Below are 143,483 nucleotides of genomic sequence, written 5' to 3'. Positions count from 1 at the left end.
AAAGAAACTGAATACTTCTTCCTCCACTGATTTTTACACAAAAGTCTCTATTTTCCTATTATGTTTATGTGTGTTTTAAACCATTGAGGATGAGGAACTTAAAGACGATGGTCAATTTATTACAATGTAAGGTGCTACCCTTAGTTAGGGCATGTCCCAAATAGTTTTTACAGTGTGGGTTCCCATTCTTTGGGTGAGCCAAACAACTGCCCACACACATGAATGACATATGCCTTGATAGGAGTCTTGATGGATAACACTGAGTAAACCTCTTCACTACAGTTGGTGGCGATGTTGGGGCGAACTAACTGCACTGGAATACTTCATAGTGGTGGGAAGGGAGGTCTAATGTCACAGCAACATCCTACAGTAAAGTGCACGTTAAGTTCACAAAATAAACTGTTTCATCATGACATTTTAACAACATAGGCCTTTTCCACAGCAGACATTTTGACTCATAGTAGGTAGCACAGGTGTTACTGATAACATTAACATGGCTCTGTCCTATTCAAGTGTCTATTCTGACACTGAAGCACCTAAAGGAATACAGCCATTACTAATTTTATCATTTACACCTGTGCTTTTCCAACGTGTCAAGATGCACCAATTTTCAGTGGTGAGGTTCATGGCAGGACATGTCATGTTGACAGAGGTGCACATACAGTATATTATTGACCTCCTAAATACCCATTGAACTTCAGCTTTTCAGCATGTAGACAGCATTGCAGGTCCTTTTTTATTTCTTTTTCTTTAAAATCTATGTCATATGTTAACATTTCAGCAGTTTGCAGGAATACAATTATGACGAACTGACCTTTTTCCACAGAAGACACTTTGGCATGTCATAGCAGAAAAAGCAAAGGTGCAATTAACAACATTAATAACACCTGCATGACATTTAGGTGAGCTACTGTAGTTCCAGGGCTTTGGTGTTGTGCATGCTGGCTCCCTGTCATGACACTTAATGGAATTGAGCCATGGTTAATTCAATTTGTTTCACCTGTCAAAATGTCTGCCGTGAAAAAGGACCACCGTTATAATGCAGTAACGTTTCACCACAACAATGTAGGGACTTTGCCTTTGCTGCATGAGTATATACGGGATCAAATTCAATTACTGCTAATATTAAAAAAAATCTATTTTCAAACAATTTGCTCATAAAAACAAATGTCCATTACTGAAATAAATATCAAACATTAGTTTTAGTGTTTAAAAATAATTTCTCTTTATTTTGCCACATAAATCAGAATTTTAATGTACTGTTATACAAATCTTTCAATAAATTTCCTTCTGACACAAAAATAACCATTATGTTACACAGGCGCACGCACACACATACTACATGGACACATGCACACGCGCACGCACACACACACACACACACACACACACACACACACACACACACACACACAGGCACGCATGCTCACATACACACAAAACAAAATGCGCCATTCTTGATTTGGCACTTTGGACATATGGAGCAGTTTGCATTGATCTGCTGGTTTGGGTGGCCATGCAGTGCAATAATCGCTATGTTTGTAGAATGACATCCCTTTCCCTTAAGTGGGCCACACTCGCCTACACAGGGCCCAGGCTACAAATATGGTTTACATGAGACCACATCGACATGTACGGATCACATGAATACTGGTAACACAAACAGTTATGGCAGGAATATGCAAATGTTAGAAAATCTTAAAAAGAAACAAAGAGGTCCATACTTGAAAGCTCACCTCTGCTGCTTTGTTATTCTACACAACACAAATGCAACAAATCAACTCAAATTACAGACAAAAGAAAATGCACAACTTCAAAGTGTTTATGATATTGTGGGCATGAAATCCCCAGACTATTTCCTGCTCTAACAGATACGTAAAAATGTGTCTTTTGACTGTTCAAACAGCGCAGTGCCTTTTAGGTTGCCTTCTCTGCACCACGTTACCACATTTTCTTGACTAAATCCATAGAAATTTCTAATGAAACAGAAATGAATCACATGGGTGTCTGTTTGAACTGCTGCGTGTAAACTGGATGATTTGAAAGGCTTAAGGTGAGCCGTGGACCAAAACAACATGGGGAACCAGTGTCTCTTACACCCTACAGTAAATGCACCCTGAAACATCCCTTAACGTAAGTGCACACAATATGAAATAAGACCATTCACCACAACAGCTGGTCTATGTCTTAGAAGTTTGTACAATATTATGATGTCACATACATAAATAACTGTAGCGGATTTCCTCACAGACAAACGCAAATTGCACACTTAGATCATTTGCAGCTGGAATACAATGTGTACTTTTATGCATTGTGCATCAATTTGGAAACTTTTACATTCAATTGGTTTGTAATAATTATAGCAACACAACCTTTTAACAATTAAATACGTCTTCAGTGAATGTGGTAATCCGATTAGATTTCTGTTACATTTGTAGGATTTAGAACAATTAATTAAACTGTGCGAGTGCTCAACAGTGACATTAACAATTCACTGTGTTTCCCCAATTACACAATTTTATTATTATTGCATTCATTAAATAGTTTTGGATACTTGTATTACAGAGACAAGACATTTGAACACAGAGGAAACCTGTTGTGAGAAAATATGAACACATGGAAAAAAAGAAAATCACACCCCTGAACTCCATGTCAGAAATCCTTAAGAAAGAAAAATCTAAATCACGACAGGGTAAATTAACTCCCTTTGAAACACATTTATCTGATGAGTCATGTTTGTCAAACAAAAAGCAGCAGATATGAAAAATATAAAAAAGAAACAGAAATCCATTTAGTAACTCTTCAGTGCCTCTTTTAGATTTTCCACTGCTGGAGGCAGACGAGATCTGAATTCCTCTTTGGGATTCTGTATGTCAGGCAAAGTCAATTCATCCCAGAAAAAAAAAGCATTGAGAATGGATTTCAAATAGTGTTGTCACAAACATCTAAATACAAAACACATACAATGTGAACTCTTCTCCGATAAAGATTTTAAAAAAGACATAGAAATCAAACAATGTTTTGAGGATCCTAAGGCCTGTTTGAAATTGGCAGCTGATGATAAAGGTTATGTTTCTTTTACATGAACACATTTTTTCGGTTTCCACCTAACAGAGGCTTGTATCCAGACAATGACAAAAACCCTCCACATACCTCACTTCTATTCTGTTTGTATAACATGACGCCACAATGGTGAAACTGCATTTAGGTTCTTGCAGCGTGTCATCCAACTGTTATTTCACCAGACGAGTACATAGAGGGTTTAAGGCAGCTTGGAAGTCTTCATTTCCACTAATGTAATGTAAAGTAACCACTATCACTCATTAGTTTACACTGTGGCCATTGTTACATCCTGGTCTCTTTATCCATGTCAGAAGTGTGATTGCTGTCATCCTTGCTACTGGAAGTTTTGACAGAACATTGACTTGTGTTTTCTGTCTGTTAGGATTTTCAGAGCGTCCGATATTTGGTTCTTTGTCAGGTAAACAGACTCGCCACACTCCAGCTCTGGTTTCTAGTTCGTGTCAAATGTTTCTGCTGCTGAAGGGACTGTGTCTCTGTCCTGAGCCTCATGTGGCTTTGTCTTTCTGGTTGCAGTTGTTGTCTGTGCTGTTGTGGTCTGTCTGGTTGTCCTGTAGGCTGTCCTTCTGTAGGCCGTCCTGCTCTTTGGCCTGCCGGCGTCTCGATTTGACAGGTAGAGCCAGTACCACCAGAAGGCAGAGGAGATGTAAGCAGAAGTACCAGGACCTGCAGAGACATCCCAAAGTGAGAATTATCTCAACACAGTTTATTATAAAGTAGTAGTTGGAGAATAAAACAAGAAATATGTGCAGAGCAAATTATTGTAAGTTAGTTTCTTAGCCATGCCGCTGGTGGAAGGCAATGTTGGTCAGTCGGTCCACCACTTTGGTCCAAACTGAAATATCTTAAACAACTATTGGATGAATTGCCATTAAATTTTGTAAACATCCATGGTTCCAAGAGGATGAATCCTAGTGACTTTGGTGATCCCCTGACTTTTCGTCTAGCGTCACCATCAGGTCAAAGTCTTAATTTGTCTGATGTACGGTATACCAACTACCTACAAAACTTATGACACTCCCAACAGCTTCAGCTGTACTTTGTGTTTAGTGCTAATAAGCAAATGTTAGCATGCTAACACACTAAACTAAGATCGTGAACATGGTAAACATCATACCTGCAAAGCATCATGTTAGCGTGGTCATTGTGAGCATGTTAGCATGCTGACGTTAGCATTAGCGCTGTGCCTAAAAACAGTCTCACAGAGCCGCTTGAGTGGCTACAGACACAGTCATGGATATTTTTCAGCTCCACCTCCTCCTTCTCCCACACCCCTGCTCCTTTAATGAGCCTGTCTAGCAGCCACGTGCAGTCCTCATCTGAATGACACTGACCATTGTTGGGCCTTTATTTCATGGCAGCGGCCGAGCAATGTTAGGGTCGCTCATTTTATTTCCCCCTCATCAATCCTCCTCATCCTTCATTCATTAAGCTGCCTCGTTAACTGTTACAGCCTGACAAAAGGGAACCAGGCTATTAATGAAAAAGTGTTCGTTTCTACATTGTGGCCAGTAACTGCATTTACATGCTTAATATAACAAAACTCACTCCACTAATTACTTAAAAGCAGAGGCTACAGTATTCTCTCTTGAACTCTGATATTCTATACTCCATAGTGTCAACAATACAGCTCAAAGCAATATTATGTCATATCAACACACAATTCAAACACACACACCTGTAGAATTTGAGTGAGGGTCCCACAGCAAGAAGGACAAATGGCGCCACTGTGTAGCTAATGGCAATCTGAGTCCATGCCCACGTGATGACATCATAGATGCACTTATACGAGTCAGATCCCAGGAAGTACGGTCTGATGTTGTGCCTTACCTGGAAGAAGGAAATCATCCTGTGAGTTCTCAACATCATTTTCAAGTAGATGAATCTATGAACTTTAAATTGCAGTCCAGTCCTTCCACTGTTAAGTAGACTTTAATTGAACCAACTGACCTATTTCCTGAAATCTTGCGTGGCAGCAGGCATTACTGCCTAGTTCTGCTTATAATCAGCTCATCCTTCTCTCCACCCCCCCCCCCACTCTCTCTGTCTTTTCCCATCTCATAACTCTTCAGAGAAATCTATCTCTGAACATGTCCGTGTGGCAGTGGCCAGAAGTTTTATGCTGTAATTGGGTCAATGGTCTCCTTGTCCTCCTTTTAGATAAGAAAGTCCCTGCAGGAACTCACCTGCACAACAAATTGAGTGTGCTGGCATTTCAAATAATCAACCCTTCCCAAGTAGAATATCCAGAATTACAGTGTGAGTTTCCCCCTGTACCATCACTCCACTGTCTCTACATAAATATCCTCTTGTCTCCCGCTTTCACAAGACTGGAGTGAAGAGGTCTGGCTTAGCAGAGATTAGTGGTAATGGCCTCACATTTAAACATGAGTTATATGTGGTATGCTACTTTATCATCATCCCCTCACTCTACATAAAGGTATTTCATTGTGTGTTTGTGGGTCTGCTAAGTAGCAGTGGTAAATCTAAAGAGCTCTTAGACTCTTGCAGAATGATGGAAAATCAAATAAATATAATTTTCTGGCAACATTTCTATAATGACTGGGTGATTCACTCTATGCATTATGATTCCTGAGCTGCAAGAGCATAATGTACCAATCCAGAATTATGATTTCTATCTATTTGGCTGAATCTGGCTAGCTCCAACAATAGGTACTGTAGAGACAGAAACAGTGTGTGTACTCACTGCACGTGCAGCCATGGTCATGGCAATGCCAGTGAGGAAGGTCAGGTAGTAGCCGGGGTACACCCCGTGCCACATGGCTGACAGCAGGAAGGTGGCAGCCGTGGGGTTGATGGCACAGCGCTCATAGCACACCCTGGGGAGAAGACCGCCATGACACACATCCAGTGTTTGGTCAAAACAATTCAAATACAAACAGATGAAAGATTTATGCAGATATGACAACAACCCTCTACAGCCAGGGCTCTCACAGAAGCTGAGCTAGGTACAGTATCACAACCTGAATCATTTTACCTTTTGAGCCAAAGAGCTGTCTGGATATTCCAGTTGTCTAGGAAACTCTTGAAACTGGTGGCAAACTGAAATTGGACCAAAAACAATATACGTTTAGGCTTTAATTAAAAAAGGCCTTTATCTGGATATAATAGATCTCATAAAAAGAGCCTGACCTCAATGTCCAGAATTCTGAGATTCGATATCAGGTCCCACCGTGGGGACCCATCTTTGTTGTATCCATTGAAGCCAAATCCAGCAGCATTGTTGATAGCATCAGCTGCAGGAGAAAGGTGCAAATGTCTCTGAGTACTAGAACAGCAGCAGTAAAGGATGACAACAGCTCCACATCCTTAGAATACATTAGTTTGTGAAGCAGTGACAGAAACAGATGGAGACGCAGCATCACATGGATTTGTCATTGGTAAGAATGAAGAGCTGCAGTTCTCAATTCAACACTAGATGGCATTGTTACTTCAGGAAACACTGTTAAATAAGAGTTTTTTTAAGGCTGTATCTCAACATTCTGTACTGACTACTTTAAAAATAACCTAATTCTCTGAACCCAGAACAGATCAGTGAGTTCATACCACTCAAATGAGTAGCAGCATTGAACAAAACCAAAGTAGTTATGCTTCTGTATGAAATTCACATCACTTTTAGCCCTGCTTCATACACTCCAAATTCACTCACTTTGTACTGAGAGTCGAGCAGAGTCTTCGGTCTAAGATCATTATTGAAAGAAGAAGACAGAGACACACAAAGGCCATCCAGGCACTTTCAAGGGCAACAGACTGTCACGCTCCCAGTCTCTTTTGACAGCTGTTATTTGATCAAATATGTGATTCTGAAGGCCAATAACAACAAATGTTTCTCTCTTCCTCTTCTACCAGAGTTTTGCTCTTCTACACTTTTACATGTAAAGGTGAAATTATAATTACCACTAACGTATTCATTGTTTGCTTGTCTTCTTGACTCACCAACAATCAAATAAAAAAAACCATCAAACTCACCTAGTGTCCAGACAAAGTAGTACTTTGGCCTCAGGGACAGCATGGCCAGGTAAAGGTAGATGACCTGAAGGTGGAAGGGTGTGGAGTTGACAAAGTCATCATCTATGGAGTGCTCCACTGGGAGCAGCTTGCACAGCGACAGATAGATGGCCAGTGAGATGGCACATGTACACAGCTTAGAGATGACATCATTCTGGGTGGAGGTGAGAGAAGAGAGTGGGACACAAAGAAGCAACCCATTATACCATATTATATTCAAAAACAACAATAATAACCACATTAGAAGACATGATACTTGCACTTCAAAAACTCTGGTAAGTTGACTCGAGGTTGACTCGAGTCCTTGAGCATTCTCTCATGTTTTATATTTAGCAACGTCTGTGTTTCGCTCTCTGTTACTTTCTCTTCTGAGACAAACACACACTCAAATCTAGGAGTGTAATTAAATTATTAATGCATTATGCAGAAAGAAAACACAAATAACCTTGAGGTTTAGACATTTGAGTCGTTAAATTCTCAATAATGTCTCAGCTTCTCCAAAGGGGATCAAATGCATTATAATTACCCTGCACGGCTCCACTACTGTATGGGCCTTTTTCAAACATTACTCAAATATGCATTTAAAAAACAATTGCATAGTTTAGTTCAATTTTGTAATATCATATCCACTCTTTCAAGTACTCTCTTTGAGGGTTTAAAGCATTTTAGAACATTTTTCACCAACTCTAGCTGAAAGTGTAGGTCTATTTTACCACAGTGATGTTTGCAGACTTCTTACATTTATGCACTTCTACTCAAGTGGTAAAAACTGTGTTGTACCTTGGGTGAGGGTTCACTCTGCTTGTACTTCCCATTCTCCTTGCCGTTGGCGTTTTCCTGGTGGCGTGGCTGGTAGCCCGTGCCTTCGATGAAGGCCATGTAGTCGTTGTAAGAGCAAGTGGGACCTGCCAGGATGCCCATGAAGTTACAGTTGTAGCTGAGGTACTCCAGCAAGCTGGGCATCCGCCTTGAGGACCACGGACAAATAAGAGACAAGAGCAAGATTTAGTAGGAAAAAAAGTTAGAAGATGTTTTCATATAGTGCAGTAGTGTCAAACACTGACAAACCAGAGCGGTCTATTCTATTGAACTGTCCAGGAAAAGAGGGAGGGCCTGAGTGCTTTGACGGACTCTGAAGTTTTTTGTGGTCTCTTACCCTTCTGTGCTGAATTTAATCTACTGGGTGCCGGAGCAATCTCACTGCCTGAACAGGAGCTCTCGTTTCGACTGCTGATTCCTCACCTTCCCAGTATCCGTCTCAGAGTTAGCGGCTGACTCAAAGTAGCCCAGTTAAGGTTTATGAAACAAAGGTTTGATGCCTCACACACATACTTGAGAGCTTATAGGTACACTGGTCAGTGCTCTGTCTCTTGTCTCTGTTCTGTTTTTTTGTCACATATTAACTCCCTGTTTGCTTACAGAAACAATTCATCTGCCTACGAAAAAAATCAAGCTTTTTACATTGTTTCTGCACCTTAGCTGCGCTACCAGCTCTAATAGAACCGGTCGGGGAAAGAGATCTGAGGTTATAATGCAGGATAGATGGAGGGTAGGGCATTCCAGCAATACCGGTCACATGAGAGCAGTGAATGTGTGGTTTCTTGGATACCGAGTGCCTAACAACTGCTGGATAACACCAGAGAGAGCCTGAATGTGGTGATTTCCTATCCAGAAAGCAATGAAGCCTTTATTAAAATAAAGAGCATCAGTTCTTTCACACTGAGTTCATCAACTCTAATTCAAGACCATGTCAACTTTTTAATTCAACTTGATTGAATGAGCCCATCCCCCTGAAGCAGTAAAAACATACCTGAGTCACATACCTGATAGCTAGGTATTTCTGACTGGGAGTCAGTTGCCCGTCTCGCTTGGTCAGACCTACAGACAGACAGAGATTCAGGTCACATTAAATAAAGCTGGAAATCATTGTTTCATTCAATGGTAACACGGGGCATGGATAACAGCATAATACACACATTACTTTGACGTTCATAGTAGTGACAAGTGTTTGCCAGGTATTGCAACCAAACCCAGCCAGTGTCAGAGGAGCGTGCCATTGCAACACATGAATGGCCCTCTAATGTAAATAACACCAACTTCCTTCAGCTGAGGTGGCAGAGGACAGTGAGTGTGAGAAAGAGAATGAGCAAAGAGCAGAAAGAAAGGATGATGCAACAGGCAGCTGTGTACATAACCTCATAAGAACTCATCCTCTAACACAGGTTATTCCGGTGCTCTGGTAATACCTTTGCGTTGGTTGCTTACTGTTAAATTAAAAGAGGACACCTTGGCCAGATATCCTGATAGCAGTTATTGTTGTTATCGAGAAGGTTAGTAAAAGCCCGCTCTATTTTATGGGCTGAATGTCTGGGTATATTTGTTTTAATCAGTCTAGTCTTTGTTTATGAAGATCTGCGGCTTTGCAACTCATTAGATTGGACACTCGTTGCCAGATTTGGCAACATGGGGTGCGTATACAGTTGCGTGTGTGGCTCATTGTGCGAAGCTATGTTTAGCTAGATTCTGCTGCTCCTCTAGCCACAATTAAACCTCTGATCCCAATCAAATGAATGAAAAGATGAAGAGTGAAGCTTCACTGTGCCTCTAATAAGAGTTGGAATACGAGCAATCTCTCTTAAGGATATTACTGTATAAAAATATGGCAAGTGTATGTGTGTGTGTGTGTGTGTGTGTGAGTATAAACAGCAGGCAGGTATCAGGGTGTGACAGTTCTCTGAGGATGGGGATTACAGTCTTAGTTTCTCATTAGACTCACAGTTGCGAGGAGAATCAGTGACCTTAACAGAATTTAAAACACCAGGCCACTCTACACTGCATACACATGCATGCACCTGTCAACACACACATCAATACATCGACTGTTATTAGACTGCTGATTGTGTTCAGTCTAGAATATCCTGAGGGGACTTAAGACTGCAAGTGGGAACTAAAAAGCTGCGAGTGACTCTCATCATCTTCTCAATCTCGAAGCCTCTCTGACACTTGATCACACTTGTTTATTTTAACCTCGGTGTTAAGTCTCCATCTTTATTTATTGCTCATTTAGCACATGTGGCGGTTCCATTACAGCAGAAAATTTGTTTGAAAAGGCTGACTTCAGTATTAGCCAGGCAAATGACAGGACCACTGCATATTAGCTTGGTTTACATTTTGCTAATAAAAGATTAAAGTGTTACTATCCACTTTTTAAAAGTATGCAGCCGAGTTCAAATTCAGCTTGTGTTTAAAGTCAGCCATTAAACTGCTATAAAGAGAGAGAGAAAGAGTGAGGGAGAGAGTGCATACTTGGGCATTACCCCATTACATAACTGTGTTTATGCTCTCTTTCTGGTTCACTAGTCCATTGTCGGAACTGACAACTGGCTCGGAAACGTGGCCATGTGATCTGTTTTTAAACTCCTGAGAGAACTGAACCATTTTCACTTCTGTCACGTCTGCCACTTTGTTTTTTGTTGTTTTTCCACAGAAGAAGTGAACACACACACACTGAAAACACACATGCTTCGGAGATGCTTTGATGCTCGTCTTACCATCATGTATTTCAAACGCCAAGCTTGTAATCTTCTGCGTTATAACCATCATGGGCCTAATAAAGAGCATCAAACAGAAACAGAAAAGGGCCATGTTAATATTGTGAATTTTAAAAACACTCTACTCAGCACACACAACCAGCTCACCACGGTGTTTGACTTTTTCTTAATAAGCTGACATTTTCTAATAAATGTTTTTCTCACATACTTAACCTTTATTTTGAATGCTTGATTTTTTAGTTTAGTTAGCTAGCACACAGTTATTCAACCAGTATTGTTGCATTTTACACAGGGAGCTAATGGCCTTAGATGCCAATTCATCCAGTAATAATAGCACCAGTATCAGCTGCAGTAATGTCTCCACAATGGGAAGTTTCCTCCAGGGTAATTGCAGACCTTTTCTGAACTTCCTCTAGCTATTCTTCTTCTCTATTCTTTGGGCCTAATCCAGTCCTATGCTACTCAGCCCTTTTCCTCTTGACTTAATAAAGCCATTCTCTATCAAAGAACATTGTGAAACCTGCTCTCATGTGCTTTAGCCTGTATTTAGAAATAAACAACCTTTCTGTTGATGTTTGCAAGTTCCTGACTAATTTCTTACATGAAAACTGCTGGTGGCAGCATCATGTTAAGCTACAGAGTCAAAAACAAGCAACAGGGCAGAGATTGTCTGGTCTTTTAATAAAACTGTTTCAAAGGATTGAGGAAAATGAGAGACTCCCTGGTCCTGCAAAACAAAGCACATTTGCTTATAAGGCTCGCACTGGCATTTAGAAAAACGTGACTTTGACATTTTCAAGAAAAACAGAGGGACAGCAGACGAGGTTGCTGAAATAGTGAAATCAGAGGCAGTATGGGTTTGCATTAGGTTGCTTAGCAACTAGCCACCCCCACCCTGCTGGGAGTGCAGCCTGTCTGCTTGAATTGTCAGACAGTCTGGAGGAGTGGGAACCAACCACAAGGAACTATAGTCGCTATCAACTGTGGACACAGCAGCGTGACACGCTCTTGTTTCTGTGTAGCTCAGACTGGTTGAGTCATATCTAATATTCCCCTGACTCTTAGTGGTAACTTCTCTTTTTTCACTTGTATTCCTTTAGCAAACAAAGACCAATGGAGGTCCTCAGTTTCTAATTAAGAACCAAAAAGATTATAAAGAGCTCTGTGGTCTTAGTGTAGCTTACCCTGTAAAATCTGCAGAGTACATGCCATAGTCAAACACATAGACTCGTGTGATCTGACACAATATCAGATAGCCAAGCGTCACGATGAAGCAGTACCTGTACAGAGAAAGGAAAGAAAAAGAGAAAGGAGAGAAATTAATGATTACACAGTGTATGTAGGTAAAAAAAAAAAAAGTGAAAATACAGAAATGTTGCATTCAGAAGCCAAAAACAACTATGCAATCTTGGTGCAAATGTTCTAACGTTAATTGTCAATCTCAATTTTAGGAAGGGCATCTCAATGCACTTTTAGTTCTGAGGAGAGAAAATAAATAAACTTAGTGCATCCCTTTGTTCTCATATCTGTGGCAGAACAAGGACTTTCTTCCAGTACAGTACAAAAGACAGTGGCCTCGGGAAGCGGGCAGAGCTATGGAAAGGGGAGGGGGTTGAAAATTGGACAAAAGGGCCGAGGAGGCTCCAATAATGTGTCACCGTCAGCGGTTGAAGACAAAGGACAAGGCAACCTTTTAACAAAATACCAAAGACAGAGCAGCACTAAGGCCTGTTGTACAAAGCCGTTTGCAGAGTCAGCTCAAGTCAAAGCTAGCTAGCTAGCATTCCTCTGCTGCCGACAATAAGAGGATTGTGCTGCTCTGAGAAGGAATACAACACACCAGCTAGAGCAAGGCTGCACTGCTGATAAGACACAACGGGACCTCTTGATCATGGGAGCCTACTGTATTTGCAGTCCAAGACATCACCTTATCTCCACTGCCAAGCATTTATAACAAAATAAAATAACCCACTCACACTGCTGCAACATGAAAAATGTTCAGACTTTTCAAGATCTTTTCTCTAGTCTCTAAAAACTCAGACAAAGATTACACACTACTGTTAATCACAAAACCCTCAGAGAAGGCAGAGAAGGCACTGTGCAGAGGAGATAATTATAATACAATCCTGCTATGTGCTCCTAGAGTTCTGTGTTTGTATCCAACCCACACTTGGCATGTTTTTCAGTGTACACAATATTTTTCAGAAACACGGCTCCATGTTCCCAGACCAGCCCTACAGCCACAGGGCTCATCTAAATGTGCTGCATGGATACATTTTGTAATACTTGTTAAAATAATAAATAAGCCCCAAAACACGCCACACAATTAAAAGGTTCAATCCCAGGTAATTGAATTCATAATGGGACATGAAAAGCAGAATTAAACTGCCACTCATTCACAAATGTCTCCTATTTTAGGTACTATTCTCTGCAATACACTTAAAACCAACGAGGCAAAAATAAAAGTGAATATAGTAAATTATTTTCCCCGTTCAGTGATGTGTTATACACTGTAGAAAGAAACACCAAAGCGAGTGACAATATCCTGTTGCAGACCACTCCAGCAAAGTTAAGATAAGATGAACAGAGTTACCAAAATGTTTAAAATGGACATTTTAGCAGAGCAAGAAACCTTTAGGTTTTTCTGATGACTCTGCTAACATTTTCAATCCTTAGCAACAACCCCATTTCACCAAGATCAGCTTTCTCTACCGACAGCACACAGCTGCAGTTATCAGTGAGGATATGAGCTGTATCTGCTGCAGCAGCAGCTATATTTGCAGTGGGCCCACCAGGGATCCTGTCTTCATCCTCATCTGATTTGTGTTTGTGTAAAACATAGCTCAGAGGGGGGTGTTTCATTTCCACTCAAGACATCAGATTGGAGCCTGGGACTAAAGTAGGCTGGCCTCCCACTGTGGGACAGCGGTAGACGGGTCAACATGCAGACAAGGAGCCACACAGGAGCCGCAGGTATGGCTACACACTGTACATGGAGCAATGAAAACGAAAAACAGGCCATAAATAAATGTCTGAACACTCTAAGACCTTTCTCTGAGGTTGTGTACACATAGTAAATGCCTCAAGGCACACACACACACACATGCTTGCTCAAATGCATACACAGATCCAGAGGAAATTTCCATCTGTTCAGCATGCAACTGCGAGGCAGTCATTTGCACACTTATCACCGTCAGATTCACAGTCATGCTTTCACACCTACACTAATACAAATTCCAATTAAATATCATGCTTATGTTACAGATAGAATAATATGAGGATAAGTTGGCTGTAACTGGAGTTGTATACAGAGTAATGGAGTGGTTTCACGAGTAGGTCAACCATCATAGAGAGCTAATGTTCATTGCCCCTCGCTGGAAAGTGTCTGCTCTGATTTAGTGTTCTTGGGCCGCCTGTTTGGGAAACGAGGCTCAACTGTTAGCATCACCCTCCCCCGTCCTCCACGACAAAACTTGTCTGAGAGCCACTCAGTGGACCCCCACTGCTTCAGGTAGGAAACAGAAACATATAGACACTATAGCTGGCTTGGCTTTGGCTTTAACTGTGGTCCCCAAACTGTGGGTCGGATCCCGCACAAGAGGTCACACGATACATCTGAGGGGTCGCCAGATGATTGACAGGATAGGAAAGAAGAAAAAAACACCCCTAGTACACATATTACACATACAATGCTGTTTGAAAGCATATGAACCGAGGTTGAGCATTGTAGAGTTTTCTATTGTTTTACCATTATTTCCTTATTTAATCAGAACCAGTATTTTTATATGATATAACAGGTGTATGTTTATCAATTCCATATACTTTTTTTCTGAGGAAATCAAATGTGTAGTCAAGACTATATGCAAAATATATTTTTAAAAACTTTTGTAGGTGCAAAAGTTAGTGAACCCTGAGCTGCATTGCTTAAAACAAGCAGGTAAATACAATCAGGTGGGACAAATTGGTGGTTAAATAACCAACGACATGGACCAATGAAATGAGAGATCTTTAGGGAAGAAATTGGGCAGCACTGATCAAAACACAGATTAAATCAAGTCAGTTTAGTCTTACCAAAGTGAACCCATATAAGTCAATCATGCCGAGAGGAAATAAATCTTAGGAAGAGGGTAGGGACAGCACATTTGTCTGGGGAAAGCTACAAATTCATCTAAAAAAAATTGAGTTCCATCGGTCCACTGTGAGGCAGATCATCTACAAATGGAGAGCACTGAAAATGACTGCAACTCTTCCTAGAAGTGGACGACCATCTAAAATATACATGTTGCAAATCAATAGAGAATATCCTTAAAGAAAATAAACAGACTACAATAGAGTACAAGGATCACTTGAGACTGTAGACTGTATTTACATGAAGCTTGACAGCATGTCTTGTCTGAGTTATCATAATTTTGTTATGGCTCTTCTTAAGCACCTGTTTCAATTAAAGAGGGCCCTTGCATTACTGTCATAGCCATTGGTTACACCATATCTCACGATTTCACAGCTCTCTGTGCGTCTAGAACATTCTCTGTCTGCTCACAGCATCCAACAGGTGAAAAGTCACAGAGAGTACGGGAGTGGGAGAGGGGAAGAGTGAGAGATCCAGGGCTGCATGAGAGTGAATAGTATGAAATATGACGCCTCACCACTGACTCAGTCTGGAGCCACACTAAGCTGGGTTTACATTCACAGCCATTCCCACAGTGCAGAAAAAGAGCTTTTAGCAACTCCATAAAGCTGTCCCTCCCCCCCCCCAAGAGCCGCGTATCTGAGTGGGAGAACAACAAATAGAGGGCAGACGTCCTGCCACAGTGCACTGGTCTTGGGAATTGTGTGCTGTTGAGTGTGTTCCCAAAGTTTGTCCAGGCCTAACTGTTGTCACTGCAGCAAGCAAGTCTCATGGTGGAAGGTGGTATTGGAGGTAAATGTCTCCATATTCAGCATCATACTGACTCATTTTATCTCTACTCAGCGGTATTATCATTAGCAAGAGTTACAGCATGTTATGTAATACTATAAAAACATAATGAGGAGGGATAGCTTGCCGGAGGGATGGAGGTGAGAGTTTCACCAAAGGGCTACTTCTATGACTGTTTTTATTGGGAGAGTGGAGCAAAAAAAAATCAAAATGTAGTAGGGGACTGTATAGAGAGAAGGAACTACATTATATACATATGCGTACAATGTCCTGACAAAGTTTTGACTACCACTGCAACCAATTCAAGTTCAGTTCAAAGACTAAAGGCCATGGGTTAAACATTGGGAGGACTTGTATACTCAGTACAGAGCCCCAGTTAAATCTCAACCTGTGGCTACGATAATAAATAATTTGTTATGCAAAAACGCGAGGCAGTGGGTTCAACGCCCTCTGCAAACATGAACATGTCAGTGCGTCCTGCCTCTGTGGTTGTCCTCTTCTCTGCCTCTGCCCCTGAGCTGCACCTTCATCCGGGGTGGGGGGGGTGGGGGGTGATGGAGGTGTGTTGGCTTTTCAGTTTTATAAGAGCTACAGTTAATAGGGAGCGGCCACTGCTTATCTACCCACGATATACACGATACACAAGGGACAGAACCACCAGGCTAAAAGCACACTAATGATGTTTGCAGAGGGTTAAGCTTCCAGGAATACTGTGATATGACTTGGGATGTAAAACACTGCTAGATGTTGAAATGCCATATTCTAATGTAGATAAACACCTGTCCTGTGTTTTAGATCACTGTCATTCTGTCATTGGGTTTTGAGTCCTTTCTTTCTGAGGGCAGTCGCTACTGTGATTAATGTTTTGTTAGCATCTATTTAGAGCGCTCTCCCCAGGGGGAAACATCTACTGTTTACACCTGCACTCATAACCTTGAATTCTGGTAAAAATAACATCAAAGACAATCTGTGTGTGTGTGTGTGTGTGTGTGTGTGTTTGTCTTGATGAGCCATGGTCACAGATGGAAGCCTGGGGGCAGAATCATCGTCATCGTGACCCAGGCTCATATGCCTCAAAAGCACAGTCAAACGAATGAAGACGCGAACAGAAGACAAATCCATCGTTCACTATTATGAGGTGTTTACATTATCTAACATCTAATCTGACATTTCTGACAAGATTTCAGTTTACTGGCTTTGACAAATGTCTTTGTCGTTTAATGTGGAGAAATTATGAGGCATTTTACAATTCTGCGTGATTTGGACACTTACAGGAACCGTGAAGCCAAATAACAATTTTCTGTGAAACCTTGTAAATTTTTTAATCGAATTTGGTATTTTATTTCCACTCCACTCGCACTTACTTGTGCATGTGCTCCAGGCCAGCGAAGATCATCACACTATAGGACAGACCACTCTGCACCAGGAAATGGAGGGAGTACCTGTGGAGAGACAGACCCATAAATGATAAGGCACTTGATTGATCTCATATTCACCTTTTAACTAGACTATACTAGACTTTATTTGCTCTCTGTATTGCCATCCACACCCTGCTTTGCCACCCCATACAGTCATGAGGAAGAGGAAATGACAGTATTATGAAACCACAGTCACACCATCAGCCATGTGAGGCCAGACCTTTGTAACCAGTAATGTGTCATCTCCAGTCACCGGGCAGGATAGTGACAGTCACCGTCACACTATGGTCTTAACTGATTCCTTATTCCTGACTCCTTATATATACATAACAGTGAACTCTGCATGAATGTGTGCGTGTTGATCAATCTCTGACTTATATCCACCCTCCCGTGAAGCACACATACAAGCACAAACACACAGTTCAACAGCAGCAGCAGCCACCAGATGGGTCTTTGAAGGGCACAGTGTGTGATGCTACAGACGTCAAGCCCTCCAGGAGAGGAGAGATGCCACAATGTGTTAGTGGTGAGTCAACAAAGAGGGCAAGGGCATCAGGGGCTGGCAGGGAACAAGGGAGCACAAGCTGGGTGAACTGAATGAACTGCCCAGCAAACAAAAGGGTTAAGAATGAAGTTATATCTGAGGAAGGGAGACGAAAAAGATTCTTTCAACTGCTCAACAATCTCAAAATGTGTTCACCAGTGACATTCAAAAACAAGCTTGACAGAGTGGGAATACATCCTAAAATAAATCAACACTCTGCAGCATCTGTGAGCCAGATCCTCTGGGGCTGCAGCCAGGTGCCCTCTAAGACAGAACAGGGTGAGTGTTTGTGCGGTGAAAGCCTAAATTATTATATGTGTGCGTGTGTATGAGAATAAAAGTGTGCAAATGCAAGGCCGTGCATAGGCGCATTCATGCATTACGCACGAGCAAGCTGCACTGGCAGACGCTGATTGGGATCCTATAAACAATTAACATGTGCATGGCTCTAAGTTGCTGTGACCTTAACTCTGCTTGAGAAGTTTATCAAATAATTACACCTGTCTTTTTGAATCACTCATTTCAATCTCTGCATCATTATCTGGTATGGTATTGCAAATTTAAGTGATTAGAGCACGTATTCCTGTAATTAGTGTATAACATATTATACTTGGCTTAGAGCACTGAGCCATGGACAATAAATACCATATACTGCCTTTGTAAAATGTATCTGCTTATAGATATTTAAAGGGGCTAATGCTCTATTAATTACTGAAGCAAATAAAACTCTTTGGCAGGCATTCCCAAACATAAACTTAATTTATTGATTGTATTTTTTGGACAAAGAGACTGTCGCATCTTGGTCAAATGGACAGGATAAGAGTCCTGAACTCTGTAAATAATTTTTTTTTGTTCATACAGAAGAATACTATGTCCGTTTTCTTTCTGATGCACACAAATTTTTCACAATACTTGTTTTGTTACCCAATAAACCAGCACCCATTCACAGCTCAGTGACTATAGTACAGTCATTTTACTTGTGTTGTCTTACTAAGTCTATGTTTCACTTCCTTATTATATATATATATATATTTTCTTTTTATTGCTAGGATGTGGTGACCATCTGGTGACATGTTCTGATTGCAGAAATTAACCTACGATCATATTCCAGTATGGGTGAGCCGATGGGTACTGACATCTCCAGTGCTATTGTATATATCTTTTACCTCTACTTGATCCTTATTTTTCTAATGTTGAATACAGATTCATGAAATTGGGGTGAGGAAAAAGTCATTGTAAACATTTACAACCACCATCTGAAACATTCACCTTTAAAGTACAGTAAATTAGCAGCATAGAATTTAAAACATAATAAAACACATGGAAATAAATGCTGATATCTACTCAAGTTGAGGGCCGACCCTCTACAAAAGATCAACAGATATCAGTCCATACTTTGGTTTAGCAATAGGAGTTTTGTGTGACACTGTCATGCCATGCTTGAACTACAGCATAGTATTGTTTCTGATTCAGGAATGAATTATACTGCATCCCCTCTCCTAGCCACAACAAATAACCTGATCCAACCGCAGCTCAGTGTCAGTTGCATCATGTACATGAACCGTCTGTTGGCAGGGTGATCAAATAAAACCCTATCACCTATAACCTGATGACCAGGTAACATTTCACCTGGTTAGCATTTTCCCACACACACACGCACAGCGGGACTTTGAGAGGCACTCTGCCAGAGGTACAGTGGGTTGTCTATTACAGGGCAATAGCTTTCTAATTGGATATCAGTTACTACCCTATCGACCAATTTGCTTTGGCAAGGATGAAGAGAATGAGGACGGTGTGAGGGAGAATGAGGAGGGAAAGGGCAGACGTGAGAAGAGAGGAGGAGGATGATGGCAGACAAGTAGCAAACAAGGAAACGGGTGTAGGATGATGACAGGAGAACAAAAGCAGAATAAGAAACAGCAAATTCACTGGAGTGACTGATAATTTAAAAGTAAGACAATGAAAGAAACACTCTTTACATATCAAATCGATTACTCGAAACAACTATCACCAATGATACACTGCTAGAATTGAAATAGCTAATTTAAAAAATGCTGGACATTGTCTAGTTCCAGCTTTTCTTTCTTTCATGTAATTTTAATGGAATATCTTTGGGGTTTGGACTGTTGGTTGGACAAAACAATACATTTGAAGATGCCACCTTGGGCTTTTGGAAGCAGTGAGGATCTTTCTCCTCTATTTTTGACATTGTATGAATCAGTTCATCTGAAAAATAATTGGCAGATTAATCGATAATGAAAATAACCATTGTTCCCCTATTTAAAACACTTAGGCTCTATTAAATAGCTTGTATCACTTCCTGTTGTTCAGCTGTATATATTTTGTTCCCACAGATAACCAACCAAATGTAGAAAACAATAAAAAAATATGAATCAGGTCAGTGAGCCATTTCAGACTGTGTAATTGATTACTGATTAATGAATAATTAACACTGAAATTTGAAGCCATCTATTAAGCAGTTAATCAAATTCACATAAAATGACACAATTAGCCAATTTGTTAGTTCATAAATATGTTGAACTATTGTTTCAATTTAAGGATATATTAATCAAATCACTTAATTACAAATCATTCTAAAAGGGAGTCTAAATGTGACATTATGAATGCAATATGACCGACGATTTATTTTTCATTTGGCAGATGTGTATGTTCACTGCCTTATCATTTACACTTCCTTCTCAGGTAACAATTAATTATTATACAATGTGCAATCAGGTTTCTATCCAAATCCAATCAATAGGAGCTCTCACTAGCTGTCGGTCCTTACAGAGTCCCCCGATCTAGCATATTAGCATGTTGCTAGTGCTAGCAAGCCAGCAAAACATCAGGGCTGGGGTTCCCTCAACATTAGCCCAAGACCAAATTGAATGCAAGTATGGCACACAGTTTCATTTCCTATTCAGTCGCTTCAGATTTAGTCTTTCTTTCTATGACTATATGTCAGTAACCTTTATGCAGCGCAGTCGCAAGACGTGTTGCGTTTAGCCGAGGGGGTGTGACGCTCTCTTTTGCTCAAACAGAAATACTTTTCACTCCTCTAAAGGGTAAACCTATATGTAATTAATACAGCTGATATTAGGCTGCAACTAAAGATAATTTTCATGATTATCATTTTCTGACTAATGAATAAACTGTTTTGTCTATAAAAAACACAAAATACCAGTAGTGAAAAATGCCCATTATGATTTCCCAGAGCCGAAGGTTGTGTATTGAGATTGCCTGTTTTATCTGAAAAAGATATTCCATTTACTACCATGTACAGTATCACAGAAGCTTAGAATCTTCACATTTGAGAAGGAAACAGCCAAATGTTTGGCAGTGTTGCTTGATAAACTATTTCAAAGATTAATCGATTATCAAAATAGTTTGATTAATTTTCTGTCAGCTAATCATTTCAGCTGTAGCTGAAATGCTCAGGTACATTCTCTGAGGTTTATGGAGAGGCATTCTGGGAAATGTAGGAAATAACTAACTGAAGCAAAATTTCATTACACTTCTTTATATAACATTTCCTTTCATTACATAACATTACATAATATTTCATACACCAACACTTGAACCATGGCATTAACAACATCCTTTCAAACAATCCAGCAGCTTATAGTAGTGTACTACAATAGCATGGAATTGGGACATGGCCAAAGTCTGCAGGAAAATATCTCACTAACAAAATATTGTAGGAAGAAATTCGGAGGAAGGAAGGAAGGAAGGAAGGAGCAGAGTATAAAATGACAGTGATGACAAGAAAAGAGCTGTGGGATAAACAGAGCAGTGACTCACCAGCCAAAGCAGAAGAGAGCCAAGTAGAAACCCAGCAGAGTGGCCACCACATGTCTGATGAAAGGACTGGTCTTACTGGGATGGAGGTAGATCCGAAACCACACAGCCATCAGCAGGGCGAACAGCTGACCTGCCACAAAGTTAACCTGCACAGAGGGACACACAAAAACAATGTTACAGAGGTATGAAATCAGGATGAATAGCTTGAGATGGGCCTGTGCCAAATTCTGGTATTAGAGCGATATTAGGGCAGGCCAAATAAATAGTGGGAAATAATCAAACTGTCAAAATAACTGTGAACTTATAAAAAGGAAATATGCCAGATGTCAGTTGCATGAAAGTAGCATAAAAGGTCTTTATCAGTGCATGTCTCCTTGATGGTCCCCCAAGGTGATCACTGAATGGTGAATTAAATTGCTAATAAAAATATAAATGGCTGCCACAATTGTGTCCTAAAGAGAAAATTCAGAAAGTAAAGCTACAATAGTTATCCAGAGGGGTTACACGTTCCAATTGTATGTCAGAGCTTAAACAGGAATTTAGTCTTCGTGACTAGCTAGAGGCTAACTAGCTAGTTAGCAAGCTAACGTACTTCGTGCAGTTACAATTTTCTTTCTCAAGGTCATTAAGATTGCAAAAAATTGCTTTCTTGACAGTAACTAAACTAATAAATTATAAATATTTTGTTGAAACCCTCTGACTACTTCTGTGAGTAATTGAACTGTCATCTACATGATTCTTATGGTTTTCTCTCACATGTGAAGGTTTTGTTGTAAAGGGGCTAAAATGTGCAACAACACAGGTGTGGTCCACTAAGCACTATCGCTTTCTCTCTCCCAGTAAACAATAAGACAACAGATATCAACCTTTTATATATATATATATATATAAATATATAATTGTATATAAATACTTTCTGTCTGACAGGTCATAGTGCAGCTGGGTTAGAGTGGGTGTTTGAGACCTTATTTCATCTCCTAATGTCTCCGAATGGCACGGCAAAGAGGCTTTACTCCAAACAATAGTGAGATTGACTGGATCCATCGAGGGGAGGACAATGGAAACCTCTCTGTTTGATTAACAACACTTTATCTCTACCAATCCTGAACCATATGGTATAAGATAGAAAAGAGGGTCATATACAATATATTACGTCCTATTGATCTGACTGGGTTGAGTTATCCTGTAAATGTAATTATTTTAAGACTTTTTGATTAAACCACCATCATGAACATGACCTACCTCTCTGTAGACAGTCAATTATCCCTCACTGACATCATTACTGTAGATAATACACAGCGCTGTGTTTGTGTATATGTCTGCATATGTCCTTTCGGCCCATAAACAGTGATGACTCAGGGATGATGTTTGATGTGTCTTGCTATTAAGGATTTATGCGTCCCATGTGGCTCAGCTATTCATCACTCTTATTATCAAACTCCACACTTGCACACACATTTACACATCAGCACAAAATGCAAAAAAATTCCTCTCTAAGTCAGCACTCTCTGCCTCCAATCTCCCTTTACAAATGTTAATGCACACACAGACATAATACAAGGCCAGTATGAGCAATACAAGAGCTGTTATTTCAGTACAATGACATCACCTCACATTTGTGGTCATACATGGTCAGTGACTGTGCACATCTTTTTTTTTTAAAAACCCTGTCTAAATTACAGCTTATTTAAAGGCAGAGAAGCAGAAGCATTAAATGGATAGCAGACACAACAAAAAAATCACATTATACTAAATACTGTAAAAGGTGAACACTTCTCCACTAAGAATCCTTCATGTTTGTGTGATGTCGCATTCACTGATGCGTGTCTGAAGGCACAATGGCCCGTCCATGTATATAGGTCATGTTAACAGATCTGTCTGGCCAGTAAGCAGTGAAAGGCTACAGACACCGTGAGCACCATCCATTATCTATGGATCCTGTATGATTAATGAGAGAGAGACAGAGAGAGAGAGAGGGGACAGATATAGCCTTAAATAAGTAGGTCCTTTAGTCTGCACGACTAACAGATGTAGCCACAAATCATCTGAGTCATATCAGATGGCATTAGGTGGTGTTTTTGTTTTTCCATGTATATATGAATACACATACTGTACACATACTGTACACACACACACACACACACACACACACACACACACACACACACACACACACACACACACACACACACACACACACACACACACAGGAGCCTCAATATCAGGAGCTGGCCTCTTTTGTTGTGGCTGGTATTGTTCAAGGGAGGAACCCAGTTGGGAGTGAGATGAGTATAATTCACAAATAATCCAGCAGGAGAGACTAAAACAAAAGGTCCTGATGCTACTGTCTGAGCTACAGCCAAAAGCACACCAAAAGCAAACAAAGTCTAATCCGAGTCACGACCCTGGACATTTGTTTTCTATCAAGGTGTGTCAGTGTAGCTGCAGATTGTGTTTCTATGGTATCTGAAAGGAAACTACCAGTCATCTATCTGGCAGTTATGAATCAAAGGCAAACAACCCAACCTACCTCTGTGCCAACAAATGTTAGTGTTTATTCAGACTGGCAGCCATTTCCATCATTCAACCATGAATAATACAGTAAACAGGCCTAGTTTTAGTCGAAATTGATTTCCTCCTCATGTGATGTGCTGATTCCTCCTTTAAATCTAAACGTGCTAAAAATAAAATATGATGCCCTGGTAATGACAACGAGTCACATCAAATAGACCTCCTCTGGCTACCCCTTCTCCTGCAAGCCTCTTTTTCAAACAGTATTTACCCAATCCACAGCTTTGGATGTCATTTCACGCTTTGATTACTTCAAGCTGCTCTCTTAGAGAAGAGGACATTGCTAGTTGGTTGAATGAAAAGCTGATTTGCCAGCCTGTGCGCCTCATTTGCAAACCAGCAAACATCCCACACTTATTACAGTCACTGATTTATCAATGCGACCCACAGAGGCAAAAATAGCCAGCAATGTCAAATAGTAAGATGGTTACAGCATGAATCAAGCTAGTTTTCCTGTGCATGCCTCCACAGCAAAGACAACAAACCAAAGGCAAACATATCTTATGTAGTATGTTGTTAAAATAATTAAAAATAGAGCTATATTATGTAGTAAATACACCTCTTAGGTTATTACAACTGCTGTTCAAGGGAGTGTTTCCTTACGAATGACTTTGAAACTGTAATGACAAACTTGAACTCGAGGAACTGCCACTTCTGTCTTTGCAATAGCCTGAGAGCGGGAGAGTGTGAAATCAGCCCCTCCCTGGATATCAACGCATTGCTTTGTAAGGAAGGAATTTCATGTGGGAAGCGGGAAGGGCGTGACAGAGGAACTGTATTGTTCACAGCGAAGCAAAGATGTGGGTGACTACTTGAAAGCCAACTGTGTGGCAAAAAGCCCTGACTGAGCAATTTATTAACTGTCAATTATCTATTCTGAAGCTTTTCATATACAGTAATATGACGAATAAGACTGCAGGAGTTGACTTTGTAGACCAATAACATTTTGATTATAAAGCATAAATAATTACTTTATAGAGTAAAGAATGTGGAACTACATGATAACAGCAGGTGGCTTCATGAAAAACCGGTAGAGCAGCCCCCCACTGAACAGCTTGAACTCTCACTGTTATGACTTAATTCCACAAACGTTACTTGTTGTGAAAAAAAGACTTGTGAATGTTTGTCCAATAAACGAAATATGACAACAAATGACTTTGTTTCAGATAAATGACAAGTGAAAACAGCAACTGAAGTCAGTATTGACAGGGCAAACAGAACTCATATTCAACATTACTTTAAAATGCTCCCTCACAAACATAAACCTCTCAATATTCAAGAAGCCAATCTGTGTTTGTTGATAAGATTAGCTAAGCTTGCGTTACAAAAGTGGCATCTTTGATGGAAATCCCTCTGGCCGACTGAAAAGGCCCGCTGTTGTCTCCTTGTGCAGGATTGTAATTGGACCTGTTGATTAATGGCTGCTTTATCAGAGATCTCAGACGCCTTGAAACTGCACTCGCTGACACACTGTCAGACAGAAAACTCAACATGATTAATGAACCGGGAAAAATCTTTAAAGACAGTACTCAAGAGTCTTATTTTGTTCCAGATCACTGAAAAACACGTTATCTGAATATGCATGTCAACAAAGATGCATAACATGTGTGCAATATCAACATATTTATAGCTACAGGTAAGCACACATGCATTAACACACACACACACACACACACACACACACACACACACACACACACACACACACACACACACACACACACACACACACACACACACACACACACACACACACACACACACACACACACACACCGTATATATAAGCATATCATGAAGACCTGGCCATTTTAATTACAATCTAAGAATTTCTATTCTCACCCCATTCCCATAGTGTTTATGCCATAACATCAATACCAGTGATGATGAAAACTACATTCACACCTTGCAGTCTCTCAGTCACTTGTAGAAATGTAGAAATAACTGCTTTTAAAGTAGATAACAGCGATTCAAATTATTCAAGGCCCTCCTCAGCTACTAAGATGTCAGTGTTCACAGCAACTGATACCAAAGCAATACTTCAGTGTAAATCTAAATTCACACGATCCATGACATGCTGTGACGTAGTAGACTGACATTAGGAATAAATGCCAGCATTTGAGAAATCAACTGTTAAAGTAAACACAACTGTTTTTGGAAAAGGTCTTTCGCCTGAGCAGCAGTTATATAATGAAACCACACGCTAGTCTCCTTGTTACATTTCACTCACAGATGTGATTTTACACTGTGAAGTGACACCATAGCACCTTGGCTGTGTTTTTGCTATCACATTAAAAATGCCTTCCACATAAAGGCAAAGAATTGTGGGATACGTAGAAACCGCTGTTTCCTCCTGGGAGCATGCTGCACTTTACAGCAAAGTTATGGCAACACGATGAGAATGTTAGATAATGCACTGCATGACAAAAACAATAAGATCTGAAAGCCTAAAGAGACAATATAATTCTTCATATTCACAGGATTTGTTAAAAGTCAAGGCTAAATATGTGTTTCCCTCAGCCTGTTGCCAGTGTTGGGATAGTAGTTTACTGAATAAACATTTTGCAACAGACAAGCTCCCTGCCAGGGTGCGTTGTTTCTTCATTCATAATACATGGATCTCCTCTTCCATTATTGATTCACTCTGAAGTGAACCTCACCCTGGGGTACAACGCTCTTATTGTTTCAGAATGTGAGGCTGTGAGTATGTGCGCTGCAGAGCAGTTTGTAACAGATTCAAAGTGAGCTACAGGAAAAGGAAAAGCCACTATTTTGGATAAATGCACTGCAGCAAACCCACTGAAATATGTTCCTGGGAAAAAAGACTGAATATAGTGGGGGGAAAGACTAATTTGGGAAAGGATGGGAGGAAAAAACAAAAACACTGAATGAACTTTAGCTGTGACTGTGGTTCAAACTATAAAAGTATGCAATTGCTAGTTAACTTGTAAACAAAAGTTGGACAGTTGAGATTTTGGTAACATGCTACTCTCACATCTAACAAACTCTATCAAAGTTTTCTTTGCAGAGGACAGAGACCATTCTTTTCTTTCTTCTCACCTGAGTTAACACACCCCACTGGCACAATATTTGCTCCAAAAGCTCAAATAAACACCTCCAAACAGGCTTGGTGGGAACACACCCTTTAGCTACAACAAGAGCTTTTTCCTCCCTTCGTCCTCAGCACGCTCTCACTTTATCTCAATGCCAGACAATAGTGTGTTAGCAGATCAATCGTATATCATTAGAGTGTGTGTGTGTGTGTGTGTGTGTGTGTGGATCAGAGAGACGCAGGGAGGAAGACAGACAACATGCAGATGTTATGATGGGTGGCAGGCGCCAGTGAGCGATTAGCGCTTGAAGGCAATAAGCTATCAGGCAGTTCCTCCTGGCAGCTGTGGCGCAGGGCTCAGCTCAGCTTTAAGAAGCTACATTATGGACAGGCAGGGGGAGAGAAGCTGAAGGGGAAGGGAGGAAGTCATTGTGGATGCAGTGGAAGACAGTGATAAGCCAGCTTCCTGAATCTCATTGTTGGGTGAAATACAGTGCGCATGTCTCTCCGTCTGTGTACGTGTGAGGAAGAGTAACATAAAGGCACTGCTCCTGTTCATGTCATTCTCAAAACACTTTCCCTATTTTTCATTCATTTGTTTCTCTTTTTAACTTTCTCCCCCCCATTGTTTTACTCTACCTCTTGTACGTCCTGAATTAGCACCAAAAGAAGTGCTTCGTGATTTTACTACCTTAAGTGCCTTAAGTGTAAAGGGCACTTTATATATAACTTTTCTCTCCTCCTGTCCCTGCTTGTGTTTAAATCTAACTTATCAGCGGGAGATGTCACGTTGGAGTGGAGCTGCAGCCAGGCAGTGAGGTTGTGAAGAAAGGAAGGAGTGATGGCGCAGGAGGGAACAGACAGATGGCGAGGCATTTGTCCTCTGGGCACAGTTTTTCCTCTTTCCTTCTCTATAAAACAAGACAAAGAATACAGCCACGCTAGCAGCTCTGTGAGGCTGTACTCAGACACAGCTGTGCTTTGAGCTAAATGCTGACGTCAGCATGATAACATGCTCACAATGACAATGCTAACATGCTGATGTTTAGCAAGTACAATGTTCACCATCTTGGTTTGGTTTGGAGTGTTAGCATGCCAACATTTGCTAATTATCGCTAAACACAAAGTACAGCTGAGGCTGATGGGAATGTAATTAGTGTTGGACAAATTTAAATTTTGACCTGATGATGGCACTAAATGAAAAGTTAAAGGATCACCAATTTATCCTTGAGGGACTTGGAATATCTAGTAAAGGGTCATACCCATCAGAAATTAATTCAAACAACAGCATTATGCAGAAACTGAACATCCCCATCCAATCTGACTAACTTGTCTACTGACACTTTCAAACCTTTATTTGTCTGTGTGAGTCTGGAGAAAATGCAGTGCATTATGTTGCCATGGGGCACTGAGATGGATAAACATCTCAATAAAACTGGATTGTTGAGTCTAACCTGCTCCCTGCCGGTGCAGGACACCTGGCCTGGGTTTGCTTGGGTAATGACTTTTGCTCCTTCAATGAGCCCAAGTAGCACCACACACACACACACACACACACACACACACACACACAAACACATATTACCAGGGTAATATCACTTTTCAAAAATAGTACTCCTCTCTCCCCTCCCTGTGCATGGTCCATGTGTAGCACCCAGAGACTAAAATAGCTCCTTTTGCAAAGAGCAGTATGTGCCTCCTAATCCGAGCCTTACTCACAGCGACTGGTGGGTTCCTGTCTGTGCATGTGTGCCTGCATCTGTTTGTGTGTATCTACACAAACTGGGAGATAAATTTAGACAGTCATTAGCATAAAACCCTTTTTTCCATGTCATTAAGTCACTTCCCACCTCCACCCCCACCTCCCCACCGAGTCCTCCCCCCGTACAGCCTATGTGACGCTACAGTCCCGTTCTGCACAGTCTCATTTAATTTCCATCAGCTGTAGTCCACAATGACTCATGCAGATTCACAGCGCTGCAGCCTGACTGGAGGAAGGGATCCAAAGCCTTGAAGTTTAACTCAACTAGTGTCACAGTTTCTATGCAAAAAAGTGGCTGTGGAGCATATATCCTATACTACACATATGCTGTCCTGATCCTCCTCCCTTGTGCATACACAAACACCCGGTTGTCAGCAGTTTTCATCTTAGGTGAGCGCTGGAGAGAGCACTGATGTCTAACTGCGAATGTTATAAAGAGTGTGGATGGAACAGGAAGCGAGAACGAGACAGAGAGAGTCAAAAATAGGCTGCCAAATGAAGGGAAATCCCACTATTACTTGCACAGTTTATGAAGCAATACATTTAGCCGCCAATCAAAAAGCGTAGAGAAGAATGTAGCAAGATAAGCCAAGAAAGTACATAATGGTGCTCCGTCCTCGCCATTTAACCCCATCCTTAGCTGGAGAGAAATGAAAGCAGTGGAGTGTCTGCCAGTGGTCTCCCACATGCAAACACACACTCACAAACAAACACATGTGACTACACACACACACACACACACACACACACACACACACACACACTAGCTGCAGCCAGACAAAGACACAGGCAATGTCATGACTACTTTAGTCTTGGCCAATAAATGTGGCACAATTGGTCATGGCACCTAGAGACAAAATGACTTTTGTGTGTGTGTGTGTGTGTGTGTGTTCAGTGTAACTAGATCATGCTGACAGTATGGGAACAACAGAATTCTTGTTCTTAGCAGCAATACAACAAAGCTTTGACTTGTTTTGTGCCACTGACGATGCCCCCTCTGCCCACTCACAAACACACACACAAACAGAGAAATCAAAGAAATACAAGTTGGACACTTTGACAAGTTCTTCACCCCAAGTCAAGTCACAAGCCTGTCTGCTGAATAAAACCAAGGATGCCTGACGATAGTGGCTGAAGGCTTTAAATACGTAGTTAAACTCATGTTTAAGACACTTAAAATCAAATGATGGCTACAATCACAAAGGCCTAATATGTGGCTGTGTTCATGCTAGAAATCATGAGAAAAGTGCCACACATATAGGAGCTGCACAAAGGAAGCATGTGCTGATGCACAAACACACACACACAGTGTTAAAGCCTGCAGTGTGGCGCTCTCCTCTCTGAGCTGATCCACAGATCCCAGTCAGACTCTACGGTCAGGCCGGCTATTAATAGCCTAACAATCAACCATTCCCCACAAGGCAGCCAGCAGCACTGGGCCAGAACCACGCACACAATGTGTGTGTGTGTGTGTGTGTGAGAGTCTGTGTGTGTGTGTGTATTGTCTTCCTTGAAACACATGAACCCAGCCCAAGCTAAGATTACAGGGTTGCATTTGGTCAGAAACGTCATGTGTGCTCTGAGCAGTCGTCCTGGTGCCCAATGGGAAAGTGGAATGATGAAATAATATCACCACATTTAAACAGTGATGAGTGACCTTGGCTTGATGCACTCATGCTTATGCACATACAGTATGTTACCATGTCAGTGCAAAAACAAACGCAGAGCAACAGAAGTACAGGAAGGAGGAAAGACGAAACCTTGTATACATAAATTAGCCAATATGCTCTATAGAAAAAGTCCTGTGTGGGCCCTGCAGACTAGGAGTACCAAGCACTGTCTTTGTACCCTTGAGTGCAGACATGTCTCTCTCTAGCTTCCTTCTTTCTTTTATCTTCTTCTGCTGTCCCCATACTCAAAGAGCTTTGTACTACACCACTTACCACTTTCGATACGTGCAGCTCCTAGCAAACAATGTCCTGCCATATCATTTATACAAGAGAGATTCACTGGCATCATTACAGAGAGACAGAGACAGACTAACAGAGAGAGGGACACGGAAAGTTTTAAGAAATAATCTGCAGTATGTCCAAATGAAAGATGCAATATGTTCCACAATGACAAAGTAGTTTGCAGCATATAAACAAATAAATTGATGAAATTACTGCTGACTGATTATGTCATCTAATAGATAATATTCATGCTGCCTGTGGATGCATGTCTCTTCCACAGTGCAGAGTAATGTGAATGCATAAAAATATAAGCAGGGAGCATTGTTTGACAGCCTCTTTTCATATGCACATAACTCTTTGCAAACAACTGCCAGCAGTGCAGCCATTTGATTTACAATATAACTCAAGGGGCTTTCACACTGCCACGCAGCAACACGCCGCCTCCAGTCATTTCAATGAAGGGAAGGCAGCAGAGGGGAAGCGGCTTCGATCACAGTGGTAGGGGTATGAAGCGGTTGCCACCCATGTGAATGCGGAGAGATTTTGCTCTTCCGTCAAAAGTTCACCATGCTGAACTTCTGGCAGTAACCGCCTGACTTTGGCCAATTAAACAGAAGGGGGCGGGTATCACAGGTCAGAAAGAAGAGCGATCCATGAGAGAGATGGAGGAGCTGATAATGGTGGTGTCTGAATAGTTGTACAATATGGCACTAGCTACTTATAAGGACAACCAGAACACATAAATACAGCGCCATGCTAGTGCAAGCCAATGTACATGTTGTCGACTTTTGGGTGGGTTGTAGCAATGACATTCACCGAAGCGCCTGTCTGTCATCGCAGCCATGGACTGTAGCGGCAGCAGTCATTTTTGGTTTTCTTTCTTGGAGAATGCTCTTTCAGGGAGGCAATTGTCAGGGTGGTTACCCAACGATGGTGCGAAACAACCTTTACTTGCACGCAGAGACAACGGATCACAAAACTCGCGGTTCCTACATAAAAAAGAAAGTCAATTGTCACAGAACATTTTGCCTCCTCTCTAGTGGGCTTCATTCTTGTCGTTCTGTGGTCTACACCCAGAGGAAAGAACTCCCAACAAAAACATGAACCATTATTAATGAATACTGAGCCCCTTGAGAGCTATTACAGTACATTCATTTACATCCACAAGAGCTTGACAGATTTGGCAGAATGGCCTTTTTTCCCCAGTAAAGCAGCACATTAGTAGCTCTCAAACAACTGCCTGCATGTCACTTTGAGAGAAAACATGAGGATTACAAGTCATGAGACACAAGAAGATACTTAGACAAATAGTAACGAAAAAGTAATATATGCAGCACAGTGCACCATAGAGTTTCAGAGACGCCGACCCATGACAATGCAAACATGACAGATCCCATGGGAAGCACTGATTCTGCCCGATCCCACCTAAAGGTCAGTATCACACAGTGTTAAAAAAGGCATCTGCTCAGTTAGGATTAGTGTGAAGCAGAGCACTTTTACAAGTTGGCAAGTGGTTCAAAAGACAAATGGACTTAACCGCCACAAGTCTGTAAAGAGCAGCACCTACATTTGACTAATGACTTTTAAACAATAGTTTGTGTGTAGAGGGGAAATTGCATTGGTTACAGAGAAGAAGCACAAAATATTTCTAGTGTTGGCGACCACTACCTAGATGAAAAAAGAGAGCAGTCAGTTGCTATGAAACAGCACCATATGTGCAAAAGTCCACAATGGTGAGTGAGGAGACAACCTTTAAACAACAGAGCTTCACAAATGACTGAAGGCAGGAATCTGCAGTGTAGCACTCAGATCACTAATTGTAACTAAGTGTTCGCATCTACAGTTGAGTGTGCAGGCCTTATAAAGGCTCAAAACTTCACAATAATGCTCAAGTATTGGAACTGAACACAATACAGAAGGTAGGTTTTACTGTAATGTTACAAAAGACTGTAAATGCTAGGCTAATGTTACATAAGCATAAGTAACTTGACATTTGCTGGTTGGGTGAAAGGTCTGTGGCTGCTCTGCTACGGTACTGCTCAGACACATGGCCAATGAACAGCCACTGGAAGCTGTTTCGTCTAAAGCCATGTCCCATTTTATGAGCGTAATTTGCAGCTGCAAAGAGCAGTTGACTCATGGGGTAGCATGTTTGTGGGCACACACGCTTGTTCCAAATCATGTACAGTTCTCTCTCGCTATTTCACACCTCACGAGAAAGAGAGCTGTGAAACTAAAACAACTTCATTTAGTTATTTCATTGCAGTCACTTTCAACATTAAATATAGCTGCAGATATGACTCAGAAACGTTGAAGTAGATGACATGCATATACACGGGTGATGGAAACTGATGAAAGTTCATTAACTGGAGTAACAAAATCAGCATGACATCTATATCAAGCATCTTTGATACAGAATTCACTCAATACAGGGTTTGCGTTGCTCAACAAAAGCTGGGGCTGACTTTCTAACAGCAGGGTGGGGACAAGGGCCTGCCAAATAAGTAAATGTATACTCAAACCTGACTGTAATCAGTCCCATTTTTCCATTTTATTCTATTTCCATTGATTTTACTTTACCTTTCATTTTGTTTTTAAATGTTTTATGTTTTTGCATATTGCATTTCTTTGTCTCTACACTATGGATTTCCTGTGTTTGAAAGGTGCTATACAAGTAAACTCTCCTTGCCTTGCATCTTTGATCATCTAAATGTTAGTGATTTTTATCACAGACTATAGAGAGAAACCATATAACTCATTAAATTGCGTGGTATACCCCTTTAAGCATGGAATATATGGCCATTTGCGGCACAGGTGATCAGGTTCAAGGGAATCTATGGCAGAAGGCCCTGAGGAGTAAACATTGTGAATCAATTCTGCACTTTTCAGATGACAGCGCAACTTGTGGTTAGGGATGATCAATACTCAGATTGACTATTTATTGAAGCGTAGAGCCACTGAGAAGTAAGGTGACAGAGGCTCGGTGAATGAATCTGTTCCTGTGAAGGTGAATCAGCTGAATGCCCTTACTGGCTTACCTCAATGGAATTACAAGTGACAGTGCAAAGTCACACTAATAAATATTCATGTCCTCTCATTTATATTGGATGCATCTCCTTCATCCCATTGGACTCCTGGCCAAGCACAGTGAATTAACCAGAAAGCTGAGTTTTGTAGGTAAATTATAGGCCTCAATCCCATGTTGCCATAGACACCAGTGGTCCGGCCTGAAATTGAACATAAGAGCCAACAAATTTCAGACTGCAAAATACCTTTGAGACGGACTAACAACTATCAAAGTGAGAAATACACACATATGAACCCAGAGGCAAATCTTCAAACCTGGGCTTGCTTGTTTGCAACATCAGACTTGTCTAGTTGCATGGCCTGTAATTTGAAGCTTTTAAAATGATTCCCTCTGTGCTGACTAGAGGCTGTGCCATGCAAACATTAAACTGGTGCTCTAAGCCGAGAGTGAAGGCTTTTATAGCACAGAAACCCAATCCACCCTCATAACTCCACCGCCATTACCAACAGAACTAATGAGTTACTAAGCTGAGTCATGTGGACATCCACTTTTGAGGCAACTCCAACTACTTCAGAGTAAAAGAGGAATGACAGATGCACAGATGTCCCTGCATATCAACTGTAAATCTACAGTAAGACAGCCTGCCTATGTGTTTTGTTCAATCACAGGGGACAAAGCACTGCAGAAGACACAGAAACCGAAGCCGAAGGGAAAGTGGAGCTTCCACGTTCTGTTCAAGAATAACAAAATCTCCTTCAATATCCCACTGACATAGCTAAAAAGTCAGTCTTGGAACATGGTCTTACTCAACAGGATGCCAATATGGATATGGAAAGTAAACCTCAAAGTGAACATGCTCCATTTTTCTGAAAAATCTATAAAGGAAAAGCTGCATAATAGATTGCATCGAGTTACATCTGAACTAGCTAGTGGAACAAAGGCTAGCCCGGATGTGACATCAGGACTTCAGGAAGTAGCAGACTCAGTGAGGAAAAAAACTTTTGCATTAAAAAAAAGATCAGAAGCTTTAAGGAGTCACGAGAGGTCTACTCTAATATCATATAATGAACCTTAATCAGTCAATACAGAATATTTATCTTTATCCAAATAAAGTATTACACAGTGCTATTTGTGTTGGGTAAACATGTGGATTGGCCTCCTGACAGTATCACTGACTCTTCCTCCATGTTTTATTTCTCTGGATTAAATGTCACACAAGCCTCATTAAACACATGATCATAAAGTCTAAGCCACCTTTATGAAGACCTGCCTCTTTGTAACCATCACTGTGTTGCCTGTTGTCAACCACCCAGTAATGTTAACAACATAGCCAAGTCTTTCCATATTCGCGCATGCTTGTGTTGATTGTGCACCATAATAACGGCAGCAGCCAGCAGCACTCCATTAGAGAGAGCCGAGGGGAAAGAAATCAATTGGAGGGATAAGACTCCCCAGAGGGCAGCCAATTAAAGACAATGGGGAGGTAGAGAAACTCTGACGAGACCCGAGGGCTTAAAAGTAAGACCAGCAGTCCTGAGCCAGGAAGCTTTAGGGACTCAGTCAGCAGCAGGGGACCTTAGAGGGAAGCCAAGTTGAGATTCTTCAGGGAAGCTTCCCAAAGCCTTAACACCACTTCAAAAATCGTTGAAGGAAAATGTTAATATTAGTGCTAATGACATAAATATCCTGATTGTTTTACAAAGATTCAGAGATATTAGGAGGAACTTTGAGCATCCTGATTTTTACAGTAAGGGTCAGTCACCATTACATGTACCTTTGACTGCTTACTTCAACCTTCAGTTAAACTCACTATAACCTAGCCGTTCGCCATGTTATAGAGTTAGACTCATGTCACTGATAGCAGGGAATTGTCAGTGGATAAAAGGGAAAGCTAGGAGTCAAACTCGGCACTGTGAGGGCTCAGAGGACCACAGTACAATAGCCTGGTGGAAAATGCAGCAGCGGCAACAAAAGAGGGCTTGTTATCGTGATAAAAGACATGGTCGTTAACTGTGACAAACTGCAAATCCAATATGTCACATAAACAGAAGACTGATTGTACAGCTGGGCAGCGAGCTTTTTGTGACCACAGGACACACGGCAGCACCGCCTGCACACTGCGAGCTGCTCCCTATAAGACTGCATCTTTATATCAGACATTGCTGGTACATTGAAATGATTGATGAGCTACAACGCCAGCATGTTGACTGCATATTCCTCAATAGACGCATTACAGTTCTGCTAGTCTGAGATAAAATAGCAAAGCTGGAATTGATATTTCCTTTTGTTTTGTCATTTAATCACGGGACACAAGAGAGAGTAATGAGCCAGCCATGGGACATTATGTCTCAGTATCAAGAGGTAGAAATGTATTTGTCTAATATAGCCAGTTTACTCTACAGTACCACCGCACTCTTGTCAACAATGATCAGATGGCAAGCTATATCTGCACCTGTATATCTGCATGCTCTTGCTGTCATGTATTTAAGGCCACTGCTGACACTAAAAACATTACATCAACCAAACGTTCTACTGATCCAAATACTAAATATTTACCTTTTATAATAATTATGTCAAAGCAACAACAAAAGAAACCTTACATTTTAAGGTTAAAACCTTGATTAATGTCAGATTATCAGGTGTAGATTGTCTACCAAACACAACACAAAAGAGCAGGTGGAAATTTCCACACTGCCATGCTCCTAGGAGACATCCTGTAGATAGTAGCGCTGTTAGCCTCAGTAAACTCCATCAGGTCAAACCACCTTTATCTAGACCATTTAATACACCAAATAAAAGGTACAATATACTATCTAAATTGACAATATACAAAGGGCATGTAGCAGTCACTTGAAACATCATTACCCTTTTGTTTTAGAAAAAAACTGTTTGTATTGTAAGGGCACAATACAATACAGACATTAGGATGCAAGACAATGAAGAGCTGCACAAACAGCAAGTTTGTTAAGGTTCATTGTATATGTGTGAAAAAGCCAAAGAAGGGATTCATCAAGAGAGCAGCTGCTGCATATTGAAACAGCTGCAGCCGTGGACGGACTTCACAGCTGATGCTATGACCTACAGAGTTACGAAAGTTCCTTCTCAGAGGAAATAAACCTTTCAAGATCAATAAATAAATAAATAAATGTTTCAGTTGGACAGGGTTTGAAAACGTAATTTTGAACAGTAAAATAAAGTACCCAGGTTTCTGGCATGGAGTCTTACATTTCAGAAGGATTGCTTGAGTCACTTAATAGGGCTATTTCGGATTTACATAAAGTAGCACAATGTTTGGAACCATGATGACTGCAAGGCACTCGTGAGTCAACTGATTTCCAAATTTCAGACTGAAACTATTGTGTTTTACGACCTCGGCCTGTTGGATGCATCATTGAGGACAAACAAGATTGGGCCTGAAATCAAATCTTGTGGCACACCACAAATAATGTCAGCCTGCAAAGCATACTGGTGTGATATTGACATGCATCATCGACATTGACAGCAAATGTTCCACACAAGAGATTGGACCTGATTCAGTTACAAGCTGCCCCTGAAAATGCTAGCTAATCTGCAAGGCAGCCCTGCTTCATTGTGTGTGAATGTGTAATATCAAATGCCCTGCTAAGTCCTAAAGGGATTTAGATAGATCAGAATTCAGTATCTGCAGTTAAAAAAACAGCAGTGCAAGTCTATGTGTGCTATGTGGAGAACTGAACATGTCTGTTATCTTTTGTGCTAAAGAAACCGGTTGTAAGTCCAGAGGATATAAGAAGGTCTACAGCGATAGCCAAACAAGTGGATGTTTAAGCTAGAGGTGGGGGGAGGCCAGATGAGATGCAGTAAAATGTCAAGGATTTTCTTGATGAATACTGTCAGGTCAATGTCCTCGAGACTAAGAGCAGCACTTCAATACTGGATATGGCCTTCACTCCACAAGGTTTGTGACAAGCAGATGAAACCAGCTAAATACAACCAAATCTGGGGCAGACACAGCTTGGGATCAGGATGTGTAATTTGAGCCTACAAATCACATTTTTCATACCAGAACCCCTGAACCAGAGTGGGTGAACATAGTGTTTGTGTGGGTGCACAAAAATGCAGTCGGAGGAATTAGTCAATGTAGTATCAGCATGTTACTGAGAGGGGACAGGCTGTTTGCGATAGAGAGAGAAATAAAAGGAGAGAAGAAGAGAGACGGAGAGGCAGAGTGTCAGTTCAGATTCCACAGCTCTCATTATAGCTCTGACACAGGCCAGTGCAGAGGCCTGTCTCTCCCATGGGATACATACAGTCCTAACAACATACAGTGAGGTGCCACACTATAGCAGCTTCATAAAAATGAGTGTCAATGTCTATGGGCCACACGGATCATATTGAATCTGAGTGGCTGTATTGATTTCTGTGGTGTTGACAGTGGCCCTGGCACAGTAGGACACCCAGTTGGCTGGAAGCTAACAAACCACATTGTCACAAGGGTGACACCTGTCCAACAAAGTAGTGTGGGCCATGACAGCCCGTGATCATATGTCCCATCTATTCAATGCCATTCTCTCTTACTCAGCCAGAATGTATTCAAATAGTGAGAAAGAACTAAGAATAGCCAGAGGCGCATAAAGAGTCAGTACATTCAATAAACAAATACATAACACAGTGGATGACTTCTCATTTACTGCATTGCAACTGCTAGACTTAATGTGACTGCAGCGATGGCAATAAGGCGAAGGTAAAGGACTCAAGACATAAAATAAGCTAAGGAAAGTGTAAAAAAATGTTGTTATGATTGACAATTGTGGTCCCAGGGTCAAGCTAATTATCAGAATTAGCAATGTAGCTAATAACTACACTGTAGCGATCTTAGTACTGTAAAAGTCTGGGGTGGACTAAATATTGCATGTCACAAAGGCAATAAAATCCCAACAGCTGTTGTTTCAGCCATCATGCTGAGTTAGAAAGTGATATGTTCTAGAGATGCAGCAACTTACTGAAGTTTGATCTCACACAAGCTTTGGCTGCATGTCCTTTTAGAGAGAACTTTTTTTGGTTTTCTTCCAACCAGTTACAAATGACATGGTTATAATTATTAGAAAGATTATAATACTTATTTATTATAAATAGTTATTGTAATAACAAATTACAAATACAAAGTAGAGGGCACTGTGGGGTCCCATTGATGTGTACTCATTGTTCCACTTATTAGAGGCACAGAATGAAGGCACTTGAGATCCTTTCTAAGTTCAGGGAATGTTTTTATAACACAAAACAGATCCTTTAAAAAGGGAGTTCCTGCCCTGCAACATTCCTAACAGAGGCTGGTGCATTTTAGGGTGGACAGACACAATGAAACATTCCAGTCTGCACATGCAGGTACGGAGGATGATGACAGATGGTCGGATAGGTTTGTTGTTTGAACCACAACGAGACAAGGAGTTACAGGTTAGTCACGTGGCTTGGTATCTGTTTACCTGTTCAGCTGTTAAGAAGCCGAGTTCACATGAGCACACGGTTCATGATTTTGAACATTCAATTTTGAATAATCTCACATAAAAGTGTTTGGCGAGACTTGTGAACCACTGACACTTTCAATTTCAAACATGCCAACATAAACCAGATCACAGCTGAGAATACAAACGTCCTATCAAACACAACGTTATGATCTCAGGAGCGAACAACAAGGCTTTGCTCAGGTCCAGTGGGAAGAGAACGAGTGAGTCATGAGCTTGATGCTTGCATGTGAAAGTGCTTGGCAGGGAGGAGGAAATAGGCTCATTTGTATGTGACCCCATGCTGATAAGGAAAGATAAGAACAAGTGATTCTGCCGCCGATGACACAGAACAAAAATGCACAGCAAAACTATGCCAGAATGAGAAAAAAGTATGTTTTTTTTTGGACTCCATTTGTGACAAGAAATCTATTGTTGCTCTATACAAGTGGTGGCAATTTGGGGACATGACATACTAAACTGGAAAACATAAATTAAGTTTCATTCCAGAACACAATATATTTTCAGTACAAAAACAATATTTGTTACCATGTGGCTGATACAGGGTAGGCATCAGGGCATTAAATCAATTAAAATCACTATGTAGTTGGAGGAAACCACTGTAGTTATGCTTCTAACTTCCCTCAGACAAGCCACAAATCATAGTATGATCAACAGTTGAGACGAAGGCGGAAAATGGAGAATGCTGATCCGTGCTGACATGACTGCACGCTTCCACACACCACCACAGGCTATCTCTGCTGAGCTTTGAAATCATTGCTATGGAAATATACTTTGCATACAGGCCATGTGTGATGGCATAGGTGTGGCACCTGCAAATGTGAAAGTGTTTACAATGCAAACATTTGCACACAAATTGCAACGAATTTCACTTCAGCAAAACGATCTCCTAGCTAATATAATCCCATAATTCCAGACCAACCACAGCTACAGTGGTTACCCAACCCATTTCGGCCCTGCTTCAAAATATGAAAAGACTTGCAGAGAAGGTGTGGTGCCCTCTCTCATTACAGATGAGCAATGATGACCAGCAAAGTGATCTGTGCCTGAAAGAACACCACAAACCTCATCATTTTAAACCCACTTTTGACCTGGTTTAGGTTTGCAAATGTAAAACTCCATGGGCTGTCCTACAGATATGGACTTCTAAAATATAGGCTTTTCCTAACAATAACATATGATTTGCATGGATTCCTCCCAAAGTATAGTGCTCCAGGTGGCTGTGAACTGAAGGATCACTGAATAACCATATCAGAATCATGCCAAATCCAAAATCTGATTTCATCCCAAATAGATTAAACTACAGGTTCCCAACCGTTTCCATTTTAAGAAACCAGTTTACAGCTCTTTTTTTCTTCCATAAAACAAGATTTTGTTGTCTTTTTCTTAGAAATGAGAAAACTGTTACAATACGGCAGAGTAACCATTGCGGCCTAAATACACACTATTCTAGGGCTAACTACAAGTGAATGTTAGTAGAGAGTAGAGCAAAGGATCTCTGAAGGGTCCTCGGACCCCAGTTTGGGGACCACCGGATTCAGCTCTAGGCATCGAAGGGAAGAGACAAAAGACATTAGCTGTAGTGTAGCTTGACAGGGGACTATCTGATGGTGATAGTGAAACACCAACAGTGATTTTGTGCTCTCGTTTTCACTGAATCCGCAATGTATAAAGGCTAAGCTAACGATTGGAACAGCGCTGCGCATCATCAGCCTCTGCTAACGTTATATGCAAATATGCTAGCTAACTATGATAAATGTGCTGTTTAAAACATATCATCAACTCGGACGCCTCATGTATCGATATTTTCTCCATCCAAAAACATACCTGGTCGAGAGGGAGATTGATAATTTCGCTGATTGGCTGCAACAGTGTGGATCCAGTACATGATGCTGTCGTTTGGGTAGCCATGCTTGGTCGGTGTCCGTAAATCCTTTCTCTCTCCTTCCTCCGGTTCACTTCACTCCCCTCGGCTGCTGCGATGATAAATACACTGCTGCCGCTGCTGCTGCTGTTGTTGCGACGGGCTGGACGGTTGTCATCCACAGCACACATCCAACAAAGAGTACAAAACCAAGACGAGATTGGCCTTGCTTGACCACTTTCTCTTTCGTCGAACGCCCTTTTGGAACACAAGACGTCGTATTTTTAACTAGGAGTCGACGGGAGTGCCTCACATTTGGTGTTTTTTCTGCTGTCGTACATGTATTTGTATGTAAATTAGCTCAAGGGGGTGACATTTTGACACGTTTGCGGCCTACTCTACTGACAAAAACTTTAAAACATACTACATTTCTCGTTTTAAGAGGTGTCTAAAGAACGTAACGGTCGCTTCCGTTGTGAGCATGCGCGGTATATCAAACATTGACATTCTCACCGGTTTTTACATGAAAAGAGAAATTGTGCCTTCCTGTTGACTAACCTCATCTGCGCCTAGTCATCCATTTTTTAACATGTGTACGCTACCCACGGAGGAGACAATGGTTACTATTATGGCAGAGTAGGACGTGAACTATCTTGAGAGGAGCGTGTCTCTGACGACGACTAAAAATGGTGATAATGTGGGTGGAGAGATGGCGGTCCATCCCTCTGTAATAACCATCTATTTTGACCTATCGCATGGAGAAAGGGAAGTCCATCAGCCTATCCCACTTTGCTCATGGAAGTCGGGGCTCTTGATTTACAGTCTTCACGGCAAATTGAATTTGAACTGAACTATGTTTCATGTGGTGCGCACCCCTCCCACATTTATATCATTCCACACATGAAGGAGAGAAGTGTGACGTAAGGGGGGCATTTGGCAGGACTCATCTGAGGAAATGACTACAATGAGGCCAGTGATGGTTGTAGTTGTTCAAAGTGAACAGCGAGGCCCGCATCTACTCTACTGTATATGCTGTATATGCTCGCACCCTTTTGACATTTTGACAATTTACAAGCTCTAAATGGACATATAGCCTATATTATGCTTCAAAACTATTTTGTCAATAGAGCATGTCACACCAATGCAGCCTATTAATAGTGTCAAATTTAGCTAATAAAATGTAGTTGCACTGATTTTAGTTTGGCTGTGCCTGTAAGAAGGAAGAAGCAAAAGTAACATAAAAATAATACCTGCATGATATTGATTGCACTGCACCATAAAGATGCAGTGAAAAGAATGCATCTAAAAGAGAAAAGTAAGAATTCATTGTGTATGAAAATTGTGATCAATTAGACAGCTATTGGTTGTCTGAATTGTTATGCAATAGCCAATAGCTTCAGTTGCAGCAGCCCTTTTTCCTTCACTGTCTATCAGCACCACCTAGTGGTTTACAGTGATTTTTCCCAGAGCCCTATTTGCAATTTAGTAAATAAATATATTGTATTTCTTCAATAAAAGTGAAGGAAATATTAAGAAAGAATTCAAAATTAAGGACATACACATAAAAATTTGATACATATTAATAGTTCATTAAACTGTACATTTTCTAGGTTTAATCTAACTATGGTGCATTTTTTTTAACCATAAACTCTATATTATTCTTCTGAAGTGGTGATCATACTTGGTAATCACAGATTTTTGTCACTGAACTAATCTTTTGTGAAATATTTTGTTTGACAAAAGTTTGCAACAAGGCACAGCAGCCAATAGAGGGCAGCACTTACAAACCAATGACAACTTATTCCGCTGGCGTTCATTCAGGGAGCCATTGTAACGGAAAGTTAATGATATAAGGTTTATAAATCAAGACAGAAAGTTTTACGCCATGTGCTGTGCTGTCATTAAGTCATTGTTGTATGCTTATCATCCGCGACAGAATCACTTTATAAAGGGCTGTAAATGTAGATGGACTTGTCACTGGAAATTCTGTCAGGAAACATTTTGATACAAATACACCCAAAAAGGGAGAGTGTTAGGCAATTAAATAGAAAACAGACAATGCAAATGACATACCTTATATACAGTACAGTATACAGTGGTGTATGCAATAAGGCTGCACTCTTTTCCTCATATTTCTTTCTAAAACTTCTCTCACAGGAACATGCCACCACAGAATAAATGAGCTGTACACAAACTTCAATGAATGACTGCAGAGATAGGGAGCAGAGAGGAGGGACAAAGAAGAATGAAGAGCAGAGGCAGTAGAGCACAGTAAAGACCTTCAGGTGCCCTGGCGGACAGGTTCCAGTTATTACGTCAGAGAAGGGAGAGGCAGAGGGGAAAAAAGGAGGAGGAAGTGGAGCTCCACCAGATGATAAATTAGAGGAAATATCTGGATCATCACATGAGCTGCAGCAAGGCAGGGCATTAACCAGCTCAAGCTGCTGGAAAGTGATTGTTTGACAAATGGCTAATGTCTGTGCCCTTGAATTACATTAAATTATATGACTTTAGTCTAAATAAAATGAGTAGAAATGGGTAGGTATTAACAATGTCATAACTGCCTGATAAGATGTTCACTACAGCAAAACCAACATTTGCTCATTTGCATGCTGTGCGAAGACGCATGATATCATTTGTTATTAATGCAACTGCAGTTACAGAAATGTGATGATAATAGATGGCTGGGGAAATGTCTCTTAATTTATTAAACTCCTGATGAAAAATGAATATGTAAATAATAAAAAAAATCATTGTGGGGTTGGGTTGATTTTTTAGCATTGTGTTTTATAAGAGTTTTTTGTTATAGAGAAGTGATGATGACGCCAGATGTGATGGAATTACCTTGGCCTTGTTTTGTATTTGTGATATTTTTTCTTCTTGAAAAGCAACGCTGTGTTTAAAACCTTTTTTATATATGAGCCAAATACAAACCTGCCCCAATATTCCTAAACCAGGCAACAGCAGACCGTAAAGGAAACTCACCTGCTTATGCATGATAATTAATACTTTTCATTTCACAGTAAAGTCTGTGTGTCTCTCAGGGAAGCCCTTGTTTATTAGGCTTACATTTTCTCATGAACAGCCTGTGCCTTTGAAGCATTAGCACACCTTTTGTGTTTCTTACAGTTGCATACATTTTTTTAGTGCGTGCAGTCCCCGTGGTAATAGGACCTGTGATTGAACATCACACCAACACTCTGCTTTAATTGGGCTGTTTGTTTGGGCTGTTGTTTTAAAGGAGTTTGTGTCAAAACCTTGTGCATTTTCCTGTGAAGCAATACGTTCTAGTGAACCTGCACTTGCAACCTGTATGTAGAAGAGTGACTCAGCACCTATTGTGTGTGCATATGTGTGTGTGTGTGTGTGTGTGTGCCTGCGAGGGATGGGCATATTGAATTATTTAACAATCGCTGGTGTATCACTGGGTTCTTTGAGCCTGCACATCATATCAACTGCAAAAGGATTTCATCAAATGTTAAAGAAAAGCTGGTGGAGCAAAAACCCACTGTTGGCCAAAGTTAGATTACTAGTCTGATTATCTCTTAACAATAATGAATTGTCAATAAACAGATAAAACGTTTCACTTATTTGAGACTGGAGACATAAGTGCTTCATAGTGCTTGCTTTTAGTTATTTATTTATGCCAAGCACCTCTGGAAGTCCCTTCTCTCTTCCTCAATGAACTACATCAGCTCTCTGTAACACTCACCCTGCACTTCATGTACTACAGCTCTTATATAATTACCATTAATCATTCATAACTACACAAAGAGAGAGAGAGTGAGACGTTAAGACAGGCAGACAGCTAGACAGGCAGAGCTTCATTGCATTCATGTCACTCCATTCAACTGCATTTTTTTGTTCTTCCTCAATGATATCCAATTAAACCCACAATCACAAGGAGGGACACAGTTCGTTAAGTTGGCATCGCCATGACAACCCCATCCCCTTCCTCGCCGCTCTCTCTCACAGACTGATGCTCCACCTAAAGAGCTCGGTGAGAAAGAGCAGGGCGAGACAAAGCCTCCGCTAATCTATTTAAAAGGCTGTAGCAGCATGTGAATGGCAGATGAGTTACTGGAGGTTCCCACTCATACTCAAACACTTTACAATTTTGCATTTAGTCTTCTCTTTCCTTTTCCGTTTACAAGCTAAGCTGTATGGATGATCTGTACTGTAGTGACAAAAGTCCATAAGCTCCTTATATAGTCAATAGTTCATGTTTTGCACTCAGGCTCGCTCCTCCAGGGACATGCAGCCTTTCTCTTTACAAATCAGACAGGAAGTGTCTTTGTGTTTGGGGGTCAGGCCAGAGTCCCCCCTCTGGACGAGCCTTCTTGAAATAGCACAAGTTGCTGAGATGGACGTGTACTGTTTATTTTCCACAACAATCCTCTATGTCAAAGAATCATGTTGTGACTCTTCTGGCCCCCCCACCCCTTTCCATCTTGGTTTAGCAATGCCTGCAGACACAGAAGGCTTACTTAGCCAGCAGAGTGGCGACCGTTTTTAATGGTTCTGCAATCCCAGTGGGATTTCTCAGGGAGCACATTATCATCATCACTCAAAATAGTCCTGCAGCAGCACAACCTGCGGGAATCACTGAGATGTTGCTTAAGACCGGGGCCATATTTTTCAATCAATAAACAGTGTTACACAATCAATATGCTCTTGCTCACTTACATATCTCAATTTAGGGATACTGGGATTATCAGTGTGAAGTCTTCCTGGATGTTAAAACATCCTGTTAAGGAGTGTAGTGTAATATCCAAAAACCATGGAAATATACTCATTTTACTCTACATTAATAATAAACGAGGCAGCGAAGGTGCCTTGACATTATTGCTGGCCAGTGTGTTTTGCTTATTTTTCCACAATGTCCAGCACAGAGGGGAGAGGAGAGGAGTTACAGGAGTAATACCCCAAATCAGTTAGATGCTCTCCCCAGCTAGACTGCTGAGTGCAGACACACACACACCCATTCTTTTCCCACGTCAACAATACATTTGGAAAGTGTGGAGTCAAATCCGTAACCACCATCTATTTCAGTGGCAGAAACATGAGCTCTCTCAGCTCATTGTTCCATTTTCTCCCCACAGTTAGCTGAAGGGCGGGGCAATCATTCATTTTCCCTCACTTACAGTATGACCTCATGTGTCCTAATGCCTTACTCTTCCTTTCTACTTCTCTTTCTCAGCCTTATTCTGTCTTTGCCCACCTCTCTCAATTAAAATAAACATTATCTTTGCCTTTTTCAGGGTGCTTTAAGAAAAATATGTTCTAAGATCAAAAAGCCATTTGGGTCTTTATTCCCAAATAGGGAGAGCAAAGAGATGTGGATCTAAAGCTATTTCATTTTTCATTTGCATTTTATCTGTGTTTTTCACCAGTTTCTGGCAACAAATGCACAAAATACATGTCGTTTTTTTTTAATCTAACATCATAGACAATTTCGGAGAATAATTTTCCTCTTTTTCCCAGATTAGATGATAGTCTCTCCAGGACCAACGTGCCAAAGTTCGGCAGCACTGCACAAACCAATGCAGCATGCAAGTGGACACACAATAGAGGCTGCTGGGGAGGGAAAGAATGGGAGTGTAAATGGGAGGGAGCATAGCAGAATTTAAGGAGGCCTGTTAAGTTTCACGCTTTCACGTTAACTTTAACTTCATAATTATATAGACATGGATTCAGCGCCATGAGAAACACTCACTGTACAGGATGAATATGGTGAGTTGGTTGTTTTCATCTTTAGAATTAAAGGAATAATTTAACTGTTTGGGAAATATGCTTATTTGCTTATTACCAAGAGTTAAATGAGAAGGCTGATACCACTCTAATGTCTTAATGGTAAATATGAAGCCACCAGTAGCTTAGCATAGCACAAAGACTGGAAACAGCTAGCCTGGGTCTGCCTACCAGCACCTCTAAAGCTCACTAAATAACACGTTTTATCTTGTTTGTTTAATATGTGCAAAAAGCAAAACAGGGGGTTGTGTGTGTAAGCATATCTCCCAAAAGTATTTTCCAAAATGTCAAACTATTCCTCTAAATCTCATTGAAAGTTGGGCAAAAAAAACAGCTCTGGTGTCCATTGTTACGTCATTAAAATAAAGTGAATGGATTAAGATTAATGATTTTGTGCAAGATGACTTTTAGCTACAAAATCAATAGACCAATAAGGCAGTGACTTATCATAGAGATTCATGTCTGTCACGTAGCTTAATCTTTGGGCTAACCTGATAAAGTTAAAATTAAGTGATCCATCATGGATATTTTTTATTTAATAACCAAATTGTGGTAGATGTAAAACGTCCCCATTGGCTTGTGTATTGATCTGACAGAGAAAAGATGACAGGCTTCCAGTTCTCCTTTATATTCATGCAGTACTCTCAGTGTTTCACTTGACGCTATATACCGCAGGACTGACTTTCCATGATTAGCTTTTCCATATGGCTAAAATTCTATCTCGACAGGAAGATGGATGAACGTGATGGATGTGAAGGCTCCACTCTGCGTACAATCTGTCTGAACTGTTCACTGTGGGAGGAACAGACACAATCATTGAGTTACATGGACTGAACTCACTGCCCACCCCATCAGCATTCAGGACACCAACAGATTGGCTCCACACCCACGATGCTGGTCCTACTTTATTCTTTCCCGTGGCACACCATGCTGTAGCTCCATCCACTCATCCTCTTAGAACTTTAAAGTGATGAAGATTGGGATGTTAAGTTGTGAAGTTAATCGTCTAATTGTGGCAATACAGAGCAAACACCCTTGAGGTATGCACTTTCATCCTCTACCATCTCACACCATGATCCCAGCACTCTGGGTCTTTAACACAGCTAGTTTAAATGCTTGATAAGGCTTTCAACCCGTCTGTTGTGGTGTTGGAACAGATGCAACACAGCCTGGGAATTAGCACCGTGACAGTAGTCGCTTGGGGACTTTGCAGGATTGTCAGTGAGGCTGATTTGGATTCACAGTGCTGCAGAGATGCTGATTCAGTCAGAACCTTCACTCAGGTTAAATTTGTAGCCTGGGTTAAGTCAAATTTGTGTGGATGAGCTGGACATATACAGCCCAAGAGCCTGACAGTTTCCCCCAGCAGTGATCCAATTTCTGTCAACCAGTCGCCTCTCAGAGGTACTGGGTACAGGAATGTGTGTTTTCCACATGACATGACATGACTTGAGACCAGAAGCATCCCTTTTTGTCACAACTGTTGTCTCGCAAAGCTTATCACCACTGAACCTGTGCTGCACTGTTTTCAGTGTGGCTGCTGAGCTGAGATGAAGATGAGGAATGAATATTTAATTGTGGGCATCAAAAAAGATGATGCTGAGATAAAGGAGATGTTTTGCATGGTCAGCGTACATTCAAATACCTGCACTGACCTTGTGACGTTTAAGTAGAACCCGTACAGCATACTGCACACTTTTACTTGTTTATTTGGCAGGGTTGCGCTTCAATTCTTTTCTTATTTCTTGGCATATAAGGTGTTTACTTGCTGAATACACAGCAATATTTGTGACCAGTTGTAAATTCCCAGCACATGGGGCACAGGGAGTGAGGAGTTAATATTTCAGAGATCATAATCACGTTTGTGTGTGTGTGTGTGTGTGTGTTGGTCCTGTGGTTTACCAATTAATATCCTGTGGTTTGCATTGCTTGGGGACCAGAGGAGATGATCAGCAATACACACAGAGGGAGAATTCACAGTCAGTGACCTTTTATTAAGAGCTGGTGAGAGCACACTAGTGTCCTCATCCTCACACTGTCTCAGGGGACACTGAATAAAATGGGATGCTATACTATACAATGAAGTAACATTGGAGCAATTTTTGCTGCAGTGTGCAAGACGTTCCCGCACTGGGGAGATTTTTTAAGGGTGCGAAGTGGAAGTGAAACGCTTGATTAAGCATCTCGAGTTCTGGTAACCAGGAAACCAAGAGAGGATGGGGCAGGTTGACATGCTGCCTGTCAGGATGTAATGAAGTACAGGGACACTCAATATGCTCGGGCTCACAGTGCCAAATCCCAAGAGGAGCAATAATTACTGTAAAAGCCACTTGCTCCTAACGATGATAGTGGAGCAGCTACAAACCCCCAGCTCTTTGAGATCATCACTGAGGTGTGTGTGTGTGTGTGTGTGTGTGTGTGTGTGTGATGGGGGCTGGCTAAAAATGTCATGCAATTATTTTACCGAACGTTATGTCTTGGGTGTCCTTCAGAGTGGCAAGGTTAAATGAAAATCATGAGCCAGAGCATTCCTCTGGTCGAAGCGTCTGGGCGTGCTCAGATTTGGATATTTATAGAAAACCTGGTGCTTTGTCAAATGCAGCACTCTAGGGGTGTAAAAACTCTGTAGGTTAGGTGATAGTTGGTTTTAACCATGATTATTAATTACTTAATGATCAAAATACCTTATAGGTGTGCTATTCAGTGAAGAAAAATGAACACATTCAATCATACATTGCAGTGTATAGGTCATATATTATAGTCAGCCACATAGGACAGGACAATTATTAATGTCCACCAGCTAATTGAATTTCCATTGTTGATTGAACAATGTGTAATTGCATCCCACGCTGACCTTTGACCCTATTGATGTTTTCACCTGACTTGAAGATAAAGTATGACTGTGAGTGACTCACCACTACTGTTGAATTACGACAGTATGTTACTACATGTTGAAAACTAATCTTTATTTTTTTTCTTTTTTTAAATGCCACCAAGTGGACATGAGCTGGGCTTTTTTTTAACCTGTAACCCTACAAAATGATGTAGTATGAAAAGCAGCTGGCCTTGGAGGTGACTGGGTTACTGCGGTAGGTAGTGCGCTAGTTAGCCGGACATGTTAACGTTTGCTGCTTACATTAGAGCAGACACACAGTTCCATTCCTTACACTTTTGCTCTTGTGTTTTTGGTTTTTAAGAGAGAAACACGATATAAACCCTTTATGTATTGCTCTTTCTACCATCCCATGCACATCCTGCCTTCAACATGCAGAAAAACCTTAACAGGCCTACAGGGCCTAGTAACGGTTGCTAAGCTATAATTGGACAACCAGTTGAGGTGTACCTCTATGTAGTAACGGGAAGTTCGAGTGTGATGTTGCCTAGGTAGGTCCGGACTTCTAAATATGTTGAGTATTTCGAGTTTTCCTGTAGTCAGTGTTGAATGTCTTTCAAACTACAAGAGTGCAGTGCACTCAAACTTGATATGGTATTGAGCAGAAGTAAAAAAAATACTGTATGCTTCTTCATTAAGCTGCACTCTACATGAAGCTGATATCATGAATTATGTTTTACTTTACTTCATTGTGTTGATGCTTTTGAGAGTGCTGCATGACTGAAGTGCCCAGCTGAAAAAAAGGGTTTAAAACAGCACTCAATCACATAAATACACTGCCCACCTGCTTACAGCAACAAAACACAGCTCCATATGGTGGCAAACCAAATCCTGTATCAGATGATGTTATATGTTTTTGCCTCATCTCACTCTCTTGAGGCCATGTCTGTACCAATCATCCATTCAAATAAATGCTTTTGGTTCAAACTCGTTTTTGCATCAAGTCACTGAGTTTCCTCTCTGGGAGTTTGTGAAAAAAGGACTGGCCCGTTACAGTTCACTGCCCTCCCCTCAGTGCTCCTCTCCCTCCCCTTGTTCCTTTGCCCTTCCCCTCCTCTCTTCTCCTCATCCATCTCCCATTAGGAGTCCCACAGTGCTCAGCTACTGCTCAGGTTCACCAGACACCGCTTGTCCAGTCCATGCCTATGTGCAGCTACCTCATTTGTGTAACAAGCTCTTCTTTAATGTCGTCTTTACTTAGTAATGTGGTTTATGATCCACGAGGAGCTGAGGTAATGTAAGAATCCATTTGAGAATGCTTCAGTAGTGGACCTGATCTTGGCCCAGGACATGCCATTTCATCCACTTGTGTGTTGGAAAGTTTCAGCTGCCAAATGGTTAGAATTAGTTGCTAATTATTTTATACAAAGAAGTCATTCATTCCACTTATTGGAAGCACAAGAGGCTGGATTGTGAGGTTATCCCACCTGTTACACAATCATGATGTCATGGCAGTGCAGTTAGGAAAAAGTGACTCCCACTCAAACCCCAGTCCCCTTTATTGCTATGACATGTTGTCTGTTCCTGCTGACATTCAAATGTTGTGGTCATTTTCAAATTAAGAATATTGGATGTTTGTGGCTCGTTTTGACCAAAGGATGGGGGTTGTTGACACACCCTGTGTTCTGTTCTGGTGAAGCTCATAATACAAATTACTCTGCATACAGTATGACATCTGCTTTGGCTATTCTTCAGTCTGCAGCTTTAAAGCAAAGGGAAAATAGCCCATTGTGCACCGAAGCAGTGAATAACATGGACATTTTCAGTTTGGTGGCTCACTAAATCACTTGAAAGTGTTCAAATACAACAGCCTTGACCACAGCAGGTCCAACAACTTGTTACTCAAGGCTGTAAGTTGTTTGCATGCAAACAAGGTCTATATTGAGGATGGGTGCTGCTGGTGAATGAAGCCTCTGTTCGGTTTAATAAAGCAGCTGACAGCTTCTGCTTTGGCGTCTCTTTTCTGGGGGCCCGCAGCAAATACAGCTTGGTTGGAAAATTTAAAAAAACAAAACTTGAGGCTTTGATGAATATATGATACAATAAAAGTAGAGTATGGATTGTTTATGCAAAGACTACAGTCATGATACAGTACATTTGAACAGTGTTTCCTTGAGCTGCATTTTTATGATCTCTCATAGATATGCCTTGTTATGCTTTTCCAGGTCCCATAAAATATTAAACAATGTGCTTTTCATACTATGTTCCCAGCCTGTACCCGCTGGATGACACTTTTCACCTTGGTTTCCATTTAAGTTTTTCAGTGACAGAAAGGGGGAAATCAATCTGATGCAGCACTGCAACAGTTTGGATATTTTCAGGCTGGTTTGGTCTTGATTCAAAGGATAAAACCTGCATTTAGAAAGGCAGATGGTACTGAAAATTTAAAGCCATGTCAGTGGTGAAGAGGATGGCTGGTGTTGTTTGGTTCTGCTGACCTCACTGACTGAGCTGCTCTGTCTCTGGATAGCAGATGTTCGCTGGGAGTGTGTGTGTGTATTCATTTCATAAGGGAGCTGAGGCCTGAGTAGCCAGTCAGGGTCAGCCTGGGTCTTAAGCTCTTCATTTAGCAGCTTGCCAGGAGACGCTGCAGAGCTGAAAGAATGTGTGAACACTGCCCAGTTTGTGATTTAAAGGCTGCCCAGGGTTTTGCCTCGGCCGCTGTGATACTATTTATACCGGTAGCTGTCCTGCCGGGGCTGAATGAGCTGGGAAACATCAGCAGATTTTTCATCCCAAAGCCCAGGAAAAAACGCAAGCGACCTGGGAGCAGACGCTGTTGTTTTTTCAAGCTCCTGTTGAATTCAGGCATGGGAGAGAGTCTTGACAAATTTCAGGCAGCGCCTAATGATAGAATGTTTTCCCTCTACTCTCAACATTCTCAACAGGGTTTTGGGAGATACAAGTCTTTTTTTAATCACATTTATTCTTGGCTGTTGCTAAACATATTCTCACATAGTGCATAATGCAGTAGCTACTTTCATGTAAACTCTGGAGCACAACACACATGAAAAGTTAATATTACTCTGTTAATTACTGGCCTAATTAGCCTTTTTATCTGATACAGTGTGATGGCACACTATTGGGGCTCATTACTGATCAGCATCAGTGCTGATACTTTTGAGGCTCATCACAAAAGTCTGGAAGCTTTTCCCTGCTTTATCAGAGGCGTAAACAAAAAATACCTCCAGTCAGCTGTCTAGATAAATATTAATGCAAATCTATTGACAATATGCAAAAAACACTCTTCATAAGACAGAAGGTTACATTATACACAGTAATGTGTCGTGGTTTATGCATCATGACGAGGCAGTAGACTTGTGTTGTATTGATACATGTAATTTCCATTAAATGAATAATGAATTCATGAGATGCAGATAATGAACTCTTTGAATAGTTGACATTATCAAGGGAACAGCAGGTGAGTAAGTAAGAGACTTTCCATTTTAGGGAAAAGCATTTATGGCCGCTGCTCATCTGAAGATAAAGCATCTTGAAAACACATTTTCAAAGGTTGGCTTTCAAAGTATTGGTTCAATTTAGATTGTGCATTTTTTATATGTGGGAATCCCATTAACAGTGCTAAACATGAAATACTGCAGTCCTCCCCCTCCTCCTATTATTACTACTGCAACCAATAATAATGATAGTTAATCTATTTATTTGTCAAGTGTGGATTTTAATTTCATCCCTTATTCTTTTCCCCTCTTCACTACATTGAGCCATGTTGTTGCCAATCATTGACTGAATCCTTGAATGTTTAGGCTACACACTTACATTGTATTTGGAACTCTGTTTATATTTTCAGTCAACATCTGAATAAAGCAAAAACCTAATGTCACAAAAAATAAAATGTTTATTGTTTGTTGTAACTGTTTTCACTTTTGACATTTGGTCAAAATTACACTGGATTTACAGCTTGTCTTCACAGCTAATCATACAAAGCAAAGTATGTACAGACCAAACACTATATGTTCCTTCCACACTTAACATAACAGAAATAAAACATTACAGGCATTGCACAGAAAAGCACGCTACACCACACTTCCACTATGATACTGCATCATTTTCACACAGTTGACAGCTTGCGCTATCTCCACCTTAAAGAAACTACTAGTGGTGCTGTAATCAAGATGCTGCTTTTAAGTGCCGTCGGAAATAATTGAATTATATACAGCCTATACTGTGCTGGATTAATCAAGTGCCTTAATAAGAGGGAAATGGATTTGGGAGATTTATATGTCATCTGAGGTTTTTGTGTGTGTGTGTGTGATTTTTATGAGATATATATTTTATTTAAATTGTTACATCAGGTGTCACATGTGTAACATTTGGAAAATACGTACATTAAACATCAGGTTAAATCTCATCTGCTAACATCTTCACAGATGATCATATTTAGACTAAATACAGGCCTAAAAGTTCTCCCCACTGGGAATCAGACCTATAGAGTCATTGTCTATATATTTACATGGAAAGAAACCAATGAGGAAGGGTAGTCAAGAAAACATATGGATTTATATTGACTGCAATAGTTTGATACTATAAAACCCCATTTTACATGTAGTTGGTCAGTACTGTAAAACATAAACATAACCACTTTAAGACACACCATTATAAGACTGAATTTATATGTTTTAATTTTGTCTGTTGAATAATTTAGTTTTTTGTTTTTTTTTACCAGGGCATCTGCTGTTTCTTATGTTGTTTATATAGCCTACATATCAAAGGGCTGACGGCCACTCCTTTTTATGCTAGCTGAAAAGTGCTGCTAACAAGCATTCTTCAGAGTATCAACTAGTTTCAGTTTCTGAATTTACATAACATTACACATGCCAGATTTAAGACCATTTTCATAAGGTCTTAAAATTATTTTGTATACCCTCACTTGACTGGTGAAACTTTTGATTGGTGAGGCAGTTGAAGGCTTAAATGCCGCAGATCACTAAGAGGACACAATAGTTTACGAGGGGCATTTTAAGGCAGCACGAGTTCACGCCTTCCATGAATCCTGATTGGCTGCCAATTACCAGCTGGTGTTCCCCATTGGCTGCTGCGCGTCCATTGAATCCCCTCCTCTACCTTTGTCAATTTCTTGCGCTCCCGTTGAAACGCCTGGTTGTTGTTTCCCCGGGCTAGGAGGAAGAAGTTGTTCGCCTCGCACTGTTGGAGGCTTGGGAACACCGAGAAGGGGTAACAGACTCTACCGAGGGAGCTTCACTTTCTCCCGTGACCAGAGGACGACCTGTGAAAGTGAAGGGAAAGAGAGTAGTGGGCTGAAAGGAAGGCAGGAGGGATATAACCTACCCATCACCTTGTAGCAAAGCGCGGTGTGAGCGGCAAACGCTGCAACTCCTCAAACCAGCGTGCAACACCGCTGCACTGGATTGTGTCGGGAGCAAACAAGGGAATGACAAACATACCCAGAGATGGTTGACTACCCGCGGGGACCTTCAGAGACACTACTACTGCTGCTGCTGCTGCTGTGAACTTTTCTGTCCTAAAACTGCACAGACGAGAAGGGGGATTACAGAAAGTGCTGCGTCTTCTTCATATCAGCAAAGGGATTAATTATGCCGGACCAAATCACAGTTTCAGAGTTTGTGGTAGAGACGAATGAAGATTATAAATCGCCGACTGCCTCTAACTTCACCACCAGGATGTCCCACTGCAGGAACACAGTGACTGCTCTGGAGGAGGTGAGTGATTTTGGTGGGACTGGGATTGAAGTCCCCACAAACACGAATCCGGCCAAAAAAAAATGAGAATTGCATTTTCTCTTACGTTATCCTTCCATGATATTTACATAAGGTTTGATCTTCATTTTTAATTTTAATGACTTATGTCTGCTCAGAGTAGTAGGTCACCTCTTTTCAATTAGTAAACTAGACTACGTGCTCCCTCATGCTCCATATTCCTATTCTAACCAGCTCAGCCATTGTTCACCAAGGTTTTTATTACTGTCCTGGCTCTGTAGTGTGCCACTACACAGTAGTTTTCATCAAGAAGTTGAAATTGTTTCATCCCCTCAACGAGTAGCAAGCCAGAGCAGATATAGTAAAGTCAAGTCAATTTGGATAAGGAAAAACTCACAAAAAAGGTGGAAACCTGAGGAAGAGCAACAGATCCCTCTTCTAGGACAGACAGAGTGACAATGTAAGGTAAGAAGAGGACAGACAGTGGAAAGTGAGGGGAACAAGACAATCCTACATTACCGCCACTTTTCAGTAGTTGTCATTGCAAATATTTTGGCTAAATGATCATTCCCACGGTGGTAGAGGGAGAAATATCACGTTTCCCCAGTTTACAGCTGCATCGCACTGTATCTGCATAGAGAACACTTTGTGTTCCTCCTTTAACTTGCAGGTCATCAGGAGGAAGGACACTTCCGCTTTGTTCCCTGACAGCCCTCCACCGCCACCCTCCCTCCCTTGTTATAGTTTCCCTACTTTGTGTGCTGTATGGCAGAGCCTCGCCCTGCCTCATGGTAAAAATAGAATTTCCCACATGAGCAGCTCGATGTGTTATATGTGTTAGTGTGTCTGCGCTCTGTAAATTAGGGTACGCTAGCAGACGTTAGGTGTTGGGGAGGAAAGGGATAATTTCACTGTGAAAAAGTTTTAGTTGTCATCCAAATGCAGTTGTGACAGACACTTTTACACCTTTTTATTATGATGTGTGCAAAGACGGGATAAGTCCTCGCCATCTGTTGTCAGTTTTACACAGCTAATCCACATCTGGGCTCAGTGTCAACTTGAAGTTAAGCGTCTGATCCTCCACACCTTGGTGAGGGTTGTGGCTTGATTTTTAACCTGTGTTTGTAGAGGACTGAGCCAGCCAGCCAGCCAGACAAACACCTGCTCAGGCTGGCAGGTGCTTCACTTGGGCGTCAGACACCTGCTTCATTCAAACCTCTGCTGCTGCTGGTTGTAAAATAACAATTAATCTGCTATCGGGAATGATTTCAAAACTGGAATGTGCTTTTCTGTAGTAAGCAAATAGATGTGTGGACTTTACTTGTTTAAAATAGTAGCTCAGCACTAATCTGTAAGTAATCAGTAATCTCTGCCTTGTGAGGTTGGGTTGAGAATCAAACTCAGCAACTTTGTTTTAGAGATGAGCTGCTGTTGAAGCTGCTGAGTTGTTGTTGCAGAGACGTGGAGTAGTGTGTTGTTGTTCCACATTGACCTCCTCAGGCTCAAGCTCAGTGAGCACAAGGCCTTATTGTTGGGACAACAAGACCCCGCTCACTTTGGTCTGTTTGACTAATTAAACGCTGCAGTGGATGGGGAACACTTCCACTTATTGTTTGCCAGCCTGCCTGGAATCTCAAAACACACGCACGCAAACAAAAAGTCTTTTACATATGTACATACAAGCATCCACAAGTAGCTGGTATTTTATGAAGTTTAAAAATTGGCTCTTTTTTATATTCCTGTTCTTGAAAGATGTGACAAACCATCAAGAGGACGACTCTTTCACCCTTGAGCATAATAATACATCCGCATACTGTGTATTCATGAAGGCTAAATAAGAATAAAAATATCAAATTTTTGCTGTTTTCAGCATTGTGCTGAGTTTCAAACATTGTGCTGATTCCGAACTTCTCTAGAATAACAGTTTGCTATATAAGCGCTCACGTTGTAGCGTTTACCCTTGAACTGACAGTTGAAGACAGGCTGATTGGAGCAGCACTGTGTTCTGTAATGCTATAGTGGGCCGGTATATCATTTCAGAAGATGTCTTGTATGGGAATTGGCACCTATGAGTTTTGATAACGGGCTGTGTGTTTTGTTGCTGACTTCAATATCTTTGCACACAATCTCCTGTTGGCCTGTTGTTGTTGTTTTTAGTTCATAAATATTCTGGATATGGTAATGCTATCAATTGAAAAAAAAGTGTTTTATAAACATTCTAATATTATGTGCATATATTTGTGTGAGAATATGCATTTGACAGCCTGTTTTGGAAGTGCAATCAGAAAGCAACAGTATGATGGTGCATTGTTGCAGTCTTTAAAAGAGAATTCCACCAGTTTAGCATTGTGCTCCTGTAACATTTGTTGGACTCATGATGGACACTTTAAAACAACTGAATGAAGCAGAACCAGAGATATTTTCTTTTTTATTTCATGCATTCTTCTTCCCTGTTAAAAACCTGGCACCTACATTACCCACAGTGCAACTGGGCCGCTGATAGTCTGAGATTTGGGTGTGTTCTGTTAGTAGTGGCTAATGTAGCCTTGAGTTGATGAGGAGCAGGCTACAGAGGTCTGGCAAGCTCGCCTCTTTCTAACTCAAGGGAGATTAATTTGTTAGTAGAAGGGTGTGATTAATGTGTAAATCTGTTGTTCCAGATGGCTTAAGTACTGCTTTGTGTTTGGTACTAATTACATAGAAGCTCCTCAGTCCTGTTACCATTGAAAACCATATAAACCATTTACATACCTGTGCACTGTGTGTTTGTGGATGACCAGACCTAGTCCACACATCATATTAAAAATCACCATTATAACCAGATAAGTCGGATCCTAAAAACAATGTGTTGTGTATGTCAACAATGTAGTTGACATAAACACACATCCAAACACATATCCAAGTACAGCATGGTTTCTCAATTCAGTCCACATTGCAATTTTAATCTCAGTCAATGATTCATGGCAACATTCACTGTTTTGAGCTATTTGGCAGGTCTGCAGTGCTTCTTCTTCTTCTTCTTCTTCTTCCTCTTCTTCTACTACTAAAGGGTTTCCTCTTCTATTTAAAGACATGCTTCTCCCTCCCTGTTTATCAGCCTGTCATACCTAAAATGTATGAATTAAAATGCATCCAGTTCTCTGTATTTCCAAAATCGAGTTTGCGCTTTAAAGTCGCTGATGCACTTGCAGCCTCATCTTCTTAAAAGACCTTTAAAACTGACCTCTGGGTCTGGTTGTTTATAGGAAACCTTTAAACACATTAACAGGAGAGGAGACTCGAGCTCTCTGAGGTTTTATGGAAATGGGTGCACAAATGTTGCATAATTACTTCTTTCTAAACTTAATTGCATCTGACACAACCTTAATTAGGCTAGTAGTTTTAAACTGCTGGCTATTAAGAGGCCTTTCAGAGAGCTTGTGTGTATGTTTGTGTGTGTTGGTAAAACCGCAGTAATAAAAACCTGTTTATCCAGTAAGAGGATGTTGGGATTTGTGTCATGACCCCCCTTTGTGCTCCTGTAAAACATGGCTTTTCTCCCTCCACACTTGTGTTTGCTTTCTTCTGGCAAGTCCAGACTTTTCAGAAATAAGAACTATAGTATCTGGTTTTCCCTTCAAAGTTTCATTCAAAACAATCTGAATGGCAAGTAGTGACTACTCTGGTACACTGGGAATACTATGATCCACTCCTGATATTAATCATGTTGTCAAATACTTTGTGCTAGAGTATCAATTTCTGGTTTGAAGTTAGTGCATTTGAGTCACCCTTTGTCATAACTCTGTAATTGAGTTGTGACATATGCTAATGCATTTAAAAATGCAGCATCTTGTAAAATTTTGCCTTTTCTTGTGACATTTGAAATGCAGAATACACAAAATGATTCTCCATATTTGAGAAGGTGACATCCATTTTTCTTCAGTCAGTTGCTTAACAACAGTGTTTTCATGAGGTAAACCACCATAACACAAAGCCAATTGTGTTCTAAACTTTCTGTGTTAAAAAAACATGACCTCACAGGTTCCATTAGAAGGAGGCATCAGCCCCGAGGGCTGAACTGACCTCTGTGTTAAGTATTGATCTTGAAAATGCCCCTGTGCTTTTGTCTCACCCAAGAAAAACTGGCGAGGCTGTCTGGAGAATGTCTCTGAGGCCAGAAACTGGCACACATTGTAGTCATCTTAGGTCTATTTTTGCATCTGTGACTGTTTTTATGCCCCAGTTACTGAATCCTGGCAGGCAGAGAAAGACTCCTAAAATGATGCAATCAATACAGTTGTCTCCTAGAACAAATCTCAAGTGCTTCCACTTCTAGCTCGGGTACGAAGACGTGTGTATTTGTGTAGTATTACGGTTTCCACGTACAGCTCACTGAGTAGTTGCAGGTGTTTAGAGATTTAATGGTATATTCATTCTTTGGCAGAGTGGATCAGTTATTGGGATCACTTTGTACTATATCAACAGCCCTCTTAAAGTGTTGCTGAATACAATGTGTATGGAATGGATCTGACTCATACAGTAGACTGCAGAAGATTGCTTGTGGCTGCTAGACTACTATCACTACTTGACATTCAAGACAAGCTTTTGTGTTGTCAGCAGTGTAGCCCTTTGATCAGTCTGCCAGCTGCATATAGTTGCTCAGACAGAGACACAATATGTTTCATGACGTTACAGCTGCTTTGTAATTTACAGTTGCTTGACAGGTTGAGTGCTTGCTTGTAATGCAGTCTTGGACATTCCCTGTTTTTGTTGCAGAAATACAAATATCCCCAAGTTATTTGGACTGGTCCATAAGAAAAGTTCTGCACTTGATGTCCTCTGCATGCCTGTCTCTCTAGTCCTGTATATCTTAATGTTTATTTTTACACAGAGAAGTACATAGCATCAACCAATACCACATTCATAATCTAAGCTAGTTTGCAACCCTCGTCCCTAGTGTAGCGTTTGTACAAATACGCACAGCTCAATAGAAAACATACAAAACAGTAATACAATACAAAGGGCCATAAAATCTTCATGAGAGGCAACTGATCATCCGTGTCTTTAAAAACAGTTTTAACTGAGTTTGAAATGAGACAGTTCATGATCCCCTTTGAGTTCCCTTCCCTTTTTCCATCAGAGAAAGAGGTAACCCAAAAGGGTGTTTTAGAGAAACGAAAGGGCACCTTCTATTTCTTTGTAATTGCAGCCCAAGTTACTGAGCCAGAAACAATGTCACTGATGGATAAGTTTAACAAATTTAATTAAATTAAAAATTAAACAAATTGTTTAGTTTTTTGAGATCATGGCATTGATGGGTTCTTATTAGTGGCTAATTGCATATTTTTATGTATATAATCTTAAGCAACTTGATTATTGTTGAAGCTGTTTGTGACCAAGAAACAATTTGGGAACCTGTGCTTCGCCGAATAACCATCAACAATACTGTACTAATCGTAGGCCTGTATCCCTAGAGAGAAAACAGAGCTGCTGCATGGTCTATATCCACCCTTATATAGTGCCAGAAACCCACCCATCCACTAGGCTTCTCCCTCTGTTCCATATCCCTTTGTCCAGTTTATTCATTTTTTGCCGATGAATAACCGCTATTTATAGCCAAGTCAGCTTTTCATGGGCCATTACTGGTGTTGAGGGGGGCCTTGGGGTGACTCAGTCCTGAAGGCTAGCATCATTAGTCTTCCATCTGGCTCTTATTTCATACAACAGAGGTCCATCACACTGGTATGTCAGCTATGTACTCGTAAGGCACGCTGCCTTGCTGCTTCAGTTTGATGAGAGATTATTAGGGAGTACCTCTGGGAATGGCAACTGTTGGCACTAGCTATGCAGGCCACGCCAGCCTTCAGTCTGGTTCTCACGGACTGTCTCTAGCTTTCCTGATCTTTGTGTACAACAAGTTAATGGGGCTTGGAAGAAAGTAAATAGATTCTCAATGAACTCATGTTAAAAAAAGCAGTTGATGAGTGCTCACTGCTATGAGCGTCTGTAGTCTCTCATCTCTTTATAGCACATCTAAGCTTATTCTCAAGCCACCGGTCGTTTTGGGCACATGCTTTACCTTGCCATGAACCCTTATCTTCTGTTAACACATGATGATGTCTCATTTAATTTCCAGCTGCCTCAGTCGCTACAGTGTTCTGTCTTTATATAACTGGTTGTTGAACAAAACACTTGCTCTCTACTACTGTTTGAGCTGAAATGTCTCATTTAATGTGCTACATTTTATGGCTGATGTGGTAACATCTGAAGGCAAGTGTGCTCTCGTGACTCTCCGTGACTGTCACTCTGCCAGTTTGTGTTGATGCTGGAGTAGTTCCCGAGCCAAGGGAAGGCCTGGCCTTTTTCTGCCCTGATTCTGCCTCCCCCCATTCCAGGCAAGGTTGGCGGGAACGGCTGTGGCCTGGCTGGGGGACAACAGCTGCCCCCCTGCAACAGGTGGCCTGGAGGAAAGTTTTAACAAGGCTTCAGACAGTAGGATTATCGATGCAGGGACAATCCACATCTAATAGCTTTAGAGACACACGGATGGATCTGCGAGCTCTCACGCACACATGGCCTATATGTGCACTCTGGCCCAAGTGAGCAGTCCAAACCCCCAGCCACTCTGGCCAGTCTTCAGCATACCACCTAAGAAGCTTAATGCTTCCTATAATTGAAATGGGATTTCTGGCAGGATCACTGGAGTTCTGTGACCTCCCTTCACCCTCACTCTACATCGGCTGTCCCCAGCGGCCCTTGACTTTGCCTTACTGTAGTTAATGCACCAGAGTAGGCCAAGTACATTGAAGCAAAGCCAACTACATCCATTCTTCCAAATGGAGAACTCATTTATGGAAAGAATTCTTCATGAGTTTCCTATTTAGCTGTTCCTGATTAATTTGTGTTAAGGTGCAAGTTAGTGTCATCGTTTTGGTCTTGGATAGGGGTGCAAAAGAAATGTATAATCGAGCCCCGGCACTGTTAGCATATACTTGAGTTCTTGGCAGGAGTATAGTTGAATGATCCCAAACACAACATGATTTGGGAGCGCTGGCATCTCATTTGAGCTGAGTTACCTTGGCTGGCGGGGTTTAGTTAACAACAACTTGATTTATTATGGCACCTTCCACTGTTTAATTTATGTTGTTCACATGCCAAGAAATGAATGGTAATTATGTTATATTCGATTAATAAAACTGCAATTTCTTTGGTTCAGAAGGCCCATTGAACAGACACACGCAGAACACCTCTAGTCTAGGATTTTGACTTTCAGATTCAGATTCTTTGTTTGAAATAAGAGGTGTCTCCCCATCCTCCAGGGCCAAATAGAGCAGGGTCTGTGTTATCATCCAGAGACAGGCTCTGTCCCGGCCCTCATTATTATGCAGCAGCCCTCCCCATGGATCTGCCAGGGGCGAAGGTCACACTCCTGTCCCAATCGATTCAAAGCCACAATCTCTCTTATCCCCTGATGGGCTTTGACTGTCAGGATGTGATGATTTTACTCTTGTACACCGTCTAGTATGGATGGTAGGATTTGGGAGTGATGTGATTGGCCATTGTCAGTTCTGGTCTGTTTGGTTTGGAGGAGGGTTGTTGGAGCACAAATGATCATGAAACTCTCAGTCAAGCATGGTGAAGGGGATTGAGGTGAAAGGGGAGACTGGCTGCCCCCTGTGCTGCTCAGAGGTTAGGGGTTGGACACTAGGGGCACTGGGGGTAAATGGGAACTTAAAGCTCATCTCATCCATCAGAGTGTCCTGGCCCAGATATTCTGAGACGGCCCCTGTTGACGGCTATTGTTCCTTGACAGGCCTTGCCTCTTCATTAATGAACTCCACCATTGATTTGTAGTCCTGGCCACTCGGCACTGCTTGGGGCCAGCGTGGGATGGGAGGGGTGAATCCTCATAGTTGTGTTGTCATTTTCACTCAGGGAACAGACCCAGACTTCTTCGCTGTTGGGGAAATGTTTTAACATGAACTCCTTGGAGGCTCTCAAGGGAGCTTTGGTCCCACTTTTGACTAGACCAAACTAGAAACCAAACTGCAAGACATTTTGCTCATTATTATTTTAATTTAGCCTATATTTTGCTACATGTAATGATTTATTTAATATTCCAAATGGCCTTCTGTCTTTTGCACAAAAGGAAGCATCTTTAGAACTTAGAAGAGTTGTAGCACAGAAAACACTTTGATATTTGAAATTAAACCCACTCAAATTTTACTCATGCAAGTTTTATCTGTAGACTGTTGGTGAAGTTCTCCTGAAGTCTTAGACCCTGCAGATTGCCTCGTTTCATTGAGGGGCTGGGTTTATGTCAAGTGAAACTCTTTTCATGTTGTAAGTTCGCAGCAGAGTTCAAAAGGTTTGTTTGAAATGAAGGTCTCTTTTTGTGCGACTGAAGTGTGCTCTCAAGCCCATAATAACACACACACACACACACACACACACACACACACACACACAGTCATGCTCTCTGTAGTGTTTTACTGCAGCGTTTTCCAGGAGAAAACAGGTCATTTTCCCTCTGTCTCTCTCAGGAATCATCACACTCTGTAGGACTGTGCGGTAACTGTTGGGCACTTTGCCTCTGGCGCTACTGCTTCAACACCATCAGGTTGACACATACGTCTATATGAAAAGAGCCAAAGAGAGACTCTAAGGTGAAGTCAGAGGAGTGTTTTTTTTCTCCCCTCAAAGCGCAGCACATTTGGTCCTTATTTCCCAGCCCCTCTGTCCAACTTGTTTTTTATCAGTCTCCTGCTAGTTTATGAACTTCATTAAAGACTCCCCTCAAAGTCGGGGAGACCATTTTAACAGGTTTTAAACATGGCGCCATCAGGTCTCCACTGTGATTATTATTCAATGTGTTTCAGGGCTCCTGACATATGTGGTAGACCTGTTCAGGCTCTTATTCCTCACTTAACCTCACTTATGCTAATCTTCAAATGAGAACAATGACAAGAGATCAAGTAAACCGGCTGGGGCTCTGATAAATCTAGACGGGGAAAAAAAACATTGCATCTGGAGTATTATCACCATGAGGCAGCATAGCCGTCTGGGAAAACCAAACGGAAACAAAAGTTCTCTCACCTTGTAAAATATAAAACACCCTGAACAACTCCTCAGCAGTTAACATGAAAGTTTGTTTCCTCTAACACTTTAAGCACTGCAGTTGATGTTGTCATCCCAGTGTGATTTCTGGCAGCTGGCAGTGGAGGCCTTGGTCCAACAGTGGTCTTTGTAGTGCTCACTGAGGAGCTGTAAAGCACCAAGTGTCCCGTTGCTAAAATACCAGAAGGCTTGTAGGTAGATGAAATGTTTGAATAACTTGCAGTCAGGCAGAAAAAACCTGCACACAAACGGAACCAAAAAAGTAATATCTGACTTGTTGTTTGCGGTAAATCTTGAGGTCAGAGCTACTACAAAGTAAGTTTCAATATCTGTTTTGAAAGTGTTTTTGGTCTCTCTCAGGTTTATGACACATCTCTGGCAGATATTGCCTTACAGTGTACATTTTCATTACTTTTCTTTCATAGCTTTCTCAGCTTTGTTGTGCAGAGTGTACATCTGCTTTTTCTCCAAAGAGCATGTGTGTTTTAATGAGCTTGTGTCAGAAAGTCTCATGACATAGTAAAAAGCACCCTCCCCCTTCGTTTCTCTCTGTCCCACACTCCCACTGAACTTGCATGCTGGGGTTTTCCATGCTTCCCCGGCGCAGGCTGACTACACACATCTCAGCTGTCTGAGAGAACAGAGAAACCCTGCAACCATGGCCTGTTAGCGGTTGGCTCGATGGAACCCACTTCTATCCAAATATTGACTTTACTCACTCAGCATGGAGAAAAGTTGTGAATGAAACACTTGAAAGGGCGTTTTCAGATAGATTTACAGTTGATTTGTACCTCTGGGTCTGATGAATGGACTTTAGTAAAGAGTCGGCCTTGCAGAGGTGCTATCTTAAGTAGACAACTGCTAAAATGTAATTGTTTAAAAAAAAAAAGAAAAAAGGATTGTACTGCAGTGAACAGCTTTACTGGAGCACCGCTTCCTCAGGGATCTGCCTTCTCTTTGATGCCTGCAGGGTTGAACTGTATATTTGACATATGTTTTGAATGAGTCACAGCTCTTCCTCTGTGGATGTTGAGGTAGAAAGAGAGCGCCCTTCCTGTGTTTACCCTGACTGTACCACATGTGGAGCTGTACACAGCAGCTCTGTGTCTGGCCGAGAGCTGGCCAGCAGTGCATATGCAACACCAGGCGACCACTTGGATGCCACACCTGCAGAAAAGCTGACGAGTCTCACTCTGTAATGTAGCGGGCAAGACTGCCTACTAATGATATGATGTTTTATTTATTTTTCTTCAGGGAAATTCTCCATAGATTGCTTTCAGGTGACCTAACATAACTGTTGGCAGATATATAGGAGAACAGAAGTGTGGTGGATTACGTCAACATTTCACACCAGCATGAAATGCTGTGTCCTCCACGTTAACAGCCAACAGTGATGCTATGTGCTGCTGCTGTGTTGCAAGTGGCGGAGGCAGGGGGAGGCGAGGGCGGCCACCTTGACAGCCTCAATTATGGACTGTGCCTTTAAGGCTGGGGTGTGCTTGAAACGAGCTGTTTGCTATGAAGTAGCGTCTGACCTCGTTTAGAGGGGGCAAGATGTGATGAATCATAAAAATGATAACGGAGAGACCAGTCTCCCCTCAAAGGTACATATGCTGTTGCACTCGGGTTGTGCATGGGAAAAGTGGTGGAAGTAGTTGTGAAGAATGAATAAAGAAGACCGCTTGAGAGATTCAATTCCTGCATACTTTCACACCTCATGCTTGACACATTATTGATTTTCGGAAAGTTACTAAACTTGTTGTACGCAATTCTGATATCAGAAAGATGTGTGTGTGTGTGTGTGTGTGTGGGGGGGGGGGGGGGGGGGGGGGTTCAGATGCTGTTTGACGATCTGACAAACACTTTGCACCCTTACAGCCAAACCACTGTAGAAGGGAACTGAACCGACTCTTAAGTACTCATCATAATATGATGTACTGCTGGTGGTTGGACTTGTTCACCGCTTTTACTCAGGCGTCATTTGGCTTTTTGTGAAAATATCACAGCTCATCTGTAATATTGTGGAGTAATGCTTAATGTGTGAAGGACGGATATTGTGAATGTGCCGCCGCCTGTGGCAGTTATTGATCTGGAAATTGATCAAAGAGGAAAATGGATTAGTACTGTCTCGCTGAGAGATCCACTTTTTTTTGCTGCTTTTCCAAACAGTGTGGACTGACCACACCACAGTGGTGAAATGAATATGATTAACGTGATGTCAAGTCTTGCCCATGATTTTCACAATAAAACCAGAGCTTTTATTTATGTTCCTACTGTGTGTGCGTGTGTGCGTGTGTGTAAGTTACACAAGAAGTAGTCCATTTTACACACTCCTTAGATGTTGTAGTTTCTTTGAGGAGTGAAGTTTGTTTGGGTTTATTCTCATGAAACATGGTTTACAACCCACCACAGCCATCACAGATACTGTACCCACACATGCACCAAATAAATTGGATAATTACATCCCAGACTGCAGCTGTCTTATTGCCTGATTTCCACAGTATGTGGTAGACTGTTTCCTCGCATGACTGTCGGGGGGGGGGGGGGGCTTAAAGGGTTAGGCAAGGTTGGTGGACAAGTTATAAAGAGACACCAGACAGAACCCAGGTGTGTGTGTGTCAGCTTTAAAGAAGTGTGTGGTGATGACGATAGCAATACTACAGACGGGGAGGATTGCTTGGATTGTGTTTTATTAAATTGGACATTTGTGTGTGTGCTGTATGGTGATGGGGCCTCTGAGAAAAGCGGGACAGCGTCTTGCCAAGCAGACATGCTGTCATCAGCAGATAGTTAGTCGGCAGGAACAATGGGGCTGGGTCTCTGTCTTGTCTGTCAGTCATTCCAGCATGCAATCATCCAGGAATGTCTTTCTTCTTCAGACAGCGGAGGAAGAAGTGGAGAGCATTACCATACAACAGGCTTGTTAGCTGGACTCAATTTCCTAGTAGTCAGCGGCGTTTCACCCTCCTGCCTGTCCCCCTGTTTTCAAGTGAGCTTTTTGTTCACAGAAGCTTACATATTAGTCTCAGTGCTTGGAGCGCTTAAAACAGCCTTTTGTCTTTGAGGAAGACCAGATTCACTCTAGAGCTGAAATGATGATTTTGATTGTTTGATAGTAAGCTGAAATATCTTTTGAGTTTAGAACAATTGTTCAGACAAAACAAGCATGTTGAAGACCTCACCTAGGACTCTGGGAACATTTTTCACTATTTTTAGATTGTTCATAGACTGAACAATTGATTGATGAATCAAAAAAGTACTCAGCAGATTCACCAATGATTATGAATTTAATTAAAACTGTTACCTTATCAGTCTTGCCTGTATTTTGGTAGCGTTGCACTAAACAAGTAACAGGGAAGTGCACTTTTTGGGAAACCCATCCAAAACTAATTTCCCGACCTTGTTTGGTCCATAATTAGCTTTGCATTCTTCTTGGGTTGTAGCCGTATAATGCAACTTTCAAGGTTTCATTTTGATGTGAAAAGCTCAGAAAATAGACAATGTCTGCAGTATGAGAAGACTTTTTGTTTTGAAGACCTCTGCAAATGCAGGGCCAAGCACATTCATTCGCTCTGGTTTGGGCCCTCGTAGTTGAACTTTGTGCTAACCCAGCTGAGCTTTGCCTCGTGACAGCAGTCAAAATGCTAGTTTATACAGAAGTTAGTCACCTAATTTGGGGCTCTTGTCTGTTTATGGCGTTTTTCTTTCTTTTTCCCGAAGGTGGTTGTGGAAACTTCTAGGCCGAGAGGAGGTGTTTATGAAGCCAGGGAGAGAGAAATCTCTTCAGGATTTACTTCTTTCTTTCTTTAATTCACATTTTATTAATATCTGGACTAATATCTTTTTAAAGTAGATCTATTTCAGAACAACCAAACTGTTATTCTCAGGATGGAAAGATTGTCCTACTGTAATCTATCTGAGCATCCTCCTATCCTATCTGAGCAACATTAATTAGGTTTACGGTATCTTCTTTCCCTCTCTATCTGTCCATGCACACACATTAGATATTATCTGTACTGTGCTCACAGAGATCAGTAACCTGACACACGTTACTCTACTATTCAGGAAATGCACGACCATAAGTGAATGGATCACCTTGGCAACGACCCCCATGACCCAGCAGTGTTGTGCTCGTCTCTGTAGATTGGCTGGTAGCAGATGGTGCCCGATTGTAATCACAATGATGATGATGATGGCGATGATGATGCCATGCATTAAGACGGGGATTAATTCAATTCAGTTTGTGTTCCTCCTCCTGCTCAGGCCGGAAAACGGTAGGTCAGCGGCGGGAAGGGTGAAAAGAGCCTCTCGGTTTACCGTGATCTCCTATCAGGAGAGGGAAAATGCTGACATTGCAGTAATGTCAGATGAAGTGTGCTTGTGAAGCAGCTCCAGGCTCGGAGGCCGGGTCTATTGTGCGAGGATTCAGCGCTGATCCTGTGCTGTTTGAACGCTACACGGCAGTGGAATTCCCCTCTCGCTGTGAATAGGTTTTTTTTTTGGGGGGGGGGGGTTAAAATATCTAATTTTAGAGCGGCCTTTGCTACAAACAAGAGGGCTCACACATAGGGTGGCCTGGTGCTTGGAGAGGAGTCACTTTGCTCAACCCTGGAGAGCACATCAGACTGGAAACGTGTGAAAGTGATTGAAGTGTGTGTGTGTGTGTGTGTGTGTGTGTGTGTGTGTGTGTGTGTGATTTAGAGCAGTGTTTTTGTTGTGTTCAGCTGGGATTGGTTTATTACCCCCGCCTGTCCGTCCCCCACTTGTCTCACCCCTTTCTCTGTCAGACCACTCTTTGCAGATTGAAAGGGTCTGCTGGAGCGTGATACTGCCTGATTTGTGTGTGCGTGTGTGTGTGAGAGGGAGACCTTGGTAGGCTGTGATGTCCATGTTGATGTGCGTGTAAGGCTTCGGCTCGGTCAGACTGATTCACAGGCTGATTACTGGCATTATGTGGAGGGGCTTAGATCTACCAATGTGCCAGCAGAGTGTTGTAGTCACTTTAACAAAGTGTTTATACTCGCAGGAAATATGATAAAATAAAATAAAATATGATACTGTTTTATTAAACTCTTCCAGGAGCAGTTTCACTACTATCTTCAATTTTGTACATTTTTGGCAGCTGTCCTTTGTGCATTGTGGGACAATGATGTGCATCACACACACACACCAAAAATCAAGCAGATTTAGTGACATTTTTGATTGTAGATGCAGATAACATTATGACATGCTCTATTTTAACACAAGCCTGCTTCATATTAACATGGTTCAGCACACTCATACGCAGGAGCTTCCCAGAACCTGTTTGGGGAAAATTGAGCAGACACATTTTGGGTCACAAGGCTGCTTGTGGTTGTGATACTTTGAGGTTAAATGGAAAGCAAGGTTATCTGAATGTGAACCAACCAATGAAGTTACATTACCAGTTACATGATACAAGAGCAGAACACATAGCTGCCATCTGACTGGGGTGATGCAGCATATGCACCAAAAGCTTCATTCACAAAGTGAACAGATTGCTATAAATCTCTTGTCCATTTGGCTTGTCTTCCTCCACGAAAACATTAACGCTCCTGCCAGGGAGCCCAGCGGAGTTGGTCAGAGTGCATGAAGTTGCACAGATTTTATGAAGTTGTGATACTTAACTACAGGAATATATGACACGCATTTAACCAAAATGTTAGCACAGACAGCCATCTGCATTACAGTTCAAGTACTGTGTCAAACGTATCTTGACACAATTCTGCAGCTCTCTTATTATAAATTATGAATTAAATGCACAGTCTGGTGTCTGATTGATTCTGTGCACCACTCAGCTGTTAATGCTGTTACATGCTTTGACTTCAGTTGCTCACCCTTGTTTGACCTCACATCCTCCACACCAAACACATTCACAGCACCAAATAATCAATAAATAAAGGACAGTTTCAACTATGTTTTACGGGCTCATTTTGAAATTGCTTCATGCAATACTGAAACAGTTTATGGGTTTTTTTGGTTTTTTTCCTTCAGTATTTTTTGAGCCCTAAAATCATACACCTCATGTTGAACGCAGATCCACTGTCAAGGTTTCTATTGTCTCACAGGAAGAAACGCTGTAATTGCTCTCAAGGCTTTCACTCTGAGTACTGAACAGAGCCCAAGGTGGCATCGGCTTGCCTGGTTTGGCGGTGTAGACAGAGATAGTAGTCTGTAGAACAGCTGTACTCTTTGTCTCTGCGTTTGTTTTGAAAATACCTGTTTAACACACGCGTGGCTGTGTGGGGTCTGAGCTGCAGTCGGGGAGTCTGTCTGAGCCAGACAGAGCTAATGGGATAATGGCATATGCAACGGATGAGTCATTTAACAGGAGTTGAAGGAACTAAAACCACAGCACTGTAAGTCCTACTTTTACTCAGAGGAACAAGTAGGTTCTGGTTGGCTTCTTTTAATTTGCACAGTTCCCTTGGTAAAAGACATCAGATTTTATTTTTAGCATGTGTTACTATAACCAAGTACTGCCTTTGTTTTAAGTTGTTTGTTCTGCTTGTTTCAGCTTGAGATCAGGACTTAGTGTGAATGAGACTGTAACTTATGCTGCTTAATAAACAACGCAACAACATATTTTGCGATCAATGTCAAAATCTGTGTTAATGGTATGAAGGTAATAAAGGCAGATACAGCTGGCTGAACGTCAAAATGGCCCACTGGGTAAAATGTGTGTCCTGATAGTGATTATCAAACTAACTTCCTCGTGTCTGAATTGCTGCTGTGAATTTTCTTTTCTCACACATTAGCAGCTGATTGTGACTGATTAGTTTGTCTCTACTTTTCCCACCTTGTATATCCTGGGGCATCTTATATTGTAAATGTAGTTACTAGATGACTGTTAAAACATTCACTTCAGCCATTAAATATGTGGCCCGTGTGATGTAGCGCCACTGCTCGTTTACCCTGAAGCTTAATTAGCCTAATGTTTCATAGAAATGTGATAATAAAAAAGGGCACTACTATAAATGCTGTGTGTAACCTTGCAGAAGGTGATAAATCAGCACTGTGTCCAAGCCATTCTGTCAAAATGGACACAAATTTTGCAGAGGGGACATATCATCAACTTTGTACAACTACTCCTCGTTGAAATACAAATAAATGTAAGAGGACAGATGTGGTCTTTGCTTGATCAGACAACTCTTTCGTTAGGTTTGCCTTCATTAGCCCTCCTCCCCCTATTATCTTTCCTCTTCACTGAGTCGTCCAATGTAACTGTATACCCCACCAGGCTGACTGGGTCTCCTTTGCCACACTTCATAGGTGGCTCCTATGAGCCACCACTGAGAGAGGAGTGAAAAGGCACAGTGTCCGTGTCTTTTCTCTCAGTCTGTGTTCTTTTATTCTGCCTCTACCAGTGACTCTAATTTATGTAATTTTCCCTTCAAAGTCACTTCTGTCTTTCTCTCTGTCTTTTTGTGTGTATTCGCAAGTGTGTGTGTGTGTGTGTGTGTGTGTGAAATGTGACTCTGGGGAAAACTAAGTGCTGAGCAGTTCTTCCATTTTGCAATAGCAAACCGCTCATATTTCAGATATTAATACAGCACCGATTTATGGATTTAATAAATTTTGTCATCACATCTGATGGTGTTGCAAAGAGGACTGTGTGTGTGTGTGTGTGTGTGTGTGTGTGTGTGTGTGTGTGTGTGTGTGTGTGTGTGTGGTGTGTGGTGTGTGGTGTGTGGTGTGTGTGTGTGTGTTGCAGCTGAATGGGAGCCATTGTGTGTTTTGTTTTCAGAGGGTCCAGGGTATCTGATATGTGTCAGTCAGACGGGGAGCAGGGCAGGGAAAAGTGGCGCCAGCTTTGGCCCGGTTGGGCGGACGTACTTAATAAAGCCCCTAAAAACTCATTTCCCCAAATCCCCCTCATCCCAAGAGGCTCCCTCACTCATCACTGGTACAGTGCTGCATTGTCTCAGCTGGACTTGCAGTGTGTGTTCTGGTTGGTGTGTGAGTCTGGGCTCAATGCATGTGAAAGTGTGTATGATTATGGTTTTTCATAGCTTAGTGTGTGTATGTGTGTGCCCGTGTATACACAACTCTGGGAAATTGTCCTTCATGTAAGGGACCTCAGATGCTCACTGCTCTTGTTCTACAAGCTATTATACTGATAAACACACACACACACAGACACAGACACACACACATTAACTGATGAGGGAGCTCAGGTCTATTCTTAGCTTTGCCTTGAATAATTCATTACCTGCAGCCGGGGCGCAGCAACACCAAACAATATAATTCAACTCAGTGCAGCAACAGACTGCGACCTCAAAAATGACAGCAGAGTTGAATCAACAGTCTGAACAGTATCAACTTTACAAGGTGATGTATTGTGTTACTGCAGAGCTGTTGCATCAGAATGATAATAATTGCTCGATACCTCTGAATGACTGAAGTGAAATGAAATGGCAATTCATTCGGATTCTCTGAGTGAGTTATATAGTCAGGTGTTCCCGTTATTTTGTGCACTCTGTTGTACAGTTTCACACCTTGTTTATAGGACGCTCAGCTTATGGGGTAATGCCCTCTGAATCTTGTGTCAGGTGGAATAACAGACAAATATCACTAAACATCATGCAGGCTAAACAATATCTCACCATATACACAATGACCACAAAATACAATAAAGTAATAAATCTACTCTAACTTGAGTGATAACGTCTTTGTGTGTCTGTCTGTCTGTCTGTCCAGGCTCTGGATGTGGACCGCAGTGTTCTGTACAAGATGAAGAAGTCTGTGAAGGCCATCTACACGTCCGGTCTCGGTGAGTCCTCCTGTCTGTCCTTTATGTTTTCATTTCCTCATCTTACCACTGTCACTTCAGCCAGAAACCTTTTTAGAAGATGCTTTCAAGTTCAATGTTATGATGAGAGCCCTTTTGGCGTTGAAATGATAAGTTAACTAATCGTTATTTTTATTGCATATATTATCATTTCATACTGTATTTCTCTTTGATATAAAAAAAATGAAGCATGTGAGGTTTTGTGGCTGCTGGATCATGACATCACATTGAGGTGTAGTATCTTTAATGACGTTTGTGTTTTATTCTCTTTTACATTGTTTCACTCAGGATAATTAGTTTAATCCAAAAAATGCACAATAGATTGAAAATGAAACTGATTATTAATTGGATCCCTAAAGCATTTGATCCACTGCCTTTGAGTGAGTGAGTGTGAGTGTGAGTGTGAGTGTGTTATTACCATGCTCACTGTGGCTGGCTGTGCCAGTGTTGGGTGTTTCCAGTGTCTTTTGTTTGGCCAGCCTGACAGAACCCCGCTGAGAGAGAGAGGGAGAGAGACCTCTGAACAATGTGCTGAGCATGTCTTTTTCAGAACAGTGTGAGCTCTGTTCAGACCAGAGGGACAGCTGTCTGATCCAGACCCCCAAAGGAACAGCTGGGGAGGGGCGCACAGTGTGTTTGTGTGTGGGTGCTGAGGCATGGACACACTCATGTTCTCACTTCACCTCACTGTTAAACATGCATTTACACATAAACATCTTGCCTTTTTGTGGCTGCCAGACTCTGAACCTCTGTTTTGTCATCCCATGACATGAAAGACTGATACTATGTGTGTGTTTGCAGGTGCACATGTAGAAGATTAACTTGTTCAGGTTTCTCTCGCTGTTCAGCTGCCAAAATAAATGCCCTTGTTGTCGATAAATTACCTTCATTTGAATCTGTGTGGTTAGTGCAGCAGGGTACACAGATCTGAGAACTGCAGGTGTTTCAGACAGTTGCAGTTTGTTTTCATTATGAACAAGATTGTCTGGATGAAGCAAATCAACCTTTTTGCCTTTAAGCTTAAATTGTGAAGCTTGTCCAGATTTCTATCAATGTTTACAATAGAAACACTGTTTTGTCTGGGAATGCTGTTATTTACAGTTCTTTCAAGGAAGCTCGCATTGACTGAGGTCACCTTGCTCCATGAAGCCCTCTGTGTCATGCCTGTGTCTACAACATGAGACAGAGACATGTAGTTTCAATTATAGATTAGAGTCTGCTGTTTTAGTCCATTAACGACAAATACTGTATACTTAAAGCTGCACTAATCGATATTTTTACATTAACAAAGGATCAAATAGCGATGTATAATGTGAAATCTTACAGATGACCCCACAGAGAATTACTACCTCAGCTGTTCTCTTCAGCTCTACAGAGCGTTTCAGCTTGAAACAGAGCTGGAAGGACGTTGTTATGTTCCTCCATATCTGCTGGACATGTAAATAAGCAACTGTTTTGCAAACAAGTTCACCTTCATCACTTTATACGGTGTTAATATAACATCAGCGTTGTTTTTATAGTTTTTTTTGCCCCCAAGTGGTCAAAACAAAGAAATTATGAACATCAACAACAACAAACCATTTTGTAAACCAAGCTGCTGCTGTTTTTCATACATTTGGAATTAATTATTTCTTCTATGAATCCTCTGATTTCCATTCATTTCTGTATGATCACAAAATCAATTAGTGTACTTATCAGAGTTATATAATCCATCACACATTGCGTCTGCTTTTATTTGGATTGAAGTAACATCAGTCAGTCAGTATGAGTGAATTCAGTTTAGACTTTTCAGTTCAATCTAGCAGTTAAATTACTTATGAACTGTGTATTATGCATGTGAAAATGGTCAGTATAAATGTTAAGTAGTGAGGCACTAAAACTTGCAAACACACTGTTAACTGCTGATTTAATCAAGTTGCAGTGAACAGTTTGTAATGTCTGGGCATGAATATTTCTAAAGAAATAATATCAATGACAGTTTCTCCATATCTTAAAAATATGAATATATGCAGGTAAGATAAATACTAAATTGGATCTCAGAAAGTAAACATACCCTAACTGTAGATGGTGACATGTAGACAAGCAGTTGTGTTACAGTTTCTAAAGCAAATGCCTGCCATCTTAGAGAAGAGAGAAAGCACACAGTTTTATTAATGTTCTTCAGAGTGGGTGCTGGGATGTTGCCTGAATAATGAGACAGGGAACAGGGAACTCAACACTGATTGCCTGAACACTCGGAGAATACACTCCTGTAATGACTGGCTGTCGAGCCCAAAAACCCCGCAAGGATATTTTTGGCTATGACACAAGGAATAGTAATGATGAGGAGGTGTGGATGGAGAGGGCGAAGGGAAGATGGAGGTTTGGTCAGAATGGTGAGGAAAAGATTACAAGAGTTACCATGCAGAGAAGAAGAGAGGCTGAGCAAGCAATGTAAGCTAGCAAGAGAGAGAGAGAGAGAGAGAGAGAGAGAGAGAGAGTAAGAAGAAGATGAGGAAACTAGAGTGAAAGAGGTGAGGAAGAAAAATACAGGGAGAGCTGTATAGATGAGCGAGAGGGCCCCTTGTTGCCGCAGGGACCTGACGGGTTGTCAGCTTGTGGGTTTTGATGAATAAACCAGCAGCAGCATCTCAAACCCCTGAAGAACCTGCAGCTGATGGAGCAGAGCTGCTAGGACAGACCTGCCAAAGCTGCTGAACAGATAACGACTCGAGGCAGACGAGTGAGCGCTGTGTTCCTGCTGTTGTACCTATAGGATGGAGCTCCTGAATAATGCAGCACTCAGCCCCATGTTGCATCAGGAAAACGCTGAATTTGATGATGTCTGATCTGGCCTTATCCTTCGGGTCACTCCTGCACGCACGCACGCACGCACGCACACACACACACACTTACACATTTCTCTCCTGGCTGCCAAGTAACCACGAAAGTGAGACTCCCACAAGCCCTAATGTAATTAAACTGGATGTATGTCTGAGGGAAAAACACCTGAAGAGACACTGAAATAAAGGAGGAGGAAGACTCAAAAAGAAAGTGTAATGAAAATAGAAGACAGCCATCTCTATGTATACAAGTTCTTCATTTAAAGGAATGTTTGACATTTTGGGAAATACGCTTATTTGCTTTCTTTCTGAGAGTTAGATGAGAAGATTGATACCACTCTGAAGTCTGCATGGTACATATGCAGTAGCAGCCAGGAGCCGCTTTGCTTAGCATAAAGACTGGAAGCAGGTGGAAACAGCTAGCCTAGCTCTGTCGAAAGTAAAGAAAACTGCCCACTAGCACCTCTAAAGCTCCCTAATTAACATATTATATCTTGTTCCTAAAAATGAAGTTTAAAAACAGAAAGTTGAGGTTTTATAGGGGATCATGTGCCGGACCATTTCTTGGCTGGAGCACTGACGTCCTGGTGAGGAAGAAGACTGTGAGAGATTGTGAATGAAAGATTCGATAAGGGATTTGTAGCCTGCCGAGACGAACAAATTTGGGTATTTTACCCTACTGTAACTCTCAGCAAAAAAGCGAATAAGTGTATTCCCTAAAATATCAAACTGTTGCTTTTTAATATTATCCTCTTTTTTTCCCCTTTTATTTGTCTTTCACACGTCCTATAAATCTTGGTCTCTGTCTACGGCATGTAAAAAGTTAACTACACTCCCTTCTCTCTGTGCTGGTGGCCCTTTTGTTAACATGTGGCCAGTGTTGTTTTCACAAAGTCCGTAGAGAGATATGGAATTGATCTGAGGTCGGCCGCACATTGTATTAGTGAGTGTCAGAGCGTCAGCCGACCAGGCCTGATGGAGCCGAGTGTAAGGGAATGAGTGTGGGAGAGACGGTGAAAGGAAGCAGAGGCCAGCCTGCTATCTGGTGATTAAACCCTCTGTGTGTCTGTGTGTGTCTGTGTGTGTCTGTGTGTGTCTGTGTGTGTGTGTGTGTGTGTGTGTGTGTGTGTGTGTGTGTGTGTCTGTGTCTGTGTGTGAGAGATGGAAGAAGCTGTAAAACAAGCCTTTGGAATGTTAGATAATCCTCAGCAGACGCCTTTTTTTTCTGTGTGTGTGTTTGAGAGGGAAGATACAGTAAAGAATGTTGTACACAACTGGGAATTAGCAGGCTATTTGTGTGTGTTCAACTGTGTCATGGCCTCCAGTAAACACAAGGTCATCGTTTCCTGACGCACACACACACACACACACCACTTACTGACATGCTACCTTTTCAAGCATTTTTTTTTTTAGAGGGGGGGTTGTCAAATGTAGTAGTAATTGTAGTAGCAGCATCAAATAAATACAGATGATGGTGGTTTTCAAAGCGAAATGGTTCAAAGGCTCCCAAAATGCTACAGTGAGGTTAATAGGGAGGAAAGGAAAGATATACACTACCTTGATCCAGACCCCCAAAGGAACAGCTGGGGAGCTTGAACACCCAGTATTTTATTGTTGTACCATAAGTCAGACACCCCATTTACACCTGGTATCAAAATGCGATCTGGACACATTATCCATGTTAAAATGCATGTTAATGCAAGGTGTAAATGCGTCGTTATCGGAATGTGATTGGATCTGCGTGACCACATCTGGAGGTAGTCTGATTCGCATTGTGTTCGGATCTTAGGTAGATGTAAACGCAATTCGTAATGACAATTAAGGAAGACAAGTTCACTGAGGAATATTAATCACTGTATTTTGGAATATCACATTGAAAGTGGCCCAGATTGTGGTCACTCTAACTAGGCACATACCTGTATATTTATCCCACATATATTTAACATGCAGTAGGCTTCATAGTCTTCTCCAGTCATCTTAGTTTCTTGTGATAGTGCACGGATACTTTTTGGCTTTGGCTTATTCACAATGACTGTCTACAGGGTTCCACTTTTATTTAAGCACCAATTAGTTGGCAAGCTCCCAGATTCTAGTGAAACTCTTAATTAGTTATTTTCTGAAAGGCGAGGCACACTGGGAAGATGAACCAAAGTAACATTTGTAAAATAAGAACTTTGTTTTATGCTTTGCAAGATATATTTGAGGGCTCATGAGAGAGAAAGAAAAGCAATAAAATATTCCATATTTTTTAAGATGTTCCTCTAATCTTTTGCTGTTTTTATTGTATTGATGATGAGGGGTCGCAAGTAGAAATTGCTTTGTTTTAAGGGGTCACAAGCTAAAAAGGTCTGGAACCACAGATCTTGGTCATTTCAGCATCCAGATGCTACAATAGAGGATGTTCAGGGTTAATAAGAGACATGTAACATTGACAAAAGTTATCATTTCAGAGGAGGGCATAGTTTTTAAGAGTGACTCTCTTAAAAAAGCCTGTGTTTCTTTAAGAAGCCCCTGAACACCAGCTTACTGTATTGGAAATGTTTAGGCAACATGTGCAGGGCAGCAGTGAATTAGCAGGTTTTGTTTACAGTGTAAACTATAGAAAAGGCTGCCTCTTTCCTCGTGTCTCACTTCTTTCGGTTCCTTTCCCCTCCACGTTACTTGAGTGTGTCATGCAGTCCTTTGAGGTTCAAAGCTGCTCTGTACTGTAGCCTGCATCAGCAAATACACATGTACTTACTAAGCAGCCCAGGGGGGTTTGTTGGTGCTGAATAACGGCACTCAGAGCTCTTGTGTGCCACTTCAAAAACAACGGCAGGCCACCGCCCGGCCCGCTCAGAGCCTGGCAGAGCCAAACAGCTGGAGCTGATGTGGAAACAGTAGGCTGCGGGTGTGTGGTGAGGGCTGGTGTCTGACACATGACAGTGATTGAAGTTTATTATATCTCTGTACGACACATTTCACTGCTTTGAACCAGAAGCTGTTTTTAATTGGGCTGCAACCACTGCAAAGGGATTATTATGTAGTTATGCTTGAGAAGCCGAAGCCAGTTAATTTATCTTAAGAACAATTTAAACGATTCATAAATGTTCAAAAAAGTTGTTGATGAATTGTTGATCGACGAATCATCTCTAATTGTTAGGAGTCCTCGAGTCCACTAAATGATAATGAAATGATGGGGTGTGTTTTCTTTTGCAGATTTTGGTCATAAACTTTTTCTTTCTGTATTCAGAGATGTCACCAGCCTCTTATCAATTAAAACAATATGTCTCTACTGTCAAAACATCTGTATGTATTTTAGAAATGTTCAAGCACAAATTTCAGGTAATGTACATTTTGAAAAACAAGACTATTACTAAAACAATGAATCATTTATTTGATCAACAGAAGGTTAATTGCCAACTCGTTTCAATAATTGAATAATCATTTAAGTAATAGTATAAGCTTTTCATATGCGGAGATTTGGTGCTTCTCTCTGGTTTATATTATTGTGAAGTGGGTTTTGGACTGTTGGTCGGGCAAAACAAGCAATTAAACAACATTAAATAGACTAAATTATTGATAAGTTTTTTTAAAAAAGTGGTACCAAAACCACCATCTCAGGTACTTTATACTATTAGTTAACACTGAGTCTCATTATAGTCTTCATCGTGCAGCTCACCTGTTGCATCAGTTGATATTTGGTGGCTTAAATTAGATTTGTGTGATGTGAGGAGGTCAGCAGGTAGCGCTTTCCCCTTTTTATAACATGACGGATATCTCTGCAGCTTCACCTATAAACCTGCCACATCTGTGCACCTGTGTCTGTTATCTATCAGTGTGTGCGTGTGTGTTTGGAAGATAAAAAGCTGAGTCATGATGTTGAAGCAGGTGTCTTTTTAGCGTACATCCTCATAATTTTACACACCCCTCCTCTCCCTTTTTTTCCTCTAGTCCTTCACTCAAAACCTCCCTCTTTCTTTGTCACGTCTCTTAGTGAGTGTCGTCATAGCAACAGTCCCCGGTGCTCCATCCCTCGCTCCACCGTTGTCCCAGTGGCATTAGCTGTTATCAGCTGCCTAGTCTGGCGTGAAGTGTATTAAGTGGAATCATCTAGGCCTAACCCCGTGGTAGATTAGGTTGACACGCAAGGACTTTGGTCACGGCTAGTTTATGGGTTTCCCCCTGGCTGGTAACTAACTGGGGGTTTATTTAGTTTGGGGGCCAACTCGGTGTACTTTTCTTTTCTTCTTCCTGTCCACCTTTGGCTTAACATTTTCTTTGCTGCCACTCGTTTCTCCCTATGGGTGTCGTTATCATCTCTGTCAGTACAATCATTAAAAAAATATTCTTTTACCCCTGGTGTTTCTTGTCGCTTAAAAGAACAAGCAAAATAATGACAAAATACAGATGAGGGTGGAGAAGGATGAAAATATGTGTGTCAAATCACAGCTGATGGAAGTAGAGATTTTTAGAAGATCATAGCCATCAAAACTTTGGATAAAAGTCAATGTAAGATAAAAAAAATGATAACCCCTTCACTTACCTCCTTCACCTCCATCTTTACCTTGTTTCTGTTCTTTTTTTTATTGTCAGAAGTAGGACGACAACTAACAACTATTTTCATTTGCAATTGTTTATTGTTAAATTGTTTAATTTGTAAATTTTCCCAGAGTCCACTGCTTGTCTTGTTTAACTAACAGCCCAACGATATTTACTTTACAATGATATAAAACGGAGAAAAGCAGCTTTTCCTCTCACTGCAGAAGCTGGAACCGAAGAACATTTTGCGTTTTTTGCTTAAAAATGACTTAAATAATGATTCAAAATGGTTGCTGAATAACTTTCTGTTGACTTACTAATCAATTAAAAGATGTTTCAGCGCTAGTCAGGAGTGCTAGTTGATCCAAAGCAAAAACATAACAAGATTCCTGCCTCTCTCATAAGGTCTCATCTCTAATGATGTTTTCTGTTGTTCTGTTCATCAGTTAGTTTGTATTATTGTTCATCCTCAGTGAATCATGTGCAAAGCTGAATGAGAAAATTGCAGCGTTTAGTGAAGGCGCCTGAAATAAAGAGCACCTCTGCTGTGATGAAATATAATATTAGAAAACAAGCGGCAGCACTACAGGACGTCTCACAGCAAAGGTCTTTTAATGAGGTGATTGTTCATTACAAAAGTCATAATAACTACATTGATAAGGGGATGACGAGATGATTCAGCTCAGCAGGTGATTGATCGATCACATTGTATTTATGCTCTGCACCAATTAATCAGAGCAGCATGTCGGGGGGAAAAAAATTGGGAAAACTACAGACAAGTGGTCTAATCAGATGTTGGCAGCAGCTCAGCAAACCAGCTCTTTGGGAAAACTCTGAACTGTAGTGGAAGGTTTGACGATTCGGAAAAGTGGATCTTTGTTCACTGAAAGACTACCATACATTATTAATAGCCAGTGATTGATTTTTTGACCGAACAATCAGAGAGTGAAAGACCATAGTTTGATTCCTTCTACCTGTCAAAGCTGACCTGTGTGTGTGTGTGTGTGTGTGTGTGTGTGTCGTGTGTGTGTGTTTCTAGCCCATGTAGAGAACGAGGAGCAGTACACTCAGGCTCTGGAGAAATTTGGAGAAAACTGCGTGTACAGAGATGATCCTGATCTGGGTTCAGCTTTCCTCAAGTTCTCCGTCTTCACCAAGGAGCTCACTGCGCTCTTCAAAAACCTGGTGAGTCTACACTCTGTGTTTTTGTGTTTTTGTGTGTGTGTGTGTGTGTGTGTGTGTGGGTGTGTGTGTGGGTGTGTGTGTGTGGGTGTGTGTGGGTTGGAGGAGGGGATGGAGTTAGGAGGGGTAAAATCCTCTGGGACAAAGAAAGATTTCCATCCTGTCCCTAATTGTCTCAATCCCCTTGAGTCTCTGTGTGTGTCCTCTAACACACACACATTGAGCTCATACCGAGTCCAGCTGGAACTTAAAGCCCTCTGGAGGTAGCTCTACTTTTCCACTGAGACGGCCAAAAGAGCCGCTACAGCACCAAATATCTGCTGGATCTAGCCTGATCCTGCTCCGTTAAAGCCAGGTTTTGTATGGAAGCCAAAGCTTTATTAGAAAAATTTGACACCTTCATGTGCGGTCTGTCACTGACCAAGGACACTGTATCGACTCCCACTGAGACCAGGAGCCTGAGATTTTGTATTAGTGTTATCTCAACACCTTTATATTAAAGAAATATGAGCTGCCGGCTGACCTGGATGTGAAGATGTAATCTCTCAAAGCTTTAGCAAGCTTCCTAGATTACATGTGCAGCATTACACACACACACACAGGCTGGGCTTTACAGTAACTAACAGGGGAGTTACTTGTGTCATAATGGATCTTTTTATGTTTTTGACTTAAATTATGTGAAAATGTGATTTCATAGTGATTTAAAAAGATGGTACAAATGGTGCTGAGGGTTCAAACTTTCAGACATAAGAGAGATTTCATTATTTTACCTCATTTAGCCTCTTGCCACCATCATTTACTCAAGATAAAATAAGTATTTTTACCTGTGCCTCACTCTTCTCCTGTTGGACACACTGTACACACACACACACATTCAAAACAACACACAGGACACTAACAGGATTACATGTCGGTGGCGACTTTCACTCTCCTGCAGGTTTAAATCCTCTGATGTAACCTTTCAACTCTTATCTGTTTTCTCTCCTCACCCTCCTCCAGTTCCAAAACATGAACAACATCATCACGTTTCCTCTGGACAGCCTGCTGAAAGGAGACCTGAAGGGAGTCAAAGGGGTAAGTCAACAAAACAGCACGGTTTTGTGTTACAGCTGAACGGGAAGCGTTATACAAGTAGACGAGTAGAGTTCAGCCTCATGCTGAATCATCAGTGACTTTTAAAGAAATAAAAGTTTTATGAAAGAGTGGACAGTTATGTTCATTTAACTGATGCAAGCGAATCATCCATGTGTCAAAAGTGATTAAATGAAAACATAAAAGTTAACTGATCTGTATATTGAAATCACCCTTTTTCTCATCATGTGGAGGGAACTGTTATTAACACAAAACAAACCAGTTGATTGACACTGAAGGCTGTTTTTTTTCTTGGCAGCGATTAAGCCTAATTACACATTAAATACAAAAATCAATATAAATATAATCAAAACATGCTCATCCAGGCTGTGGTCTAATCTTTAAAGAGTTAAAAGCCTTACTAACTGCACCTAGAGGCCGTGCTGCTGGTTCAAAGTGGTTTGAAGCAACCCTGACAATCATTGCCATCGTTGAAGTCTTGCTGTCTCGCTAACAAGCTGCTTTGATCTACCTCAGGCCACTTTCCCCTGTTTCCATAAAAAGTCAAAGTTGAGTTGACTAGATAGATGGATGATGAAATAGTTGCCAGACCACACCTGCCTTCAGCAGAGTTGAGTCATCTCAAGTATTAGCACGATGCCTACAGTTACTCAACATGATGAAAGTTATGCTAAACTGTCAGCATGGAGGTTATCGTCACTCCATAACGTGTGGAGTCTAAAATCGGTCAACATAATGTATGGAAGTGTTAGCTGAGAGCCTGTGATTATTCAACAGAACACATGAAAAAGTGTTGGTATGGGGCCCACACTCAGCATCACATAATTTTGCATAAAGCATCAAGGTGAACAAGTAACCAGTGACACATGGATGATGTTGGCGTTTATGATCCAATCAATGCATTTCTGACTTGACTAACAGTCATTTCTGCCTCCCAAAGACTCTGAGAACAGCTTTTTTTAATTACATTAGAAAAAGAGTAAACAAAACAACAAATATGACCAGACATGTAATGCCAGCTTTTAGCACTTGACAGTTTTCGGTGCTTGGTTCTACAGATGCATTTCAGTCTTTATCAAAAAAGTATTGAGGTTCAGATTGAGGTTCAATACACAGCCCTACCGCCCTACATACTGACACAACCCATTAGTTAGTCAGTCAGTCATGTGCGTCCCGCAGCCGGACTAAACCCAGACAGACTCTCGTTAATAGGCTGTGCAGCGCTGTAATGCAATCAGCACTCGTTACTGTCCGTGACGGTCTGTAACCTTTCACTCTCCAGGCACATGATTGGCTGCGGTTTCCACGAGGTATGATACGATTTAGCCAGCTCTGAAATGAGACTAGTTGCCATAGAAACGCCGGTTGTCCCCATGACCCTCAGCCACTTGGCTCTGTCTCGACCTCTGAACTGTCCTTTCTCTTCTCTCGCTCTTTTGCGCGTCTCTCAAGTGCGATGTTTTCTTTTCAGCTTCTATCTGCTTTTCTCTTGATTTCCTTTCTTTGTCTTCTTGTCTCTCTCTTAACACCGCTACTATCTCCCCTCGTCTTTCTCTCTCTCCCCGTCTCCCTCACTCTGTCCTCGTCACCCCCCACCCCTCACTCTCCAGTCTGGCTGTGGCTTCCAGTCACATCTGTAATGCTTACCCACTTATTGCTCATTAGTCTTCTGATGATTCTCATTACCCCAATGACATGGAGCTAATGAGCTGGTTATTTTATACCTCAGGACACACACACATTTACACACACTCACATAAATGCCACCACTGTTGTGATGACAATAAACCTCAGACATTAAGCCTAAACTGTCAGAAGAATTCAGGGAAGGAGACAATTACAGAAAGAGTCATCTAGAAGGGAAATGACCCCCCCCCCCCAACCTGTTGCTCACCTCCACGGCCTGAGGGCTTTCCCTCGTCCCTCCCTTCCCCTTCATCATCTTCCTCCTCCTCTGTCATTATACGGCTTCTCCACTCCTGTCCTCTCTCAGGGGAAGTACCTGTTAGGAGAGGGGAAAGCAGGAAGAAGTCCAGACCTGCATGATGGCCTGTTTAGACTGCTGGAAAGAGGAGAGAGAGTAAGATGAAGTAATGGGTTGGCATGGAGGAAGAGAGATTTATTTAAAAGATTAGAGAAGTCTATGGAGAGAAATGAGTCTCAATATTGATGACAAATGTGTGTTTTATGATCCACAGGTAAAAACAAGATTTACAAATGTATAAATCTGTTATGAGTATTTATAGTGTTTTCCAATCCACAAACAAATACCAACCAATTTGACAAACAATTTTACAAATAAAACTTGATTAAACAGTTTTCTATATACTGTATATATACAGTCAGTGAATTTGAAGTTGCCAAAATTAAAACCATACCGAAATATTACATAATACAAAATTAAATAAATGTCTGATAAATATTGTCTGATAAAAGGGTGACAAACTATTATATGTTTTTTGGGAAAACGCCTTTCAAATTCACAAACGTGCTGAAAAGTGAGACGTCCCAGTTTTCAAACAGCACTTAAACACAACATGTGTTTGTGTATCAGAGGCTGTGAAAAGAGTCTCAGTACTCCACACACAAATGTAACCCAATCCACACATTCAGGAAATTGTAAATAAATAAATAAATAGACTCTTTTCTCCCCATAGAAGGCAGCAACAAGGTGACTGAGCATACAGAGGGCATGTAAAAAGGCAGGAAAATACTTTTAGGAGAGTGATAAGCATCAAGACAGCCAGGAAAACAGGAACATCTCTTTGAGGAATGAAGTGTATAAATGACGTAAGCCTAAAAATGTAACTGCTAATGTTCTTTCAATGCATAAAAAATGCAATCTGATATCTTAAAATGCTCTGCAATTACTTCAGCTGTGTGGCAGCTATAATAGTCACCAGTCCTTTCATTTGATTTAAGTCAGGACTTAATGGCCTTCTGGTGGCCGTTGTTCACTCAGAGCTTGTTAATATTCTTCTAGTGCGGTCTTCGGCTATGAGTGCGATGAACTAACCCCGAGGGAGGCAGCTGCTAATGGCTCTGTGATTAGAGGGCTACCACCTAGCAACCTGTCACTGCTGTTACTCTCTAAAAACCCACCATTTTCCACCTCATCTACCTTCATGGTCATTTCACCACAGAGGGCAACTGGCATTTCATGTGTTTAAAAAAAATGAATTGTCATTTTTTAGGCTGCCATCAGTTTCTGCCTTTTTAATTACTGTAAAAAGCAAATTTGACATAGTGTTTACTCAGGATACAGTTCAGTCAGTGCAGTACTAGCAAAAAAGGCTGGGGTGGGGTCCCTGGAAGACCCAGTAGTGTTATTACTGAAGATAAACACACACACACACCCACATACACACACACACTCCAGTCAGTGGAAAATGGAAAGTGCTGAGTCCACGAGACTGTTCTGCTAACAGCGGACTTTCTGAGTGGACGCCGGCATGATGTCATGCCTCTCATCCTCTGCTTATTGACCGGTCTGTGTTTCTAACCCACCATGAGTCATATCAGCTTATCACGAATCAGTTACAGTGTCTGGATAGTTGCTGCAGAACCCTGTGTGTGTGTGTGTGTGTGTGTGTGTGTGTGTGTCTGTGTGTGTCTGTGTGTGTCTGTGTGTCTGTGTGTGTCTGTGTGTGTCTGTGTGTGTGTGTCTGTGTGTGTGTGTCTGTGTGTGTGTGTGTGTGTCTGTGTGTGTAAGGAGTGTTAGGAGAGAGGTCTGTGGTCTAAAGCTTTTTGGAGTGAGCGGTGATGCGAGTCCAGCTGTAAACTGTCTCATTGTGCTTCAGTGGGTCGTGAACACCCGAACCACCCACGCATGCTCGCTTTTTGAGATTTTAGATAAGAGCAGATTACTAATCAAGGCTTTTCCTTAGTTTGGTTTGCAGACTATAAACTAAAACATCAGCAGCATCAGTAGTTTTTAAAGTTATTGAACCAAGGATTTACAAATAGCAGAAGTGGTAGATTAAAGGGTCCAACAAGTTGTCTGCCAGATTGTTTTTAAACGTAATTTTTCAATACTGTGAGCACCTCAAACCACTCTATTCCTTTGTATTCGGTGGAGTCAGAGGGATCTGAAAACCAAATACAGCCAAAACTATCTGCATGACTAGATATCACCAGAGTTAAGTGAGAAAATGTTTTGTTTTTTGTAAAATGAACCCGGCCCTTTCAGAAAATGCAAATCCAAATCCAAAAATGCACCAGTACTACAGATCCAAACTCAACTCTGCCTTCGTTGCTGCCGACCAGGTTGTACATTCATTACTGAGGTGGGAAAAGGTGTGAGGAATGTGTAACAGGAAGTTCTATTCCTGGACATGTGAGGTAGTAGGTAGTAAGAAGTGATACGTTAACAAATGGAGGCCCTTGTCAAGGGCATGACATTCCTCCTCCGTCCTTTGGATTGAGACGGACAGGGAATCAGGGCACAAAGAGCTCGCTGCTCTCTCGGGGAGTGTTTTGCCCTGTGCCTTGGCCTATTCTGCTCTGCCATTCTCTGCCCAGCGGTGCCTGGATCTGGTATTTTTAGCCATTGTTACCATTTTTCTTCTCTCTCTGGCTCTGACATTTCCTTCCGCTCAGCCTCTCTTTTCTTTCTGGCTCTCTCTTGACCTGCAGTTCGTTTTTATAGCAGCTTCCTTATTTGCTTGAGCTTTTTTTTCTTCTTCACAGGCTCGTAACTTCTTTCACTTTGGTCATCAGCTCCTTTTGTACTTTTATAGTATTTTATGCTCTCTTTCCTCTGGTGGTTTCTGCCCTCGAGCTGGTTGACTGAATGGCTGAGTGCTCCTTGGCTTGGCACAGAAATGCACAGTTAGCCGGATATGAGTGCTGCTTAAGGTTTAAGTGCTAAATGTTTGTGTGGGTTTGAGTTTTCTTTGGATAAAAACCTCACTTCCATGCATAATTCAGCAGGTGCTTACTGTAGTTTTTGGTGTTTAATTACAAATCAACATTTTAGTTAAATGTGTCATAATCCTCTTGATGATTTGTTGTTATCATTGAAAGCAGTTGAGCATTCTGGCTCTGGTATCGGGTAACAATTCATTTGTCGAAATGCATTTTTTAGGGAATGACACGGCCAATTGCACCCAGTAATGTCTGCTTTTGTTTGTCCTAATCACTGTTTAATCAGACACGCAGCATTAGGGATGTTGTTTAATCAAGCGCTTTGCTCAAGCAGCTGATGTGAAAGCACACCCATGACGAAAGCGTTGCCTGTTGTCGGTGTGACTAGAGGAATCGAATCGAATGCCAAAAAATGATCGCACTGCGCGTATGCTTATCCTAAAACCCTCCAGCGTAACCTGTCCCAGTTCCCTGCTGAGACAGCTGTGGGCTTCTGTGCATCTGTGAGGAGGATGATTCAACTTACTGATTCACATTGTGATGAAACACACACCTGCAACCACACACACACACACACACATCTCACCACAGGGTCCATTAAGTAACTGTCCTGGAGCTTTCTGTCATATCAACAATTAACTGATCAATTCATCAACAAAAATAATAAACAATAATTTCAGCACTATATCCCAGACTATTGTTTACAATTTCTGCTTTGTGTTGTTTCTCACAGGATCTGAAAAAGCCTTTTGACAAAGCCTGGAAGGACTACGAAACAAAAGTGTAAGAAACCTAATATGTATACTACCAGACATTTGATGGTTTGTTAGTTCACAAGTTAAAACTGTGCAACATGTTGACCCAATGGTTAAAACCTTGTGATTACACAGTCATCATTAGTTTAAATTCAGCAGCACTAGTTAGTCTTAACTTACCAAACGTGTGTCAGTTAGTATGTTGAAATGTGCAGTATGTGTCATGTCTCTGTCTCGACTAACCGCTCTCCCCCTCTAACCCCATGTGATTATCTGTCAACACATCCTTGATAATGTGAATAACCAGCCCTCACCATCACCTTTCCGCCTCAACACCATTGTGAATGTGCATGCAAAGAACACATGACGTTTTATAGCACTTTCATATATTTTACAAGCTGCAAAGGACATTCTTTACTGAAAGGGTAATACATCTTCTCTCCAAACCGTTTCGATCAGACAGTACGGGCTTTGTACTGACTTCGAGAGTTCAGCCGGATGCTATGTGACCGTTCCTGACCGTCCCAACTTATTCTTATGATTTGACTCTATTGATAGCAAACAGACGCCATCAATAGAGTTCACTTTTCTGCCTGATTGGGAAAACCAACCAAACACCCCGACATGTCCTGCCCACTCTTCTTTTATCAGTGATCCTCTGGCCGTCTCTTATCTCTCTGCTGTCACGCTAATAAGGCTGTTCTCATATTCACAGACGCAGAGAGATTAATTGATTTCTGATTACCTAATTTGATTTGCAAGCTCTTCGCATCTGACACCCGAGTTTGAATTCTGTTTTCAGTCTGCGGGTCGGGAGTTGTCTCACTTTGGATGCTGTTCATTCAGGAGGAGTGTTTAATCTGAAATCTAATTACTAAAATCAGACCAATTTTCCTAAATTTGAATGCAGAATGTATCTTTCCAATTGGTGAATCACTCCCTGAACTGACAGGACTGAAAGTGAATGGATCCTCAGCCCAATCATCAGTTGAGCAACTGTCAGTTTGGCTGGCGGCCAAACAGCCTGGCTAACATGTGTCTCTCTATTAGTCGCAGCCCTGATGATGCTGTAATGCTGTCAGGGCTCAAGATTCATGTCCTGACAAAGACCAGCAGTGTGCTCGCAATGAAATTCAATTTGGCTTGTTCACTCTGGCAAAATGGCGAGTTTACAACCAAAACTAAATGCTGTCAGAACAGTTTGTGTCTTTTAAGGCTGATTGTTTCCGGTTTTTCCAACCATGTCTAAGACGATTGGTAAAAACAAACTGCTTTCCTTTTTTCAGAATACCAAAGAGAGAAAGGAAACTGACTTTAATTGCGTTTCCTCCCATCACGACTCACAGTTACTGTCATTAAACTAACAAACCTCAAGTCAAAGTTAGCATTTGTTAGCAGCACCATATTACACAGCCTTTGTGAACATGCCAAATGTTTCATTTGTAGTATCCTGCCTGTAGCTGCAGACTAAAGTGGGAAACCCAGCTGGGCGTGCAGTCAAACTAAAGAAGTAAATACACACCACTTTGCTTGAGGGACACTTATTGTGCAACAGCAAGAATCCAGAAGACTGTATTTTTTCTCTCGTTCATAAAGTGGTGAGACTTCATGAATCACAATATATAGGGAGTAACAGTTGAGAAGGACTGTTAAAGGAATAGAAAATACGCTTATTTGCTTCCTGGCGGAAAGTTAGATGAGACAGTCGATACCACGCTACAGCCAGGAGATGGTTAGCTTAGCTTAGCTTAAGACTGTGAACCGGGGGAAACTGCTAGCCTTGCTCTGTTCAAATTGAACAAAATCCGCCTACCAGTACAACTAAAGCTCACTAATTAACACGCTACATCTCGTTTGTTTCATCTGTACAAAAAACATGTAAAAACGACATGTTGTGGCTCTCGTCTAACTCGCGGCAAGAAAGCAAATTAGTGCATTTTTCCCAAAATGTCTAAGTATTCCCTTTGAGACTAGTTTTATATATTATAACAGAATGCTTTAAGTTGGCTCATGCAGTCCCACCACTTTGGTCTTTCCTCTTAGTTTTCCTGTTGAGTTTTGGAATGGCCTTTTTGTATTTATATTGCACTGAGCCTAGCAGGTCAGACGGATGACACAGTTGACCATGAGGGAGTGAAGTCTGTCTTGACGCACATGAACAGCTCTCGAGCGGCTAGCGGTCACCGACACATACTCGTCTCTTTGAGAGGAAACAAACTGCTGCATCCTTTTTGTAGCGAGTATGCTGTCATGAAAAAAACAGCATATGGAAAAGAATGCCCTGTTGCATGGATTGGTGTCTCCTCCCCTCCTGTGTGTGGTGTGTTTTCCTGGTTGCCTGTGACTGTATGCAGAGTTTATGGTTTTGTGAAAAAATCAGCCCTGAGTTCTGACTGTCAGGCAGCCTGGCGTGTGAAAGGTTTCACCAGAACATTTCCTCATGCCCTCCTAGGTCTATCCCTGACCGTTTAACCCCAAACTCAACCTTAATCATCTCTACATAATAATACCTACACATAACCAAATACTTAATGGACAATAATTATGTATAAAAATAGATTCCCCTTTTGATTTGAATTATAACATACAGGATGAGGACTGCTGACTTAAGTAATTCCCACTGTCTGACATCTGCTTTCTAATTTCTTCTGATTTATGTACCGGTTTCAATTTCCATCATCAGTGAGAAACAACAAGAAGTGCTTGATTTTGCTAACAAGCTTTATGCTAATGATGGAAAAGTTTAACCCCTCTCTTAGCAATTCTGATTTAAGAAGTTCAAACTACACAGATTTTTTCCCCCCAACCATTTCAATGCAATTAGCCAGATGTTTCTCCTCCACAAAATTAGTGTGTTTACTTCAGTATATTGGACATCTGGAAATGCAATGCTATAAAATCTGTGATGACTGTTTGCTGTGCATCTGAATGGCTTCTTTAGTTCTGTTGTCTGGAGGGAAAACCTCAGTGTTTGACCCTGTGGAGGATGTGATGTCTTCAAGACACCTCCATTAACATCACTTTCTCCAGGGATGGCTTTATTCCTACGACGGGGGTGAGGTGGTGGTGATGTAGGTGTTGTTGTGGAAGTGTTGTAAGAGGAAGACAAGTGATCACGCTTGTCTTCCATCATGAGGAGACGTTGAATAGTAAAGTTGCCTCGCCCGACAACAGAACTTAAAAACACATCACATGCCTTCAATTTAATCAATTAAGACTGCGTACTACCTGGGTGGTTTAGATGAAGCTACACAAACACAATGACATTACTGTTACACCATAAACCCCCCAAATCCCAGTCATTTCTAACCCTATAGCTAAAACTAACCTCTCTACCCCTTAATAACCATTTAATTAGTATAAACTTTCACTCAGCAACAGGGCTGATTTTACACAATAGTCACACTTTTTGTGCGTTTGTGGTGCTGTCCTGGATGTGCCGTGTGCTCTTTGACCCCTGTGATGTCACTTCCTGCCAGCACCAAGATAGAGAAGGAGAAGAAGGAGCACGCGAGGCAACACGGGATGATCAGGACGGAAATCAGTGGGGCGGAAATCGCCGAAGAGATGGAGAAGGAGAGGAGATTCTTCCAGCTGCAGATGTGCGAGGTTAGTCGGGCTAATGATTGGGAGTCGGGTCGCAGTTTGTTTAAATATGTTTACTATGGACCATAAAATAACTGCACACAGTTAATGGTGTGTATAACAGGTAGCAGTGGTTTATAAAACTTTAATGTCCGTCTTTGCCAAACATAGATATTTCAGAATGGCTGTGTAACCTTTTGGAATACAAATCTCAGATTAAATTTAGTATGTGTCCTTTGATGTTTTTACTTTCATAACACTTTACTTGAAAGATGAAGATTTCTACTTTGAAAGTAAAGTTGAAAGGGATGTATATGTTTGAGATCGAGCCCGAGTGGCCTTTCCCTCTGACTGAACCCGGCCTCACCCTTTCTGACTAAATCTGTATTCAATGTGTTTACAGTACCTCCTGAAAGTCAATGAGATCAAAATCAAGAAGGGGGTGGACCTGCTGCAGAACCTCATCAAGTACTTCCACGCACAGTGCAAGTAAGACCTACAAATATTATGCTCATTTAAACTGTTTCCAGCGAACCCGAAAAACATGTTTAGTTATATTACAGTTGTAGGGAAATTTGTTGAGGGCTTTCGATTTGTGTTGTCATGTGTCAGTTCATATAATTTAAGTCACTCACATCTAACTGCAAACCCATTTTGTGGCAGTTTCTGTGTTAACTTCATGTGCTCCCTGTCCAGTTTCTTTCAGGACGGTCTGAAAGCCGTGGACAACCTGAAACCTTCCATAGAAAAACTGGCCACAGATCTGCACACGGTGAGAAAACCAGCAGCTTCTCTTCTCTTCTTGCCTTCGCTCGACTCCAACAATCCTGTCACATATGTTTTTTTCTCTGTTCTCTCTCTCCTGTTTTCTTGATCCTGTCCATTACGGCAGATAAAGCAGGTGCAGGATGAGGAGAGGAAACAGCTGACTCAGTTACGAGACGTCCTCAAGTCAGCACTACAGGTGGAGCAGAAGGAGGTAACACACACTCACAAACACACACGTGGCGCTGAAAGTCCTCTATGACCTTTCAATGTCAGTCAAATATCCCATTTGAATTGGCTTAATTCCGATAAATCTGCTCTAAAATCAGATTATATTTGATACAAACAATCCTGAATAATTCACAGCTCTTTGACCTCTTAACTTGAACGTGGTTGGTACTAATGTAGGACTCTATCAGGGCTGTGGTCCACACAAACAATGTGTCAGCTGATTCAAGAGCATCTGTCATGAAAAGGCTGAGGTTTTTCCTATTTTTTCCAAACATGTGTTGCTATTTTCCATTTTCTCCACCACCTGAATGAGTGGACATGATTTTTAACTGACCCCAGCCCTGTGCTTAGCGAACTGTAAAATATGCTGCAGCTCCCGGTCTCACCTGAAGATTGTTTTCTTCTTTCCTTCTCTGCCTCCGTCTTTTGTGAAACAAGTCTAGGAGAGTAAGTGGACTTCTTGAACAAAAACCTTTTCTGTGATTGTTTGCATCCTGTTTTCATTGTGGTGTTGCTTCTGTCGTAATGTAAGATCAATAGTTTGTTTTCTGTCGGCTGTTACAGCCGATAATCCATATTTCTGTTCAAATATGACATTGCCATGTTTCAGTGCTTTGGTTCATTTAAGTTGTCCTTTTTATTTTAAAATGACTTTTCAATGAGAAGAGCTGGAGCTGCATTTCTGCTCTACCAAGATTATCCTGTCTGCTGTGTGTGCGTGTGTGTCTGCTGATAACAGCACACACCAATAAAACCATTAAAGCCCCGTCAACGCCGGCCTTCAGAAGTCGTCCTCTCTGTTTCCCGTAGTGTTTCCAGAAAGGAAATGACATCACTCATACAAACATCTGGCCTTTGTTTGGTCCTTGTTGTTGTTCCATTGCTTTCAAACCTGAATATCTAGAAGATAAATCATTGACTGTTAAATCTTTTAAAATCCAGGTTTATAATGAAAATGTGTTTTATCTTTTGATCCTTTCAGATTTGAGACTAAAATGCTAATGACAGCTTTTGCCCGCCTGCTGTTGCAGAATCTGGTGTAAAAGCTCCTCTCATTTTCTTATCCCCACGTGTACAAAATCATTCAGGCTCACAGCAGCAATCTTTCTATTGTTGTTCATACTTGCTCCGAAATCCTCAGAGGAGCCTGAGACCCAGAAGCGTAAATCGGAGCTATTTAACGCTTTACTGGCTCCGACTTGACTGCAGTGTGGATTTGCAAATCCACAAAAAAAAGCGCCTGCTTTTTTATTTTGTTTCATATTTGTATAAAGGCTCTGATTTGTCGTCTCTATTTGTTTGTGTGTGTTTTCCCAGGATTCACAGGTGCGGCAGAGCACCACCTACAGCCTGCACCAGCCGCAGGGCAACAAGGAGCACGGCACCGAACGCAGCGGGTACCTTTACAAGAAAAGTGACGGGTGAGCTTTTAAAATAACTTACTACCTACCTAACCTACTGTAGGTGAAAAAATGCCTGGTTGATTTACATGATGGTTGTAGACGTATGTTTTTATTTTGTACTGAGGTTAAAATGTGTTATAAATACATTAAAATAAGAAACACATATTTTAGCCTACAGTTATTTTCATTATGATTACTTCCCATTTAATTTAGTAATTGTAAAAGTCTATAAAATGTCACAAAATAGCAACATATGCCCATCACAGTTTCGCAGAGCCCACGCTCACATCTTGAAATTTAACTGACCAACCGTCCAAATAATGATTTTCAGTTTACAGTGATACAAAACAGAGACAAGCAGCAAATCCTCATGTTGGAGAAGCTGGAACCAGAGAATATTTGATGTTTTTCATTGAAAAATAACTCAAATATTTAATTAATTATCAAAATTGCTGCAGATTAGGTTTCTTATCAATCAATCGAGTGATTGTTTCAGCTCTGGAACTAATGATAGCATACATATGAATACACTGCTCAGCCTATGTGTCATAACTAATGCATGTGTTCTGTACTGTAACATGTGATCATATTAAATATTTTATAAGTGTCTGTTGCCACTGTGTTTGTGACGTACTTATCACTGTCTTTATGTGTGTCACAGGTTGAGGAAAGTGTGGCAGAAGAGAAAGTGCACAGCGAAGAACGGATACCTCACCATCTCACACGGCACAGTACGTAAACAACAGCGCTGTGTTTGTCTCCGTGTCCTGGCTGCAGGCCTTCTCCCCAGCCGCTCGTTATCTTCACCCATTAACCACGAATATATTAACAGACAGCAACAGAGAGCACAGGCCGAACATTCACCTTGCATCAGCTGAGTCTCTTTTTAACTTGAACTCCGTTTGTTCCCATATAAAGATTGAGCCCCGGCCCGGTCAACTCGACTCACTAACACAGTTCATCTCACACGTAGCAGCTTATCAGATGTTTCATTTGGCTCCAGCAGCAGTCAGATACGGCTAAACACAACACTCTCGCTCATTTATGTTGTTGTTATTACTCTCCCTGACTCCTTCCCTCCCCTCCTCTGTTCTTCGTCTCTCTCTCTGGCAGGCTAACCGGCCGCCAGCTAAACTCAACCTGCTCACCTGCCAGGTGAAACACAATCCTGAGGAGAAGAGAAGCTTTGACCTCATATCCCGTAAGTTGCCTTCCTTCTCATCTTTTTATCTGTGCTCACAGTCAGCCATCTCTTTTTTCCCTTTTTTTTTTCTTCTTCTTTCCCCAATCTATGTATGTTGCACTCAAATGCCTCGTTTTAATTAGCTCCATTCATCCAGGCAGCAGCAGGCCGAGATTTGTCAGGCAGCAGTGTGGATTTCAAATGGCTTTCTAGTTAGCGAACAGCAGTGAGCCAAAAATAAGCTGGTCTTTAAAAATATGTATATTAACACATCCAGCACATCTCAATCTAGCATTTAGTCTCAGTCCTAGAAGGAAACAGCAAACAAAAAGACTTTACAGCTGGACTATTTTGATAATCGAACAGTTTCAGTCATTTTTCAGTCAAATTGTGAAGGACATTTTTTGCTATTGTCATTTAATGAAAAGAAAATCTGCAAATCAATTAATGAAAATAATTGTTGACATTGTTTCTACCCTAATAGTCATAGTCACTTTTTAATAATATATGATAATTGAATTTAAGCACTTTTGAAGCTGTACATGCTGCAGACTTCACAACTTACACTTAACAGTTCATTTGGAATCCCATTGCAGCTTTTTTCTTTTCTGGTTTGACTGTGAGATGTGGCTAATAAAACCTTTTTAAAGTATTTTTCTAGGGGCATTTTAAGCCTTTTTTATTACCAAGTTGACAGTAGAGAGATGACAGGAAATAATGTGGAGAGAGAGAAGGGGAAGGACATGCAACAGATATTGCGGTTTACAGTCATTTAAGGTTTGGGAAGTTTATCCACACATAAGAGCTGGAGAGGCTGAGCTTCAGCCACTGGAGACACAACATAGTTTATGTAGCTTTGGATACAGTGGTGTAAAAAAAAAAATAGTTCTCAGTCTGTCTGGTTATTAGCAAGTGATTCACATATGAAGACAGAAATAAGAGCTAAAACAGGTTCACCCTCAGCGTGACCGGTCAGTAGGATACTTTAAAGCCCTCCGCAGGGAATCGCTCAGAGCTCCACTGCTCTTTGATCCATGTTCTCCTCTCTTCCCCCTCCCACTTCTCTCTCCTGTTGTGTCATTTGTTTCAGACGACAGAACGTATCACTTTCAGGCTGAAGACGACCAGGACTGTCAGATGTAAGTGCCTGTTCCTTCCTTCCATTTGTGTGTGTGTGTGTGTGTGTGTGTGTGTGTGTGTGTGTGTGTGTGTGTGTGTGTGTGTGTGTGTGTGTGTGTGTGTGTGTGTGTGTGTGTGTGTGTGTGTGTGTGTGTGTGTGTGTGTGTGTGTGTGTGTGTGTGTGTGTGTGTGTGTTCAGTCTGCTGCCTAAGTGCATCCTGTTTACCGCCTCGGCCACTTTCCACACACTTCCTACCTCACACCCAGCCAGACGCTTGGCCTTGTCTTTACCTCCCACCTCCTGTCTTTTACTTCACCTTTTTAACTCCCTCCGTTTTTCTTCACTTAAATACCTCGTAACCTTCTTTCTCCTCCTCCTCCTCCTCCTCCTCCTTTTCCTGTGTCATTATTCTCATTTTCACTCACTGACTCACCTCTCCTGTACGTCCCTCCTCTCCTCCCCTCTCCTCCCTCCTCCAGCTGGATCTCGGTGCTGCAGAACAGTAAGGAGGAGGCGTTGAATCAGGCATTTAAAGGGGACCAGCATGTCGGCGAGAACAACATCGTGCAGGAGCTGACCAAGGCAATCCTGGGCGAGGTCAAGAGGATGAGGGGAAATGACGTGTGCTGTGACTGCGGAGCACCCAGTGAGTGACCGAGATGACTGACAGCACAGAGTCAAAACACATTTTATGACCTTTAAATGATTGTTGCTGACAAAAATGGTTCACACACGTGGTTTTACGTGTTTTAAACGTATCAACTACAAATCATGTTTTATTTACATTATTGCTGACCCTTTCCCAGAGCAAGTTTCGCACTGATTTTCTACCCTCAAGGCAACATTTAGGTCATGTTTTATTTCTCTGCGGTGTGAAAATCAATAATAATAAGTAATCCATCATGGTGACCATTTCATTATTGTTTATATTTTATTGTTTTGTTCCAGTTGCATGATCATTGCATGGTAATGCAAGAGACTGATATTCAGAGAGTTCAGAGAGTAGTAACCTTTTCAATGCAAGGAAATAACCAAATCCTCATTATTTACTTATGACAACCATGTTTACGTGTTTATTTTTTACTATTTGTTTGCTGACGACATAGTAATGTTTATGGAAGGTCATACATCTAAACAGTCAGATCGTTCTTGGAAACATCACAAAACGTACTTTTAAAATGGTCCTGGCCAGAGTTGAATGTTAGGAATTGAGATTCTTGGAATTTCTTGTCCTTATTAACAGTACATCATTGCAATAATTATGATAATACTGCTGCCACAGTTTGCGTGGCGTTAGATGGTGGAGGCGCACACACACACACAGTCATCTCCCAAAAATGACAAAAAGTTTTCATATATGTTGAGTCTAGCCTCTTTCTTTTTTCTCAACAATTTTGTGAGCGTTACAGATTGAAATGTCCATGAAAATACAGCTTTTAATGTGATTAAGACAGAGGATTAAATGTCTTACCAATGTTGTTCACATGTCGCTGTATGTAATCTGAGGTTTTGCAGTAGTGATGCTCTTAAGATACCTGTAGCCATCACACAGTAACTGGAACAATATGTGCATTTCCAAGTTGAGAGAGGTGCTGTGCATATTTTACGCAAGATTTCACAGCAGCGGTAACGTCATTATTTATTTAAATCTACCAACATGGGTACAGGATCAGTCAAGATCCAACAGTCAAAATTAATTTATGGTGAGAAATCCTAGGGGAAAAAAGTGATATATTGTCTGTAAGCATTGACTTTAATATTGCGGGAAATCCTTCAAACCTAGTCTCAACTTCCTGAAAGCCACACTGCAATTTGAAGTATGTTTCAAGACTGAAGGATAAATGAACAGAAATGATTTGCTGCCTGGACGTCAATCTAAAAGTGTTGTAATGATGTGTATGCATAGTTATGAGCTAAATCATGCAGAACCACTGGGAAGTCCTCGGCTCAGAAAATACTGAAACTCTTGCAGACTGGATCCTATATTTGTGAAGACATGGAGTCTCCCAGTAATTTCTCCCAAATCCCATGAAATTTCCTCCTGCAGACATGGATATGCTTTTACATACTGTACATGGCACACACACGTACAGTATATCCACACATACACTGAGTATCCAGGCCAGACTTAGCTACAGTCCAGCTTGGTCACTTTGCTCTGACATTGTGTGCTGTGAGATAGTAAAAAGCCCGTCAGGCAGCTATTAAATTTCCAGAGCCACAAGGACACATCAAAGTTGGCTCACGTGCTGCAGAAATTACTTTTGCTTTAGTGGTTTTTGCTCAAGGACAGTGTGTCACCCATATTAATGTCTCCCTCTCTTCCCCCTCATGTGTCGTTTACCTCCTCTTCGCTTCCATTTTCTTGACAGTTTTTCTTTTTCTCTTTCTCAGACCCGACGTGGCTGTCCACCAACCTGGGCATCCTCACCTGTATTGAATGTTCTGGGATCCACAGGGAGCTGGGAGTCCACTACTCCAGGATCCAGTCCCTCACTCTGGATGTACTCAGCACCTCAGAGCTCTTGGTAAGTCACCGCCTGTCTTCTTGCTGAATCACTTCACATTTTAGTTTTTCTTTTGTCACAGTTTGAGTCATCCCATTGTATTGATTTTCCGCACAAATCTCTTGAGATTTTTAGGCAACATAAAAACCTGAGGAGAGGACGGGTGGGAGTAGGGAAGGGGAAATGAGGACAAGAGGGTGTAAATCGAGAGTAGCATCATCTCAGGCCTCGTTCTCCTCTCTTCTCTCCTCTAACACCTCTGGAAATCTCCACACTCAGAATAGCTGAGATTTTATTTTGGCTTTTTTCTAATCACTGTTTGGTGTAAGAGATTTACAGCCTGTGGGACGGTCGGGATTAAATGCTTCCAGCCATGATTGCTTTCCTCGTTGTTAAGACGCCAGTCGCGTTAGCCACAATCAGACGGGCGTTGTGCAGTTTATAAGGCTCCACACACAGTTTAGGATCTGCACCGCATCCTGATGGAGGTGTGAGCTGAACTGGCAAAGATGATATAAATGACTGCATACAGTGCATCCGGAAAGTATTCACAGCGCTTCACTTTTTCCACATTTTGTTATGTTGCAGCCTTATACCAAAATGGATTAAATTCATTTTTTTCCTCAAAATTCTACACACAACACCCCATAATGACAACGTGAAAAAAGTTTATTTGAGATTTTTGCAAATTTATTAAAAATAAAAAACCTGAGAAATCACATGTACATAAGTATTCACAGCCTTTGCTCAATACTTTGTTGATGCACCTTTGGCAGCAATTACAGCCTCAAGTCTTTTTGAATATGATGCCACAAGCTTGGCACACCTATCTTTGGGCAGTTTCACCCATTCCTCTTTGCAGCACCTCTCAAGCTCCATCAGGTTGGATGGGAAGCGTCGGTGCACAGCCATTTTCAGATCTCTCCAGAGATGTTCAATCGGATTCAAGTCTGGGCTCTGGCTGGGCCACTCAAGGACATTCACAGAGTTGTCCTGAAGCCACTCCTTTGATATCTTGGCTGTGTGCTTAGGGTCGTTGTCCTGCTGAAAGATAAACCGTCGCCCCAGTCTGAGGTCAAGAGCACTCTGGAGCAGGTTTTCATCCAGGATGTCTCTGTACTTTGCTGCATTCATCTTTCCCTCTATCCTGACTAGTCTCCCAGTTCCTGCCGCTGAAAAACATCCCCACAGCATGATGCTGCCACCACCATGCTTCACTGTAGGGATGGTATTGGCCTGGTGATGAGCGGTGCCTGGTTTCCTCCAAACGTGACGCCTGGCATTCACACCAAAGAGTTCAATCTTTGTCTCATCAGACCAGAGAATTTTGTTTCTCATGGTCTGAGAGTCCTTCAGGTGCCTTTTGGCAAACTCCAGGCGGGCTGCTATGTGCCTTTTACTAAGGAGTGGCTTCCGTCTGGCCACTCTACCATACAGGCCTGATTGGTGGATTGCTGCAGAGATGGTTGTCCTTCTGGAAGGTTCTCCACAGAGGAACTCTGGAGCTCTGACAGAGTGACCATCGGGTTCTTGGTCACCTCCCTGACTAAGGCCCTTCTCCCCCGATTACTCAGTTTAGATGGCCGGCCAGCTCTAGGAAGAGTCCTGGTGGTTCCGAACTTCTTCCACTTACGGATGATGGAGGCCACTGTGCTCATTGGGACCTTCAAAGCAGCAGAAATTTTTCTGTAACCTTCCCCAGATTTGTGCCTCGAGACAATCCTGTCTCGGAGGTCTACAGACAATTCCTTTGACTTCATGCTTGGTTTGTGCTCTGACATGCACTGTCAACTGTGGGACCTTATATAGACAGGTGTGTGCCTTTCCAAATCATGTCCAATCAACTGAATTTACCACAGGTGGACTCCAATTAAGCTGCAGAAACATCTCAAGGATGATCAGTGGAAACAGGATGCACCTGAGCTCAATTTTGAGCTTCATGGCAAAGGCTGTGAATACTTATGTACATGTGATTTCTTAGTTTTTTATTTTTAATAAATTTGCAAAAATTTCAAAAAGACTTTTTTCACATTGTCATTATGGGGTGTTGTGTGTAGAATTTTGAGGAAAAAAATTAATTTAATCCATTTTGGAATAAGGGTGTAACATAACAAAATGTGGAAAAAGTGAAGCGCCGTGAATACTTTCCGGATGCACTGTATGGTGCAGAAAATGGCTAGTATAAGTGGTTTTGATATGTGTGTGTGTGTGTTTTTGTGTGTGCGTGCTCCACAGCTGGCCAAGAATGTGGGGAATGCAGGCTTTAATGAAATCATGGAGGCTTGTTTAAGTGCTGAAAATGTGAAACCCAACCCAGCCAGTGACATGTAAGTCACCCCTCCAATTTCTCTCCCCCTCTCTGACTCTGACACCATCACTGACATATTGGCACTTCTTAACCAGCGATGACTGATCAGGTTTTCTGAATGTGATTGATTACTGACAATGACGTGTCTATGATCATTATTAGATGACATGATTATGTTTAAAAATACATGTTGTGTGTTCTTATGCCTGCAGGGAAAAGGGCTATCACTGTGTGTTCAGGGTTAAAACACAATAATTACGTGCAGTTATTGTGTGCTTGAAGGCTGATGTAGTTTATCATATTTTCACACGTAATACTTTAGGTGTCATATTTTTACAATTTTGAAGATTGATCACATGATTTTACTCCTAATATTATTTGCACATGCATGCTCTATGTGTCATATCTCTTAACAAAGTGTTAGAAATCACAAACAGGTTGCAGACTTAACATGGAGGAACATTTTTCAGCAGTTGTGTTTGCTTTTCTGCTCCTGCTTGAACAGGACAGCTATTTATTTTCCCTGAGCATTTTATAGGGAGGTTTCTTAAGGTTTAGTAGTAGCATGTACACAGTTGACCAGCGGATGTTGTCACAAAACAATTGTTTTCTCACAATTTGAAATGGTCTAGCTGGAGTTAAGAGTCAATATTCACCATAGGAGTGAATATTAGGAGGAATAGGAGTGTGAAACACATTTTTTATGACTTATGTGTGACTGCTTTATCTTGCAATTTAAACCTAATTATGAAAACTCGATCAAATGACTAATTAAGTGTGTTTATTGATGAGTTATGATCGATGGCTTTTGATTGGTGCATCCCCAGCTTTAACGCCCATTGAGACCATGAATGATATTGCTGTAACTGAACCGCTGCCTCTTCACATCCTCCACCAGGCAGGCGAGGAAAGACTTCATCACAGCCAAATACACCGAGAAACGTTTCGCTAGGAAGAAGTGTCCTGACGCGACGTCGCGGCTCCACACGTTGTGCGACGCAGTGAAGGCCCGGGACATCTTCTCCCTCATCCAGGTCTACGCCGAGGGAGTCGACCTCATGGAGCCCATTCCTCTGGCCAACGGACACGTCAGTGCACAAAATGTTTAACCTGTGTGATGTTTGAAACTGAGTCTGTCCTTCAGTGGTGACTTTGAAACTTTACCAAAGTAGCTTTTCCACCAGGAGTGTGATGTCTTCTTCATAATAATCAGTCGCATCCTTCTTGCTCTTGACCTTCTTCCATGATTCTCTACAAACACCTCGCATTCCTGGGGGTGTTATGAAAACATTATGCAAATGTCTTATCTTTTTTATTACAGGAACAAGGGGAGACAGCCCTTCATCTCGCAGTCAGACTGGTGGATAGAACGTCTCTTCACATCGTTGACTTCCTCACTCAGAACAGGTAAACAAAGCAAGAAAACAACAGAGGACGACGATACACCTGCTTACAGAATACATTATGCCAAAATAGGCTTCGACTGTCCATCTGAGTGTGCAGCAAACATCAAATACACCAACATGAAAAGATACCACTTGTCAGATTTTGACAAAAACAGTTGTAATTCAAATTCAAGACCAATTTGCTTATTGACATCCGCTTATTTCTCTTTGTCTTTTTTCTCTCTTTAGATTTTCCTATTTAAAACACAATAACAATAATATTTAAATATTTTTCATATTACACATCTGCAAAATAACACTCTGGATTATTATTATTATTTGTCATTTTTTGTCTTTGGTTGGAGGTTATGAGATATCCAGATGAGCGTTGGGGCTGGACAGGAGAAACCAAGGCTTCATTTTGTGCCTCCTGTGTTGGGATTTAAAGTTTTCCCCTCTCTGTCTGTGTCCCTCTGCAGTTTGAATTTAGATAAGCAGACGGTCAAAGGCAGCACAGCGCTGCACTACTGCTGTCTGACCGACAACAGCGAGTGTCTGAAACTGCTGCTGCGGGGGAAGGCCTCCATAGAGATCGGTAAGCAAACACAGCAGCAGCAGCAGGGTGGCCGTGGTGCGTTCACTGACCATGTCTTTCCTTCTTTCTCTATACTTTCTTACACCTTCCCTTGCACCATGTCTTCGTCAATCCATCACAAGTTTGTGTGTTAAGTTCTTGTTGGCTACTAGCTAGTTTCAAAGTAGGGATTTAGCTACAAAATTAAAACTTAAGGCATGTCTTGGCTCATAAAGACTTAAACAGTAAATAAATTAGTAAAAACTTTTATTTATTTCTGAGTGCAAGGAGAAATCTCTGTGTTTCAGTTAGTATTATTTATGTTACATAGTGGTTAATTAAGAGTGAGAGGAAAATATCTGATTAAGCTAACAGTTAGCCTAACCGGCAATAGCTAGCTAGCTATGGCTCATTGATCATTTAGCATAGTCAGCTTAATGTTAGTCATTAGTCACATCATTAGCAGTGACATATGTTTTCTAATTCGAGGTATCATGTATTTTTATAGTTTAGTATCTGTAATCTGCAAAACTGCACCACTGTCTCAGACAAATGTTTTCTCTCACTGCCTCTCATCCTCTCACACACACACACACACACACACACACACACACACACACACACACACACACACACACACACACACCCTGGTCCAAGTCTTTCAGGTTTAGTTCCCAGAGGTGCGGGCTTCGCCAACAGACCATGGCAACTCTTTCTCACAACACTAATGTTTCTGCTACGCTGTGACATCAACAAAACATCCAGATAATAGATACAGAGAGGAGGAGGAGGAAGAGTTGTTCAGTGTGGGAAACAGTCTAATTACACATTTCTCATGTCACATTGAAATGGGAGGATTGAAAATGGGCTCTGTGTTTGTGCTCTTGAGGATGCAACAGTGATTATATGTTTCTGTTGTTTTCCCTTCCAGCTAATGAGGCCGGGGAGACGCCGCTGGATATCGCTCGGAGGCTCAAACACCTACAGTGTGAGGAGCTGGTGAGCTTACTATGTTTAGACTTGACTTATGCCTGCAAACATATGACTTCCTGAAACCACGTTAGAGCTGTCACTCATTTGTGTTTACTTGTGTGTGTGGATTTGTTTGTGTATAGTTGAACCAAGCACTGGCAGGGAAATTCAACGGTCACGCCCATGTCGAGTATGAATGGTGCCTGCAGCACGAAGACTTGGATGAAAGTGACGAAGATCTGGATGAGAAGGTGAGGAACACTTTTGTGTGCAGAAGAAGAGTTTACGGAGTGCTACAGAGCCAGGCAAGAAAGCAAGACACAAAACACCTTTTAAAGAAAAGTGTAATGAAAGGAAAGATTCAGTGTCTCTTGGAGGATGATGAAAAAAAAAGCCTTGAAGAATTTCTGCAAATGGTTGTTTTCTTACTAACAAAGAAAATATATTGTCCTCCAAAAATAAAAAGCTCCTTTGTAATCCATGCTCTTGGCATATTAAACAGTCCCACCACATTCTCAGTGTTTTTGTTAGTATTTCTGCCTGAAAATACTGAACTTGTAGCATACTTTTTCAGAAAATAAATTGCCTTTGGTGACTTTTTTTTGTTTGGATAAAATACAATTTTGTAAGATCTCAGTTTGGAAGATTCCCTGAGAGGCTCAGTTGAGGGCCAGAAAGAACCTCGAGCATTGATGGTTCAGTATTTGCAGCAAAGTTGGTTTGATTCAGAACTGGGAAAATATGTAAACAAGTCTAAGAAGAAAAGTGGCAAAAGTCTGTGTGACTGACTGATCTTGCACATATTGTACATAAATATGTAAACACATACAGTGAGGAGATAAAATCTGATGAATCATGAATCATCTATTATGTAAATCTCACATCCTTACATGCATACCTTCCGCCCATCCTGACCCCCTGACCTCTTGCTGACCCTCCAGCCCAGCCCTCATCGCAGAGATGAGCGTCCGGTCAGCTGTTACACCCCGAGCAGTAACTCCCACCTCCAGGCCAGTCTGGGCTCTGCGGGCCGTGACGCCGCCGGCCTCGCCAAGGACAAGCAGCGCGCCTTCATGCCCAACCTGGTCAACAACGAGACCTACGGCACCATCCTCAACACCAACGCTCCTCAGAACGCCACCACCTCTGCTCCGCCCCTGCCCCCGAGGAACCTGGGTAAGCTCAGAACTAGAAGAGTGGAAGGCAAGTGAATATGATGAAGTTTATATGGATGAATAGATGCTAAAGATGTTGATCACAATCCAGCTAAACCTGATAACCTTTCTGACCTCTCTGCCTACCTCAGGGAGGAAATATTAATAGAATATACCCGTGAGGAACAACCTCATTTAGATCTACAGTGTTTTGGAGGGTTTAGTCTCACTTGGCCCTGTGTCATTGTTTCCAAGGCCTTTATGTTAATTACTACGCAGGTCTTAGTGACTTTTTGACCTGTTTCATCACAGATGTCTCTGGACACTGGAGCAGGGAAAAGTCACATTGGAGATAGATGGAAAGTTGTCGACCTCTTTACTATGTGAAGTCTAGATGGTCTCAAATCTAAACAGCTTTGTTTTATTTATAAAGGTGCTTAAAAATTGTGCGATATTACTTGATGAAAACAACATCTAAAACCTTTACTGATGGACGTCTGTTTATGTGCTGATAAAAAAAACTTCATCATAGCTCTTCAGGCCAACCGACTTCTCACTCGTCCACCACAGTCGGTCTTTAATAACATTAATGGCCGTCTGGAGTTCTGCCAACAGAGAGGCGGAGAAACAACCAGCTGTGCTGCCCACCTCGCCTCACCGCAGCCCCCCATCCTTGGCATTCTGCACATTCCCTCTCCCCATTAACTGTCGCTTTCAATTACACTCAAATGGAAGCGGCTTGACTTTTAAAGTGGACGCCGGTCCTGGCAAAGTGCAGTGCACTCTCTCTCGCTGCCTCTTTTTTCATCTTAATAGCAACCCTTCTCTTTCTCAGGCCAGTTATCCGGTCTGGGGGGTCCGGGTCAGTCTTCAGCATCCAGCAGCTGGAAGCCCGGTTCTTTAGACCTGGGAGGCCGACAGAGGTCGTCCTCAGACCCCCCCAACATGCACCCTCCTGTCCCCCCCATGAGACTCACTTCAACCGGAGGTATGGACCCCAAAAGACCCATTCCTCTTTCTTAATCTAGACCACTCCTACAGTGAAGGCATATTAATATTGTATAGTGATTAAGATTCAAAGTTCAGTGTGTACTAAATACGTGTGAGGAGGCATTTGAATGTTTCTTTTTCATATTGAACTGTCCTAAAGCTTACAATCACCAAGGGGCAGACGCTGTGAGCTCTTAATGAAAGATATTGTTCAGGGAGAGGGAAGCCCATAATGGCACATTAATAAATAATTCACACTGTTAAAAACCTCATTCCCAGTTTGTCTTTGATGCTACTTGGACGTGATCAGTCTAAATCTGTCCCAAATCTAGTACTTGAATAGTTCACTTTAATTTTCCAACTGAGTTTGATTTTAAATGTTTTAACATCATTTTGAAATCAATATAAAAAAAAAAAAATTTTTTTTATATATTTCAAATAGAAAGATAGATGGTTAGATGATATATTTACTGTGTACAAATGAAACGAAACTGAGAGGTTTAGCAGCTTCAAGACTGACAACTAATGACTTTCTTTATTAAGTCTATTTTTAATCGATTCATTTGCTTGTTGTGATTAATCATGCGTTACTAAAACCCAGTGCGATGTCTTTTTAAATAGCTTTTTTTGTCTAATGGGTGACGTCCAATGGTGTGTTCAGTTTGCATAGACATAGGCAGTGAAGGTTTGTCACTGTGTGTCTCAGGTCTGGGTCCTCCTGTGGCGAAGATGGAGGCCATGAGCATACAGTCCAAGTCGGGCCAGGGACCACTGGGGTCCAGAGCAGCGCCACCTAAATCTCCTGCAGGGTAACAACAAAAACATGTTTGCACACACAATCCTCCAAGATGTCTGCAACTATACATTCAATGTAAACATGTATAACGTGTTCAGTGGCGTTTCAGCAGCTTCATTAGCTGCACAGGAAAATAGATTCATATAATTCACTACACACACACAGGAGCATGGTGCATTACCCGGGGTTGTGTATCTTGCTGTTGTGAATGCTTGTCTTGTAATGTGGTGTTTGTTTCCCCAAGACGAATGAGCCTTCGTGTCTGCTGTTTAGCCGCTTCATTAGCTTCCAGGCTAAGCTCTGCATCGAGCCAGACGAGCAGTAACTCTCCTCCACAGGCACCCTTTTGTCTTTTTATCTCCCACAGGGCCGATAGTGCTGTAATAAATCTGTAACTGAGCTGTTGAGAGTCTCAGAGAGCTGGACAGTTAGATTCTTGTCTTTATAGGACTATTACTTTGTTGATAAGGGCACATTTTTTACATTATTTTCTTGTTTTACAGCAACGATAAGAGTTTCAACAGAGGACCTCTAAATCGAACACAATCTATCGAGAGACCGGGTGAGTAGACAGATAACGCACACAAAATATCAGGTCTCTTAAGTCTGTTTCTGTCCAGAGTTACATTCAAGTTGTTGTCCTGATTCATCCGTGGAAACGTGGAACGTTTTGTTGTCATTGTGATATAATTTCCTCTTTCCTCTGTTCCAGCTAAGGAAGTGCCAGGATGCCCCCAGAATTCCATAGGTCTGCCTCCAGCCCCCATGCCGAGGAAGGCCTACCCAGTGAGTCCTTCACTCTTCCTCTCATTATCATCCAGATAGCGTTGACTGTAAAGTGCTCATTCATTCATACAGTCGTACCGATTCACTGCATGCTTTATTCCGTTAGTCATGCTTTATTCCATTATTCGTGTTGTGTACTTCCCTTCAGTGCACTGCAGGTCGACCTTTTGTCTCAGTGTTTCCAGCGTCTACTTGTGCAGTAAATTTCCTTCCTGTACTCTGACAGGCAAAGAGCTTCTTTCTCTGTTTCTGTAGAGAAGATGTTTAGCTTTCTTTTAATGATTTTAAGATGGAAGAGGGGGTTTCATTTATAACTTTCTAGCCTACAGTTACAATTCATTTCTTTTAGTTTGCCAGTCAATGGAGAATCCCAGGGTTACAGCAATGTTTTCTTTGTTTTGAGCTTTTGTTTTAGAGCCTGTGCTGCACCAATTACATGTTATCACTGGATGAATCAGTGGTTTTAAAGGTCTCAAATCTGCTCCTTCCAGCTATTTTTAGTCCTTTGGAGAATTAAAATCAAATCACTTTTGACTTTATTGTGCAAAGAAATACATTTGGTCAGAGGTGCAAAAACATGCAGTAAAACAGTAGAGACAAACCATACATTTATTTTATTTGTATAGCATTTAGAGTTTCCAACCTGATATGTTATCCTTACTATGTTAACTAGTGATGACAGAGGAGGTCACACTCAATGACAAGAGGTCACTTTATTTACTGAAGACGAGCTGTTTTCGGCCATTCAGCCTTCACAGCCCAAAATCACAAATTTGCCTCAAAGGGCTTTATGATCTATACCGCATACAACAAGATCTGTCTTTAGACAATGGTTCAATTAGGAAAAGGAATGGTTATTGGTTAAAAAAAAAAAAAGGAACAAGACCAGAAGTCAGTGTCCATAGTCGTCCCGAGGAGCTTTGTCCTGTTATATAATCGGACACAGTCTTAGTTCCCAATAATTAAAAAAAAAACATCCCAACAATATGAGACAAACAAAAATGAGACGGAGTGCACAATGACTCTGATGCTGCATCCACCACACGCGACTCTTAACATTTTCCTTCTCTTCTGCACAAAGTTGAGCGAACCTGTTTGCATGCTTTGCTTCGTCTCTCAGAAGCAGCGGCCGAAGCGAGTGAAAGCCATCTACAACTGTGTAGCCGACAACCCAGACGAGCTGACGTTCTCTGAGGGCGAGGTGATCGTGGTGGACGGCGAGGAGGATCAGGAGTGGTGGGTCAGTATCTCTCACGCTGCGACTTCAGCATTTCGGTGCGTGTGTTTGTGTGTCTCTGCATTTTGGATACTCGGATGTTCTCAGATTGAACTCGTGTCCCACTCTGGTCCCATATTCACCATGTGGATGTCTCGGTAACCATGGCAGCCAAAGCTAAAAAGCCATGATCTCACTCTGGCTGATATTCCCCCTCCTCCTCTTTTTCCGCCTGCTGCTGCTTCCTCTGTGGAGCCCCTTTTGTGAACATCAACCAGCTGCAACTTGTTTTCCTCTGAGCCACCTCTGCAGATATGACCGTATTTAGTCACTCTCTCTCCGTGTCCCTGCGTGGACCCTAAAGTCCCTCGAGGTCCCCACCAGGCTTCCTCTCTGTCCTGTATTCAACAGCGTTATCACTGTTTGTGGGTCTGAAATATCAAAATGAAAGCACGAAGCAGCACAGAAGGGATGAAGTCATTTGAAGTTAAATGTGTCTCTGGCCTATTATCACAACTCAAACTACCAAGTTTCATTTCATTATTATTTAACTGTTATTTGACTGGATTAACATTGTTAATTCCTGAGTGTGAAAACATTTCATGAGAGAAGTAAAATAAATGACAGGAGGAAGTTTTGTTGTGTGTAGAAGCAGTGTTCATAACTCGGCTCAGACTATCAACAAATTGCTCATTATTCTCTATTTATGTCCTTGTGTTTCACTCTTAGCCTTGTCTGAACGTTGTTGGAGCAGAAACATGTCCTAGCTTTTTTATTTTCAGGTATAGAAGACGTTTAAAATGACTTAAATGGACATAATAAATACTGTCTTCATTATCGTCCAAGGTAATATAAAGTAGGAATGTCATTTTCAGTATAATGTTTTAGATGTGTTTTGTGTTTTAGCCTCTCATAGTCCACTCTGTGTGCTCCATTACGTGGTGTTTAGCACGGCTGCATGCTGGCACTGATCTCCTGATTTGATTGGTTTTGATTTGATTGTTGAAGATTAACTAAAAATAATATTGCAAAAACATAAAAACAGTTTTCAGATTTTATCCTGAAAACTTTTATTTATAATTTATATTTTATTCACACATAAACAGCAGAAACTGAGCCTTTTTCTGTACGTATGTATGTAGAAATAACTTGCATTTTACACATTGTGCATCCCTAACTGTACCATTTATTACAAGTAACATCATACTCAGTGCAAATGTCCACATATTCAGTGAGAAAAGGCAGATCAATCTTGTGATTTTAAGAATCATTATTGAATCATTCAATAGCGATCAGAAAATCACTTTATTTAACCCAGCCCTAGTGTTTATTGGTGTTTTTAGTATTGTGTATGTGCTCTAAGTGACTTATTTACATTTACATTACTTCTACAACTCTGGAAATATTGTAGTATTATTGGAGTTGTTAGCTGCCTTTTATCGTCCTCTGACGTCGCCTCTGTCTTCCGTCTTCACAGCTGGGCCACATCGAAGGAGATCCGATGAGAAGAGGAGCCTTCCCGGTTACATTTGTACACTTCATCGCTGACTGAACGGTTGGCTCTCGGGGTCTCAGGAAGTGTCACAGGGAACGCGGCGTCCCTCCTTCACCAGTCTCTATCTCCACCATCGTCCCGGTGCTTGTGGCTGTCGACATCTTCATCTTCACATGGCGTCATCTGCGAGCTTGTTAAGTGTCACTGCTGTATCATCGCCCCGGCTGCAAATTTGCATGGGTGTCGTCATGGCAACCGCAGCTAGACTTAAGTCGGTAAAGTCTGGGCGTCGCTGCCTGCGAGGACTCGTGGGACTGTGTGTGGTTTTTATGCTTGCTGTTAATGTTTCTGGCAAAGAGACTCTTTAAGATTTAAAAACAATGATTGTAGTGAATGACCTCTGGCAATAAATGCACTTTCCTTGTCTTTATCCTCGTTACAACATGAGACGACATGTGACATAATGAAGGTTATATGTGCAGTGTTCATTTCATCCGCTTTCTGCTCAGCCGCATTGTACAGACAGTCCTGAGAAGACTACAGCAATGTATTTTATCTTACTAACTAAATGTGAACATAGTCAACATGCTTACATTCCACCAACGTGCATGAGCGATTTTTAAACGCCCACCTGCTTATAGGTGCAAACCTTTCAACTCTGTAGTAGACCTCCAGTGTGGAGGTTTTCCTCATGGTGCTAAGTTAACCCCAGAATATGCTAGAAGCTGCACCCGAGGGAGCGCTTCCCTGTCCCTGTTTCAGAGTCACGCTGGCGTTTGAAAGATGCAAAAGTAATGTAAAGATGGCCTCCAACTCTGCACACCTGGGAGAAACCAGTTGTGTGCATCCACCTTCTACGAGTGCTTTCCCACACACAGTCTGCCTGTGTTGTTTCATCATGGAGGATAATATTGAACAGCAACACTCAGCTCTTCTTCCTGTACTGTTGTAGGTGAAATGATGAGACTGACTGGAGCTGCAGCAGCCAGTAATTTACGCCGAGTGTGACGCCTCAGGCCGTCTTCGCCTGTCATCTGCCTTATTAGAGAAATAGGATGTGTTTGTGTGTGTGTGTGTGTGTGTGTGTGTGTATTTGCGCAGAATAAGCTGAGAATGAAAGAACATTGAAGTAAGAGAAAATAAAAAGAGAGCGTGGGAATGTGATGAAGCGAGAGGTAGCTCTGTGACTTGTTGCTTCCTTTTGCCTTTGAGGGCACTCAGACTCTGACAGGCTGATTTGTTTTTTTTTGTTCACAAATGAGCTGAAATCGTCCCCATCTCTGACACTCTCTCTGTACAACCAGGCTCAGAGAGAAAGGAATATCCTTCCTACAGCTTAAGCCTCTCTTCTCTGGGGTCCTATAATGTAGAAAGATGAGTTTATCAATAGTGTTATGACATAAATATAAAACATTCAATGTAATTGACTTAATTTGGTTGCAGAGCAACTTTCTTTCTGTTCATAATGTTGATATTTAGGCATTTAAACTGAAACCAGAGCCTTCCATGGATTTGTGAATGATGAGAAGAGAAGCATGTGAATCGTAGCTGAAAGACTCTCCTCATCTCGTTTAATATTAACTCACTGGAAACAGGAAGATTTAATAATCTATTCGTGTAAATAGATTTGGTTTTGTTTTGTTGATATTTAAATGTAAAAAAAAAAAAGAAATAGCAGAGTTAACCCAGGCTGTAAATGTCTTTTAATGCGCTGTGGTGATGAGCAGTTACAGATATGACCTCAGCTGGACCTGTGTGTGTGTGTGTGTGTGTGTGTGTGTGTGTGTGTGTGTGCGCCGACAACATAAATACAGACACACACACATAACTGGGAAAATAAACTTAATTCATTCTCATTAACTGTCTGTGGATCACTGCATCGACTCTTAACTCTATTGTGCAAGTAAATGGGAAAATGAAACTGGAATAATAAAATATGAAATGAACAAGGCTTTGGTCTGTTTCTTAACAGTATTAATGGCTTTAAGATGTTTTTGGTCCTTTGTGCACAAAACAACTATTAAAGCTAATGACCTGCATTTTAAAAATAAAGCACCATTTGACTGGTGTGATTCTTGTCAAAGTAAAAGTCAGCTGGTGTATCAAGAGCTCCCTCTGATGGGGGATATTTCAGCATGTCTGCATCCAAGTTTCAGAATGTACTGCAGTGTAAAAACGTACATTGTGCTGTGTTTCGGGAGAGAAATACCAAAAAAAAAAGTTTTTCTTTTCTTCACTTAGCCGCTCAAAACCTGCAGCAATTCATAATCAAAAGACAAAAAATATAGTCAAAAGTAAAGAGGACACTGAAAGAAAAAGGAGAAATGACTCAGTAAATCAGTCAAATAATTATCAAAAACAAAAGCCTTCCACTCCTTTACTGTACCAGATCAAATTATTTCACTTCCGTATCATCATACATTTTCAACCTGATCTAAACCGGACTGTGTTGACAAGGAAGACAGGAACAAGGGGCTATTATTATGTACAAGGTGAAGTCAAGTTAGAACCACGACTGTAAACACGTTCACATGCTTCTAACAGCCTGTTAGGATGTATGTGGTTTCAGCAAGTCCAATGGATTTAATACCGTTTTTGAATCACAACAAACAAAACTCACAACAAGAATTTAACAAATCAGAGAACACATCAAGCATTTGGTACCAAGAAACATAGACATTTAAAACAAGATACAATAAAAGTCAAAACAGTAAGATACAGGATGTGGGTCACAGTTAAATCATTGTGTATTATGTACCTTCAAGTCAAAAAGTGACTACTGTCATACTAATACTGTTTGTCTCAGAAAAACACAACACATCTAAACTTCAGAAGGGATCTAAGTGGTTTCCAAACCGTGTGCGTGTACCGTGTCGTTTCTCCACTGATGAATGTCTCCCATGAATTATCACATGCTGGGTTACAACATTATGTACCATTTTGTACCATAATTTAGGTTTAAATATGATTCCTTTACATGACATTAGTGAAAGCTGTACACTGTATTCAAATGCTTTAAAAAATGCAACCATTTCCCTTTTTCTTAACTTTAACTCTATGTGAAAGGTCAAAGGAACTGGTGAGGTAAAGGAAACAAATTCCAAGGAAATGATTCAGAAGAAACAGTGGTTCTGTCCCAGCTGGAGAATGATAGGAAGGTGATAGTACGCATCACAAACTGGGAATCTGAATCATGTTTTCCTGCAAACTAACATGGAAAACAGACATGATTTGTCCTCCAGTTAATCTCTCTTAAAGGAAACAAAGCAAAGTTAGAAAAAGAAAAGGGGGGAAATGATTGCAATCACAATGCAGCCATGGTTGTCTCGTGATTTCCTGGGTTTTTGCAGTTGTTTCATTCCTCTTCTTGACAGATCTCGGCTCCCGTCCATCTCTCAGGCCTCAGGACTTGTCTGATGTCAGAGCGCAGTCAAAAGAAGCCGACAGCACCTTGCAGATGGACTGAGCCTGCTCCTGTTCAGACAGATGATAAAAACAACAGCAATCTTTATGTTTTAACTTTTAACAGCCCAAATCCAACAAATCTCATTTCATCCCATGTCACACTCACTGAGCTGCTGCACTGGTACACCCAGATGCTGCACTCCTCTTGCTTTGCATCGGTGGTTTTGAGAGCCAGGAGATTCTTCCCCGCGCCCAGGCCATCATCGTAACACAGCATGCGAACTATCAGGTACAGAGGGTGGCGATGCAGCACGTCCTGGCCAGAGGTACAAATCAAAAGCATTTCATTACTGACTCATTATATCAAGAATACATGTCTTCATTTGTATTGTGTGGTTAAGAAAGATAAATCATCATGGGCCAATGTGGTCTCAGAGGTAAATCTGAGTGTTGCACTAAAGCAGAGCTATACTCCAAATGCAAATAAAATGGGATATCTGGAGGCAACAGCAGCGGAATTGCTGAAATATTTGAGTCAGCAGCTTTGCGCAGGACCAAGTCAAAAACATAAATTGATGCTGAATTCATAACCATGCTGCCTGGCTGTATTGATGACCCAGCGATACCGCACACAGTCTAATCAATGACCGTTCATGGACATAATAAATACTAAAGTACAGTAAATCACTCTACTCACACACTGGTCCAGTGAGGCCACTTTGACTCCGTACTTTGACACTCCCAGAATCATCTCTTCGTCTCCAGGAACGAAGGGCAGCTTTCCATCTTGCTGTGAAAAGGAGCAGAATATTTACGGCATCCTCTCTATGATATCGATGTGATGATGTCTGCCGTAAGCCTGGAGTGACTGGGAGAGCCATCACTGCTGCTTGAAAGCGTGTCCGTATCCTTCTCCAGCTTCTCACCTGAGCGGCATCAATGTAGTTGATGAGGTCCAGAGGCTCCTGGAGGGTCTTGCTCATGTCAAACTGTAACTTCTCAATGGCTCCCACATACTTCACCCGGAACTCAGCGCATGTTTCAGACGTGCTGTTACCTGAGAAGTGCATACATCGGATAATCAGTTAGAAAAAAAAGGGGAGGAATGGAAGAAGAAGAGGAAAGTGGGACTGACCTGAGCTCTTGGTGGAGTCTGTGTCGAGGCTGGCGACTGTGCTTGATCTGGAGAGTCCCCCCAAACTGGAGTCCACAGACTACGAAGAGTCAGAAACATGAGAAAGGGTGTTGACTAAACTCAACAAGGGAGAAAACACCTCTGTCATAAAATGTATGTGTGTGTGTGTGTGTGTGTGTGTGTGTGTGTGTGTACATGTTCTTGTACTTTGCTTTTGGTGCTGATCTCACTGCTTTGCGAGCTGCTGCTGCTGTGGCGCTTTTTGACTTTCCGAAACATCCTTCACCATGACGACCACATCCAGCCCTCCAGCCTCACCAGCCTGAATCATCCCGGACCACAGTGTTAAGACACACCACAAGACTGGCTTCTCAAGTCTCAATAGAGATGATGAATAATAAAAAGGCAGAAACATAGCGTTGTCTAAATTCTGAATGATGGATAAATGTGTGGACATTCAGCTACATAAAAATCCTTTAGCCATTCACGTTATAGGAGTGTTAGTTAGTTAAGCTGTATTTAAAAAATATCAGCGACTTAGTTTGCAAGGCCTTACAAAATAAAAGTGTGAATCCTATAGATTTTGATGTCAATATTTCCAAAAGCGCTGCCCTCAAAACATGCTTTGTAAACATTGAGAATAAACTGACTCCAAAACCAACACATTAAAGGGGGGAAATAAAAAACAAAACCTGGGCATTATAACAAGGATATTCTAATATAACACTGTAATAAATACTACTTTTGGGGTGCTCATAACACTGAGTTAATATTGAGACTTGCTGGTAATTTTTGAGGCTGTAGCTTAAGGAAAGTAACTGCTGATGGAGTCGCAAAGGGGCAGCAGTTAAATCGGAAACCATTTCATCTGTTACATCTGCTACTGTAACAACATCCTCTACCTCCATCATGTCAGAGTAAACTAATATTACTGCAGGTCTCTTGTATCTGTACTGGGGTGACGTTGGGGTGCATAAATAATTTACATCAGAGCCCCCACGACACAAATTATACACCAGACACCAGATTCAACAGGTTACGTTGGACTTGAACGCATCATTTATCTAGCTGGCTAACCCACACGCTCAGCAGGAAACGCGTTGGCTATATTACTCATTCTAAAAGAAAGGCAAATGTTTGGATGAAACTCATCCTACTCCACCTTAAATGTCCCCCACCGCATTAATTTTCACACTGAAATTAAAAAGCGAAGACTTTCACAGGGAGTTGGCAAACACAAATGTATTCAATAGTTATCTTACGTACCTGTTTGTACCGTAAACGTCTCAATGTACCGTGCACAGTTAATTTTCTTCAAAGCTTTCTATTAACCTACAGTTTGACTCTTTAGCTTCCTTTTGAGTTTCACAGCCTACACCCAGCACAACTTAAAGGGGACGCAACGAAGTACGAAAAAGTATCTCTAAAGTTGAATATTGAGCCGAGGTGCCTGTGGATAATATATATTGTTAAGTGTCTACAAATCTTGATGTTTTTTACTTATTTATGATGGCCGTGTGCCTGGTAACATTTAGTTATTATATTTATGTGAATTATTTGCCGCAAAAACCGATCAACGTCCGTCTCGGAACTTTTGTTGACGCTTATGATTCCCATCGGCGGTATTTTGGCACAACACCGGAAATGTGACGTTCCCGAGAGGAGGGCGCCCCCTCTCATTCATTTTACAAACACAGTACAGTATGACCTGATTTATTTTTTCTATTTTCAAATTTGGCTGCAAAAATTAACGCATATGGCTACAAAACGCAAAGTAGAGGTGATTGTCCCCGCGGAGGAAAGTGACCAGCTCCTAATTCGTCCACTGTGAGTTAATTTGTATTTTGTTTTTTATGAATAAAGGTTTTGAGTGATTGCCTTTATATGTACTCATAGTAACAACAAATAAATGCATCGTTAGCTATTTGCTAAATGCTGTTTTCTCATGTAACTGCAGGGGTGCTGGTCAGGAGGTTGGGAGGTCATGCATCATCCTGGAGTTCAAAGGAAGGAAGATTATGGTAAATATACTATGTATTACACACATATATAATAAAACTGGTCTTGTTGTGATTCAGCAATAAGTTGTAACTGTACAGTATGCTGCTGTGTGACTTCAAACAGATAAAAGTACCTCTCTCTAGATTAAAATTTCTAATAATATTCCATAACCCAATAACATATCTGCGAGTATTATTCAATTAAGTTATGGAACAACAGAAATGGCAGTACAACATGTAGTTCTATGTTCATATCATATCTAATCTATCATCTAATATGCAGGCTGTTATTATTTTTTATATTTTAATTATTGTTGTTTTATTGTGTCCTGTGTAGATTTTATGTACCCACAACAAAGCAGCATTGATACTGAGTGGATTAATTTATAATATATAAATTCAGTAATATTTGTGTTTGGCAGCTGGACTGTGGTATCCACCCTGGCTTGGAGGGAATGGATGCTCTCCCCTACATAGACTTGATTGACCCAGCCGAGATAGACCTACTGCTCATCAGCCAGTGAGTCTTTTATGTGTTGAACTGTCTATTTTTGATCAATTATAGATGCTCAACCTGATCTGTCTTGGTAATTTCCTCACTAAGGCATGCTCTTCTGCTTGAATTAAATTTTTATTATATTGTAAAACATAACTAAGGATTTGATGTATGTATCCCCTCACCAGTTTCCACTTGGATCACTGTGGAGCTCTGCCCTGGTTCCTCCAGAAGACCAGCTTTAAAGGCAGGACCTTCATGACCCACGCCACCAAGGCCATCTACCGCTGGCTGCTGTCCGACTACGTTAAAGTCAGGTAGGAGCAAGAGCGGTCAGTGTCATGTTTCACTCCTCCAAATTAATAATTGTTGTACCTCCAATAACTGTGTCTTTTATTGCAGCAACATTTCTGCAGATGACATGCTGTACACTGAGACTGACCTGGAGGAGAGCATGGACAAGATCGAGACCATCAACTTCCACGAGGTCAAGGAGGTGGCTGGAATCAAGTTCTGGTGCTACCACGCTGGTCATGTGCTGGGAGCTGCCATGTTCATGATCGAAATAGCTGGAGTCAAGGTAATGACTGTTTTTTTTCATGTATAACATTTGTTCTGTTTCAGAGAGTCCTGTTGTTCACTTAACAAGTCCATCGTCGGTCTGTTTTTCCCCTCCAAAGCTGCTGTACACAGGAGATTTCTCCAGACAAGAAGACAGGCATCTGATGGCAGCTGAGATCCCCAGCGTCAAACCTGACATCTTAATCATAGTACGCCTCATAATAAGTCACATTGGACACTACTTTTAATGGATCTTTAGTTGACCACAACGTGGTAAATCCTGTTAATTCTTTCTGCAGGAGTCAACATATGGCACCCACATCCATGAAAAGAGGGAGGAGCGTGAAGCTCGGTTCTGTAACACAGTCCATGACATCGTCAACAGAGAAGGCCGCTGTTTAATACCCGTGTTCGCTTTGGGGCGGGCCCAGGAACTGCTGCTCATCCTGGGTGAGAAGTCATGTGTCACTCCCTGATTTGGATTGTGCTTCTAAATAGGCAATTGTTAGCCTCTATGCTATCATTTATGACCCTTTATCATAACATGCTTTATATTTGCATTGTATTACACTTCTTTAAAAGTTAGTTTTGTCTGTTGCATCTGTTTTATATTATATATCAGCCAGAGGAGTCTGTAAGATTGTACTTCATGTTCTCCTGTAGATGAGTACTGGCAGAACCACCCAGAGCTCCATGACATCCCCATCTACTATGCTTCATCCCTGGCTAAGAAGTGCATGGCCGTGTACCAGACCTACGTCAACGCAATGAACGACAAGATCCGCAAGGCCATCAATATCAACAACCCTTTTGTCTTCAAGCACATCAGCAACCTCAAGGTAGAGAGCGCTGCAGACACAGGTGCCCAGACTGTTCTGTCTTTGGGCTCATCATCTGAACGTGGTGTCAAAAAGCCGCTGAATATCTATAAGTATGGTGTCGGTTCTTTCCAGAGCATGGATCACTTTGATGACATCGGCCCCAGCGTGGTGATGGCGTCTCCTGGTATGATGCAGAGCGGCCTCTCCAGAGAGCTCTTTGAGAGCTGGTGCACTGATAAGAGGAACGGAGTCATCATCGCTGGATACTGTGTGGAGGGCACACTGGCCAAGGTCAGACGGTAGACAAAGTGTCAAGTGTTATTCTGAGTTAGCAATAGACAGATACGTCCAGTTTCGTCATTTACAGCAATTTTCTGATCATCTAAACTCTTAAACTCAACTACAGCAACTTACTGCAGTGTGTTGTGTGCACTTTCTGCAGCACATCATGTCTGAGCCGGAGGAGATCACCACCATGTCAGGACAGAAGCTGCAGCTGAAGATGTCAGTGGACTACATCTCCTTCTCTGCCCACACTGACTACCAGCAGACCAGCGAGTTCATCAGGGCTCTCAAACCACCACATGTGGTAGGAGAAGAAAATAATAACATTTTGATTTGTTTAAAATTCTCAGTCGCCTGTGCCCTTCGGTTGTATCAGTTGTAAATCAGAATCAGAATCAGAAATACTTAATTGATCCCTGGGGGAAATTGTACAGTACCGGTGCTCCCATTCAAGATTAGATGGTGCATGTTGTCTTCAGATCCTGGTCCATGGGGAGCAGAATGAGATGGCCCGTCTGAAGGCTGCTCTGATCAGGGAGTACGAGGATAATGACCAGGTTCACATCGAGGTCCACAACCCTCGTAACACAGAAGCTGTCACCCTCAACTTCAGAGGAGAGAAGCTGGCCAAGGTCAATAAACTGTCTGTTTTTTTTTCTTATTATTAGATTTACATGGTCTGAAGTCACTGTGGTCTCCTTCTGCATGTATTAGATGACACTATGAATGTTAAATACATAAATCCACACTGAAACATGAGTGAAGTTACTGAACACGACTCTTCCTCTCAGGTGATGGGCTCTCTGGCTGATAAGAAGTGTGCTCAGGGCCAGAGGGTGTCAGGCATACTGGTGAAAAAGAACTTCAACTACCACATCCTCAACCCCTCTGACCTTTCTAGTAAGTATTTTTGATGCAGTTAATCTGAAACTGTCTTTTTGTTTGCCTGCTGTCAGATCAGATATAGAGATAAATGTTACATGTTGGTTCTGTTGCTCCATACTCAGCTGTGCCGCCGCTTCTTTTAATATCTGACAAACCGGCGAGGCATCATGAAGTGACCTAATGCGTCTGTTTTGCAGCGTACACAGAGCTGGCCATGAGCACAGTGAAACAGTCCCAGGCCATCCCTTTCACCGGACCGTACTCACTGCTCGTCTGCCATCTGAGGAACCTCACAGGTAAAGACTGCTAAATTTGTGACCAATCCTTTTACAGTTTGATGTGAATTTTGATTTTGGTCCGTTCATGCAGAGCACACAGCTGCTTTCAATTTCACTGGTTAGGAGTTCACACCATACTGACTGTGGCGGCGTTTCCTCTGTCTCAGGTGACGTGGAAGAGCTGGATGGAACCGAGAAAAACACTTTGAAGATCTTTAAGAATATCACTCTGACCCATGAGGCTGGCATGGTGCTGCTGGAGGTGAGCGGTCACCTGGTGGTCCTGGTGCAGGACAGCAAGACTGGCTCAGTCTCCTTTTTTGCCCTGTCTTATGTCTAATCACATGGACCCTCTGACCTGAGGCTAAGACATGGGCACATTGTCAAAACACATGATCCCAGGTTTGGAGTATGAATAGAATGGCCGGATATCATGTCTCAGATTTGCATGGGAAATTTACATTGTGGGCTGGGACTTCTGTGTTTTATTAATGGCTGCAATTCACCCACCTTTTTCTCTTTGTCTCCTGTTTCAGTGGATAGCTAACCCTCTCAATGACATGTATGCCGATGCTGTCACCACTGTTGTGCTGGAAGTCCAGTCAAACCCGAAGGCTCAGAAAGGTCGGTTTGGCAATCAGCTATGCATGTTGTTAATCCGGACCTTCAGTTTTGAATGTAATATGAACTGTAGGAAGCATACAGCTAATTACTTGAGTTTTATTTGAACCCAAAAAAGGCTTAATGCATTGTGTCTGGTTATTGCCATGGACTTTGTTGTTATGAATTCTTATTTAATTTGATTTAATTTGTGTTTTATTAACAGTCATGGAGACCCAGAGCGCCATTATGGACATGGACGTCTTCCAAACCCGACTAGGAGTCATGTTGCAGTGAGTGACACGCAAGCTAAATCCATACTAACATGTTTATAACATTGAAAGTTATGCTGAACTATAAAATGTCACCAGAAATAACAGTTCCTCAGTGGATCTTTAGTTCTAATAATAAATGTTGGGTCTCTCTCTGTCTTTAGGGACATGTTTGGGGAGGAATGTGTGGATTTCAGTGATGGTAAAAACATCTCTGTGACAGTAGATGGGAAGACGGTTCACATTTGCTTGGAAACAAGGGTGAGAAGCAGAACAGAACAATACATGTACGATTGTTGTTGTTTTTTTTTATTTTTCTCACCGATGTCCTCTCCTCTGATCAGTCGGTGTGCTTCGAGGACGAATGCACAGAGGACGACTCCCTGAGAGAGATGGTGGAGCTGGCAGTGCAGCGGCTCTACGATGCCCTCAACCCGGCCATCTGAGAGCGGAGACAGGTCTGCAGACGTGTTCGTAACCAGTCAGACTTCCCCTTTGAACTAACGTGGGATAGTCTCTCAAGCTCAGACATCACAGATATAAAAACAAAGAATACTCCAAATTCAGAGTTGAAAATTAACAATCAGTTGGGCTAAAACCTCTATCTGATATATAAGTCTGACATCCATATTTCTACACTACCAAGATCTACAGTGTTTTAGCTTGTTTTATCCCAAATACATCTTTAGATCCAATTCTTCTTATGCAATTTGGAGGGACTAGGTTTGCTTTTTACTTATTTATTGAACATGAAGGAGCTACCATGTAAGAAAAGGAAATAAATAAGCTGTGTAGATAGATTTGTTTTTATAGATGTTAGTGTTTTTTGTTTTTTGCAAGCACTTTTAATTATATTTAATACATGTACTGTATTTGTGGAGGTGCACTGTAGGTTTTGTTTGACCTGAGTTTGTTACTAATGTGCACTGATAAGACACACTTGTTTACTTTTAACTGTGTTGAACTGTGAATTTCTAAATGCACTACATGTTTGTGATCATTATATGATGTTTGAAACAGACTTTTGCAAAAATTTGTGTCTTGAATCATTGGGTTGAAATCATCTTTAGGTTCCTTTGGTCACTTATTTCATCAGCAATGTTTGCAGTTAATCAATGTTGGTGTTGACAAACAAGGGCGCCAACAAAAGACCCAAACAACATTTGTTTCACTGTGCTCTGACAGGCACGGCTCAAATGTATTAGTTAAATATCAGGACAATATAATCATTGATTTTTACAATAAATATCATCCAAGGCACATTTTTTAACTTAACTGTGAGCATAAACCCACAGTTCCTGTAATGCTTTAAAGTTTAATGGGCTGTCAAGAGATAACTGATCCACACATCCCTTCTTCCTTACATTGCTATACATAGTTCATAAATAGCAATACATTAAAACATAATCAAAACTTGCTTCACCAGTAAAAATAAAGAAATCTGCTGCACAGATGACTTTATAAAAGCCAAATGAGTTGAACTGCATCACTACCAGGTTGTAAATCCACCACTGGATCTTCCACTGTCAAAAAACATTCCTCAAAGATGATTTGGTAACCTTAGATGTTGCATTACCACCAAACATTTAAAAGATACCCATTCCTGCTGCTCGGAGTCGCACTGACTGTGTGTGAGCGACAAATTGTATAATTTCCTCCAGGGGATCAATAAAGTATTTCTGATTCTGATTGAGTGACACTCTCAAAAACCAGCGCACAGAATCATCTCAGCCACTGATGAATACTGTGCTGGAAGAGAAGTATACACTGCTGTGCTGAATGAGAAGTATACACTGCTGTGCTGAGATACACGCTTTCAGACTGAGGAACTGAAACAATTGCACATTACAGTCTTGGATTGGCAGCTTTACAGTGTAATCCTACAGAAAAATGCACAATTGCACAGTGTCACATCGACACAAAGGATGATATTAAGTCATCCATGGTATTTCACTGATATTTAGTTGTTCATGTCTTCCTGCATAGAGGACAAACAGCAAGCAGTGTTGTTTTTTGCAGTGTGAAGGGTGGTGATGATTCAAGGGACCCACAATACACTTCTCTTAAAAGGTGTCCAGAATTCCTAACAAGAACAACAGTCCTCCTCATTACATCCTCCATCTCCTCCATGTGGGTGAACTTCAACCCCGTTTTAAGCTGACCAGTAAGGCCACGGCCATTGCCAGCAGCACCCCGACTCCCACCTCCATCATCCTGTCCAGCTTCTTCTCCCCAATCGTCTCCTGCTTCTTCCTCAGCAACTCCTCTTTGCGGACTCTGATGTCTCTTTGTCTCTGCAGCTGCTCCTTGTAGTGGTTCTGGAAAAACTTGTCGAAATCAAAGACGCCTCCTCGGCTGTCTCCGCCCACCACAGACCGTCGGCTCTCGGTTTGCTTTGAGCTCCCCGCGGTGCTCTTGGCGGAGGGTCTGGCTGTTGCAATAAGGTCAGACTGGCTCAACAGACCCCGGTCGTACTTCTTCCTTAGTGCCTTATTGCACAGCACGGTGTAGGCCTCGCTGATCTCAGAGAAGCGAACAGTGGCCTCCTCCCCACCAGCGTTTCTGTCCGGGTGGTAGATGAAGGACTGCTTGTAGTAGGCTGTTTTTATCTGGGCTTGAGTGGCGGTAGGTGTCACCTCCAGGATTTCATAGTAGCCTGTTTTGGTTTTGTAAAGGGGCTCAGCTCGGGCCCCGTTGCCGCTGTAAGCTCTGATAAAAACAAGCTGTCCATGTCCCCAACACAAACGCCGACTACCGAGGCTCTGAAGTCGACAAGCAGACCTGAAGGTGCAGGAAGTCCTGCGAAACTTGGCATTACAGTTACTCCGGTACAGAGGGAGACTTCTTTCTATATTTTGAACCCGGGTCTTGTTAGGAAGTGAATACTCTTTGTTAAGTCCACGACAATAGTAATATTCAGCGACATTTCCGTTTTTCCAAACATCGTTAACAGTACCAAACAGAGGTGTTACCCTTGTGTAACTGTCCTGTGAAACTCCAACGGTCACTCTGTGCGCAGCAGTGTCGGCTCCAAACACTTCGCCATTTTGAATATCACTCAACAGAAACCCCGCCGATAGGGAAGAAGCCCGTATTGCACTTTTAACTTGTTTGTTCGGACTTTCCAGGAGGTAACGTTTACATGTTTCATGTGCAAAGTCGTACGCTCCCCTTCCAAGGCGATGCCTGACCTCCGCCATGTTTACAAGGAGCGAAGAAGAAAAGTGATTTCCGTGATGATGAGAGAGGCTCCTCTAACTGCAGCGCCTCCCAGTGGAGGATATGAAATAGTAAACTCAAAGTTCTACTATTTTGCACAGCCATTGACCAAAAGGTTTATGCAGATATATTATGTTTGAGAAATTCTGTACATTTGCAGAATATATTACCAAAAATCTAACCAACAGACAAAATAATAGTGGTAACACTTTATTTCACATTTCACTCATTTTCTTTTCTTTCCGAAGTAGTTTCCTGGAATGTAATTTGGTATTACTTGTAAGGTAAATAGAGATCTCGTTTAATTCCAGTTAACTACTGGCACAGCAGGTCAGCTGAACTTGCAAAAATGTGAATTTTGTCTGCAGGCAAGCATACAATTCAACATACACTCATTTGCCGGCCTACCCTAAATAAATCCAAATTTTGACTTTCAAGGGAAAATAGCCAGATTTCGACTTTCTGAGTCAAAACGATGAGATATTAAGTCCATATTCTCTCTTTTTAATCATGATTTTTTAAAAAGCAATAATAAGTGAATAAGACATAATCTTGACTTCCTGTCGGAAATGGGCTTTGTTTATATATAATAATTATATCTATCAAGCAAAAATGCATTATTTTGCTAAATAACATCTAAAAAAAGATCATGATGTTAAGACTTTTATTGTGAAGTATGGTAAAACGCCCCTCCCCTAACCGGAAGTTCGGTTTATTCTGTGCAGCCAGTTCATACATACAAGTTCATGATGTCCAAGTTCAAAACAGTAATTTGGCCTAAAGTGATTTTATTTGGGGATTCCATCACGCAGGTTAGCCAATGCATGAAAATCGATGAATCGATTTAAGGACTGTAATATTATATTGCATTTTGTCTGCTACTTGTTAGTTAGCTAGCATTAGCTGCTAGCTTAAGTTTGGCATGTATAAAACAGTGCTGTTGATTCTTTCAGTTTTCATTTCAAGCCAATGGGTGGGGTGCTGACATTGCCAACAAACTAGCAAGGTAAGTAGGTCCCATATAGTGGATGTTGATTTGTTGTAGCCTTCATATAAGTGCTCATCTAATTTCTCATAAACAGAGACTTCAGTAACAGTCATCCAGAGCTATGAACAGAAAGGGTACTGATGTGATGTGCCTTTGACTGATATCTGAACCTGACATATGTTTTTCCTTCAGAAAGTGTGATGTTGTAAACAGAGGACTGTCTGGCTACAACTCCAGATGGGCCAAGATAGTTCTTCCTCGCCTCATTGACAGCCAAAACTCAGCAGACAACAACATAGCTGCTGTCACTGTCTTCTTTGGAGCCAACGACTGTGCCCTGGAAGGTACAACTTCACTGACTGAACCTATAAAGACAATTTAAGAAGTTTAGTAATTATAAATATTTTACTGCAAACTCTCTGAATCTGATTTTTAAATATTATATTATTTTATAGATTTCTATAGTTTTTTTTCTTGCTTGTGTTATGAATATTTGGACAGTTGTGTTGTGTGTGTGTGTGTTGTTTATGACTACAATAAAATATGTGTGCACTGTCGGATGTCAGTAGAATTACTTTTTTTTTTGGTGTTCTGAATTTTGAAATGAGCTGATAGAAAATGTAGGATCCAGTGTGTTTGGCGCTTGGCCCATACTTGAGACTAAAAGTCAGGATGTGTCAGAAATGCAACACTAAGTTGCTGGAGTACCACATCCTCTGCACTTCACTGCTTGGGCTTCTTGGGATTATCCAAAATGAGTCATTGAAAACAATGTTTGACATAGAAATATTGTATTGTATGATTTTGCCTCCTTTCGTCTGTTCCTGTCGAGCAGATAAAAACCCCCAACAGCACGTCCCCCTGCAGGAGTATTCAGAGAACCTGAAGGAGATCACCAGGCTGCTGGCATCAGCTGGAGTGTCAGCAGACAGAGTTATCTTCATCACCCCTCCACCTGTTTATGAGCCCGCCTGGGAGAAGGAGTGCATTTTGAAAGGTAACACGGTGTTTCTCCTCCTTTTGTTCTTGTATCATCACACAGACAGTTTTTAAAAAGATCATGAGTGCTTCTTCATGTCTTTTTCAGGATGTCCCCTCAATCGCCACAACTCTGCAGCGGGGCAGTATGCCCAGGCGTGCGTCCAGGCTGCTGGTCAGTGTGGTACAGACGTCCTGGACCTCTGGACACTCATGCAGAAAGATGGACAGGTGGGTGGTACTTGACATCACTGCTGTGTGTTGTTAGAGGCCACTGTAACATGCAATCCCCACACATCACAAGGGAAAACTTCTTTTTTTTAAATTACCAAATAATACCCAAGAATTTACCGGGAAAGAACTATGTAATTTGGCACTTTGTATAAGGAAAGTAGTGATAACTTCCAGTTATGCTGGTAGTGAAAACTAGAGATTCTTTAAGTCAGTGCACAACACGTCAGCCAAATATGAAAATACATGAACTTTGTCTGCAGGCAAACATACAATTCAACATATATAGAGAATAATATTTCCATTTCTTTTGATTTAAATTGAGATTTTCCCTATAATTAGTACCACATTACGTAGTTAGACGATCTTGGACCCATAAAATAAAGCATTGCTGGAACAGCAATTTATTTAGATCTTTAGTTCATCTAAATTCCAGATTTCTGAATCAGCTGATGAACTGGATGGGAAGATGGGAAAATATAGTCTATATTGTCAATATGGCATCTTTTAATGTTTCAAACATTTGATCCTTACAAATGTCTCGCTGCGAGATAAACTGAAAACGTCAACCTAAATGTGTTCAGACCCAGTACTAATAGTATTCATTTTACCCCATTGTCTTTCTCTAAATTCATCCTTTAAAGAAAGCCTTCCAGTGGCCTCAGACATCCTGTTTTGTCCTCCGCTCCACAGGACTACACGGCCTACCTGTCCGACGGGCTGCATCTCTCAGAGAAGGGAAACAAGTTTGTGTCTCAGCACCTGTGGGAGCTGCTGGAGGGTCGTGTGGCCAATCTGCCGTTCATCCTGCCCTACTGGGGAGACGTCGACGCCAAGAGCCCAGAGAGCAGCCTCCTCTGCGACCAGTGAAGGAGAGGACGTTGGAAAACATATTCTGTGGAGAACCAAACCCTCACCAGCATTCATGTGTTGCACTTCGTAAACTGCGAGCCTGACCGGGACTGCATTCCTGCTCTGAAACAATAAAGCAGCTGTGATTTATATTTGTCAAATGTGAGACCATGTATTAATGTTTAAAATTCACAATAAAGATTTTTATTTTGAGATGTGTGTAGGTAATACAAGCAAAAAAAGGAACTCAAGGGTGGACATTTATGAGCATAGAAGCATTAAGAATATACACATCAGAATATATGACACAGGACATCTGCTCATTGTGTAACAGTTCACATCCATCCAGAAGTCAATGTTAGCTACACCTACAGTGAAATACATATTTATAATGTTAACGTGACACAGTAGGCAACAGTGGTGAGACAGCATTAAATAAGAGAAAGAGGTGCATAACTCACGTTGGCACAATGACAGAAAACCAAGCGGAAAAATAAGCAGACTTTTTTTTAAAAATAATTTAATGCGGGATTGTCCAGATTCATGTTCATCTTGCGGGTATTTTTGACTTTTTTCGCACAGAAGTCGGCTCGGAGCGGTTAGGCACAAACTCAGAAAAGGCACCGCGTTGTTTCATACAGGGGTCAAGAATACAGGACAAATGACCATCACTGTATCAGGGTCTTCAGAGACGAGATTACTTTCTCTTAAAGTTTCAACGGATGGACAAATAAAATAAGTGTAATACTTAGACGACCACTTGAAACTTTGCACAGTATTAAAATGTTGCGTCCTAATCACAAAGGGGTCACGATATTATAAAAGCCTGAAATTTTTAACAGAAATCATTGATGACACACAACACAGTAAGAGCACATACTCAACTTATTTAAGTTCTCCGGTGATGTATAAAATACTTCAAGTGCAGTTCTGACACAGAGATTCAGGACAAAACATTTTTAAGTCAACTTCAGTGTTTGCTGTCTAAGATATATATATCACACTGAAATGTTAACTTTTACAGGAAAATAACCACAGTTACAACATCAATAACAATATTACATCTTTCACCTGTTAATCTGTTAGTGGAGCAAACCGGTGAGATACTTTGTGTACGAGCATTTAGAGGGAAAAGGGCAAAGCTGAGGCTTTTTTTTTTTTAAACTTATGATCCACAATCATAGCTCACTTTTTTTCTTTTCTTTTTTTTTTTTTAAACAGGACACATTGGCTAAAGCGGAGAGAGCCTTGGGATCGCTGTCATTGGTTTTCATCTTTTTTGTTCTTGAAAAAATATGTATATTCAGAAACCTTGTGTTTGGGCAAACAGCCCACGGTGGATTCATTTGCACAGACCTACTCAGATCTCCCAGACTTCATCTGGAAAAACTGAAAAATAAAAAAGGCACAGTATTTTTTTTTTTTTTTTTTTTACCACAGGCACACAAAAACATGAATTCAGTCAGTAACTGTTTTATTTGCAGTCACTGCATGCACGTTTGCATGTTCCCTAAAACACAGATCAGTACTGGTTGTTTACTCTCAGCACTCGGTCTCTTTAGTATCAATGCAGTCCTGCCTCTTGAGGCGCCGCCGGTCCCTGCCTGGCGGATTCTGTTCGGTCAGATCCTCGTAGGAGGATTTCGTAGCCGACGAGCAGGCTCCTGCGGTTGTGAAATCGTCCGACGGGCCCTCCTCTCCCAGGTGAGAGTCGCTGCTGGTGGTGTCCTCCTGGATGGTGGCCATCCGCGGCCCCCCTGCGCTGTCCGGGGTGGGGCCGCAGCTCGGGCCGGGGGCCAGGGTACTGCTGCTGGCCGCGGGAGGGGCCCCGACCTGGCTCAGCTGCTGAGGCTGCTGGGGCAGGGAGGAGGGCCCGGTCCGGCCGGCGGAGGAGGAGGGAGGCTGAGGAGACTTGACGATGCGCACGGACGCTGACTCGAGGTTGTTCAGCATGTCTTGACTCTGAAGAGCAAAAACATCATGTGAGACTGAAGCACGTCGAAGCAGACCGTCTCTGACTGAGGTGGGATCCATTCCCTTTTTACTCCATTCTGCATCAGATATTTCTCCTGATCTTCAGTTGAACATCATGAAATTGTTTATTAAAACCCTAAAGCTGTCTCCATTATACTTCAAGACAAATGTAGTAATATTCATCTGCTATCTCCATCCCATTATCATCACCAATACCCGCTTTAAAAAAGGGAATGAGTAAAACAAACATTTCTCATGGTGGACATTGTTGTCAAACAGAGGTGTAACTATTATTAATCATGGCTGCAGTCCATTTAGGAGCACAAGGGTCCTGATATTGTGCACTGGCTCACTTGCAGGATTTCCTGTCACACCTAAATGGAATTAAGCCATCATTAATGTTATTAGTTGCTCCTGTGCTTTTGCTGCTACAAGTCAAAATGCCTGCCATGTGAAAGGTCTACAGAGAATATGCACCCTCAGTCTCAACGTGTTCCCATCAAACCTACAAAAAGGACTTAACACAGTGCAGACAGCCATTAAAAAAAGAAAAAGAAAGGGCAAATAAAAATAACAATCACCTAAAGGACACTACCCTCTTCATGTTGTGGCTTTGAACAGCAGCAGATGCAAACTTAAAATGTTGACACACACTCCATCTGATTTCACAAAAGACAACAAGGTGCAACCTGTTCAGTCCTCTCTCTGTTTGAATACTCCGAAAATGCAATCTTGCTGTCTTGAGGTAATTTCTGATCGGACTGACTCTGCTTGGACGACATCTGTGCAGAGGAACTGCTGTTCAGTCACATTAAACTATTAGCTTCTATTTTTTTTATTAGCCTCTCTCACTTCATCAGTGAGTTTTGAGGGCTGGAAACGTGCAACCAGATCAGTGATTACATCAAGGAGTAAGTGACTGCAGGAGTATCCCAAACATGGGCCACCGACCATGCATCATCATGGACTCAATGGCAACGCATCGCAACACCAAAACCATGGCACACGCACTCACCTATGGCGGGAGCTCTACTACAAACTTCCACCATCTGCTGCAGTTCCAATGAGAATGGAAAGGGCCAAGGCAAAGAGTGATGGACAGGTCATTCGGCGCTGGAACCCAGCAGGGACAGTGAGGCCCTTACTGACGACTAACCTGACCACTGGTTCACACAGCTTCAAGTCACAGCTTCTTTTAGGATTCTAAATCTGTGTCCTTCTCTCACTCCTGTATTTTCAAGACTGTGGGCCAATTTAGCTCCAGACTGTCTTGAGAATGATGTTACAAAAAGGTTTATTAGGTTTAAGAGTATGAATGTTTTGTAGCAGCACATAATGAATATCAAAGAGACAATAAATATTATGTGAAATTACAAAGTAAGGCATTACTCTCTTGTGATGCCACAAACAGCATTTCTAAAAGCACCTGAAAACTTTTCAAATCTTACATCTTTCTCAATAACAATAAATGTTCATGAAATAAGCAACAATCAAAGTTATATTTTCAATGATCAAGTGTTTAACACTCAAAAGTGCAGCTAATCTGCCTAATCAGGACTGAGTGCAAGAGGTTTGATCAGCTTTGATCGACAGTAGCCTGCAGCACGAGCAAACAACCCCATAGCAGCGATCAGATTTGATTTCAAATATGGCTAAATCCTGATTGGTGCACAAACGTACGTAACTTCCCCTTTTTCCAACTGAGCTCTGTTGTTGAGTTATGTTGTGTTCAGGTACTACTCCTCCCCTCAGAACAAAAAGAAAAATGAGAATTGAGAAAATATGTTTTCAGGAAACAAATCTATTAACAAATTAAAAAAAAATCTTAAAAAGGATCACAAAAGCCAGCTATTTTTAAGATTCTTGATTTTCTACATTTCTAAAGCTATTTCTAACCACTGTCAAACACAGAAGAGATATGTTTGATGCATCTGTAAATAAATAGTAAAATAGTACATTCTTATTTTTATTTTATTGTCGGTAATCTAATCTAATTTGTTTTCCTCTCGGCTAGAGTTTTGCTGACTCGACACGTTGTAACACGTAGTTTAATGGTGACAGATCATGCAGGGATCCAGAGAAAAAGGCAAATATCTCAACATGAACAATCAACCGTCATGCTCCCCTCTCCCTCCCATATTAAAGATATCAGCGTGTTTAAAAAAGTAATGTTGTATTAGTTTGGTTAGTGTGGCAGCAAGGCTAGTGCCAAGATCACATGTGGGCATTTGAGAGATGAGAAACTTACACTTGGAGGGTAATAGAAGGACTTTGTGTTCTCCTCGTACTGCTGGTCAAGTCGTTTGTCCTGCAGAAAAAAAAAAAAAGGACAGGGCTGTCAGTGTTTGACAAAATAGAAGAATTAATTACTCTAGCGGGTAAAGAGAAAATTTACCATCAACTACAGAGCTACAGAAACCAAAAAAGGAGCAGTTAATGGTACACTAAAGACACTGGAAACTAGTGTAAACTGATGTCCAGCTGTTTCTTACCACACAGTGAACCAGAATACTGAGAGGAATCCAGAAGACGAGGGAAAACACCACGACAGAGCCCACTATGTTATCAGCCAGGAACTTCCCTGATGGAGGGGTGGCGTTGAGGATGGTTGTCGAGACAAAACAAAACAAGACGAAGTTAATGTGAGTGAAAATTATGGTTGATTAGTTTTCAAAGTGGCCCGTTGTAACCAACTCACCAAATGTGTTAATGTCCAGCTTGTCGATAAAATCCCACAATCTCTCGATGACGTCCTGCACCTGCTTCATGCACTTTCCCTGTTTTAACGAGAGAAAGTTGACGCTCTCCAAACAGCCAAATAAAGCAAAATCAATAAACTCATTGTAACTTTCATACAATTTTGTAAGACCTGTTAGTGCTGGACTGTGTTAACAACTACAAGAAAATACTAAACATGGTGAAAACATGGTAGGATCAGCTGGAATCCCGTCTGGAGAGTGGGCGTATATAAAAGATTTGGGGACTCACGGCCTCGTCACAGAAGCCCACAGTGCAGGGTTTTCCTTTGCGAAGGAAAAGGAAACTGCCATTGGCCTGAATGAAGGGAGAGCAGGTGCCATTTTTTCCCCTGCAGCACACTTTACATGAGTCCTCAGTCTCTGCAAACACAAAAGGGGATCAACTTAAATGACATTCAACCGTTTTATATATTTGCAAAATTATACTAACTATGCCCTCCATTAACAGTGGCAGTAGACACAGAGATTAAAAGATTCATTCAGACATGTTAATCTCTTAAAATCATTTTAATAGGCCGCTGCCATCTGGAAAAATCCTATAACTAATCTAAGCTTGTAGGATTTTCCACATCCAACAGAGGACCCTTTAATCCTTCAACTAAAGTTCAAATATGAAAATTGCCAAAACATTAGTATCATGGTTTTAAAAGCTTGTGTCTTCCTGGGAGTTTATCTTAGTGTGTAACTGACAACATATTCCTGAATACATCAATGAAATTATTCTTTTTTTTCATAAACAAAACCAAATCCTTAAATCATGCTTGAAATTTCCAAGGTATGATTTCCATTTCTTTCCTTTAAATTTCATGATTTTGCCTGTCTGGGATACACCCTTCTCCGGGACCTCCATGACCACTGGGCATCTGCGGTTTTACAGGTCACTTTTGCACCTTTTTTTCCTGATCTTGTGACAAATGCTCTTTACCGTTGCAGGCACAGGACTGAAGGTTCTGCATGGCCTCACAGAAAGGGTTGCACTCTCCATTGTGACACCGGCCGTTGTCGACACACACTGTGTTGTCTTCAGCGTTTTCAGGAGGTGGACATTTGCTGCTGTTGCCTAACGTGAAGAAAAAGTAGATGTAGTTTTTCAAGATATTAATAATTTATCATTTTAAAAAGGTACCCAAACACCACAGCAAACAGCCTTCCAGTGATCGCTGCAGCTCTTGTGTTCGACCAGCAGGAGGCGCTCACCTGTGCAGGAGGATATGCCTTTGCAGGTAGCACTAATTGGTTCCTGGCACCTTGTTCCTGCCTGCTCAAACTTGCAATTCCTACAGCAAGGGCTGTTTCTGTCGCTGTGGAGAGAACAGAGACATGTGTGACTCAAACTAGTACCACAAAGATCTTCCGACATCTGAAGTTCAATCAAGTAATCCAAAGTTTGAGCGTGTATTTAGACTTGACAAGTATGTTTTGTACTGTACTTGTAATTTATCTGTCTTTTGGACATCATACCTGCACTGTGCAACACCTTTGAATTTGCAGTCGGATGAGCAGCAGGGGTCATCGTTGAGGTGGAGTAGCCCGGGGTCGCACTCTTCCCCCTCCTCCACTCTGGAGTTCCCACATACTTTACTGTTCCTCTCCTTAAAGCACAAGGGAGCCTTGAAACGTAACGTCTTTCCTACGGAGATCTTGCTGCAATTGGAGAAACGCTTTAGGGGAGAGGCAGAAGTAGACAGGGGTTAGATGTTAACTAGGAGTGGATGCTTTATGCTCACCTGTGAAAGGTCATGTGACAAAGGACTGCTGTAGATCTAAAATACTAGAATAATAACAACAGATGTAAATCTTTGTCTGATGCAAAAACATTAACTGCTATTTATAAAACTATGCATACATTTACAGCCACATAAACAGTCTCATGGCCTTTGTATGCATTTTTAATCGATGCATACTGATGGGATTCAAAATTTAGTTTTAACTAAAGATAGATATCTACAAAAGGGTCTTGCTTCAAACGCGCAACGAGTCACAACAGATAAATAGCAGCATTTCCACCTCAAACTGCAGCAAAATTCATATGCATATTAGCTGTTAAGGCCAATGGTGGAGGAGGTAAAGTACATTTACTGTCTGTCATTATATTTCTCAGGAACAACTGTGACTCACATTTATCCAACATCTCTGTAGATTAAGCAACTCATTTAGAGATGGTATTCACACTTCATATCACACTTTGCATCATTAACTCAGCGTATCCTCATAACTGTCAGCATAGTTTGTTATATACCTAGCGGTTATTCTTCTATTGTATCGTATCTTACTGTATGCTGAATACCATATTTTTTACTTGTTCAGTATTTGGAAAGGTACCTTGTTATTGACATGGTCTCCGCTCACAGCAATAGGGTACATGACAAACTTCCCCCCCTGGTCGTCACTGGGAGCACAGTAAGGGATGTTGTCAGGATCGTGCTCTGCCCCAAAGTTATGGCCCAGCTCATGAGTGGTCACCAAATCTGCCTCCTGATGGGACACACACCAGATTTATTAGTTATAAACTTGTAGTTTACTACTGCATCTATGAGAGCAAATCGCACACAAATTAAATTAAATCAAGCAACAAATGCAGGAATGATACTGTCTTTACTCAACACAAAGATGCTGGTGTTTAACTACTACTCATAACACTGATTTCACTGACAAAAAGCATGTATATTATCATTTATGCTCAACTGATGATGAACCAATAACCCCAAAACCCCAAACTTCCTCCCAGCTCAGATTAATGTTTTGAAACTGTAAACTGTGCCGAGGAGCAAGCAGTGCACTGGCAAGCTGAGGTGTTAAAATGCAACCCGGTTAACATCATTACTCATAACACCCACTCAAAAAGGTGTGTCTGCCCTACTTAGAATCTGAACTTGGCAGGAGGACATGTTGCACAACATCCTGGGTAAAAGCGAGTGCATCTAGTCATTAGTTTTGTCAAAGATAATGATTGAAAAATGGGGTAAAACAGACCTTTGTTAGGATGGTTTTGCCATAGTTCTTGGTGCTGGTCAGGCCTGTGTTGAGGTAACTGGGCTTCTTTACAGAGTGAGATGGGTAGTATGCTACAAAAATCACACAATCAAAGAAATTCATCAAAATCATTTTTGGCAACTCAATGATCATCAGTATTCATTAGAGTCTTTAAGACAGACCAGCAAAGTGTCATAACATTATAAAATATTACAGATACAGATTCAAGTCAGCCATATGCTGGTAGTGTAGATGTACTTTACATATACCATTTAATGCTTTGCTTCTCAAAACAAAGGCATTTTGCCACTATGGGATGTGTCCTTACGTTTTGGGCAGAGGCCGCCAAGGGCCAGAGGTTTGGAGGGGGCCACGTAGGCCAGCCCCAGTGTGCCCTCGTCGAAATCCTGGTAGGTGAACAGGTGGGCCAGACACACAGTGGAGGCGTTGTCAGCTATGTCTGAGCTGAATTGCTGAGGGGCACAAGGAGTTTTATTATCTACCAACGTTTGTATATGTCAAAATTAGTTTTACTCCCCGTTTCATGAGGACTCGCAACACTGTAGAAAGCATAAAAAAACAAAAAAGAACTCATAAAGACATTTAACAGTTTGTAATACCATCACTCTAAATCACATTTATCACACCCAAACAAGACCTCCTAACTCTTGACACAATGAGGATAAACTGCAGTGTTATGGCAAAACATCTTTCATTAAGTGAGCCTGAACTTAACATTGTGTGATAAGCTTCTTTAGGTCCAGCTCAATTGTAAAGAGCATTTTACACATTTGTCTGTACACAATTAAATGTCATTTTTCCAATATCCACACATATCCAGTCCCATGGTTTTGCTGGAAATGGACCCATTGTATTTCCCAAACCTCCCGTCCCTCCATGTACCTCTCACACTCATAGACTGTTGCTCACAGTGAACTCTGTGTATCTAGACATATTTTTTCTGTCTGTCTGTTGATTCGTCTTTCCTACCTCCAGAAGTCTCTTCACATCCCAGACCTCCCTTCCTCTCCCAGGGCTGTTCTCCATGTTATAGTGGACCCAGCTGGTGCCAGTATGGTCAGAGGGACGCGTCATAGGCTCCCTGTTGATGATGATCTGCGAATGGTAACCAAAGACACCATTTATGAACAATTCACCATATGTAATTATAGAATAATACAATTTTATTTAAAGCATTTAAACAAATCTTAGCGTACTGGCTCATAAGTAATGTTCCCTGAAACATTTCATAGTCCAGATATTAAGATTTATTTTGTCCCTAAATCTCTGATAATTATTACTTATAAATGATTTCACTGCAACATAGTTTGTCAGAAGTGGAGCTGCATCTGAAAAAATAGCTTAAATGTACTAAAAATAGCTTTAACAAAAGCGGGGACCATGTGACTCATATTACAAGTTCCTGACATGTATGGTAAAGAAAATTGAAAAAAAACTCTGAGCAGCTAAATGAATGCATATCTTTTCAGTGACAAAACCCGGGACTCACAGTATGACAAACAGTGACTCCATTCATTCCCTGTGAAACAAATTAAATGACTGTACCCCACGAGGCTCACACAAAAGCTTTCAGTCCCTCCAAAAAATGCTGTTCTCAAACCCACTGAGGGACAGCGTTATTCTCAGCTCCACTTCCGGGAGTGACTCAACATAAAACAAAGCTGCCATGCTGCTGGGAGCATTGATGTCGGATGCTATGCGCCACAAATTATTCCAGAAGTCAGACTTGAAGAACAACACACAGCCTGCCGCACACACCTGATTGATCTGGACCCCATAGCCTCTGAATTCATCATCCCAGGTTGTGTTCCTATAAATGTCATCAACTCGATCAATCAGCTCAATCTGGAGGGAAATAGGAAAAAAAAGATCATATAGCAGGAATTAATAACATACATATAACTGAACTAAAATTGATTGATTTAAAACTAAACTGTGGAAAAACAATACATAGCATCATAAAGACAGACCAGGTAGTTGAGTGTGACGCTCTCTTGTCCACGGCCCATATGTTTAAAGAAGCGGTAGTCTGCAACCAGCAACAAGGGGCAGGTATTCTTCTTGTGATCGTGAGCCTGTCTCTTGTCTCTGTGGTGGTACCCTGCAAGGAGGAAGCAGCAGGTGCAGCAGAGAGAGACAGAGACAGATGCATGGGAAGGGGTAGAGACAGAAAGGTAGACAGAACAGAAGGGGAGAAAAAAGTAGTTACGATACACAAACAGTCAAGGGTAAGCTTACATAAAAGATAGGTACATAAAGACATCAAGAAGTTTAACAATGAGGCCATGCTCCAGTATCCAATTGTTAATTGCCCTCATTTTCACATTTAGCAGCACGTCTTCTTTTTTGTTTGCCTGTGAACTGATTAAGCTCTGCCTGTTCTTCAAGCCAGACTTGAATAGCAGTTTATCTTTATAGTAGAGTCCTGAGTGCATAATAAGTGTGTATGAGGTCTATTGTATATTCTGACAGCTAGAAGAGGTAACTACAGTAAACTAAAGCCACACATTGCAGAGGTTTACAATTCTGCGTTGAATCTGTTACCACATAACTTAGATTAAGCGATGCTTGTGCAATACTTTTAACTTTTTTGACTTAACTTGTTTCTCAAGAGTTACTTTTGTAAGTTTGACTTTGTCCAAACTGCTTTTGTTTTAGAGACACATTTCTCCCACCACAATGATTGTAAACCTAAATACGAGATAATTTCAGGTGCAGTTAACTTTTGAAGCACACATAGATCCCCCCTGCAATGGCTCTACACCCCCCACTTTAATAACCACTGGTCTATGAAATGCTATAAAATAGTGGAAAATGCCCATCAAAATGTTCCAGGGCCTATGGGGATGTGCTAAAATTGCTTCTTTTGTAGTGTAAGCAGCAAATCCTCACATTTTGGAAGCTAGAAGTAAAGATCCATTTCATCTCATTGCCACAGAAAAGCAGGGCACAAAACTGAAGACATGCCTCATAACTAGTTTACATCCTAAACTCTTCAAACAGTCGGTAGTTGAAGAATAACAGAAAAGGACATCAGGAAGACATCCCATTTGAGCATTACATCATACACTTGGCTATGCACTGTTCAGAAGTGTGGGTGTGCTGCTGCCCTGGCTTCCACAACAAGCAGTGGGAGACCAGTGACAACTCAGAGTCAGCTCATTGGGCAGCTGATCCTCCATGAATTTTAATGCCTCCTCCATAAGAACCTTCACCTCAACTCATATCCCCAATGAGTGCTTTCAACCAGTAGCCAGTGAGAGGTGTTTTAGATTCCTCCTCTGGCACATTATCACTGTTATATGCTTTACATTTCCAAAGCAGCACAAAAGAATCAAAAGGCATTCGGCTGTTACATAATACCCACTTGTCGGCAGTGTGTATGTGCATAATATGGGCTAGGTTTTACAGATAAAAAGGCTTTTATTAAAGTGACTGTTACAGAATCTAACACCCACCTCCTTTGTCTCACTACTACAGCCTCCTCCTTCCTTCTCTCCTCCTTAAACATTTGTTATCCTCCCACTCTAATCTTCTCCCCATCCACAAACAAGAGCACAGAGCCTAGGCTGCACCAGATTTGTGATCTCCAACCCCTATACTCCTCCTACACATTTCCACTACACAGGCACAAATATGAAAACACACACACATTTGCAAGACTCCTCACCCATAGTGAGGGGAAAAGACCATAGAGCTCACCCTTTTCCTGGTGCACCTCCTCCTGCATGTCCCAATCCCTCCTGGCAGTCTGTGGCAGCAGGTCCTTAGCCTCTGCATGGATGTAACCACACACTTTTGGAGACGCGATGCGGCTCAGATTCTTGATGTCGTCTGAGCGATAGACCAGCAACCTGCCATCAGTTGGGGAATCCGTAAACCTCCACAGGGGCTGGATGGCCAGGGAAAGAGAGGTGGCAAACAAAGAAGAACGGAAACAGAGGAGTCAGAAAGGATCCCAAGGAGAAAGAAAATATAAAAGATATAGACGAGGACTGACATTGACAATGACAATACTGCAATACAGCATTTAACTGAAACAACGACTGAGACTGAAATGCTGAACATAATGACATAATGTTAGTCCCCTCCCCAAATTTTAGTAGTAGCAGTAGAGCAATGATAGAGCTACAACTCATACACTGTTTAATCAATGTGGATGTAAAAACAACATCAAAATTAAGCTGAGAATCAGTACTTTATCGTCTCTGTAATTGTTTCATTTCAGAACCAATTTGCTGGAGGGGCAGAGCAAAACAAGTCACTGTCAAAATATATAACATAATATACTTTGCTTTCACATACCTACAATATAGATGTAGTAAATTAGAACAGTTAGTAAGCTACTGCCAGGTGGAGGTTGGACTGGTAAGTCAAAAACTACTTTAAACCACTAGAGTAACCTTTGATAATATTGTCCGAGGCAGAAAGTTATTATACAAATATGACAGAAAGTCATTGGCATCGAGTATAAGAAAACAAGTATACAGAATACGGCATTCAACAACTATGTGAAATACAGAGAAGACGTGCCTGAGTTCAGTGTGGCGCCCACATACTTAAAAGCTACCCACATTTAGAGTCCAGCACCGTATTCAATTAATGTTTTTTGGGAGCATTCAGCATAGCGTCGCTGTTTTCTTGATTTTCTTTCTGGCCTTGGTAATGCTGGTAAGGCCATCACAGTCTTCCACAGTGTGGCCTCTCTACTGTTAAGTCAAATGCCTTGGATGAAATGCTGAGGGTTAAGTGTCTTACATAAAAAAAAATTCTACAAAGAAACAATAATTTTACAGCCACTTCTTACCTCTACATTGTACTCTGCTTCATCAGTTAGAATGTGAGCAGAAAACTCATCTCCTTCTATGTGTGCCTGCACACGCGAGTTCTCCTCTCCTGCAAACACAAAACAAATAAACTTACTTTTACTAAAAGATTGACATACCGTATATGGACCAAATCCAGTAATCTATTATATAAAGTGCACATACATTGACATACTATTGTGTCAGCCAGCACAACATTATAGTTGTTTTTTTGGCAAAAGTTCTCAGATTAAGGTCTCAAACAATTATTTGTCTATTAAGCTTTACTTGTTTTGCACCTACAAACTAAGACTCTTGGAAAAAGTGAGATCAGGGATAATATTGTATTTTTATCAGAGCATCCCTTATCCTATAAGTCATTCACTCACCAACAACATGTCCAGTGAAATAGTTCTGAAGCTGAACATCGTAGTTCTCCTCCCTCCCGTGTTTATCAAGAAACACAGCTTTGAAGTTGTCAGTGAAAAGGTCCGTGTTGGTGGTCAAGTAAAGCTTGAAATGTCTTAAGTCCAAACAGAGAAAACAAAAACATGATATCTACATTAATCCAAAAATGATTACATGGCTGATTTCAATACTTTGAGGAGTCATGTGGGATTGAATGTTGGGCCTATTTAGAGTCACAAACCAGAAAAAGGTGAGACAATACGTTGAGGTAATCTGTCTTAATATGATCATACAGTTTAATCTCATCAATTATATTTAAAGTTGACATTTTTTAAAGTCTATCTCAAAACAGTACTTATAGTAACACACAATGTATTTGTTGACAGAGTTACTGGTTTCTGTAAATGTAATTGTATGTGCTGTCCATACTGGCGTTGAAGTGATCCCTTCTTAGCCTGACTGATATGTAAATGATTGGGGTCAAAATCTGCAGTCCTTGTTGTGCAAAAATGCAAAGATCAGCCAGGTCTAATATGACTCTTCAGCAAATCAAGAGGGTATCTTCCAAAGTTAGTCATTTTAATAAAAAGATTCCCTCTTTTTGTTTCCATTTACAGTGTTTCCTTGCTGAGTTGCAGTGCACGGAGAGTAACACAAAGAGGGGATTTCTTTCTAAAAAGACTGTAATTTTAGAAGATACCCACTTCATCAGACTAACTCTGACTCGTCTGAAGTGTGGAATGCATTTTTGCACCGTACAAGGTCTGAAGAATGATTTTGACGCCCCATCTCTTATATGGGCCTCTCACTATCAATACAGCTTGGCTGTTCCGGTCTTATAGAAACTAGCCTGCTGTGATAGGATTCCCTAATAAATAGAGAGAAAGAGAGATCGTGCTTGAACCAAAACAGGCAAGATTCGTGAGCAGGCATCTGAACCCTCTAACTGACTGCATCTTGTAATGTGTGAACCCATGTCTTAACTGCTTTACCATACAGTGTGAAAAGGGCAATTTAATTCACCACATGTGCCACAGTTCTTACACAATCAAATCAATATGTAATGTGAGTTGGGCCTTACATTGGAGATCCACTAATAAGGGATCTCTTCATGGTCAGTATGCACAATAGGACCAATAACTTTTACAATTTCTGCATGGGCATGTGAATTTTGTTTTAATACAGACTTGAAAATATGTGAACCTATATTGCATCATTCGTCCTAAGATCAAAACAACTGTGCTTTGAGGTAGGCTAATGTCAGATATGAGGGTGCTCCTGTACCTGTGCAGGGCTCTGAAGCTCACCAGGCGCTCCAGGTGGGAATGGGTGTGGACGTCCCTCTTCCTTACAGAGTGCAGCTGGAGGCCTGACAATGGCAGCACCTCAAAATCCGACAGGATGGAGTTCAGGGCATCTGGAAGAAATGGAGAGGCGACAATGGTCATACACGATACACGACCAAGAAAGAAACCGCGTTTATTCATTTAAAACACTAGAGTAATACGGTCAAATACTACTACAATCTGGAGCCAAGGCTAGCCTGATGATGTGGTTATATTTAGCAGCTATCTTGGACTCAAAGCCTTAATATTTTATGACACTTAGGAAAAATATCAGTGTTGATAATCACAGTAAATAAACGTGCCATACATACCATTAAGTTACAGCAATCATCGTTAACGCTCATTATTCCAAAGACCGTTAGCGTTAACATTAAAGCTAACGTTAGCTTGGGTTAGCTTGCTAAGTTACTTACCGAACTCCGGGTTTCCTTCTCGACTCTCCTCCGTAGTAACTCTTGACTTAATTGCACAGTTGACCCAACAAGGAGCCAGAAAGGCAATTAACAGTATGCTCCTCATTTTCAGTCGGCTATGCTAGTCCTGTCATTGTCACAAGTTAGTCGGTTTGTCTGAACAGCTAGCTGAGCTACCCGGAAGTGCGCCGAGTACAAAACATCCGCTTTTAGTTGGGAGGACGTGATAAAGATTGACGCTACACACCGATTTAACATACAGGCAGTTCATTTATGTGAGTGGTGGAAGTAGTTATAAAAAAGTCGCAATACGTCAATGTAACGATACTCTGTTAGAGGGTAAAGTCCTGCCTTCAAAAGTGATAATTAGTGGTTATGCGGAATGTTAACATATCATTTATTTACCTGGATTATTATCAATGGTGGAAAAAGTATTCAGATTCCTTATTTCAGTAAAAGCAGCAAAACTACACTTTAAAAATACTCAGTTTTAAGTAAAGGTTCATCATGGCGTGCAAAATCTAGGTAAGTATTATCAGCAAAGTGCACCTGAAGTATCATAAGTACAATTATTCATTATGCGGGAGAGTGGCCCATGTAAGATTATTATACTGTTGGAATAAAGCATTAAAGTGTAAAATGTATTTCAATGTTGTCATTGGTGGAGGTGGAGCCACGTAATACCTTATATACCGTTTGGCAGTTTAATCTGTAACAATCTATCATATTTTATAGAGTAAAATTTACAATATT

The 143,483-nt window shown here is 41.4% G+C and overlaps 7 protein-coding genes across 7 annotated transcripts; 3 read left to right on the top strand and 4 right to left on the bottom strand.

The window, feature by feature from the left end:
• Nucleotides 1-1,215: 1,215 nt before the first annotated feature.
• mboat2a (membrane bound O-acyltransferase domain containing 2a) lies at nucleotides 1,216-41,263 on the bottom strand. The gene is made up of 13 exons (XM_070920008.1): nucleotides 41,036-41,263; nucleotides 21,343-21,488; nucleotides 16,944-17,021; nucleotides 11,846-11,941; nucleotides 10,662-10,717; nucleotides 8,934-8,988; nucleotides 7,891-8,077; nucleotides 7,072-7,264; nucleotides 6,235-6,338; nucleotides 6,080-6,144; nucleotides 5,789-5,921; nucleotides 4,760-4,911; nucleotides 1,216-3,747 (listed from the first exon to the last, which is right to left on the bottom strand). Exons 1-13 carry the CDS (start codon nucleotides 41,261-41,263, stop codon nucleotides 3,570-3,572), a joined length of 1,671 nt encoding a protein of 556 aa, XP_070776109.1. The 3' UTR covers nucleotides 1,216-3,569.
• Nucleotides 41,264-55,287: 14,024 nt separating this feature from the next.
• asap2a (ArfGAP with SH3 domain, ankyrin repeat and PH domain 2a) lies at nucleotides 55,288-111,491 on the top strand. The gene is made up of 28 exons (XM_070919790.1): nucleotides 55,288-55,415; nucleotides 73,227-73,299; nucleotides 81,700-81,845; nucleotides 82,842-82,916; nucleotides 88,534-88,583; nucleotides 92,035-92,164; nucleotides 92,544-92,629; nucleotides 92,837-92,912; nucleotides 93,033-93,119; nucleotides 94,454-94,557; nucleotides 95,201-95,270; nucleotides 95,653-95,740; nucleotides 96,813-96,861; nucleotides 97,322-97,488; nucleotides 99,237-99,370; nucleotides 101,585-101,676; nucleotides 102,556-102,745; nucleotides 102,979-103,064; nucleotides 103,522-103,637; nucleotides 104,548-104,615; nucleotides 104,732-104,839; nucleotides 105,524-105,764; nucleotides 106,578-106,730; nucleotides 107,439-107,541; nucleotides 108,032-108,090; nucleotides 108,241-108,314; nucleotides 109,435-109,554; nucleotides 111,008-111,491. The coding sequence occupies exons 1-28, from the start codon at nucleotides 55,290-55,292 to the stop codon at nucleotides 111,080-111,082; spliced, it is 2,946 nt and encodes a 981-aa protein (XP_070775891.1). The 5' UTR covers nucleotides 55,288-55,289; the 3' UTR covers nucleotides 111,083-111,491.
• Nucleotides 111,492-114,319: 2,828 nt separating this feature from the next.
• On the bottom strand, nucleotides 114,320-116,902 carry itgb1bp1 (integrin beta 1 binding protein 1). The gene is made up of 7 exons (XM_070920840.1): nucleotides 116,832-116,902; nucleotides 115,773-115,887; nucleotides 115,566-115,644; nucleotides 115,357-115,487; nucleotides 115,128-115,220; nucleotides 114,597-114,746; nucleotides 114,320-114,499 (listed from the first exon to the last, which is right to left on the bottom strand). The coding sequence occupies exons 2-7, from the start codon at nucleotides 115,842-115,844 to the stop codon at nucleotides 114,428-114,430; spliced, it is 597 nt and encodes a 198-aa protein (XP_070776941.1). The 5' UTR covers nucleotides 115,845-115,887; nucleotides 116,832-116,902; the 3' UTR covers nucleotides 114,320-114,427.
• A 419-nt stretch (nucleotides 116,903-117,321) lies between these two features.
• Nucleotides 117,322-122,209, top strand: LOC139297693 (cleavage and polyadenylation specificity factor subunit 3). The gene is made up of 18 exons (XM_070920467.1): nucleotides 117,322-117,392; nucleotides 117,523-117,586; nucleotides 117,988-118,085; nucleotides 118,250-118,378; nucleotides 118,464-118,641; nucleotides 118,742-118,831; nucleotides 118,922-119,072; nucleotides 119,286-119,461; nucleotides 119,576-119,734; nucleotides 119,886-120,032; nucleotides 120,208-120,360; nucleotides 120,520-120,628; nucleotides 120,811-120,909; nucleotides 121,059-121,153; nucleotides 121,428-121,515; nucleotides 121,718-121,784; nucleotides 121,928-122,024; nucleotides 122,108-122,209. The coding sequence occupies exons 1-18, from the start codon at nucleotides 117,322-117,324 to the stop codon at nucleotides 122,207-122,209; spliced, it is 2,073 nt and encodes a 690-aa protein (XP_070776568.1).
• A 722-nt stretch (nucleotides 122,210-122,931) lies between these two features.
• On the bottom strand, nucleotides 122,932-124,963 carry LOC139297906 (uncharacterized). Its single transcript, XM_070920717.1, has one exon. It carries the CDS (start codon nucleotides 124,961-124,963, stop codon nucleotides 123,905-123,907), a length of 1,059 nt encoding a protein of 352 aa, XP_070776818.1. The 3' UTR covers nucleotides 122,932-123,904.
• Nucleotides 124,964-125,713: 750 nt separating this feature from the next.
• iah1 (isoamyl acetate hydrolyzing esterase 1 (putative)) lies at nucleotides 125,714-128,181 on the top strand. The gene is made up of 6 exons (XM_070920332.1): nucleotides 125,714-125,794; nucleotides 125,936-125,988; nucleotides 126,163-126,314; nucleotides 126,806-126,967; nucleotides 127,058-127,179; nucleotides 127,873-128,181. The coding sequence occupies exons 1-6, from the start codon at nucleotides 125,729-125,731 to the stop codon at nucleotides 128,047-128,049; spliced, it is 732 nt and encodes a 243-aa protein (XP_070776433.1). The 5' UTR covers nucleotides 125,714-125,728; the 3' UTR covers nucleotides 128,050-128,181.
• A 31-nt stretch (nucleotides 128,182-128,212) lies between these two features.
• Nucleotides 128,213-142,853, bottom strand: adam17a (ADAM metallopeptidase domain 17a). Its single transcript, XM_070920331.1, has 19 exons — nucleotides 142,731-142,853; nucleotides 142,256-142,388; nucleotides 140,953-141,086; nucleotides 140,566-140,654; nucleotides 139,461-139,650; nucleotides 137,729-137,859; nucleotides 137,517-137,603; nucleotides 136,728-136,853; nucleotides 136,066-136,210; nucleotides 135,738-135,829; nucleotides 135,087-135,239; nucleotides 134,226-134,425; nucleotides 133,962-134,065; nucleotides 133,690-133,824; nucleotides 132,994-133,124; nucleotides 132,704-132,782; nucleotides 132,498-132,586; nucleotides 132,254-132,313; nucleotides 128,213-129,993 (listed from the first exon to the last, which is right to left on the bottom strand). Exons 1-19 carry the CDS (start codon nucleotides 142,834-142,836, stop codon nucleotides 129,574-129,576), a joined length of 2,604 nt encoding a protein of 867 aa, XP_070776432.1. The 5' UTR covers nucleotides 142,837-142,853; the 3' UTR covers nucleotides 128,213-129,573.
• Between the last annotated feature and the right edge of the window lie 630 nt (nucleotides 142,854-143,483).

The sequence above is a fragment of the Enoplosus armatus genome, chromosome 15 (assembly GCF_043641665.1).
Source record: "Enoplosus armatus isolate fEnoArm2 chromosome 15, fEnoArm2.hap1, whole genome shotgun sequence".
Classification (NCBI taxonomy): domain Eukaryota; kingdom Metazoa; phylum Chordata; class Actinopteri; order Centrarchiformes; family Enoplosidae; genus Enoplosus; species Enoplosus armatus.
Note: the sequence above shows the minus strand (reverse complement) of the source record. Positions and strands in the feature narration are given on the sequence as shown.

Coding starts and splice junctions, on each gene's coding strand:
- mboat2a (XM_070920008.1), bottom strand. CDS start 41,263: ATGTGTGCTGTGGATGACAACCGTCCAGCCCGTCGCAACAACAGCAGC. Junction 8,078..8,933: donor CAGAAATACCTAGCTATCAG/GTATGTGACTCA, acceptor GTGGTCCTCAAG/GCGGATGCCCAGCTTGCTGG. Junction 5,922..6,079: donor ACAGCTCTTTGGCTCAAAAG/GTAAAATGATTC, acceptor TCTTCTCCCCAG/GGTGTGCTATGAGCGCTGTG.
- asap2a (XM_070919790.1), top strand. CDS start 55,290: ATGCCGGACCAAATCACAGTTTCAGAGTTTGTGGTAGAGACGAATGAA. Junction 95,741..96,812: donor AAGCTTTGACCTCATATCCC/GTAAGTTGCCTT, acceptor CATTTGTTTCAG/ACGACAGAACGTATCACTTT. Junction 104,616..104,731: donor ACCTACAGTGTGAGGAGCTG/GTGAGCTTACTA, acceptor GTTTGTGTATAG/TTGAACCAAGCACTGGCAGG.
- itgb1bp1 (XM_070920840.1), bottom strand. CDS start 115,844: ATGTTTCGGAAAGTCAAAAAGCGCCACAGCAGCAGCAGCTCGCAAAGC. Junction 115,488..115,565: donor AGACTCCACCAAGAGCTCAG/GTCAGTCCCACT, acceptor TGCACTTCTCAG/GTAACAGCACGTCTGAAACA. Junction 114,500..114,596: donor TGTACCAGTGCAGCAGCTCA/GTGAGTGTGACA, acceptor CTGTCTGAACAG/GAGCAGGCTCAGTCCATCTG.
- LOC139297693 (XM_070920467.1), top strand. CDS start 117,322: ATGGCTACAAAACGCAAAGTAGAGGTGATTGTCCCCGCGGAGGAAAGT. Junction 117,393..117,522: donor CAGCTCCTAATTCGTCCACT/GTGAGTTAATTT, acceptor ATGTAACTGCAG/GGGTGCTGGTCAGGAGGTTG. Junction 119,073..119,285: donor GGAACTGCTGCTCATCCTGG/GTGAGAAGTCAT, acceptor GTTCTCCTGTAG/ATGAGTACTGGCAGAACCAC.
- LOC139297906 (XM_070920717.1), bottom strand. CDS start 124,963: ATGGCGGAGGTCAGGCATCGCCTTGGAAGGGGAGCGTACGACTTTGCA.
- iah1 (XM_070920332.1), top strand. CDS start 125,729: ATGATGTCCAAGTTCAAAACAGTAATTTGGCCTAAAGTGATTTTATTT. Junction 125,989..126,162: donor ATTGCCAACAAACTAGCAAG/GTAAGTAGGTCC, acceptor TTTTTCCTTCAG/AAAGTGTGATGTTGTAAACA. Junction 127,180..127,872: donor TCATGCAGAAAGATGGACAG/GTGGGTGGTACT, acceptor TCCGCTCCACAG/GACTACACGGCCTACCTGTC.
- adam17a (XM_070920331.1), bottom strand. CDS start 142,836: ATGAGGAGCATACTGTTAATTGCCTTTCTGGCTCCTTGTTGGGTCAAC. Junction 134,426..135,086: donor GAGACCATGTCAATAACAAG/GTACCTTTCCAA, acceptor TCTCCCCTAAAG/CGTTTCTCCAATTGCAGCAA. Junction 133,125..133,689: donor TCAGTCCTGTGCCTGCAACG/GTAAAGAGCATT, acceptor TTGTGTTTGCAG/AGACTGAGGACTCATGTAAA.